Below are 121,896 nucleotides of genomic sequence, written 5' to 3' on the forward strand. Positions count from 1 at the left end.
GTATCAGTGGCTTCATCAAATGCTTGCGATGCGGCCAAACCCCTGAGCGGGCTGCTCCCACGCCACCCTCCCCTCAGCCCCTCAGCGTGGGTGCCGTGGGGGTGCCTTGGGTGGGGGTGGCGTGCTCAGCACTCACGCGTGTGCAGTGGGAACACCCCTCGCTTTGAGGCCCTGCTCCGGCGGGAATGAAGGCAGGGGAGCCCCAGCCCCCGAGAGGGAAACCGTGGATCTGACTGTGCAGGGAGAGATGTGTATTTTCGTAAAACTCTGGCTTGATGTGGCCTGAACTAGACAATGGCATTTTGACCCACTGCCCCCAAATTCTAGAAAATTTCGCACAGGCAGGGGGTGAGGAGCTGTCCGCGAAGAAGAGAGATAGGACGGCCTTCCGCCCGCTCTCCTGCTGAGCACCGGGAAGCTGATCTCCTCTGAGTTGCCATGGGAACGGAGAAAGGAGTTCCTGGAAGCGGAGTCAGTGCCAGCTGCCTCCCCTGTCACCGTCAGTCAGCGGTGTTAGCAAATGGGTGTCACCAGGCACCGGAGGGCCACCTGCTAAGAGGGTCACTTTGCATTGCTGAGCTGATTCGCTGCAGGACAATGTTTCCATCGTTCCTGGATCTGAAACCTCTCCGCCCTCCTGTAGGAGGCGCTGGGAGGGGGTCGGATGTGCACTCTCTGCCCACGGGAACCTCAGGGTCCCGGCCGGCGTCAGGGTGGGGGATGGGGCGCGGCGTGGTTTCGTAGGATAGACAGGCGGCTGACAAAGGGCAGACTCCGTGGGCCCCTTCGCCCCGTGAGACACGCGCGTGTCTCGGGAGGGCTGGTGTCCACTAAGATGGTGTCAGCCCTGCTCACGAAGGAGCCCAGGGAATCAGAACCGCAAACCTGGGCCCGGGATCCGCGGGTCTTGGGCTGTGCGGCCTGGCAGGTGGTGGGAGACTCGGAGCCCCAGGCCCGGCCCGACCAATGGAACCAGACCCACGTTCTAACAGGGTCCCGGGAGTCTGCACACTGGAGTCTGAGAAGCACAGGTATGAGCCTCCCCTACTTTCTCAGACAGAGGACAGGTGACCCGCCCCAGGTGTGGGGAAGCCTCAGCAGGCCCTGCGTCTCCCAAGGCACCAGGAGGGGGCGCTGTCACACATTGCTCGCTCTGCAGGCCACCAAAGAACAGAAGATTATCCCGACAGTTTTCTGTGGATGGCCCTCTGTGGACTGAACGCGTACCCCGCAATTCCAAGGCACCCCTAAGGCTGTCCACAGACACTGGGAGCTGGGGGGAGAAGCCGGAGCCAACTTCCTCAGGAGGGACCACCGCTGACCTTGACCTCTGACCTGTGCCTTCATGACCAGGAGATGGTCAACCCTGGTTGTTTAAGCCACTGGGTTTGGGGCCCCTCGTCCCCACAGCCAAAGAAACTGACACAGGCACACAACTTAGTGACCAAGGAGCTGCCTGGGGACAGAGCCCGGGTCTGTCCCTGGAAAAGCTACAGAGTCACAGAACTCGGCGCGACCTTGGGGCTCCTCCGCTTCCTCAGTTGTGAAAGGGCCTGGCTGGTGACGGTACCCGACGCCTGGGAGAGGCGCCTCTGTGAACAACAAAGCCCGTCCACGTCACCGTCCCCCAGACCCACAAGGGGGTGGGCGCTGATTCTTCTGTCCCACCTGGAGGCCTGAGGCCCAGGGGTCGGAAGCCGACCACAGGGTGGGTTTGGGATCCGGGGGGATCATGGTGGGCGTTCTGCACCCTCCTCCAAATCTGCTTCCCAGATTTCAAGTGAAGATGCGCGCAGAGTGGGGTGGGCAGCGTCTGGCTTACCCTCGGCCGTGGATCGATTATCGACCCCATTCCATGGTCAGGGCCTAGGAAGCTTCATGTTTTTCCACTGCACCCCCCTGAGATGGTGGGTGGCGAACATCAAAACCGGCAAAAGGTGTCACTGTCCGGAACCAGTGCCCACGGGAGAGAAGGACAAGAGGCGGCCTGGGCAGGACCCGGCGTGGAGCGGGGAGGGCGGAGGGGGACCCCGGGAATCCACCGGCCCCTGAACCCCGAAGTCAGGTCCTGCCTTATGCTCAGTTCTCTCCGTGACAAACGAAATCTAATCCACTGCAGCTTTGTGACAAACCACCCTCAGCCTTTCATTTCCTTTCCCCAGTGGACGGGGGACACTGACGGCAGCCGTCCGGTCCAGGGTCTGGCAACCTCCCCCCAAACCCCTCTGAAACCGGGCTCTGCGAGGGGCGTCTCTCCCGGCAAATGTCCGACAGTCACACACTCAGCCTCCCAGCCGCCCTGGCCAGGCCAGATTTTCCCCACCGCCTGTACTTAATTACTACTCAACACTTTTTAAATCCTCACCCAGGATATTTACTGATTTGAGAGACAGAAAGAGAAACACGAACGAGAGAAAGAAACATCAATCGGTTGCCTCCCATATGCGCCCCAACCAGGGATCGAACCTGCAACCTTAGTATGTGCCCTGACTGGGACTTGAACCCACAGACTTCCAGTGCATGGGGACAATGCTCTAACCAACAGAGCCACCCAGCCAGGGTTACTATTTCCTGTGTGTTGTGGGTCTGAAGTACCTAGTCTGCTGTTAAAAGCAGAAATCCCATTTTCCCACTTTTTAAAAATACTGCCTCTCTTTTCTTAATGATTAGATGGTCTCTTTGTAAATGAAGAGTATCAGTCAACCATCACATCTGCTACAGAAATATCTACTCCATCTTTGGTTTTACTTTTAAGATTATTTGAGGTATTTTTTCTTGCCAGATTTTTTTTGAAGTTCCTTATGTAATCAAATATATCCAACATTTTTTTTTTGTGGGGATTTTGGCTTTTCCCTCTTGCCTAAAGCTGTGTTCATTCCGAGACTATCAGTACATCAACCAACGCTTTCCTGTGGAAGTTTTGCTATTTTTAGTGTTTAAGTCTTCAAACCATCTGAGATGCCAGTTTCAGTTTTCACAGGAAGGACAAGGGGAACTCATGCACAGAATTCCTGAAATAGTTTGCATTTCATTAACTCACACAGTTCCAGACATCCTCCCACCCTTATAACCTGCCATTTTCTAAGTAAATAATGAATTTGCCTTTTACTGTAGAGAATGTGGAAGCAACAAAAAATATATAAGAAAACAAACAACAAATACAAAATCGACAATAAGCCCAGCAATCAGACTATCTCTGTTAGTATTTCAGTTTACTTATTTTAGGCACAGCTATAGTTTTTATAAAATTGGGATTGTGCATCATAATAGATTTGGCTCCTGATTTTTTTAAGATTTTATTTATTTACTTTTAGAGAGGGGAAAGGAAGAGAACGGGAGAGAAACATCAACGTGTGGTTGCCTCTCGCACGCCCCAAACCAGGGACCTGGCCTGCAACCCAGGCATGTGCCCTGACTGGGAATTGATCTGGCGACCCTTTGGTTCATAGGCCTGCGCTCAATCCACTGAGCTAACCAGCCAGGCTGACTCCTGATTTTTTAATTTAATATTGAACCATTAGACTTATAGCTCTGTAACATTATAGGTATAGAGGGTCTTCAAAAACATAATATTAAAGGGCTATATTATATTGTACTATATCTATATTATTGGTATGTTATATTATATTGTATTTTTATATTTCCTATTGTGTTATATTATATTTTGCTATATGCTATTATATTTTATATTATATATTATTATATTGTTATATTTATATACTATATTTTATATTTTACATCTTTATATATTATAATAGTAGAGTATATTACAGTGCATTATAGTATACTATATTATATCATATTTTATATTATATATATTTTATATTGCATTATGTTATACTATATTAGGTTGTATTATATTTTCTATTATATACTTATATTTATATATTATTTTATATTTATATCTTTATACATTACATTGTGTATTGCATTATCATATATTACTGTATTGTATATCATTACACCACATTGTATTATTATGTTATGTTATTGTATCATATATTACGATCTCACATTGCGTTACTGTATTTACTATCACACTGTACGACACTGACCCCGCACACTGACCCCCACAGTCCGGCAGTGGGTCCATGGAGGGTAAATTACTGAGCCAGCAGCCTGCACACGGTGAAGGTGTTTTCCAACGACCCTTCCGACCAGCAGAGCCGGTTCCCCCTCCTGCCGCCCGCGTGGAGGTGGGCACGGCCTCCGCGGAGCAACCACTCGGTCTCTCCAGCCTGGAAGGGACACGGCCCTTTCCCCCCCGCGCCTCCCGCCGCCTTCCCCGGGAGGGGCGCCCCAGCGGCAGTTAACCAAGGACCCGGAGGCCTCGGGTCCCCTTCTGCTCCAATCCCGGGAAAACCAAGACTTTCTCCCCAATTTCCCTCTGCACCTGCGAGCCCAGGCCCCAAAGCCGCACAGGCCTGCCCCGACCCCTCGCCCAGCGCTGGGCCCCGAGTCTAAGGAGCAGGGGGCCGGGGCAGGGGCAGGTGCTTCCAGACCTGGCGGCCAGGCCGCTGCGTGTCTGCCGTCACGGCCGGGACAGCCTGTGACTCAGCATGTCACTCCGGGCTCCGACAACCTCGTCACGGCCGGTGGTCTACCCCAGGAGATCGTGAACTCTCCGTTTAAAACACCATAAAGTGAATTAACTGCCCGGCAAACTCGCATTTCCGTCAGTGCCCGGCCCTCTAGGAGCCCCGCACGCCCCGTTCAAACCAGGGAGGCACCGCCACTGACCTGTCCGGAGGGAGGAGGTCGCCGACCAGGACCCGTCTCGGCTCCGGGGCCTCTTTCCTCCCGGCTGCCTTCCTCCGGCCCACGGACCGCGCTCGCCAGAGGGGGCGGCAAGTGCTGGCGCTGAGGGCGAATTTCCCGGGGGCTTCTGGGTATTGAGACAAACTCGGAGCAGGTGTGTGTGTAGGGGGGAGGGGCGGGGGAGGAGCTGGGTTCTGCCCCGGATGCTGACGGTGATGTTACTGTTCAGCCCATCCCGGCTCCGAAGGAGAAAGAGGGAGAGAACTATGGTTTCCTCTTTCCGATAAAAACACGGCAGCTGCCCTGGCCGGGCAGCTCAGTGGGTTGGAGCGTTGCCCTTGATCCACCAAGGTTGCAGGTTCGATCCCCGGTCAGGACACGTACAAGTACCAGTCAATGAATGCATGACTAAGGGGAACGACAAGTCAGTGTTTCTCTGTCTGTCTGTCTGTCTCTCTAAAACCCATCAGTTAAAAAACAGAAGGTGGGCAGAGACCAGAGGTGAGGTGGGAAACACCGGCTGAAGTTCACGGTCTGAGGACCCTCAGCTGTGAGTCCCGGGGTGGCCACTCCCGAGCGCCCTCTGCCTCCCCGTCTGTGACTCTCCTGCTTATGACAGACAGACAAGTGTTGAGGTCCAAAACAGATGTTGAAAAGGGACAATCCCCAACGAGCCCCGGATAAAGTTAGGTTGACCAGGAACTAGAGTTAGGCTGACCGGGAGCAGGGAAATTTTTACTTCCTAAAAGGGCTAACCGCCAATTTCCCTGATAGGCTAATGGAAATCAGCTGTTCAGAGCCAGCCAATAGCTAACAGCCACACCCCTAATAAGCCAATGGCAATCCGCTGTTTAGAGCCAGCCAATAGCTAACAGCCACATCCCTAATAAGCCAATGGCAATCAGCTGTTTAGAGCTAGCCAATAGCTAACAGCCACATCTGCTTCTGTTCAAAGCTCGCTTGCATACCCCTATATAAGGACACAGCTGTAAGCGCCCGGGCCGGGGCTCTCATCTGCAGCTCTCCTGAGCATAGTGTCCTCCGACACTCAGAGAGCTCGCCCCTGCGCAGGTAAAACTTGGCCAATAAAGTAACATCTTGAAAATTCTGAAAGTCTCCGAACCTCTGTTTCTCGTGGCGGCGATGCAACAACAAGCAGGTGCCCGCATCTGAAGCAGTTCCGGGCCCCGAGCTCCGAAAGCAGAGGGGCCCCTCTTCTAGAACGTGGGGTCGGCCCTTGTATGCGGAGGTCAAACCGTCCTTGACTCTCCACCCCAGGACACCTGGTTCCCACCACAAGCTGGAGCACCTTCCGTTGCCCTCAGGCCACGCCCTGCCCCACCTCCCCCCACCCCCACCCCTGTCTCTGGGCGGTGAATCGGACAGACCTCTGTCAGTTGCCGGATGCTCAACGTGAGGCCGGGCTGTGGGACCAGGGGCGGTGCTGTGGCACGTGGCACAGGACCTGGGGGACCGAATGGAGCTCGCAGGCAAAAGCCGCCCAGGCAGCAAAGCCGGTGCCGCGGGGCCGGCGCCGTGAGGAGGACACAGAGGAGACGACACTCCACGGGGCGTTTCCTCCCCGTTTCCATACTCGGCCTCGGCCCTGGGACCCCGCACCCACTCCCCTGATCCGTTCCGCACCGCAGAGCGCTGCCCCCGCCCTTCGTGAACTTTGTCCCCTCCCCTCTGCCCTCGGAGGTGAGCAAACACCTGTGTGTACCAGGGTGGAGGCCACGTGACTTCACTGGTTGAAATAAAGGCCACATTTGCCGTGTTGGTTCCACGACAGACATGTCATCTCAACATGAAAAGACCCGGTTTGCGCGGAAGCAGCCGGGTGCCACCCTGGGGTGAACCCGACCCGGCCCCACGCAGCGCGGACCCGCGGTCGGGGGAGGCGTTGGCGCTGGGTCACTCCTGTGGCTGTGCAAAGCCTCGGTGTCCCCTCCGGAACTCGGAAGTGACCGCCTGCTCTCCTTCGACGCCGGTGGTTCGGGCCGAGCATCTGCCTGTCACTAAACCAGCCCACCCCGGCCTCGGAGGATCCCCCGTTCTTCCCTCCAATTACAGCAGCTGGAGACCACGACAGCAGGTGCCACCAGGGCTGGGGCTCACACCCGCACACCTCCCTCTCGGTCGGTGCTGCCTCCGAAGTCCGAGCCGCCCAGGTCACCACATAGTCACCACCTGAGTCCCTACCGGTCCTGGCATTGCCAGCCCTTCCTCCCTGGTCCATCTCCTCCTGCCCACACGCCCGGCTGCTGGGGCAGGGCCCGCGCTCTGGTCCCAAAGCAAACAATTAGGGAAGAAGCTTGAAAGCCCCTAATGGGCAGAGTGACAAGAAGCAGGCAGAGCCCAGACCCAGCCACTCTGCAGAGCTGGGCCGCCGATGGCAGCCAGGGCCTACGTGTGACCGCCCATCGAAACTTAAGTGGCCATTAACGGGCTCATCTGATTAAAAACAGCGGTAATTAAGCACGGAGCCGGAAAACCTGCCCGCGTCTGGGGCTTGGAGAAAGCGGAGTGCGTTTGCCGTGGTGGGTAAACCGGGCTGAAGAGCGTATTCAGGCCCTTGTCCCCATCAGGCGATGTGCCCCCCACGGCCCGGATAGTGTCCCCGCGGCCTGGCCCCTGCTCCTCGGGACAGGGACGGTGGCAGCCCTGCGTGTCCCCTTGGTGGGACAGGAGCAGCGAAGGGACCCTGGGGACACACAGCATGTCCCCCGCGGGCCCCTGGCCGACCGGGGCGGCTGAGCTAAGAACAGAGGTTCGTGGACTTACTTTTTCTGCATTTCAAACTGAAAATGGAACTGACCTGCAAGGAGGAGGCAAAGTTCAGGAGACAGGGTTGCAGAGAGGTCACGTGGCTGCCCCGGGGGCCAGGCCTCACGGCAACCCTGCGTCCCCACCCCCAAGGACAGTCCGGGGGATCCACAGGCCCTTGTCACCCAGGGATGAGACGATGACGTCCCCAACCCAAACAGGACAGCCCGGCCCCTAACAGCACAGTGCTCATGAGACACCCACTCTGGGCCGTGTGAGGCTGAAGAGAGACCACAGCCCCCGTCCCCACCCCACAAAGAGCCCAGGCCCACCGACCACAGCGCCACTCAGACCCCCGCCGTCATCCTGTCTGACCCCTCAGCCCCCGGCCCCACCCGGGGACCACCCGCCACAAACCCTCCGGGGAAGGAGCCCCGTCACGCTTCCCGGAGTCACGGTGAAGGCACCTGTGTCAGGAAAACGAGTGTTTCCTCAGCACAGACGGGTCGTTGTGGGCGTCGGGACACTGTCCGGCGCCCTCGCTGGACAGTCGTCTGGGCTGCAGGGGATAAGGCGGGGGGACAGGGGACTCAATTTGAGTTTTGAATGTGCTATTTTCTCTGCATTGGGCGTGGACGTCTCCACCTGCCTCACGACAGAGGACACGTAGGACGTGATGGCCGCTCCCCTCGCAGACCCGTCCGGCGCGGACAGGGCGTAGGAACAGAGTGGATGCGAGGAGGACTCGAGAATCACCCTCAGCCGGCGCCAGGGCTGTGCAGGGAAGGGCCACGGCTCAGAGGCAGGGGCGCCCGCCCGAGGTCCTCAGAGCACGGACCCGCGTCGACAGCCCCGGGGACACACACACCGGGCCTCGCGCCAAAGCTGCCGCCTCCGAGGCTCGGAGGAGACCCAGCGGTCCATGCGGGCAGGTGACTCAGATTCCAGAGCGCGGAAGGAAGGAGGACCTGGAGGCCTGTCCCCACCCCCAGGGACACTCCGACCCCGTGGCTCTGGGCTGTGAGCAACACTGCGTAAGGTCCCCCGGGTTCCCACGCGCGGCACAGCGGGAACCCGAGTGAACGGTCCAGACTCGAGCCCCCGACCGTCTCTGACCGGCCCCAGCAGAGCAGACTCCCGAGGTGCCCCCTGCCTTTCCAGAAGCCGATACAAACTGTGACCGACAGGCCGCCCCTGCGGGACAAGGGTGGGGGAGGGGCTGCCCTGTGGGCTCTCATTAAATGACACCTTCCCACCCACTGAGTCCGAGCCACCCTGTGCTCAAACGCAAAATCCATTTGACCATGAATTTGCTACTTTTTTCTTAAAAAAACAAAAAAACAAAAGCATGCTTCATCGAGACATGTAAATGTCAGTGAGTATTAAACAGCCCTTACTTTAAAAAGCTTCAGAGCAGCAAGGATGCGTAAGCAACCCCCTCACTAATATCTAACTCCTCCCCCACCGACTCCACCTCCTTGTTTCAGAACCAAAACCACCCTCCAGGTGATTCCCCCTGCAGCCCGGACACGGCCCTGGGCGGCTCATTTCTGGGCTGCACCTGTAACGGGCAACTCGGGTTCCATTCCTCAAGGGAGGGACTCACGGCTGTGCCAGGGTGGCAGAAAGGTGGGACATCCTGAGACACGCTGGGCTAGGGGGAGGGGACACAGGGGTGAGCCTCGTTGCAGCAAAGGAGGCTGTGGAGGCCGGGTACCTGGTCTGGGCACCTGGCAGGAAGGACACTCCAGACCAAGGAAGACAGGGTGAGACAGGGCGGGAAAGGAGGCAGCAGCCAGCGGGGACACGGGCCAACCAGGGTCAACATTACATGTGACATTACAGAAAACGTAACAACAGCCCCGGCTGGTGTGGCTCAGCGGACTGAACACCCTCCTGAGAACCACAAGGTCACCTGTTTGAGTCCCAGTCAGGGCACATGCCTGGCTGCGGGCCAGGTCCCCAGTAGGGGGCACATGAGAGGCAACCGCACATTGATGTTTCTCTCCCTTTCTTTCTCCCACCTTTCCGCTCTGTCTAAAAATAAATAAATGAAATCTGTAAGAAAGAAAATGTAACCATGGAGGGACACAGAGTAACAGGCATCAATATCCTGGAAACACTGTGACAACTGAGGTGTCGGCAACAAAGCATCCTCACCCCGGCCTTCCTCCCGGGCCAGCAGCCCGCAGCGAGCCCAGGTGCACAGCCCAGGGGCCGGCAGGTGGGGCCTGCTCTGGTTAGAAGAGTGAATAGCTGTCCACGTTTATTCCTGGTTTTACTCTTTTTCTGTACTGGCGACCACCCGCCGTCAATCACACTCAGTGACAAATGAGTCTGTCACGGCTGCCGAACACAGATGGCGCCGAGGGCACTGTGGGTGCAATTCCAGGCTGTGGGCCGCACAGTCCGGGGTCCTGCCTCCCTCCCAGTGTGGGGCTCAGGGCAGGTTTGATCATCGCCGGCACCCCGGGCCCCCCGGGAGCTGAGGCAGCTGGTGAAAGGGCTGGGCGGTCTCTAGACAGAGTCTCGGCTCTAGAGCCAGTGCGGCTCCCCCAGCAGCCCGTCCCTGAACGTCCAGGTCAGAGATGCCCGCGTGTCACACTCCGGGTCACGGCCCCCGGGGCTGCTGACCGCCCGGGCTTTCTCCAGGGCTCTGCTGCGTGCGGTCGGCGGGAGCAGGCCTGGGCTCAGGCTGACGGTGGGGCCAGAGGGCAAAGAAGCCACAGGGGTGTCAGTTTCAGCTTCGGTCTTTGTGCCCAGGGGTCAGAGGCAGGGTGGGGGTCAGAAAAGGGCCCTGGACAGGTGGCGAGAGGGCACAGACAGTCCCTCCAACCTCCTCCCTCCCTCTTTGCCTCCCGAGGGCCTGGCCGCCTGGCTACGTGCTGCCTGCACCCAGCAGAGACAAGGGGGCAGCCAGCTGGCTCGGAGGGCCCATTAGAGCTGTGCCAGGAACCGCTGGCCCCGGCTGGAAGTCACGCACTTAGCGAGCAGTGTTGGGACCCGCCCCCCTCCCTTGGGGACGCGGGGAGGAGAAAGCAGGGACGTGAGCAGTAGCACAGGCAGCTGCCCGGACTCGGGTGCAGGCCCCTGACCCTGCGTCCTGTCCACACGTCCTCACAGCTCTCTCCCAGGGACACGGCCGGAAACGCAGCCCACTCAGGGCCGGGACAGAAGAGGGACACCAGGACGTCACGCAGAAAGACACCTGCACTGGTAACTGTCACCTCAGCAGACAGCCCAGCCTGAGACAGGAGGGGCTCCCAGGAGTCCTGGGGGGCAGCTGCAGAGAAACACAGTCCTCGGTGCTGCCCAGCCCTGCGCCCGTGAGCCTGCGGCTGCGGGCACAGCCGCAAAGGGCGAGGCCCCACTCGGCTCCCGCAGTTCGTGCCCAGACGATCCCCCTTCCCCAGCCTGGGGTGCCATCCCCCGGATCAGGCCAGCCCGATGGCACACAGGGGGTGAGGGGGACACGTCCCGAGAAGCCCTGCGCATCCCTGCCCCTCACACGACCGCAGTCAGCCACACATGCAAGGGGCTCCTGTGAAGACCCTCGGTCTGTGACCCACCTCCCAGGAGGCCACTCCGAGGGCTGGGCCTCCTCAGCAGCTGCTCCGCACCCTCTCCCCTCATCTCCTGTCCTGAAATCTGCGGACAAGGGGACAGCAGTGTCCGCACAGCTGTCCTCAGAATGAAATGGTCGGAGTGGGTGTGAAACACGGGTGGATGTAGGTCACAGCTCAGGGGGCGCCGACCCCTCCTCCCGCAACTCCCCGAGCTGGGGACCGAGCTGCTCTCCAGGGTCTGTTCACACTCCGGCTTCTTCCCGGGGTGGGGGTGGGGCTCTGGCCTCTGGGCTTCCCGGGGAGGGAGGCTGACTTCAGCTCCAGCTCCGGCACCCACGGGCCTTCGAAAATCCGCGCATTGGATCAGCCTGAATGGGAAACGAACCTGCTACCTTGATGAGTGGTCACTGCCGGGCATGTGGCCAAGGCGCTTGTTTGTGCTAATAAGTAGTTTCTTTATTATTTGTGCTAATAAGCAGTTTCTCTAAATTCCATCTGGTGTGTTCCCGGCCTCGTGGCTCAGGGGGTCTCACTTCCAGAGCCGAAGACTTAACTGGAGAAGAGGCAACTGGAGCCGTGAAGCCAAGCATGGCCCTTGGCAGAGAGACACTGGACCAGCATCACCCTGGAGGGAGAACTCGGGATGCAGAGAAAATTCCAGAAAAGAGAATAAACAACTCGGAGATGCGTCTGAAAAAGTGGGGAGCCCCTCAAAGTAACAGAAAAATAAGGAGTGAAGGCGGTCAGCGCGGAGCAAACCAGCGTGGACGAGAGGGCAGCCCTGTATTCACATCTGTGCTTTTATCTCCATCGATGTATAAACGCCGAAACTATGGAGGCTCGGTCCGCACCCTCGAGGGCTGGGACGGCGAGGCCAGGTGTCAGGAAGGTCCCGGGGCGGAAGCGACCTCTCACATTCAGATGGGCAGGAAGGACTGCTGCCGGTCACGAGGGGACTGAGGGACGTCGTCCCAGCAGACGGTTTGCCCCGCAGTCTGTTCCCGCGTGTCCCTCAGGTAACTAGGAGGTGAGCACGAGCCTGACAAGGAGTGGACGGCTGAGACAGTGACACGAGGTGACAAACGTCCAGCAGTTTCCAAGGTCCGCAACCTCCCGCCCACGCGAATCTTACAACAGCAGCATCTCAGCTCACGTCTGCTGGGGACACTTTGTTTTCCTTAAAGGCTTTCACTCTGTTACCTTATTTTATGAATTTGATCACAAAAAGGTTTGGAGGTTCGGGATAACCCACTGGCATGAGCTTGTAGGATTTCTTTTGAATCGACAGAAATGTCGTCTTTATTCCACCTGAACATGGAACACAGAGAGTGACGTCATGCGGCAGTTTTAGCCCTTAAAAACATTTCCTTACTTGTACCATTAAAAAAAAAAAAAAGCCTCCGCTTATGTGGCAGTAGAAAAAAGAAAAGAAGAGGAAAAAGAAAAAGGAAAGAAAAGAAAACCCAGTTCCGCAGAACAGGCCCCGGGACTTCAGGCCGGGCCAGAACCGGACATAAAGGGAAGGGGCCTTGGAGCGGCGCCGCCCGAGGCCCCACTTCCCGGGGCCAGGCCCTCCGGGCGGCCGCCCAGGCCGCAGAGCACTGCGTGGTTTAGGAGCGCCACCCGGTGTCACACTCAGGAACTACACGTCTCCCCTCCCAGAAGCACGTGAACGGGAAGAGCCCAACTGAACGTAGGAGACCGAGTTCCAGGCCTGCGCGACTTCCGCCGCCCACGCCGCTTCGTTCCAACACGGGTGCGACGGTTCTGCGTGGGTGGTTCCAGAAACCATCTGAAGCAAAACAGAGCCCGGCGATGGACGCCCCATCGTCACTGCTGCCCTCCCCGGGCGTCTGGTGGCAGTGTGTCCGCCCTGACCACACGTGGGCGGGAGGTGCGCCCTGAAGAGCCTGGTGGTTCAGAGTGAACACCCCTCATTCCCTAAGTCACTGTCCCTAATCCTTGTCTCCCACCGCGGTCCCCGTCCTTAAGTCCCCGACCCTCCTTGTGCGGCGTCAGTGAATCTCCGGGACACTGTCCCGGGTCCGAGCTTTGCTGAACTACAGTCAGAGCTCTGGTCCTGGAGGAGTGGGTGCTGCTGTCCAGCGGGGGTTGGGGTGGGGAGCCGGGGCTGATGGAGACACGCAGGCACTTCAGGGCCAGGTGCCTCCCCTCCCACTCCTCCAAAATGCCCCCTCCGCTGCCCGGGAACTGGGTTTCTTCCAGTGACCGGCTGGAAGACTCTGCACCTTCCTTGTAGAAACCAACACACAAGAAAATCTCTACCTGCAGAGCTACCCCCCTGACCCTGCGCGGGAAGAGCGGGTCTGACCTCTTCTGCCCTTGGTTTTAACCACCAATGGCCCTGTGTTCCTGGAGAGGTGTCTGCCGACTCCGGACCAAGCGCCCTCACGTCCGGGTCACGCTCTCCGGTCATCGTTCGCCTGAACACCTGACCGGTGGTTCTGCTCCACGCTGCTCAGCTAAACCGTGTTTTAAAGGGGTGAAGACACTGAACTCTGGGGTCTCCCACCTTCCGGCTTCTCCCCACTTGATTTCACACCTTTAACGTAAGAATGGGGGGGGTGTTACAATAGATTAATAACAGGAGATGTTACAGTAGAGGAATAGGATAATGGCCATTAAAATTGTGTATCTCCCCATGATGACTATAATAAACATTAAGATAGCATCCATTTTTAAAGAATACACAAGCTACCTATTTATTAAAAATGGAAATAAAAATCAGGTCACATGACCTAACAGACTGGGCTGAACCGTGGCCCCGAATGAAATCAGCCCTAACCCCAGCACCTATGGCGTGACCTGGTTTAGAAATATGGTCTTTGCGGATGTGACCCGTTTAAGGTGAGGTCACGCTGAATGAGAGGGGCTCTAAGCCAACTGATGTCCTTGTGAGGAGAGGGGGGCAGGGACCGGACTGATGTGGCCCCGAGCGGAGGAGCTTCTGAGCCCTGGAAGCTGGGACAGGCGCGGCTGGTCCCACCCAGAGGCTGAGGGGCCAGCATGGCCCTGACCACACCCGACTGCAGCCTTCCAGCCTCCAGAAGCGGGAGAGCGCACAGTTCTATGGTGTTGAAAGCCCTGGTTTGGGGGGGGGGGCCTGTTTTGGTGGCCTGGGGACTCTCAGAGTGGGGGAGGGGTGTTCGTGTGCAGGGGTGGGGGCCGCATCCCAGAGGGGCAGTCCCTGGCCCTGCGCTCTCCCCTGATAAGGGTGCCACAGCTGTCCCCTGGCGCCGGGAGACAAAGGGGGAAACCCGGTCCTGATGCAGCTCGGCTGCCCAGGCTGCTGGGTTTCAAAAGCTTGACACCTCAGAACCTGGTCACTTCAGGATAAAACACAAGGAGGAAGGACGGAAACTGGGCGATAAGCGGGGAGGGAGCCAGGTTCCCAGGGACTGTGAACAGGGAGTGGGGTGCGGGTCGGTGCCCCCATGAACACGTGGCTCCCCCCAGCCTGAGCCCCCCAGGAGAAATGCCCGCAGGAGCACCCGCACTCTCTCAGAAACACACCCCTTTTCCCAGGTTGACGGAGCAGCCCTGAAGAGCTCTTGGTTACCAACCGACCAGGAAAGGTAAAAGCCTGAGTTACCAAGTGCTCGCCGAGGCGTGTCTTCCCCCATTCATTCCGCAAACAGTTACTGGAGGCCCAGCAGGAGCCGGGCACCCAGCTGCATGAGGATGAAGCCGACGTGGATTTTTGGAAAAAAAAAAAAAAATCCCTTCTCTCAAGGCGTTTGCCCTGCACGGGACAAACAGGCACCGGCATCGCTCAAGGTCACGGAGGGTTCCGAATGGCCCCGGAAGAGCGGCGGGCGCCGAGGGACTCGAAACAACAGTGATGTCGGCCGCAACGACACGCCCAAGTCCCTCTGCAGAGACGAGCCTCTCTGCTCCTCCTCTGAGGACGTCCCCGACCCTCCCAGGGGGTCCTCACCGCAGGGAAGGGTGGGCCGGGGACAGAGCCTTGGGGTCCACAATGTGGGGGAGGGGGAAGGGCAGAGAGGAGGGCAGATGGGAGTGGACCGTAGGATGAGTAATCGGGGAAATTTCCAGACGAGGCCAGAACAGATTTTGTTTTCTTACCCTCATCTGAGGACACTTCGTCATCGCCTTAGAGAGAGAGGAAGGCGGAGAGAGACTTTGATCAGCTGCCTCTCGTACTCACCCAACCCGGGATCGAACCCACGACCCTTCGGCAATGCTCCAACCGCCTGAGCCACCCCGGCCAGGGCGAGGGGCCAGCTCCTGAACATTATAGGGGGCTCCACCCTCAGACCCAGCTGTTTGTAGACGGGCGTCTGCCGGCCAAACAGGGCACCTGGATTTCTCTAAGAGGGCGTGCGCCCGCGTGGGCTCCTGCTTTGTTTCTAATCGAACCTAAAGAAATTCATATTAGTGCCCTGGCTGCTGTGGCTCAGTGGATTGAGCACCAGCCTGGGAACCCAAGGGTCGCTGGTTCAATTCCCAGTCAGGGCACATGCCTGGGTTGTGGGCCAGGTCCCCAGTAGGGGGCGCACTAGAGTCAAGCACACATTGATGTTTCTCTCCCTCTCTTTCTCCCTCCCTTCCCCACATCTAAAAATAAATAAATAAAACCTTTAAAAAAACAAATATGACATTTTGAAAAAATTAATATTAGCCCGTGACCATCTGGACGAGCACCTTGTGAGTGAGTCCCACCGTGCGGGACAAGACAGAGCTGTACGATAACATGGTGCCACCCCCGCCTGTCCGACGCCATGGGGGGAACGTCCGCGACTCCGAGCTCCCAGCCTCTGCAGGCTCTGCCAGAACAAGGTGCCTCCTAGAATATCTAAGCTCCTCTTCTTCCAAAGCAGCGACACCCGGGAGCTTCGGGGGGCACCTGGCCACCCAGAAAAACAGCCCTCTGAATAGGTCAAAGTCGATGCATCGTGAGCAGAAGTACCTTGAGGCACCTTCTGGAACCTTTCTACAGGGCAAGGAGATTGTCTACAAGCAGCCAGAGGGGTGCTGTCCTGATGCCCACGTCCCGCCTGCTTTTTAAAAAATATATTTTATCGATTGTGCCATCACAGTTGTCCCACTTCCCCCCATTCCCCTCCACCCTGTACACCCTCTCGCACCCACATTCCCCCCTTTAGTTCATGTCCATGTGTCACAAGTTCTTTAGCTTCTGCATTTCCCACACTACTCTTGCCCTCCCCCGTCTACTTTCTCCCCACCGTCTATGCTGCTTATTCTCTGTACCTTCTCCTCCTCCCACTCCCCTGATGCTAACCCTCCATGTGATCTCCATTTCTGTGGTTCTGTTCCTGTTCTATTGTTTGCTTAGTTTGCTTTTGATTTAGGTGTGGTTGTTAATAACTTTGAGTTTGCTGTCTTTTTACTGTTTATATTTTTTATCTCCTTTTTCTTAGATAAGTCTCTTTAACATTTCATATAATAAGGGCTTGGTGATGATGAACTCCTTGAATTTGGCCTTATCTGAGAAGCACTTTATCTGTCCTTCCATTCTAAATGAAAGTTTTGCTGGATAGAGCAATCTTGGTTGTAGATCTTTGGATTTCATGACTTGGAATACCTCTTTCCAGCCCCTTCTTGCCTGTAAGGTCTCTTTTGAGAAATCAGCTGACAGTCTGATGGGGACTCCTTTGTAGGTGACTGTCCCCTTATCTCTTGCTGCTTCTAGGATTCTCTCCTTCAATTTAATCTTGGCTAATGTAATGATGATGTGCCTTGGTGTGTTCCTCTTTGGGTCCACCTTCTCTGGGACTCTCTGTACTTCCTGGATTTCCTGGAAGCCTTTTTTTTTTGGCAGATTGGGGAAGTTCTCCTTTATTATTTGTTCAAATAACTTTTCCACTTGTTGCTCTTCCTCTTCACCTCTGGCACCCCTGTAATTCAAATGTTGGAACATTTAAAGATGTCCTGGAGGTTCCTAAGCCTCTCCCCTTTTTTAAAAATTCTTGTTTCTTCATTCTTTTCTGTTTGGTTGTTCTTTTTCTTCCTTCTGGTCCACTCCATTGATTTCAGTCCCAGTTTCCTTCCCATCACTATTGGTTCCCTGTGTATTTTCCTTCATTTCACTTATCATAGCCTTCATTTGTTCACTTAATTTGCAGCCAAATGCAACCAATTCTGTGAGCATCCTGATCACCAGTGCTTTGAACTGTGCATCTGATAGGTTAGCTATCTCTTGGTCACTTAGATGTATTAGCTCTGGGGTTCTGATCTGTTCTTCCATTTAAGCTTTTTTTTTTTTTTGGTCTGGTCGTGCCTGTTACGCATGAGGCGGGAGCCTTGGAGCAACCCACGTCGCTGGGTTGTGACGCTGTATGTGGAGATGGAATCCAAAAGGGAACAGTGGCCATTGCTCCGCTCTCTGCTGGATTTCAGTCTCTTCTCCCGCTTCCCTCAAGCAAACTGGGCCCTTTGGGTGCTGATTCCCATGTGGGTGGTGGGTTTGTGTACATTCTAGGACCCTGTGGGTCTCTCCAATGAACTCTCCCGTGAGGCTGGGAGTTTCTCCCGCTGCCGCCTCAACCCCCACAGGTGTTTTCAATCGGGGCTTTTAGGCTTTATTTCCCGGTGCCGGGGCCCTGGGCTGCGCCGTCTGTCTTGCTGCCTGTTTTCGCCGGGTTTAGCGGTTGGATGAATGGTTGTACTTCGTACAGTTCCATTTTCTGTCTGATCTGGGGTTTTTTTTTTGTTTCCAAATTTCTGTTGTCCTTAATTTTGGCCGTGCGAGGAGGTGCAATGTGTCTACCCACGCCTCCCCCTCGGCCGAAGTCCCCGCCTGCTTCTTAAGTGTGTCTCCTAATTACCAATCTGGGTGGATCAGCATTTTCCATGTGATGTGGAACGTCCACTTTTCCTTAGTTATTTCAATTTTCACCTCTTTGTCTCGGGTCTGGGTTTGGGAAGCAGCACTAAAACATCTGGGTGAGCTCAGCCACTGTCGTGGAATTGAGGGATTTCAGAGGATTTCACTATTTCCATTCCCATACGTTTTTATAGTTGCTTCGGGTCCGGCAGCCAGTGTGGTGATTCCTGGTTTTTAGCACAACCACTCAGGCACTTACATACGTAATGACTGCTACATTTTGATGGAGATTCCATCTTACTTAGTTCTTTTTTCCCTGTCTTTCGTTCTCTTTAATCCTGTTCATACTTACCGGAGGGATGGCCACGTGGACCTCACCTGATGGGGGGGGAGTGTTGACTGATGTCTTCACCCGTCTCTTGAGCGGGAACGGAGCCCCGGGTCACTCGGCCACTCGGCCACCTGCAGCCGCCTCCGCGTCTGGTGCCCCAGGTGCCAGGCGGTCACCGGCCTCCCCCAGATGTGCCCGCGGTCTCTGGGCTCCACCCCGCCTCTGGGAACATTTCCTTCCACCTCAAGTACATCCTGGAGAGCTTTATTTAGCGGAGAACAAACTCTGCCTTTCGATTACTTGTCTGAAAATGCCCTCATTGTCCTGTGTATCAAATTTTAGGTCAAAGACTTATTTTCTTTCGAGTCACTAAAGACAGTCTGCCATTTTCTGGTTTCTGTTATTTCTGTGGAAAAGTCAGCTGAACACACAACCATCACTATTGGGAATATAAGAAATTTCCCCTCAATCCGGTCGTCTCAGAAGAATGTGAACTACTCATTACGGAAAATTTAAAGCATTTCCCAAATCAGGAGGACTCAGCTAATAAGCCCCTTGGCGCCCAGGTCCTGGCTGCCATCCTTTGGCAGACAGCCCTTGGCGCTGGAATTCTGTCTCGTTGCGCTGGACAGTTTCAGAGCAGACATGGGCCTTCCTCAGCAGAGACATCCGGCCAGGTCTCTGACCGATAGGGATTTTATTATCGAAGCGCTTTGCCATGATCGCAACCAGCAAAATTAGCAAGAACGTGTGCAGGGCTTCTAACACCCGTGCCCGGCTCCGGTGCCCCCCATCCCAAAAGCGCCTTCCACAGCCGGTGGGTGGGACTCGGGTCTGGAGGAGCCCACCTCCGCTTCGGTGGCTTCCTCCTCGGACTGCCACGTGACAGGGGGCATGTTCTCCATGTCATCCCCTCGCTCTTGATTTGCCAGAGAAACCAGAGTCCAATAGAGAGACCCGCACTCCCCTCTGGCGTTCTCCTGCTGTCCTGCGATTTCTTCAGAATTCTGGACGTTGGCCCTGAGACACCAAGGTTTGATGAGATTCAGGTGAAGTTTGTTCCAAGGTCTTCACGACACTGGGGTGTTTAGTCTCTCTTCTCTCAGTGACTTGGACACAGAGCAGGGCTTCAGCCATGTCCCCGGGGCCACCGTGAGCTCCTCCCTGGGCCGAGGGTGGCTGCCCAGACCTGTGACTTCCTTAGAGGCTGAAATGAAGGCTTCCCTCCATCATCCCTCTGCATTCTGCCCCTTGAGGGCATCATCGGGCAGATTCGATACATTTCCGGCCCCCACTTCTGGTTGTGACGCAGGCCAGTCCGCACCCAGAGTCCGAGCTCGCGCGCATTTGGCCCCTGCCTCGCTGGGGTGCACGGGACGGAGTGAAGGAGAGCGGCCTGCTCTGTCTGTCCCGTCTCCGGCCCTGGTGCGGTGGGGACAGGTGGGCACTGTCTCCTCCCCTCCTGACATGCACCCCTCTGAGTCCGGGGACTGGCGGGGACAGACACAGCAGTGTCCTTCCTCAGGACAGCATTCTGGTCCGTCCCTGGCCGGTCCGGATCCGTGGTCCTGCTATCCTCTGCTCACAAGACACACGCTGTCAGGGGGACATTCACCTGCCATCAGCCACCTCCGGGCCTGCCTGTGATACCATGTTTTGCTTCCGGGTGAAGCATGACCTTGTGTGACCAAGAGTCTCCCAACGACTTCTGCTGCCTCCTGTGACCCCCCCTTCACTTGGCCCCGAGCCCCTGAGGTCCCGCTGCCGCCCCCTTTCCAGGGCTGCCACACTCGGGTCATTTCTGCAAACCGCCTGTCAGCGTCCACTCAAGGTGGCTCGGAGTGACAGGTTCCCTGAACCTCCTTCGCTGCCCTTGGCTCCAGTGGCCACCAAGGTTGGAGTGGGGGACACGCTGGGTCCTGTCAAGCCCTCAGATGACACTGAGGAGCCTGCTTGGTCTGGTGACCCTGCTGGGAGCCACCTAGGTGGCGGCACTGAGATTCTGGGGGAGAGGATCCCGTCACAGGAAGGAGGGGAGGGACGGGCCCTGAGTCCCCGCAGGGGACTCCTGGTAAAGCCCATCGGCCAGGGTGACGGCAGGCGACGGCCAGGGTGACGGCAGGGCTGGCTTCCGCCCAGGAAGCCCTGGGGACACTACCAAACACCCTGGGACATCAGGGCCACTTGTCCTCCACAGCCAGTGGGTGGCCTGGCCCACTGCAGCTTGTCCCCGAGGGGACAGAGTGTCCCTTCACCTGTGGTCGCAGCCTGGGAAACCTGAATGGTTCTCAGGGAAACCCAGGAAGCACGGCTGGGAAAGCCGGCCGCTGGTGCGCTGCTAACCCAGATCAGCAGACCCCTCCCGCCCCCCACCCCGCAGAGACACGCCTGGTCTGAGGGTCTGCGGGTCTGAGGGCAGCGAGGACGCTGTGCCCCTTTGGGCCTGAGCTGGCTGCTGGGAAGCAGGGTGGGGGAGGGGAGGGCAATGGCGAAGCGGAGGAAGGGGGGTGAGGGCTCAGACTCTCCTGCTTCCTTTCACTCTCTGCTCCCATGGACACGGTGTGGGGGGGGGGCAGTCGGGGAGGGCGGGCACCGGCACCGAGAGCCACTCAGGGCCTGGGACGGGCCTGCCCTGGGAGCCCGCATTCCTGAGCTGGGGAGGGTGTGGGGCGCTTTCCCGTGCAGCCCACACTCCGAGGCAGCCCAGCAGCAGCCCCGGGGGGGGACTGGAGGAACTGGCTCCTTCCCCCAGGCCCCGCGGGCACCGCGGCCTCCTGCTGGCAAACACTGGGCTTGCAGGTAAGCGCTGCTCACCGGTCCTGTCCCAGCTCAGACCGAAAAGCAAATCTGCTTTAATAGAAACTCTCCCTCCCCACCCCACCCCCGACAGCACCGGGATCACGGTACCATGACGGGCCCAGCTCGGGGACGAGTCCCTGCCTGTTAGTGCCGCAGAGCTCGGTGGAGAGAGATGTCGCCCAGGCTCCGTCCTCAGGGTGGGGAGGGCGGCAGTTCTGGGAAGACAGTCGAGCTCAGGCCCAGGAGCCGTGTCGGTCCCAGAGGGGCCCCCAGGGCCACTCAGATGCCCCCCCCCCCCGTGCTGGAGGTCTGTGCTCGGTGACCCTTCACACTTTCTGAAAGACCGACTCTCCGACTGGCTCCCGTTACCAACCTGAAGACCCCTGGGAGTCGGAGCGCCACCCCGTCACCGGGACCCTCTGTCCTCGGAAGAGCCAGCACAGGGCTGGGGCTGGGGGCCCCACCTGCCGCCTGTCACTGATTTACTGGCAAAGAGGCCGAGGGTCCGGGGAACAACTTACACTCCACCCTCCCAGGTCCCCTGGAAACCCATTTCTCTCCAGAGTAGAGTCCCCCCAGGTCGGCGTGGAGTCGGAAATACACAGAATCCACAGCCTGACGTCAGAGGAAAGCGGGGGTCAGCTCCCAGCTGTGCTGTGTGGTACCCGGGAGCACCTGGTCCGCCGTCCCCAGGCCGTGAAGGCCATGGAGGGGCTTGTGGCCCGGGGACGGATGTCCAGGCACCTGGATTTGGAGAGGAGGCACGCCAAGCAGGCTGAGGCCAGGCTGCGCCAGCACCTGCAGAGACTGGAGCGCACCTGCCTGTACCACCTGCGGCTGCTGAGCTGGGAGCAGAAGCAGCTCCGCCGGGAGCGGGAGAGGCTGCAGCAACGTGAGCGCCTGAGGCCGGCGGGGGGGGGGGGGGGGGGGGCAGGCCCTGGGACCCTGCAGCCCGCCCCACACCCCCCAGCTGCCCCTCCTGCAGTGGCCACAGCCCCATCTGCCAACTGACTGTCTGTCTAAACCCCTCATTGCCTGCTGTCTTGCTTTATTTTCCTTCCACTTTCCTTTCGCTGCACCTGGGCTGAGTGGGCTCCCCCTCCTTCTCAAGCCTGGTCAACAGCCACTCACTAGGTGACGTTTAGCTCGAAGTGCCCGCAGGGAGGGACGTCGAGTCGGAGCCCCCAGCATCAGTGGCACACGCGTGGTGTGCACAGGTGGCCCGGGGCAGGCTGAGCAGGGGATGAGCGAGAACTCTCGCCCCCCCACCGCCCTTCCCGCGCACACCCCGTGATTATTTTGTTTCGAAAAATGGTGCTCAACAAACAGAACGTTCAAACAAAGCCTCCTCGGCCTGTTCAGACCTCTGATCAGGGATTTCCAAATGCTGGTTAACACGCTTTGGGTAAACACCGCCAGGCCGGCCAAGTTTCTGCGGGTGTCCCCTCACTGGCTCCGCCCACATGCTGTGACCTGGCGGCCTGCCCACTGGCCCAGGGAACCAGCGTCTGGCTCCTCCTCCTCCGTCTCAGGTTTAGTGCCGGGACAACCAGGTGCCAGGGACCGCAGGGCGAGGTGAGGGGAGACTGCCCTCCCGGGGCCAAGAGGGGAGGCCTGTCCAGGTCCCTGTCTTCAGCCCGCGGACGTGTCCCCGCACCGCCTCCCCTCTGCACGCATCTCTGTCCAAACTCCCCTTTCCTGGGGACACCAGTTACATCAGGTTAGGGACCCCGAGTGACCCCATCCTAACTTGGTCACCTCTGTAGAGGTGATCCGGTCTCCAGAAAAGGTCACCTCCTGAGCCCCAGGGATTAGGACTCAAATGCATGACAAGGAGCGGGGACACGATTCAGCCCGTAACACTCAACCCACCCCAAGCAGACATCAGGAGCAAGTGCCCCGCCTCCTCCGGGAATGGGTTCCAGCAGAGACCAGGGGACGCCACCGTGTGCCCAGCGCAGGGAGAGAGGTGCGGGGCCCCGCGGGCCTCGGGGCGCAGGTGAGAGGCGCCCTCGGCTGTGTGCCCCTGCCCACTGTCCCTCCCCACCGTCCCCTCCTCCAGCACAGAGACCCCACCCCACTGTTCCCTTGGCTCACATCACAGAAAGGGGCCGTGGGCCGGTAACTCGAAAATTCAAACTACGGCATCTTTGTCGGTTGTCAGAGAACTTTCTTCTTTCCGCCCCCCTGCCCAGAGCACAAGCAACCACCAACCCCACTCGAGGAACACGCAAAAATGGGTCCCAGGAGCCCCCTTCCCGTGACATTACCCTCCAGGACCCCGAGGAAGGCAGAGAGCCGCTGCCGTCCCAAAGCAGCGCAGCCTCGGACGTCAGAGAAGAGAAGCCCGTGCACCAGGCCACCTCCCCCGAGCCCGCACGCCCGGACCTCGGGGCCACCCCCACAGGAGACCTCGGCGGGGTCGGGTCGGGGGACGCCCCCCCGTCCCCGAGGGCCACGGGGCGCGAGGGAAACTCCGACAGCGAGGCCCCGGCGCCCTCCCTCCCCCAGCTGTTGGCCAGGGCCGCCAACGCCCGGTACCTGCGTCACCGGGTGCCCCCCGAGTCTGAGAGGGTGCTCAGCCTCCCGGAGATATTCGGGCACGGGGGCCCTGCGACCCACGGCAGGGCGGCCTCTCGGTCACCGCCTCTGTGACCATCCGGCGCCATGTCGCAGTCACCAGAGGGACGTGTCCTCTGTCTCCATCTTGTTTCCATCTCTGTTCCTCCCTCTCACCGAATCCACGACACCAGCGAGGCTTCCGAGGGCAGGCAGGCCACCGCCTGTGCTGGCTGCTAAGTCAAAAATGCGAGTCTGCGGGACAACCACCCAGTTTCTGAGACTCGTGGTGCCACCTGCTGGCCACACCGGAGGCCCTTGCTCCTGCTCACAGCTAGAACAGGGACTCCCTGAAAACGGGAGGGGGACGGGGGCTGTGGCCACCACCGGCTCTCGGCCTTCCCATCCGAGTGGCCGGCTTTGGTTTTCTCGTTCCCACCCCCAGCCGGCTCACACCCAACCTGCACCCTCACGGTGAGCCGTGGACGAGAAACTTGCTCCCTCCAACACTCCCAAGACACGAAGCACTGGGGCAGGCCGGCCGGGTGCCACACTGGCCGGGAGCATGAACTCACTGACGGTGACTGGCTGGGCCTCCTCCGGCCTCCCCCTCACACCCTGCTGTTTCCATCACGACCCCCCGGGCTGAGTTCTCCACTCGGTCCCAGTCTTTCTCCTGCAGCCAAGCCGGAGGCCAGGGCCCGGGCCACAGTGGCAGCGGGAGGGTGGCCGCTACCTGGGCCTCTGCATCGGACAGAACCCATCCAGGTCCACCCTGGTCTGTGGCCCTCTCCGCACAGTGCTCCTGTCCTCAGGCACCTGGGGGACCCAGACCTGCCGCACGTCCACCTGCAGCGGTTCCCCTGTTCCGTGTCCGAGCACGTTTCACGTGTCACTGCAAAATCGGGTGCTCGCTCGGTGCCCTGACGGCGGTGTCTGGGCCGCCACGTTCTAACGTGCCAGCCTCGGGCAGAAGCCGCAGGGTCACCGTGCTCAGCGATGCCTTTCCCCTCACTCACAGACCTCACGGCACCCAGCGCTGCCCCCGGGACAGAGGGAGCTGCGGGGCTCCGCCCTGCACAGACCAGGGAGTGCGCGTCTGCCCGGCGCTGCTCCCAGCCCCGCCCGCCCTCAGCCCCGTCACCCGCCCACCACCCAGAGCGTCCGGCCCTTGCGTTCCCGTGCAGAACGTTGAGCTTTGTTGAAAATACCTTTAGTGACCAAAAAACCCTTCAAAATACATAGCAAATCTACTTCTATATGATTTTTCATTTTTATTGACTCACCCAAAACTTCACTCACTTTATTCTATCCCAGGTATGGGTTATGTTTGGGGCCAAAACACCTTAATTAAGCATTTTAGCATTTTTGTCTTCACATCACGGATGTGGAGTCTGGGCCAACCTCTGACCACGGCCACCACCCGCCCGCCAGCAGCAACTCGGCCGGAAAACTTTACTGAGAAAACGTGAGCAGATCATGTGCAAGTTCACAGCCAGCGAGACGTGAGTGTGAAGCCCCGGCAGCCGGCGGCCCAGCTGGTGGGAGCATCACCTCATGCACCAAAATTGCAGGTTCAGTCCCGGTCGGCAACTAGTCAGTGTTTCTCTCCCCCCCACCACCCTCCTCCCGTCCCTATAACACCAACGATCAAAGTCTCCTCCGGCAAGAGTCAGCAACTGCTGGTCGGCAACGAGCCCGTGCACAGCGTGGGGTCAGGCCACCTCAGCTGCCACGTCAGCGGGACGCTCTGCAAATCAGGGAGGAAGCGGCCCAACACGCCGTCCCTGAGCTCCTGGGCCTGAGTGTGCGGGCGGCTGCAGGGGGGCAGGGCCCGAACCCCAGGACTGTTACAGGAAGAATGGGGGCGAAAGACCCGAGAAGACGCCCCCAGGAAACACTCGGAGTGGCCACCACCCTCCCGCGGGGGCAGGCCAGCAGGAGAACCGGCCGGCCCGCGTCTCGGCCACCGGAGGCCACACCATGTCCCAGAGTGTGGCCTGGGTTACGGCTGCAGGACACGCACCACAGGCAGAGGCGGCGAACGCAGGGTCACCCGCAGACTGTGATGGGACACCCGCCGGAAACCCGCGCAGCGACCTGTAACCGAGGAAGCTCTTCTCACCAGGGCACGGGCGCCAGGGCCTCAGAGGGGAGGGAGACAGCGGAGGCCCCGCTCACCCCACACACACGGCCCCTCGAGACAGCAGCCCAGGCAAGGACGGAGGGGGCGTGTCCCGGGGCCGCCCGCTAGTCCGCGCTCGGGACGGTGGCCCGAACCTGCCGCTCCAGCTCCAGCAGGTGCTGGTACAACTGCTCAGCCGTGTCCTCGTCAAGGTCCATCTGGAAGAGAATCAGAGACCAGGATGGCCGGACAGGACAGCCGCTGCGGACGAGGGAGGTGCTCTGCGTGGGGGGGGGACGGAGAAGCGGCAGCAGGGAAGGGCCGCACCCCCACACTGTCAGCCCCTGACTTCCACGACCCGGTCACGCGAGACACCAACCGACTCGGACCTGAGGAAGGACGAGGAGGACACTCCGAAGGGTCCGTTCCCGTCCACCTGCCGAGAGCACCTAGCACCGGCCTGCACACTGTCCCCAGACACCCGGGACGCCCCAGAGAGGAAGGGGCACCCCCTCCCTCCTCCTGCCAGGCTGCGCCCGGAGCCAGAAGGGGGGGCCGCAGAGCAGTGACAGGCACTGGGCGGCTGACGTCTGCAAAGCTGCCGCCTCCCCAAACTCCTCCCAGGCCTGAGAAACCCCGGCCTCCACCCCGCCCGCCCCCACCCGGCTGCTGAGGCCGCAGGTCGCACTGTAACCCACACGCTGTCTGCAAATGAAGCAGTAAAACCCCCTTCAGGTCCACAGAGTCTGAGCTTCCCACACAGCCTCTCTCCGCACAGGGCTGGGAACTGGACAAAACCGGTGCACGGTTCAGAAATGGCACCCACACTCGCTCGGTCACCGAGGTGTCCATGCTGCCGGGGTGGGGGTGGGGGCTCGGCCAGCTCTGGCTGGTCCAGGACGGAGGACCAGCCTGCGTTCATCCGAGGCCGAAACACCACCTTCCACGCAGCCCCCCAAAGTGCTGCTGAAATGCCTCAGTTTGCAGATCTCAGCCCCGCCTCCCCGAATGCACAGGCCACTCCCCCGAGACTGACAAGTAGGACGTTGGGACAAACCGAGAGTCCGGAAGGTCCCTGAGCTACCAGCACCCGGGAGGGGGTTCAGGGTGCTACCACGTTTTACATGAAGTGTGAAGAACAAGTCACAGAGTGCAGGACAACCTGCGAACCCGAGGTCACACCCTGGACACACACGTCCTCGCGGTGGACGTGCAGCCTGCGGGGGACCTGACCGTGCGCGCTGGCCAGGGGAGCAGGACAGGCCGCCACCCACACTCTCTGGAACCCCCAGTCCAGGGCCTCGTGCCCCGCGGAACAGGCTCCGGGAAACCTGCAGGGCCACCGGTGCTTCCAGGGGCAGGTGCTGTGGGAAGCAGGGAGCGCCACTCCCCTGGGCCTCCGGCCACCCTGCTGACCAGCAGACTGGGTCACTGCCCCGCCCGGCCCCGAGCTGAGACCAGATGAGCCAACAGCGCCCCCCACAGGAAGCCGGTGAAAGGGCGGCTGAAATACACCGCACTCAGGACGGAAACAGCACAGTCTGAGTGTCTGCGTGGTCCAGATGAGTCTCCTCATCCCCTGGCGGCCCCTCTGTGTTCGATTTCTGCTCGGAAAACGGCGGGATTTGCAACTCGCAGCGCAGGCCCCCACCCCTGCAGGGCGCCCGTCCCTCGGAGCCGACGGCTGTCTGCCCTGGGTGGGCCGCACTCGGAGGGAGCCGACGCCGCTCCCAGGCCCTTTCTGTCTCGTCCAGCGTGCAGCCCCCGTGCTGGGAAGGGGGCAGAGTCCACCCCGAGAGCTGACATTCAGACAGGGCCCCCTCGGAGGGAACACGCACGGCCCAGAGTGAGCTGCCAGCAATGCCCCTCATGGAGGCACTGACCCCACCTGAAGGGTCACAGAGGCCAAGATACAAGCTGAGACCTGAAGGGTCAACAGGAGAAACCAATGAGCTGAAAGAGGAAGGTCAGGGCCTCGCCGGGGGACGGAAGACGTGCCACGGACCAGCCAGAAACGGGACCGGCCAGTGCGGTGCTGGCGGAGGGAGCCCGGAGGCGTCAGGCGGGGCAGGAGAGCAGCCACGTGGAGGGCGAAGGGGTTTACCTTCTGGGTCGTCACGTAGTTGCTCCCGAGGCCCGTCGTGGCGCTCAGGTACTTGGTCAGAGGGTTGAGGGCCTCGGGCTTCTGGTGGAAGAGCCACACCTGCGAGGAGAGGGGAGGCAGCCGTGGTTTCCATCCCGCCCGTGGCCTGCGAGGCTGGCGGGGACTCCGGGCTGGCGCCTGGCTCCAGAGAAGCCAGGAATCCCCTCGGCCAGCTAGTTTTCACAGATAATTAGAGGCTACGCGGGAAAAGGTGCACCCCCGGGGGCGCAGCCAGGAACCAGGGAGGCCAGCAGAACTCAGCCCACGTGAGTGAGGCCCTCACACCCAGCCCCCCACTCCTCTCGCCCCGGTCAAGCCTCTCGGCCCCAGTGCCCCCCATTTCTGAGCACCCCGAGAGCTCTCGCCGCCGACCAGAGTGCTTGTAAGGGAGACTCTGTCTTCTGCACCCCACACCTCCAGGCTCGATTCTCTGTCGGACACATTAGGGGGTTGTGACATCCCTCCAGAAAGGGCTGCTCACTGACGTCCCCGACAGTTTGGCAAACACATCGAGGACGAACGGAGGTGAATCTGAAAGCTCTGGCTTCTACTGTCCACCTGCGCCCCAGTCACCGAGTCTGTCTCGGCACCGTTTACCGAGGCTGCAGTGGCCGGCTGACTCCCACGTTCATTCACCCTCGTCAGTGCTTCCCTGTTCTCTCACTTCAGCCACCGCTGAAGGATCCACCGCGCAAGCGCTCTACGGCACTCGGTCCTCGAGGGTCCCAAGCAGCAGAAAAGTCCGGAAGGAGCTCCGTCCTGCCGTCCGGCTTCGGGATGGAGGAGCGGCTCGACCCGACCTGGACAGCCCGGGCGCGGCTGCCGCTGCTCCTGCCCTGCGGGAAGCGCTGCCCCCCACCCCCGGACTGCCTGGCCCCCCCAAGGGACCCACGCGGGCACCGCCCTGTGAGCCCCACCCCTGCGGAGAGCCTCTGCCACCCCGGGCCTGAGGGGGCCCGACTGCCCACACAGCATGTTCTCATCCTTTCTGTCGAGACCGAGAAAGCTCCCCGGGGGTGGACAGTTTGCATCGGGAGTAACCGAACAAGCCTCGAACCCGTCACGTACCAGGGCCTCGGCTCCGTTGTGCGGTGTCAGGGTGAACGCATTCGCGAAGAAGCGCAGCTGGGAAAGAGAAGACAGAGTCACCGCCGTGCGGTGGTTTGGGACGGGGTCGCGACGGCCTGCCTCACTGGTGCGGTCAAAAACACAGCCTGCGTCTCTCCTCAGCGGACGTCTGCTGAGTGCCAGAGCGTAAGCAGGTCTGAACAGAAGCACCACTGCCTCTCCGGTCCCCCGAGTCAGCCCCTGGCGTCACAAAGGCCGTTTCTCTTTCTCCACACCTGGCGTGACAAGGGACACGCTCTCTGAGCCCCACAAGGAAGCACGTTTCCTAGCGTGCTGAGGCCACGCCGACCCAACAAAGGCACGGAAACCACGGAGCGGGGCGGGCACACGGCTCCACAGTCACGGGACGCACACTCGTCCTGACCCGGGGGCTTTAAATGCACGGGACCCCAAGGCCCACTCGGGGCACCCAGGTCCCCATCGTGGGGCCCAGGTCTCCCACAGCTGCAGCCCTGGGACCCTTGGGGCCTGGGGACCATGGTCCTGCATGGAGGAGGAGACAGGTAGGGGGGACTCTGAAGGACTCTGAGGGGTCAGCTGGGGGGCAGAGGCTACCTAGGTGACTTCAGACCTCGAGTGCCACGGGATTCTGCCACACCCAGGCTCAGTTTCTTAAACCACTTCCTGACCTTCAAATACACCTGTCTGGTCCCGATGGAACCGATTCCAGACACCAGGGAGGGCGTGCGGGCGGGCGTGCGGGCGGGCGTGCACTCACCAGCCATATGAGGGGCATCAGCAGGGTCCACACGAAGGGCGGCAGGATCCCGTAGGTCAGGTTGGTCAGCATGGTCCCCGGGCACACCACGCTGGAGAACAGGCCCTGGAGCAGGGACGGGGGCGCGCTGAGCACCGGGGGGGCCAGCACGGGGCACACCCGAACGAGCCAGATGGGGGCAGGAGGGACCTCCGCCTGGGCCACACCCATCGCTAGTCCCGTGACCTCTGGGTACAGGACCACCTCTGCCAACCTCAGCGTCCTCAGCCCCACCCCACCGTGACAGAAAAGGTGCCACACTCCCAGGGACAGCGTGCGGCCGGGGAAACACAGTCGCGGGTTCTGTCACTGTCCCTCTGCTGGGGACACTTCGGCTCTTGCAGACGACAGGCTGGTGAATGAGCCTCAGATGCCTCAGGTCTGGGGCTTGTTCTCCCGGCCCTGTGACGTTCGCGCGCACCGACCGCCAGTGCCCCTCGGGTCCCTCCCTGTCCTCCCAGAGACCCCGCCCAAGAGACCCCACTGTGCCTTCGAAGGCGCCCGCGGCAGCCGCGGACCGGCAGGGGCCTCACCTGCCCGTTGCCATGCCGGTTCAGGGCCACGCTCAGGAGGTCGACCGCGTACTTGGAGGCGCTGTAGGGCTCCCGGCCCCGGCTGTGCTGGACGTCCTCCAGGCTGAAGTTGGACTTCCGGGCGCTGCGGGACGACGTCCAGATGAGCCGGGACGGGCTGTCCCTGGGCCCGAGGAGCGGCTCCAACTCCCGAACCTGAGTGAGGGAAAGAGGAACAGCAGCTGTATCACGGTCCCCACGGGGGCGGGCGGGGGGCACAGCCCCTGCTCTGAAACCACTGTAGTGTCTCCTGCAACGCAGCAGTTGGTCCCCCGGAGAGGGGACGTCCCGGGAGAATGAGGAGAGGCTCAGGCTCTCGTTCACCTCGGTTGAGAGGCCGGTGGTTACATGTGGAGATCTGAGCACATACGTGTCCACACTCAGACCCACGCACTCAGGGGCACCGTGCGCTGCTGGCCGAACGTGTCCCAACAACAAGGGACACGGGAACCAGACGGCCTCCGAGACGGCCGCTCTAGGCCGAGGGTGGGAGCACAGAGTGGGCTCGAAGCTCCTTGTGGCGTCAGAAGGGACGTGCTCACAACAAACCAAAACACCATCGGGGGTGGGGGAGGCACGTCCCAGGGGCGGGCCCCGCAGAACCAACCTGAGCGAGAAAAGCGGCAGAAACTACACACCCAGGGTGCGCGGGGGCACCCACCGTCACCCCTCCTCCACAATCCGAAGAGGGCGAAGGAAGAGGACTGTCCAGAGGTAAAGGAAAAGGCAGACACCGACCTCTGCACACCTAGTTTCAAGTGGCCAGATAGGAATTGGACCCGTGCTGACTTCGTACTTTAATTAAACTTTGACTGAAAAACTAGTACGATTTTAAAAATAATAATAAAGGACATGATGAAACATGAGCCTCCTACTCATCCCCGAGGCCCTGGCACCCACATCAAAGGCAGCGGTGTCCCCAATCCGCACCCTCCGTGACACACTCTGTATGTGCACATGTACCGTGTGAACACGTGTCTTTGTTGTTTGCACAATCGAGGTCGCCCTGGGCCGACGGCAGCCCTCTGCGTCTCCGTGACGATAAAATCCATCAGGCTGCCCCGCCCAAGTGCAAAGTACTGACCTCACTTCTTCTCATGGTGTCTTAGTGTCCCACTGTTCACCTCTACCTTACTTTATTACAAATACAGGCCACTCCTCAGAGGTGGTCCCACTTCCAGGGGAATGGGCTCACTGTGAAGGACAGTGAGGGTGAGTCTGTGCCGAGACACGGACCGTGTGCAGCAAGCCCAGCGAGGCCACTGGACACGGCCGGGCGTGACTTCACCTAGACAGTGACGCTGCCCCGTGAGGTGGACCCGAGGCTGGAGCTCAGAGAGAGTGGACGCGGTGCCCGTCTCTGCTCACACCTGCACCCAGGACGGTGGCACGGAGGGCTTAGGAATTCAGGGGTCAGAATGGTCACGGGGTAAAGGCTGGCCGGCCACCCTCCCACCTGAGGCCACACCCCGCCCTGAGACCAGCGGGGGACCGTCTGTGCACCCCACGCATCGTCTCTGAAGGCCTCTGAGCGTTCGTTCTCCTTCCTCTCTGCTCTCCAGAGCCAACATCAAAAGAAAAAGCACATCGCACCAGGCTGCGGCAGGGAACCAGGGTTTTCAGAGTAACTGTCCCACTTAAATACTCAAAGACGGAACGCCATCAACACGCTATACCCCCCACACTGAGTGTTGGCTGGTGGGCCCTTTACCAGGAGAAAGTGGCCGAAGACGTTGGTGGCAAAGACTTCCTGGAGCCCGTCGGCCGTCACCTTGTCTTCCTGGGTCAGCAGTCCCTCAGCCGTGGAGAACACGTGAATCACGTTTCTGAAACAGCAGAAGAGATCGCGTGACTCTCAGCTCCCACCACTGGAGACCTGGAAGAGACCCCCGCCCCCCGCTGCTGTCCCTGTCCCAAACCCCACCTCCCGATCCTGGACGACTCTGTCAAATACGATGCAAGGACGCTTCCTTTGCCCCGGAAGTACTCACGCACCACAGGTCACGCTGCCAACAGGAGCCTGAGCCTCTGAGAACCCGTTCCAACCTGCCCCACCCCTTTGCAAATCAGCTTACAGGTCAACATCTCTGGGGACAATAGCTACGCCATGGAGAGTCCTCCCCCCACAAACTGATGCCTGCTGCCCCCCTCCCCAAGTCATTCAGACGCCTATGGTTCGTACTGGGTGTTCTCGGAGCAAGAACACTATTAATACAGTGTGCGCTGTGGACCAGTGGAGGAGGTCAAGGCCAGCGTGGGACTGAGTGTCTGCGTGGAGCGTTTAGTGGGAACTAAAACCAAAGAACCTCTGTGTGTGAACACGTACTCTAGGTCACGGGACAAAACTGCTTCCTCACAGTGGGTTGGGGTCAAACACTCTGGAAGCCACCATGCTGCACTGAGAATCTCCAGGGACGCAGTGAGTGCTCAGTGCTTTCCCACCTGCTGGTCAGAGCACCTGCCAGGAAGGCGCCCTCCTGGGGACCGGGGTCTGGCGGCCCCTGCCTGATCCTGAGGGGCTCTGCTCCCAGACATCCTGGGCCCAGCACGACACGGAACCATGCTGCACGACTGTCCCCTTGAGAGACGAATGCTTTCACCCGCTCGGTCTACTCTTCTCGACGCCCCCTCTGCCCCCCAACTTAACATGCCCAGGGCAAAATGAGGGGAAGAGTATGCACCTTCCTCGCCAGCAGGGTGTCTGGACAATGAGACTTACCTTGAAAAGAGGCTGGAGAAAAGTGCCTTGACGTTGAGATGTGGGCTGGGCATGATCCCGGCGTTCAGGTACACGCAGTCTAACCTGCGAAACCTGCAGGCAAGACACCAGGCAGAACTGTCAGCCCCAGGGGTGTCCCTCCCTGACGGTGGCTTCCAACGGCGGGAGTGGGGAGCTATGATGTGGGGTCCCATGTTCCCGAGTCTGTACTGACCACCATTCCCCAAGTCTGGACGATGACGATGCCCACCTCCGGGACGGCTGTTTGGAGAATTAACTGAGCACAAGGCCCACTAACAGGACGGCCTGGGGCTGGTCAACTCACTGATTACTTTGGCGCCTCCTTCTCCCCCGCAGCCTCACCACCTTAAATTGGGGCTAAATTACCAAATATCCTACTGGATACTAATGTACTCGTTTGTGATAACTAAATGTCTTCCCTGAAGAACTGGGGAGGAGATCTGGGTTCCGGGACCAGCACAGCAGTATAAAGCCCTGTGACCCTCCTGGGCACATTTCTCTCATTTCCGTGTCAGAGGCTGTGATGTCCGCACCTGCCTGGCCTACCTGGCGATCCGAGGAGGAAAGAGGTAGAAAATGCATTCAGGTGTCAGAGGAGTCACACTCGGGGTGCACTCCTGTATCAATCTTCATTAAATTAGCATGACCACGAGGAAAATGAACGGACTTCCTGAGCATCACTTCTGATGCCCAGGCGCTCCTTTCCAGGACTTCCTGCCCTTTCTCTTTCTGTCAGTGGCTACGCTGCACAACCCCACGTGGGAAAGCCCGTCAACGAGAGGCCCACCTGTGCCTGAGCTCCCCGGCGGCCCGCAGCACCGAGCGCAGGTCGGAGACGTCCACCTGCACGGTGCTCACCTGGGCGGAGGGCCGGGCGGCCACCAGCGCGGCGCGGAGGGCCTCGGCGCGGCCCGGGTTCCTGCATGCCAAGCACAGGTGCAGCTCGTCTTCCTCCTGCAGCAGCCGCTGGCAGAGCGCTCGGCCGACGCCGCTGGTGTTCAGACATGGAAACTGCATTAACCCCGCGGTGCCCCTCCGGCCTGTCTCGCTGGGTCAGAGCCCGCCCAGGCGGCAGGAGAGAAAGCCGGACCAGGCACCGCGGACCCGCCCCCGGTCCCGCCGCCGCGACCGCGCACGAGGCCTCACCTGCTCGCCCCGGTGACCAGCACCACCTTCCGCATCGCTCCACAGAGACTTCCGACCGCCGGCAGGACCTTCGGGGCTCTGGAAGGAAGTGCCCAGACCCTGGCCGGCCCCGCCTCCCACGCCCGTTGCCCAATCAGAGCCCAGCGATGCCCTCACGCCTGTGACTCAAGAACGCTCTCCAATCAGATCCAGGTCGGCCCCCGTACCCCGCCCACCGCCCAATCAAGGACGAATAATACAGCCTGCCACACCCCCGCCACGTCCACCAATCGCGTTACATCTCCCGCTCAGCGCCACTGCTGAGGTGGGGGTGAGATAGGCCGAGGGGAGGGGCCAGCTCCCAGCCAATCCGCGCTTTCCCGCTTCCACCACCCAGGTATGCCGGCCCCGCCCGCCAGGTGGCAGAGGCCGTGGGAGCGCGCACGGGGCGCACGCGGCCCTGGTCTCTGTCTGCTCGGACTGGGGCTTCTGCCGCTGAGCCTCGTATATCACAGGGAAGGTTCGTGTCTGGGAGCTGAAGTTTGGAGACTGTCCGCTCCTCTTTACTGCGCCACTTTACAACCACTTGTGCCTCCAGATCTCTAAAATGCCATCTTTGGAACATTGACCTTATGAGGAATTTTATGTAGAATGAAACATAGAAGAATGCCAGTTTTCAACCCTTGGGTAATGGGATGGAATCAGAGGGTCCCAGAACTTCACAGGACGAAGCGGATCATTATTGTAGCTTCCTCCGGCTATTTTCGAGGCATTGTCTGTGCTCCCTTATCTGTCAAGGTCACCACTGGGGGAAAAAAATGTGTTCACATTGTTCAAGGCAGTGAAAGTCCTGTGTAGACATAGTCTACAGTCTTGTAGGTAAGCGTGTGGTTTTGGGCATTTCATCCTCATCTCTGCTGCAGAGACTGGCTTATTCTGGGTGTTCATAGCTTTTGTTGCTCCTTGTGTGCCTGGGCCGTCGAGACATCGAGACAGAGCCTGTGTGAATTTAGAAGGGATTTCTGTGTATTGGACAAGACAACTTTGTGACAACAGTAAGGATTCCCCAATTACTTCTGGGCCGGACCCCCCAGAACTGGACCAGTGCAGCAGCAGAGAAGCCGTCTCCAGTAGGTTTGGGTCTGCAGACACCGGCTGCTTTTCTTCCATCAAAGTCAGCTAGCAGGTGAGAGGCCTGAGGTGAAACCCTCCTGCTGAATCCCCCCACGAACAGGGGTGGCACTCTGCACACATGTGGGTTCCACCCCTGTGCCCCTTCACCTCCCCAAAAAGGATGCAAGGCTCACAGGGAGGAGGTGACGAAGCCCAGAACCCATGCCATCTGCACAGAAAGGGACCGTTCATTCATTAGTAGCATATTTCTTTAATCATTGTTATTTACAATGTATCATCTGACAGACAGAGAATAAATAAAGAAAATATACAGTTGGTATCTCGTGGCTTTTTTTTCTAATACAGAGAATTCTTACATATTCTATTTTGGAATGACTAGGATAGGTTTAAGCAGAAATGGAGTCGGTTTGCTCTCTGCCCCTTAACCCAACATCATGCCCTGCACAGTCTGCAGAGCAGGACCAGCCCCTCCCCCAAGAAACCAAGTTTTCCCTTGAAGTGATCAATTGCCTCACCCCGCTGGGCCCTCCCTGGCGTCTCTGCTCACACGCCGTCCACCTGCGGCTGTGCATTTCGGAAAGCGCTGGCCACCTCTGGGCTCCTCCTGCCCCCTTGGAGGTTTGGGGAGTTGTAGACAAGGCGAGTGTGGGAGAAACTACAAGGTTTGTTTTCAATGGGCTGAGTTTGGGGCCAGTGTGTGGTGCCCGCTCTGCACAGGGTGCCTTGTACAGAACGACCTTGAAATGCTGTCTCAAGCCCTCAAAGGTCAACTTCCCCATCAGGAAACAGACAGGCGGTAAGTCCCGAGGCCTTTCCCTGCTTTCCCGGTGTGAACACAAACTCCACCACAGCAGGGCAGGGGTCCCTAACTCACCCCCAGCATGTGGTGTGACCAGTACCCGCTTCTAGATTTTCATTCAAAAACAGCCTCCGCAGACATGGACGGAACGACCACGCAGGACACAGCGGTGACCGAGTTGCAGCCCGTGACCCTCAAATGGAGCCGTTAGGACACCACCAGCCGGGAGCACCAGAACGGGAAGCTCCACACCCCGAGGTCACTGTGTGTTTGCCTTTTGTTTGGTCCACTGTGGTTGGTGCTCTGTTTCCGAACAGATACCTGGGCACATGAAACCTCGCTACTGTTCTGAAAATGGTTTATCACACATCAGAGGACCATGCCACGGTTCTCCATTCCTTCCACAAGCTGCCCTCAGGCTGGGACTCGGCACCACCTACTCTTTACCAATCACTGGGCCACCCTCAAGTCCTCTCTGCCACAATTACAAGCCCTCCTCACTGTGGGAACAGCGGGAACCACCCAGATTTCCCTCCATGCCTGGTTCTCCAGCCAGAGAGCCACAGGCAGGTCTTCCTGTCCTGAGTCCTTTCAAGTTGCTCTGGGTTGTTCCAGATGCCACACAGCCAAACAAAGTCAGCAAACGTGGACAGTATCCGGCTGGATAAAGCTCATTGGTAAAGGAACTGGCTAACTTGTTACATTCTCTGTCGGGTGTTGGACAGTGGATCCAGGTGGTATCTTTCTCACTGAACCAGCTACGTAACCAGGGGTTAACCCCGCCCTGAAACTAAATAAGGACGTGTGAACAACTGTTGAACTCTGAACACTCCCGAGGCTTAGTTACTGGTGCCGGAGCAAGGTCAGGTTTCTGGCTGTGGGAGTGCGTGGCGGGCATGTAGGATGCCAGCCGTGGTGTTGGGGGGCCTCCCTGCACTGCTTTCCCAACTTCTCGGGAGTCCTCACGTCTTTCAAAACAACAAGTTTTGGGAAAGGGACACAAGAGCAATCGCCCAGCAAATGACGCAGCCCCTGCAGTGGAGCCTGCAGCGGCCTGCGGTCCCGTCACCGCGAACCGTTCCCGCCTCTTCCCACACCCGTTCCAGGACGCTCTCCACGTGGAACGGGCATCGTGTGTTTCTACAGAAATGTTGCATTTCCGTTCAGAAGGCTCTCCCAGCATACACCAGGGTCTGAAACTTCCAGAAACACTCTGGGCCCTGCCACAGGCACGGCCAGAGGCCAGAGGTCAGAGGTCAGAGACCTGACTGAAGGACTAAGATGGCAAGACTAGAAATTCAACTCTGGGTCCAGGACTTACTAGCCCTATTTGGGGAGCGAGCTACACCTTAACTGTCATTTTCTCCTTTTTTTTTTTTTTTTTTTTGTAGTTTTGGGCAAAACAGATACTATTCTGTTTCAGAGTATTTCCTTGGACCGTTTTCCTCTGCTTCCCTCTTTCGGACTCTCTCCTTCTCTGTTCTCCTTTCACTCAAAACACATGGCTGAGCCTGGTCTCTGGGGGGAGCCCAGTGGGGCCACACCCTCACGCAGCCCCCAGCACCCACCTCCACTCAGGCGTCACACCAGACTGAGTCAGCCTCACTCGAGCCTGTCGCCTCCCCATTTCCATGCCCTTCTGGGCTCAGCGGGGGCCCCATTCAGGGATGCGAGAGCCGGGACACCAAGCCTGGCGGAGCTCTGTCGAACCCCGCCTCCAGGCCTGCCAGGGCAGCCTGGAAAAACCAGGTCCAGGGCGGACGGGCTGATCACTTCTCAGCTGGGGGACACAGGCGCTCAGGCCCCCTGTCACCCGCTTCCTCCGAAACGAAACGTCCTCCCTGCTGGGCGCTCCCGGGCCTCACACCCACGGGGAACTTTCTCTTTCTCAAACCCCATGACACTCCTCCCTGCGGTTCCATCTGACGTCTCATTTCCCACCAGTACGGTCTCCACCACCCAGCATTTCCTCCTCCCCAAACACAACCGCCTGTCATCTTCCACACTTACCTTTCCTGCCCCGTCTCAGCCCTGCTCCCCGTGTGGCATCACGACCGACCGCGCTCCCGCAGCCCGCCTGTGCACGGTCGGTCCTTCTGCCCACCTGCCTTCGTTCAGCCACGTGCACTCTCCTTCCCTCATCTGCCACTCCCGCCCACACTGTGCTCCGTCACAGCCTCGGCACCTGCCAGCGATCCTGCCCCTGCACTGAAGCCACGACCCCCTCGGGCCTCCCCAGGCCGGGCCGACTCTGAGCACAAGACTGGGCAGGTGCCGGGTCGGGCTGAGCTCTCCGCCCATCGACCAGCCTGCGCATACTGTCAACCTGACCCCATAACCACAATCTGACATAAAACATTCCACATCCTCTCGCCTCCTTTTCTAACTCATTTCTAGTTTCCTTCCTCTAACTTAGATCCGAGTGACTTTTAAATTCTCCACACGAGGCCTTTGCCAGGCACATGCTAGTTGGCTCTCTCGGGTTTGTGCTGTGAACTCCGTGGGAATGGCCAGGCCACGGTGCACCCGTGTTGGCCACACAGAGGTGGGACCTTCCTCACCCCAGAAGGGGTAACGGTCCATTGCAACATGCTCCGGCCGGCCACCCAAAACCGGTGACCCATCAGACGCAAGCCCAGGAAAATCCAGACACACCGAGTTCACTTGAAATCTGACTATACTCCTGTGAGCCCATGAGATGCAGTGTGTTGAGGCCGAATGCTTAGAAAAAATAAGTGGGGGGATGTTAAACAAAGGAAGGGGGAGGGACCACTTCCCTGGCCACCGGAGGAGTCCAGGCGTCTGCAGTCCCGCAGGAGGCGGGGCATGACTCAGTGTGTGAGCCCCGGTGCGGTGCCTGCCCGGTCACACCTTATTCTGGGCGGGTCTGTGAGGAGCAGTTCCAGGTGAGGTTAGCATCTGAGTGGTTGGGCTGAGCAAGGCCAGGGCCTGGGCCCGTGGGGGGGCCTCACCCAAATGGACGAACAGGGGACACAGCCGCTCCCTCTGGCCTGACACTGAGTCTGAGTGGACACCCCAGTCTCCGGGGGAAGAAGGGGACCTGCAAAGGGACCCCAGGGTGTGGGGCTTCTGCACCTGCTGAGGCCAGGAGCAAGGTGAGGGCTGATGGGGGACCGAGTGACATCAGGTGGCAGAAGCGGGCCCCCAGGGTCAAGTTCTCTTTCTGAGCCTGGGGGCCATCCTCTGCCACCTTTGCCGCACCTTCTCTGCGGGACCTGGGGGTTCCCTCCCCTGCTTCCCACCAAATCTGAGAGTGCGAGGCTCCGCCCCGGTTCTGACCGGGCTCTGATGGGACCGTGTGTCTGTTCCCGTGAACTCTGCAGACAGGGCCTCCCTGCTCCCTCTCTCCCAGTCACTGCGTCTCTAAGGCCCCGCCCACTGAGCTGTTGCGTGGGCGGCATCTTCACGGCACTGACCTGCACCAACCGCCACCCTGCACCGTCTCACACCACTTCTCTGTGCTTCAAAGCCTCTGTCTGTCTGTCTGTCTGTCTTCCCTGGTTCCTCAGCCTAGATCTGAGCCTCTTGAGGGACAAAGGCCCCCCCTCCAAGGCAGGCTGTTCACCCTGGGAGCTCCCTGCACAGAGGGGGCATCAGTGACCCCACAGCTGCCACTCGCTGGTTGGAGGTCAGCCCTTCGGAACACCCACAGCCGACCTGCTCTGTCGTCCACGCCTGAGAACTTGAACCCCGGCCATCGAGGGCTGTGGGGGGTCCGTCCCTTCCAACAGCCGTCTGCCTTGGAGAAGATGAGCCACAGGGCCTGAGATGGAGCTACCGAAATGCCAGTTCTTACGGATCCCAAAGCAAACTTTCCCTAAGACACACAGGCAGGCGTGTCTGAATGAGAGGACACAGAGGACCCTCTGCTGAAAGGAGTAGCACACCTGTCACCTGTCCTCCTCGGGCCTTTTCCCGTGTCCACTGTACTGAAGAGTCCTTCCACGCGTGGGGTACGTGTCCTGCCTCGCAAACGACAATCCCCCGCACACCGCGGGCAGCGGACACTCTGGCCTGTGCAGTCAGTCCTCTGTGTTTTCTAGGCGCGTCCACCGCCCATCAAGGGACGAAGCGCCCACTCCGGGAAGCGGGGTTTCTCACGCGGCATCAGCTACGTTGGCAGCACAGAGAGGCACAGAACTGCTGAGCGACATGAAACCGCCCGTGACCGGTCCCTGGAACCACTTCCGAGTCTCCACTCTCGCCGAGCGTTTCCCCTAAACCTGACCTCAGGCTTCCGAAGAGACTGGTGTTCTTCAAGTTGTTCTTGCCGAAACTATTTCTTTAAAGGCAACGTGGTAGAAAAATGGTGTAGAATCTGCACATTTATAAACACAAGCATCTTTAACCTTTATAAATTATCTAAACCGTCTATCTAGCCTTCCTGATCCAGCAGTTTGGTGCATCAGTGGAGATTTCTTCGCTGCATTTTATCTGCCGTAGCTTTTTTTTTTTCTTTTTTAGTTCTTTAATGTAAAAAACAAGTATATAGGGGCCAGGGATGGAGAGTGAGGGTGCAGGGCAGGAGCCGAGGACAAAGAGCGCGCGCCCCGGCCTGGCGGCGCGGCGGGCGGGGCCGAGTGCTGGTGTCGCCAGGCGGCGCGGAGGCCTCACTGGTCGCCCTGCTGGAGGAGCAGAAGGTGGATCTCCTGGAAGGAGGGCCGGTGCCTGGTGTCCCTCCTCCAGCAACTCAGCATCAGCTTGTACACGGGGTCGGGGCAGATGGCGGGCTGGGGCAGGTACACCTTTGGAAACGGGAAGAAACACAGAGAGCAGTGAGGACCGAGGGGGAAGGAAGAGTCGCCGCATCACTGTTTCATTTGCCCGCTTCCTGCGGTCTTGAACGGAGGTCGGTGTGGTGTCCCTTCTCCCCTGTGACAGAGTCACAGGAGTCTGAACCCCTCAGCCCGTCCCCTGCCCTGGTTTGGTCCAATGCTCTGAAGCAGGGTTTCCTGAGGGCTGGCTTGGGGTCCCCGTCACCGAGCAAAAAGACATCACGGCTGGAAGCCAAGGGGTCAGTGCCCTATCCCTTTAGACCGTGAGTTTCCGGGCAACTCTTCACACTTTGTCAAGAAAAATTGAAAACAGACATGCTGAGTGCGTTTCTTCATCAGGGAAATGATCGCCCTGACGCCAGGCGCTCGCGATGGAACGCAGAGCATTCGGGCTCTGCCCCGGCTGCGACCCCACGTAGGAAATCCCTGCCGGGGCTCGGGTCACCGAGGGTGTCTTCCGCATTGTGTCTTCCACCTTCGATGAGCCGGTGACATCAGCCAGGCCGCTCGGGGACATCCTAGGTGCCACACATGTGGCCTGTGACCACAGCACCTGGCGCGCAGCTGGCCGTGGGGAAAAATCGCTGCTCCACACTGGGAGGCCAGCCTTTTACAATGTGATTACCAACACTCTTATAATAAAAGTTAAAGCAGTCAACTATAGATTATAAACTTACCTACAATATTTATACAGTAATATCTAATAAAATGTAATACTATCGCATGACAAACTATACTTATAATAAATCATGTTCCTTAAGTTCATGGGTTAAATTTAATACATTTTTATCGAAGCTGTAAACGTGGAATTAGCGGCGAGGCACTCCCTCGGCTCATGGTGGCGGCGTGTGGCTTTGGCCACGGCTTTAGTCAAACATTGGGCTTTCATTACTCAACCACCTGGTGGGCGCTCAGAATGTGTTTGGTTCACCACCAGTATTTAATGGAGGTAAGACGGGGCACCCTTTACACTGAATATTTTTAAATGGGTGAAAAAGATGAAACCCCAGAGAATGGGGATCGTGAGTGACCAAGGACACCACCCAGGTGGCCCGTCTCCCAGCCCGGGCCTGACCTGCCTGGCCCGGGCCTGCCTCGCCCCCTCCCTGCGGGACGCACAGGCCCACGCAGCGCCCCCGACGGCCTCACCTGCCGGCCCTGGTCCCGGAAGAACTCCCCGGTGTTCTCGATGACCTGCTCGTCCGACAGCTGGGAGTAGGGCTGCTCCTGGCAGAAGGTGAACATCTCCCACAGGGTCACCCCGAAGGCCCACACGTCGCTCGCCGTGGTGAACTTGCCCTGTTTCCATGGGGACAAGAGGGAAAGCGGAACAGGTTAGACTGTCACGGCCGGGTGTCCTCCCCGCCCTCGCTGAGGGCGAGGTCACCGGGTGACCCGTCACGACCTGAGTGGAGCAGCTGAGAGGACAGCGGGAATGTCTCAGCTCCGGGCAGCCTGGGGCGCAGCCCTCGGCCGCCAGGCCCCTTGTCAGCTACGCGGGGTCGGGAGACACGGCTCCAACAGAGACACGCGTGGAAAATGCCTCTCTTCCCCGCCCGTGGTCCAGAAGACCAAGAGTTGAATAAAAATCTTACCTCGAAGAATGACGAACTTAAAATAAAAAGTAAATGATGATAATCATCAAGATAAAAATACAGAGATTAGCATAAATGATTAATCAGGAGCATGGTTAGGAAGTTAACACAGAAGGAAATGATTTTGTGTGAACATTTCTTTTAAGTGATTTTTTAAAAACATCTTAAACTAATTAAGACCCCTCAGTAGGTGGAAAGGAGAGAGAGAAAAACACACAATCTCCTATCACGATGGGTGTGTTTTTAACCCTTTCATGCACATTTTCTACCATGAGCGTGTTACATTTGCTCATGGCAGAAATGGGTGAATGTTAAAAATGATAATCGGCTCTCAAAGAGGACAACCCCAAGTCAGTGCCGACCCGGAGGCCTGCGGTTCACCTCGGCTGCCCCGGCCGCCCCGGACCCGCCGTGCACCCCGGACCCGCCGTGCACCCCGGACCCGCCGTGCACCCCGGCCCCGCCGTGCACCCCGGCCCGGCCCACGGGCTCACCAGCAGGATGCTCTCCCAGGACATCCAGCGGATGGGCAGCACCGCGCGGCCCTGGATGCGGTAATAGTCCCCGCTGTACAGGTTGCGGCTCATCCCGAAGTCGGCGATCTTGATGGTGTAGTTCTTGCCCACCAGGCAGTTCCGTGTGGCCAGGTCTCGGTGGACAAAGTTAAGGGAGGAAAGGTACTTCATGCCTGACGCGATCTGAGTCGCCATAAACTTCAGGTTGGCATAACTGAGGAGACACGAAGGAGGGACAGTCGCCGTGGGACGGAGGAGGCCGTAACCGGGGCCTGTCCCCCAGTGGGTTTCAGGGTCGAGGCCGCCACCTCCCTCTCCGCCCGTCAGGAGTCTCTGCTTCCCCCAGGCAGCCCGCCTCGTGGAGCTCAGCCGAGATGTGGGGCTCACAGCTCCCGTCTGCAGTGAACCCAGGGTGTCGGGGACACCAGCTCCTCACCTGACTGTGGGCGCCTCGCCGGGGGCAGAGTTGGGGGGCTCGTGGCGGGAGAGGAACTGGTTGAGGTCCCCGTTCTCCATGTACTCGGTGATCATGCACAGGGGGTCGTCGGCGATGCACACGGCCAGCAGGCGGATGATGTTGGCGTCCTTGAGCCGCGACATGATCTTGATCTCCTTAAGAAAGTCATTCCTTTGGAGGGCACACACACGGACAAGCCCAGAGCGGCCAGAGTCAGGGCCCAGAGGGGGCAGCGGGCACAGCCACGCCTCGCCCTCAGACTGGCTCCCTCGGGCCACCTTCCAGAGGTCAGCGCGTGGCCCCCGACCCCCACCCCCGGGGCTGTCTGACCCCACACGCCCTGTGAGCTCTTTGCAAACAAGGCCTGTGATCAGGGCACATTTGCATCCTGGGGCCCAAAGCCACACCCGCCACGTGGAAAGGGGTTCATGTCGGCTGAATAAGGGGCGCATTACCCAACAGGACTCTGGGAAGGGACAGACTCTTCACTGCAAAGGAGCCCCAAGCGCCTGGAGTGTTTACCCCATAAAAAGCCCCTGGGCCGCTGCACTGATGAAGCAAAGAAACTTTTTATAAAGCGAATCATCGCCCTCAGGCTCGTCCGCTAACTCTGTACTTTCTCTCCGTTTTTCTGCACAAGGAAGTGCCAGCTGTCAGCCCCAACATGCCAGGTTCACAGTGGCGATGTGGGGTCTCTTCAGAGTGAGTGCCCACTTGGCCAGGACGAATCACTGTGTGGGTGTTTGGTGACAGCCACCCCGAGTCACACAGTGGCTACACACTTCCCTGTAGCAACCCTTCGGGTGGAGAGGCCACGAGCCCAGGTTCCCCGGATGACAGGGGCAGGTCCGCTGAGTGTCCGGGAGCTCTCTAGGACCCTGGGAGTCGGGCTCTGTCAGTGGAACCCCCAGACCATATCGAGCACATCAACCGCAAACAGGGGTGTCCATGGCCCAAGAGGAGCCAGAGCCCCGGCCGCCCACCACGGCCCGGTGGGGGTGGATGCAGGAGCAGGGACGCCGTCCCCACAATCGAACAGCAGGCGGAAGGCGTCCTGTCTGGGGGTGTTGCAGCGTCTCTGGTCAAGTGCTGAGATTAATATCAGGAAGAAACTCTCCGTCCCCCTACGGGACCCCCAGGCATCACCTGCCATTCGGGCTAGCACCCTCAAGACTGGAGTTCTCGGGTGAAATCCCGGCCCCTCTCCTTCCAGTCCCTGGCCTTTCCTCCTCGCCCCACCCCCTGCCGTTCGAGCGACTCTCCGGGAAGCCTGATCAGCTGGTCGGGAGGGCAGGGCTGAGAAACCCCTCAGTCCGAGTCTCAGTGGGACAAAGCCCCCAACCCAAGTGGGGAATCGAGCGTGTCCCCCAAGACGAGGCCTCGTCAGGGGCTCGTCCAACAGCTTCCAGCCGTGCCTCTGGGTGAGGAAGCTCACCGTCACAACGAGGAAAGACCCTAAGACAGTGGCGTGGCGGGACTGCGCCCCATGGAGGGGAGGGCCCCAGGCTGGGACACAGCTAAAGGGCCGAGCATCCTTTGTTTGAGCCCCTGGGCAGGTCTCCCCCCAGGGGAGGTGGCTGCTCACCGTGAGGGCCGCTGGACAGAGAGGGAAGGAGCAGGGAGGAGAGAAAAGGAGGAGGCAGAGCGCGGGGAGTGGAGCAGGGGCCTGGTGTGACTGGCGGGCGGGGACACTCGGGCCGGGAGGACAGGTGACCGAGTCCGCTGGGGGATGTGCGTTTGTGTCTGGGGGGGACGGAGGACCCAGGTGAGGACTCCGGTCTCACAGGAGGGGAAGCGTAACCACGGAAACGCGAGACCGCTCACAGGCCTGCCCCTGGACAAAGACCTGGGGAAGGGAGAGGCCTACGCCGACGCGGACGCCGGAGCACAGACCTGGCGTTCTTGTTGGCGTCAGCCCGGAGCATCTTCACGGCCACCAGCACTGGCGGCCCGGCACTGGCGTCCGGCGCGAAGCCTTCGTCTCCCAGCTTCTCCATGGCCTCCACTTCGCAGAGGTGGACCTGGACAAGAGGCAGGACTCAGTGTCCCACCACCGTGTCTCCCAAGGGAGACAGCGCTCTCCAGGGGCCCCTGGGTGAGCGCCCAACCTTACACGCAGCCAGGCAGACAGGCAGGGGCCCCTGGAGGGCCCGTGGGACGTGCCTGCGACTCAGATCAACGCTGGTGGAAATGCTGTGGTGTGTGACGCTTTGTGAAAGGAGTGAGCGTGGGTCACGGAACACTGAACGTGTGAACCGGCACATGGGTGACCCAGCTCGGCTCACGATTATAAATGCAGGGAGTTTTCTGGATCGTGTGATTTCCTCTCTAAGACGCCCCCTGAGCATGGGGTCAACACCACCAGCATCTTTAGCCCAGGGACAGTCGGGGACAAGCCGCCGTACCTGCCACACCGAACCTACACACACAGGAAGCGAGCAGTCCCCTGACCATCGGGGACACGGTCCCGATGACCAAACATCACAGCCAGAGAGCAGAGAGGGTGGCGCGGAGCTTTCCATGCAACTCCAGTCCCTTTGGCGACGAGCTCTCCAGGGCATCGGGGACCGAGGGAGGGGCCGGCACCACAGGCCTGACTCGGAGGCGGCTCAGCGGAGGGCGTCTCCCAGTCTCAGCTGGAAATTCGGTCCCGAGAGGCTCCCTCTGGGACCCAATGCCGGGGCAAGGCTGTTTTTGACTATTTCACACAAAACTCTCATTAAAGAGGAAAGAACCAAAGTGACTGTCAGCAGCGGGTGTCCCTGGGCAGTTTGTAAAGGACGATCACATCTCATGGGGCCCCGCCCTCTGGGGCCCCTTCTACAACGTTTGAAAATATTGAATGTTGGAGGAACAAATAGGTAGGACACAGGGACGAGAACTAAGGGGGGTGGAAATGGGAGGGAGGTGGGGAGCAAGGGGCGGGGGAGGCTGGGATGGGAAAAATAGACAAAAAACTGTACTTGAAAAATAACTAAATAAAATTTAAAAAAAAACAATGTGGAACATCCATACAATGTTCAATGATAAAAATAAATGAGTGACCAAGTTAAAAAAAAAAAAAGAAAATATTGAATGTTTTTCAGGACATCTGGTAAGTCCTGTAACGGGCCTGCTGTGAAAACGCCTACCTAGCCATTAGGAGACCTGGGAAACCGCCAGAATTCGGCAAAGATGAGGTAGACCGAGCACCGTGTTCTCGTGGGGAACGTGGTCAGGGGGGTGGGGGGGTTGCATCCATGTTGGAAGGGACACTGGTTTGGCCCCAGCCTCGGAGCAGCAGCCAAGGGCCAGAGTCGGAGCCCACTCACCTCCCCAAACTGGCCCTCCCCCAGCTTCTCCTTGAAGGTCAGCAGCTTCCTGGGGAACTCGGCCACCGCCACGTCCTTCCCGGACAGCAGGTCCATGGTGAGCGCCGGCACGGAGTAGGTGTTGCCCCCCGTCACGCCCTGGAGGTTCACGATGTCGGCCTCGGCGTAGTGGGGCACCCCGTCCGGCCCGCTGGGCTGGACTGGCTTCACCAGGCCACTGCAGCCTGGAAGACAAGGGTGGGGTCAGTCCAGGCGGCTCTGGGGGTTTCTGCAGGGGGGCAGGCATGTGTCCCTAGGGCCCCCACTCGTGGTTCGCCCATGGGGCTTCTCAGAGGCTCCCCTCGTGGCCTTCAGTGGACAGGCCGTGGGTCTGGCCCTCATTCTCTCTCAGGCTACAGGGGCACTGTCCTTGGGTGACCTTGTGGGGAAGCCAAGCAGGAAGGTCCGGGCTCCGAAAGGCAGGAATATTAAACGCTGATGATATCACAGCAGGTTTCTTTCATTGTGAGACACTAACGCTGACTTAATGATATAGTTTAGGTATTTAAATTTTTTCTGATTAGGCCTGGCTGTTGTGGCTAGTGGACTGAGCACCGGCCTGGGACCCAAAGGGTCACTGGTTTGATTCCCAGCCGGGGCACATGCCTGGGTTGTGGGCCAGGTCCCCAGTAGGGGGCGTGTGAGAGGCAACCACACATGGGTGTTTCTCTCTCTTTCTTTCTCCTTCCCTTCCCCTCTCTCTAAAAATAAAATCTTTAAAAACTTTTTTCATTAAATTTACATAATCTAGTTTATGACACTCCCTAATTTAAGGGGAAAAAATGAAAATATAAGGGGGGATGTGTAGGCTTCAGAAAACAGGGCAAGTCCGCCGGCCTAGAAAACCACGGCGCTTACTCCCTTGTTCCCGCCTCCTGTGGGGCCCGAGTCCAGCGCTCTCCTTCCTCCCTTTCCTCGAAGGACCAGGGACCGACCCCCCAGAACCGCCACTGCCGCAGGTGGTCTGTCTCCCCGATGCTGCGTCCCCGTGAAGATGCCCTTGTACCCGACCTCACGGAGAGCAGAGCCTTAGCCACGCCCCCAGCGTCCGTCCTGATGTCACCCACAGATCCACACCGGTTTTTCAAGAAACACGGGGAAGGCAGCCAACCCGCCTGTTTTACCGAGCAAAGCCGAGACACGGTCACTCTCGTCATAAAATTTGGTGCGATTCCCATTCACTTCCGCCAAAGAGAAGTCAGCTCCGGGGAGGTGACAGAGGTCGGAGGAGAGGGCAAGCTGGGCCCAAGGGGTTTCTCCTCCAGGGGAACCCAGCTGGGCAAGGCCCTGGTCCGGGCACTCGCCCCTGTGTAGAACGGGGGCAGCTGCCCTGCTGGAGGCCCCTTGGAGGGGGGGGACCCCCTTGCTTCCCCTCTGGAGGCGGGGCTCCCTGCCAACTTCTGCTCGGGGCAGGAGCAAAGGAGGGGCGCTCAGAGATGGAAAAGGAGGGGGCTTGTCCCCACTAACCCCAGGACGCGCCAGCACTGCCGCCCCCCCTGGCCCAGGCCCCGCCCTCGGCCCCGCCCACACCGCCGCACCTGGCTCCTCCTCCCCCGGCGTGAACTCGGGGAGTTTGCGGATGAGCCGGGAGGGCTCCTGGTAGTCGGGGCGCAGGGGGAAGATGCGGTCGTAGGTGCAGCTGGACCCCCGCTCCTCGCTGGGCGACGAGGAGCGGTTGTTGTTGAACATGCTGGACTCGCTGGGCAGGGACAGGCTGACGGTCATCTCGTCGTCCAGCATCCGCCGGGAGGCCTGCGGGGGAGGGGAGGCGAAGGGGAGGCTGCAGGAAGGGGACCCTGCGTCCCCTGGGCGTCTGGCTCCGCATCTCCAGACGCATCGCCAGCGCGCCCGCCGCCACTGCGGGGAGGGGAGCCGGGTGACCCAGGACGGCCCCTCACTGCTTCAGGGCGGGTGCTACCTAACTGCTGTGCAGCCGGCCTCCCTGAAGCTCCGGTTGTCCACCCGACGCCCGTAAGAACCCATCGGTGTGATCGCGGAGCCCAGCCTCAGACTGGTGGGCGTTGTGTCGGAGAGGGGCTCGGCTGCGGGCCCTGCACCGCACAGGTGGGCGGAAAACGCACCGAATGGGCTCAACTCGGCAAATCGCTCGTTCCCCTTGTCACCCGGGCCCCAGGTTTTTAGGAACCAAAAACAAAATAGCCACAGAGCGGCGAAGGGATCCCAAGGAGGGTTACACCTGACACAGGAATAGAACAGCCACATGTCACCCTACCTAAGGTGACCTGTCTGCTGCTTCCAAAATGTGGCAGCACCTGGATGTGTGCAGCCCTTTGGTTCGTCACTGCACACGGCGGGGTCCGCGAGAAACCCAGACGCCTGCCTCGTCCCCCAGACTGGCAGGCCTGGGCTCGCAGAGAAGTCCCCCCACACGCCGCGGGCGCCCTGCGTGGGGTGCAGTCTCTCAGAGAAGCTGCGCCGAGTGCACCGTCACAGGGGCCTGCGAGCGATGCCTCGGCCTGAGCAGCAATGAGCAACGTCTCTGGGAGCAGAGGTACACATCAAAACGTCCCCCCAAGAATTCCCTCTCAGGGAGACGGCCTGCATCTTTCCAGAGCCTCTTGCGTCGTCTGGCTCAGGATGCACGGGGCAGAAGGGGGTCTTTGAAGGACAAAGTACAGCTGTCAGGGGCAGGGTTTTTCTCCCCTTCTCCCCTTTGTCCCTGGAGAGTCTCCAAGCCACACTCCCCTCCCAGCCCAGGAAGGTAGCCCAGTCCTTTCGGAAGAAAATCCAAGGAGTGTGGCCATCAGTGGGTCCCAGAGAAGCAGGAGGGGAGGGCACGGAATCCCACCCCCAACCCCCGTCCTGCAGGCCATGGGGTGAGGACCCCCTGCAGCCTCGAGCTGTCCGGGGACCCCCATCTGCCCACACCAGTCGTGCCACCGCCCAGGCTCCCCGGCCCGGACCTCTGAGGCCCGGTGCCCAGCATCTTCCCGAGGGGCACGCTCGCTGTGGGTGCTTCCCTTCAGTCTCCCAGTGATACTGTTTGTGGATCGGAAGCTTTCGGGTGGGGAAAGCGTTTCTGACGGATGATGGAAGCCCATGTGGGAAGCGAGGAGACCCTCTGTTCTGGGAAATACCGCTGCCTAAAAAACCTTAAAATGAACCGAATCGCCCCAGAATCGCAGGCTGTGCTCCAGGCTCTTTGTCTCCCGGTCCCCACTTGGGCACTGTGCTCCTGTCCTGCGTCTGAAGTCCTCAAGAGTCCAGTCCATCCTCAGTGGCCCTGTTCCTTCTCTGGTCCCCTGCACATGGGCCTGGTCTCCGAAAGCCCCTTCCCCACATGACATCGGTCAGGCCCTCCCTTACAGCCCAGGGCTCCCCTGACCACTCAGAGTCCATGTCCACATGAGCTCACGGACCAGGGAGCCGGCCACAGCCAAGCACAGAAACATTAACCCCCAGAAGCCCCCAGGAGTGCGGGACACTTAGCCGTAGCATCCAGAAAGTCATTACCTGGCCCAAGGAACTGAGAAAGTCACAGATGTCCCACCTTGGGTGAAACATGTATGTTTTGAAAGAAAAGAAGTGAACATATTTCAAGACTGACAACTGAGCCCTGGCCTGCAAACCAAAGGGTCGCTGGTTCGATTCCCAGTCAGGACACATGCCTGGGTTGTGGGCCAGGTCCCCAGTAGGGGGCGTGTGAGAGGCAGCCACACAAGGATGTTTCTCTCTCTCCCTCTTTCTAAAAATAAATAAATAAGATCTTTTAAAAAAAGACTGACGACTGGGAGCAGCCTAGAAGTCAGGGCGCGAATCATAGGACTCGGAGCCCACCAGGCGAGCTCAACTGTAGCTGCGCCCGGCTCCCCACCCTTGATGAGGTTCCAGGGAAACGACACGCCCAGAAGTCTCTGCGAACATTAAATGTTAGACAAATGGAATAAAAACCACTCAGATAACTTGAGAAGCCCTCTGAAGAGCGACTCGGAGGGACGGACGACCATAACCTTCAGTGCAGAGTGAGGTAGGACACAGTTCTGAGGGACTTGGCTGGGCCGTTCTCCGAACCCGCACACTCCAAGAAAGCAAACAAACAAACAGCAAAGAAGGGAAGGAACGGTATGGTCGGAGTTGTCCACGTGGGTTGTCCCTCAGAATCACTTGCTCGTTTTCTATGTAAAGGACATGTGCCTGCTCCGTCCTGGTGGCTGGGTCACCTGGAGCATTGCCTCATAGAGCAAAAGGCTGCGGGTTCAACTCGTGGTCAGGGCATGTGCCCAGGTTGTGGGTTTGATTCCTTGGTCCGGGTGCACACGGGAGGCAACCGATTGATGTTTCTCTCCCACATCATGTCCCTCTCTCTCTCTCTCTCTCTCTCAAATCAATACATCCTTGGGTGAGGATAACAAATGCACCTGAAGCACCCCGCCCCCAACTCAGAGGATCAGAGTCTCCCAGGGCAAAGCCCGGGCGGAGATCTCACACCCTGGGAGGGGTTTTCCGGGGAGGTGCATGGTCTTCGCTCTGAAAGCGAGACCACGGACGTGCTCACGCTTCTCTGGCTGCCGCGCTACGAGCCCTCCATCCCCACCTTCCCGCAGCCCAGTGAGCCCCCGCCATTCCCAGGCCTCCCTCCGCTGGGCGGCCGCGGCTCCGGCACAGCCTCACCTTCTCCAGCATCTTCTGCCAGAACTGCCTCCAGAGGATGATGACGATGATGGCCAGGAGGATGAAGATGATGGCCACCAGGCAGCCGATCAGGATGCGGGTGCTGCTGTCATCGGCCTTCAGCATGGGGTCTGCGACCAGGGACACGGAGACAGGGCAGGTGAGCCTCTGGTGGGGCCAGGGGGAGCCTGGGGACTGGGCCGGGGGCCCTGCGGGACAATCTCTCCAGCGGCCACGCTACCACCTCTGGGTTCTGCGCCCACAGCAAGCCCCCGCCCGCCCTGGGCACATCAGCTGCCTCCTCCTCCTCCTCCTCCTCCAGTATCAGACCCGCCAGTGGGCAGGTTTTCCATTCTTCACAAAGTTGTGTTTCTCCATCACCGAGGCCTGTGTCTACGGGCCCCTAATCACACCGGGTGAGCACTAGGAGACATGCTGCGTCCCTGAGACAGGACAAGGCGGCAGAGGGGCCTCTCTGGAGACTCGGGGTCTCGACTTCCCAGAGGGCTGCTCCTGTGGCCAGGGAGTGCCGGGACCCACAGATACACAACCGCCCGCCACCAGGGAGCCTGGCATTTCGCTTCCCGGACCCCCACCCATCCAGGGCCCCCCCAACCCATGAGGCCCAGGTGGACCGTCCCTTTCCCTGCCTCTGCTCCCCGCTCCCCAAACTCACATGGAGCAATGGGAACAACCAGGGATGCCCTTTGGCTGGGTTGCAAAGTCAGTGACCCAGCCGCACAGAGTATGTGGGTGCCCTTCACTTTGGGGGTGAGCCGTCTGCATTCCCAGGGCCCCTCCTCATCCCGGGGGACCAGGCCGCCTGCACGGACCCCTGCAGGGCCCCGCCCTCTCCAGAAGCTCCTCCCACCTGTTTCTCCAAGGAGGACGCCCACCTACCGTAGGTGGCGGGTGCTGAGGGTGCGGTGGGCGGGGCTCCGGAGCTGTTGTACATGGCGGCATCTGTTAGAGACACGGGACGTCAGGGCTGCGGGCAGGACGGCGAGGCCGCAGGTTACAGGAGGCAGGTCGTGACCCAGCGCACAGTGAACTCAATTCTGTGGGCCGTCACCTGCCTTTCTTAAAAACGACCTTATGTAACTTACTGAACAAGAGTATCACCGTTCTTCTAGGTGGTAAGGGCAACTTTTGTAAGACTTTTGTTTAAATTATTGTATACTAGGTACCACGGTACAGGGAAGTTTAAGGAACGGTGATGGGGAGGTTTGGGGCCACATGTTACTGTAAAGCTTGAGGAAGAAGTGAGACCCAATGTCAGCAAAACGGACAGAGAGTCCAGCTGGGGAGTGGGCCTGGGGCGGGGGCACCCAACGCTTTCAGGCTAACCGAGCAAAATTTTCCCTAATGAAACAATTGATTATTTTCCCCAACCCTAAAAATTTTTTTTAAAAAGCACATAGGCCAGTGTAGGAAAAACCCTCGACAAAAATAAATGCGGGACAGACTGAAACAGCCGCAGCTACGCCATCGGCCAAACCGGATGCAGTGTCTCAAAAAGGACTGTTCCCAGTTAAAAGAGACATTTAGGAATATAATTAAGGCAACTCCCCGAAGGGCCCTGCTTAGATCCCTGTTGGGGACAGAGCACGGACAGGCCATGAGGGATGTGAGGGTGTCACGGTATCGATGAGTGACCCGGGTTACACGTTACCATGGCATCGCCCGCACAAGGACAATGCTGTTTTCTCAGAGAACCCGGCCATCCTTAGGAAGGCAGGCAGGCAATGCCTCAGATTCGCCTCAAAATACAGCAGCAAAGTAGAGACCGGAGCAAGTGGGGGTGACAGACACCAGAGCCGAGGGACAGGGGGCCCACTGTCCTCCCGACTGTGCATCTTTAGAGATTTTCATTTAAATGTTGCGACTGTGGCCCGGCGGCCTCCCTCACCTGCCTTCATTCACAGGATGTCCCTCACACGTCACACTGTCCTGTCCCCGCCCTTCGTGCTCCGGGTCTTTTCCACGAACAAGTGGGACCCTCGCGCACCCCTGTCCCTTCCGGCCCTCCCCGCACCCCCGCCCGCCCCCTCGGCGCCCGCCCGCCCGCACCGGACTGGAAGGTGACCTCGCTGAACATCATCCAGGTGTCAGCGAAGTGGTACTGGCACTTGACGGCGCTGGCCATGCGGTGCTGCAGCGGCACGGTGACGAAGCGGGCGCTGGGGTTGGCGTCGTCCAGCACCAGCGGGAAGGAGACCGCCTGCGGCTCCCACTCGCTGGAGTCCGAGCGGAAGTAGCACTGCACCTCCTTGAAGATCTTCACACCCTTCTCGAACATGTTGTTGCAATGCACCTGGTGGGGGAGGGGTGTGCAGGGGCCTGTGGGTGTGGGGACTCCTGGGACGGGACCGGCAGGCATCTCCGAGTCCCCAGAGCGACCCCCTCCTGGCCGGCTCTCCCGCAAGGGTCTGTCTACGGGGAAGAAAAGGCTCCTTGCCCGGCCCTGTTCCTGCCACACCCCTGCTCCTCCTTGCGCCTCAGGTGGCAGACATTTGTAACCGTGCAGGCTAGCGTAGGCAAGATGGCCATTATAATCGAGTCACTGCAAACACTCGTCACACTGGCATACGTGACGTGCCAGGGACAGAGGTCAGAGAGCAGGGTGCCCATCTGGGTGGAGCTTGAGGCCCGGTAAGAGCACTGACACCCAGTGCAGACAAATGATGACAGGCGAGAACTGGGGGACAGCCCTGGCTGGTGTGGCTCAGTGGACTGAGGACAGGCTGCAAACCGAATGGTTGCCAGTTCCAGTCCCAGTCAAGGCCCAGGCCTGGGTTGCGGGCCAGGTCCCCAGTGGGGGGCCCACAAGAGGCAACCACACAATGATGTCTCTCTTCCTCTCTTTCTCCTTCCCTTCCCCTCTCTCTAAACATAAATAATTAAAATCTTTAAAGATAAATGAACTGGGGGACAGAAAAGCAGGAATCTTCTCGCAGGACCTTGCTGCTGTGGGTGGGCACAGGTTGGAAATGCGAAGCCCACCCTTTCCCGGAGGTCAGCCTGGAGGGGACCGTCAGCACTCTTCCCAGGGACAGCCAGCAGTTTAAAATCATATTTCACAGCCGCGCCGTTAAAAAGCGAGACCAGTTGCTGGCCCTGAGTTACTCTTTCTCCCCTGACTGTGCAAGGAGGCACAGCCCTGTCACGGGCTTGAACGCACTCTGGGTCCTACAGAGGAGCCGAAGGGGTGCTCGGGGGCTGGAACCCCAGACCGCGAGGGGCGGTGGCCTGGGGTGACCCCCTAACTGGCCAAGGAGGAGGTGGCCAGACCGGCGGGGTCGGGGCCTGTCCCGCAGCCCCGCCCCCCGCACATTGCCACGCCAACCCGCTGACCTTCATGGTGGTGAAGTTCCTGACTCGGTCGAACTCGAACACGATCTCCACGTAGCCGTGCGCGGCGCTCTCGTTCCTCCAGCCCACGTAGTCGTAGCCGGGCCACACATGGTACTCGTGCGTCTGCGTGAAGTCGTCCAGGCCCGACACCCCGTCCGTCAGCTGGCCCAGCCCCTCGGTCATGCTGCTCAGCCAGGGCCAGAGGGAAAGGGACAGAGGCGCCCGCGGTGAAGGGCCCGTCCAGGGAGGGGCCCTCCCTGCGCCGGCCCCCGGGGTGTGGAGAAGCTGGTCACGGCAGAGGTGGGAGGGTCATGAAGAGCCCCCTACCCAGGGCCCTGCACAGAGCAGGCCCCTGGCTTATGCAGGGTCCCGCAGGAGCAAGCCTGCTGGAGTGTGGTTGCTCGGGTCGTAGCGCGGGTGAGACAGCGAATGGTTCTCATTTGAACACGTCACCTAACACGTCCTGGCGTGTGCTCGAGTGGGACATTGTGATGTTACAGACTGACGTGCGTGTGACTCTGTCAGAGTGACTCCGTCCTCACTCCCTGCACTGCCCCCCACTCTGGGGGTCGGCCTGCCCTGGAAGTGCACCCCGTCACGCTAAGGCTCGTGGGTCTGCCTCTGTGCAGTTTCTGAGGCATCCACAGAGAGGGGTCGGCCTTCCCGAACCTGCGGCCTGTCCCACCCACTACGCCTGCAACTTCGGCTCCCACGGCCCTTTGTCTCCGCACGTCAGCCATTACTGGGTCGGACCGCACGCCTGGGTCAGGGGCAAAGCCTATGGCTGCCCCCCCAGAGCCACCCTGGGGAGGGGCTCAGTGGGGTTCATGGTCTCCCCACCTTTGCTTTGTCCTCCCAGACTGAGCTCTGCATTCCTGCAAGTGAAGAATGCAAATTCGAGTTCATCCAAACGGGCTCCCGATGCCCAGGTCAAAATGAACGCCGGTCGACGACTGACCGATTGATTATTGATCCCAAGGATTCCCTTCTGGGGGCCATCTCCCCATTCTGACAGCCGGACCGCCCCCCGCGTTCACCTGTAGCCCACAGCTCCATCGTAGACGGAATCGTTCAGGTAGATGACGGAGCCCCCCGGCAGCACCAGCTGCTGGCCAGCAGGGGCGCTGTAGGACACCAGGCCGTCTGCAGGGAGACACGGCGGTCAGCCCGTGGAAGGGGCCGGAGGCGCCAGGGCCCACATCTGTGCTGCACGCGCACCAGACCCCCGTGCAGGTGAGGGAGCCCAGAGGAACCGTCCCCCTGGCGGTCAGCGGGGTGACAGGGACACAGTCACTCCGGGGATGGGCCGCATCCCGGGCCGGCCGAGCAGAGCCTCCTCCTCCCCTTGACCGCAGAGGGGGAGCCCAGCTGCCGGCCCTGCCTCCTGGGGGTGGGGCCCAACCCCGCTCCCCGAGGCCCACCCAGGCAGACCCCGCCCCCCAACGCCCACCCCCCAACGCCTGCTCCCTGACGCCCACCCAGCCAGACGCAGCCGTACAGCTCCACTCTCATGCACACGTTCATCGCGTGGTCGGTGACCGGGATGAAGCGGACAAATCTGGCCACGATGGGCGGCTCCAGGTCCTTCAGGAAAATGTCGTAGGGGTTACTGTTTCCATCCAGCACCTGAGGAGAGGGCGGAGGGCAGCACTGGGGTGACTGTCACCCCCGACGGACCCGCGCCTTACAGTTCGAGGAGAGAATCAGCCACTGGGCTGGGCTGGCAGCCTGGAGGCTCCGATCTGACCCCCGCGCCCCTTGCCAGGCCCCACGGTTACCCGAGGTCCCACGGACGTACAGACAGCCCCCAGTGTCCTCCTGCGGCCACTCCAGGGCCTGGGCACTCCGCCGCCTACCTGCCTCCCGTGCCGGTTCCGCCAGGAGATCCAGCGGCTGCCGTCCCGGCTGTAGTTGATCTTGTACATGGGGGCGAACTCGATGCCGTGGCCCCCGGCATGGCGGCCCTGGGTCCCCACCAGCGTGATGAAGTGCAGGCTACGCAGGTCGACCTGCAGAAACTCCTTGAGGTCGTCCGGCTCCACCGGGACCTCCGGGCACCAGGCACCGTCCCCTTCTTCCGAGTCCAGCCTGCGACACAGGGGGCGCAGTGTGTGAGACCCCGGGTGTGACCCCAACCCTCGGGGAGCATTTCCCCGTCCTGGGAGAGGACAGCGGGAGTCCAGGCCAGGTGGACGCCTTGGGCTCTCCCCAGTGGCCAGACTGCCGTCACCGTACACTCAGGTGGCTGGGCCCCTCTCTGTGGGCCCCAAGAACCTGGAGGGCAGCTGCCACCGGGAGCTGGAGGCCTTCAGGTCACACGGGGCCCCAGCTCCATCCTGACTTGGGACCTCAGTGGATGTCCCATGCCCTGCAGCCCTTCCCACAGCCGTGCACCGGCCCCTCCTGAGTCTCAGTGTGACAGCACTGGCCACTTACTGCCTGGGAGTCGAGTCCCAGGCAGGGGAGGGGCAGACTCCAGGGTCTCCTGTGTGGGCACGGCCACCAGGCTGAGCAGAAGCCCATGGTGGGCATGGGGGACACAGGTGTCGGGCTGCAGGGAGCAGGCTTGTGAAATTGGCATCGGGCTCAGGTGGGGACCCCGTGACCGCATGCCCTGTCCCCTGAAACGTGCCTTCCCTCACAGGTGTCACCTGCCCCTCGGTGTCCCTTTCCAATCCCAGCCCGCTCCTGTCCTGGACACCCCACATGGAATTTAGGGGGGCTGCTTCTCCTGTGGGTGACGCTGGGGAGCAGAAGTCAATGCTGTGCCCCCAAAGGGTCAGATTGCGGGAGGGGGGTCGGGCCCCAGCAAGCACCGGGACGAAGGTTTGGGTGAAGGAGTTCCTCTCCCGATAGGACCCCTGGCGTTGGAGCCCAGGCCTGGGCACATGCCACACTGGGGGCCCTTGACGGAAGGGAGGCCTGTGGGGGACCTCGCTGCACGTCCCACGGTGTGGGAGGCTTCACAGAGAAGGGGACAAGGGCGAGGACAGGGTCTCTAACCCCAATGTCCTACCTTGTCTTCCCCTCCCCCCAGTGTCACCGCTGAGCCCCTCCCTACAGCATCTGCCACTGAGGACAGAACGGAAGTACCGAGAATCACTGAGCCCCTGCTGGGCGGTGGCTCTGGGCCACTGTGGTCTGGATGTCGTCAGACCCGAACCCACGGCTGAGCCCGGAACCATCCCCCTAAAAATGCACATGGCAGTGTGGGACAGACCCGCAAAGTCCTCCCCGTCCCCTCCAGCCCCTGCCCACCCCCCGCCAGGAGCCCACGGTCCTGGGGACCACCCTCACCTTCCATATCGGGCAGCGGTGGATTCCGACCACTGGCTGGACGCGGTGATGTCCTCATCTGGGATGTGGCCGCCGGACATGCCCAGGGGGTAGCGGCACACGGCTGGACCGGGAGAAACCAGAGACGGGGGTCTTCACTCGTCCTCCCGGAGACGCCGGGGGAAAGGGGGCTGCTTAGTGGATGCGGGAAAGGTGGCCTCAAGCCCCCCAAAGCCCCCGTGACCCCGCTGCGGCACCGGCCTCTGGGCCTCTTTCTCTTCCCGGGTCCGCCTCCACACTGGTTACCATTCGGTCGTACGCCCCTCGACCCCCGAGCTGGGCTGACGTTCGGCCCAGACGAGGACAAGTACCACCCACTGGGTGACCTTGCCTTTCCTTTGGGAAAGCCCCAGGGCCTGCCCCGCCCTTTGGTCAGCAGGTGGGCAGCCCCCCACAGTTTATCCACGGCCCCCAGCCCCCAGGGGTGCAGAGCTCTCTCCAGGGGGCCGACTTCGGGAGACCAGGGCGAAAATCCAGCAGATGTTCCCGGGAAGGGGCCGAGGGCACAGCGTTGCCTCATCCGCACCCAGTTTGAACCTCAGGACCCTCAGAGGTGGGCCTCCCCACCTGGTCCCCTGAGGGGGAGGCACAGGGGCCAGGCTTGCTCTGCTGTGTAAGCCGAACAGATAGAGAAGGAATGGACAGTGTGTGCGTGAAATCTCAGTTTCAGTGTCGTAACTGCCAGTGAGCCCAGGGCACTGGCCCCCGAGAGACAGGACACCGAGGCCGTGAGCCCCGAGGCGGCACCAGCGTCCAGCTGTGACCGTGGCCACTGTACGGAGGGGAGACAGGGCGGGCAGGGGCAGGAGGGGGCATTTCTGGGGGGGGGACGAGAGGGGACCCTGCAGAGGACAAAGGGGCGGGAGATCCTAGCACACAGTGTGGCCACCACGGTACCCACGGGGTTCCCAGCTACGCTCCCATTTCAGATAAACAAAAACGCACTTTTCACGTGAACAGGCCCCCTGCTGTTGAACAAACAGTCACTATGGGAGCAGGGAAACAGAAGCTGGGGGGGAAACCGGCCGACAGAACCGGTGAGGGCTGGCAGAGAAGGCAGAGCCGGAAATTCGCCCAGCCGCAACGGCGCTGCTGTGTTCAGATGTTGAGGGGAGCTGGGTGATTTAGGGGGTGTGCGGTTCGGATCTCTGGGCGTGCGAGATCAAACACGCTGGCTGGGACGAAAGGCAGAGGCACCTTGAAGCAAAGATCCACGAACTTGAAAACACCCGTGGAAACCAACCAAAGAGAAACAGGACAGGAAACCAGCCCGTCGGCCGACAGAAGGACCCTCACTAAGACACGGAGGGCGTCAGCCCTCCCAGTCGGCGTGACGGTGGGGTCCTTGGGAGAGAGCAGAGGGGAGGACAGAACGTTACTTGAATAGAATCTGGGGAAAATGTTTTCAGATTCAACGCACATTCTACACCCAAGACACCGTGTGACGCAAAGCCCAAGAATCACAAGGAAGACGGCGCATGATGACCCAACTGCGTAAAGGAGAGAAACTTCCAGAAGGAGCTGGAGGGAGGGGACGTGTTTTGAACAGAGGCACGGGTGGCAGTGCGGTGATCACACCGTAGACGGGCGACGGCTTCAAATGCTTTTATATCTCGTTAAGTGGCGAGTGGCCAGTTAAACAACGAAAATATATTGTGGGGTTTGCAACATAGACAAAGGCAAAGTGCAGAGCGTAGGGGAGGAGGCTGGACAGCAAAGAACCGCAGTCACCCTTTCCGTGTGGTGCCGTGAGAACGCTCGAACACCAACCGGGGACCCTCGTGACCGACGCCCAAAGGAGCTTGAGAAAGCAGGTCCTCAAGGCAGACGAGCCCCTGGGTTTCGGAGCCCCCCTAAAGGCGTGGGGCTCGGGACGGCAGCTCCCGGTGAGCCGGGCTCCCTGGGCCCAGGCAAGTGACCAGCTGGCACTGGACGGCCTTTCATCACAGTGGGGCATTGGGACCAGGACAGGCCGTGGCCCGGGGCCACCCACGTGGCACTTGTCAGCAGCACCGAGCGGCTGTCCCACAGAATGTGCCAGTTTTTGGTCGGCTTCTCCGTGTAAGGGAGCCCAGCCAATGGTGCCAAGTGGGCCCAGGTCCTAAATGCCAGGCGCCCGCCACCCCCCCCCACCCACCCCATTGTTTCGCAGACCCCTCCCCGCCCGGGCCTGTCTGGGAGCCCATCGGGGCCCGGCCAGAAGTGTGCCCGGTGGGCCTCACGGCAGAGCGGGGGCCCCTGATCCTACTCTGCGTTGTGCCGGTGGCTTCCCCACCCCTCCCACCGCGCGTCATCTCCTGGACGGAGCCCTCTTCCGGTTTTTCAGTGTGGAAAATTACCAGAGCCCACGGCTCATGCCCGGCAGCGGGGCCACCCCCCACACTAACGGAGCTTCCGGCGCGCCCGGCGGGCAGCCTGGGAGGAGCAGCCGCCCCAGAACCTCATTTGCACGATGCTGTTCACATCTGGCCGTGCGCGCCAGGCCACAGTGCCCCATCCGTGGGGGCCCCGTATGCCGCTTCCAGGAAACCTCTCAGAACACGCCAGGCCCGCGCCCTGGGGGCTGCCACCACCCATTTGGCACAGGGAGGACAGGACCAAGCGGGACAGGGACCAAGACCTGAGCTCCACAGGAGCGCCTGCCACTGGGAGACCTCAGGGCTGGGATGGGCCTCCAGGAGTCCGGCCACTGCAATGGCCCAGAGAGGGGATGGCTCTGCCAACTCAGGGGACCTGGCCTGGGACACAGGTGCCCGATCCCTCGTCCCTTTCTTCCTCCCTAGGTGACCACAGTCCAGTTCTTACGAATCCAGGAAGGACAGGGTGACCCAGTTAACGCAGCTGAACGTGGGCCGGCTCCCACAGGAGCCACACCCCAGGCTGTGCCAGGCCGGTCCCCGCTCAGGTGCGAGTCTCCATCAGTGTATCCCAATGGGGGCCAAGGCCAGCTGTCTGGTTTCTGCCGGGTGCCAGAGGCTGTTTCGCCAAGACCTCTCTGGCCCAGTCGAAATTCCCCTCAGGAGCTGCCCACTGGGGTGGCCATTTTCCTAGAAGACCCCAAACTTTCCAGAAACAGTTCCTGCCAAGCTCCAGGGAGGGTCCCCAAGCTGAGCTGCATTTCGGGGCCCTGAGGGAAGGGACGCAGGGTCAGGGAAGGGTCACAGCAAAACAGTGTGCTGCTCTCCCACGAGGGGGTCAGGCTCCGTGGCAAGCAGCTGGGAGTGGAGAAGCAGGCGGAACGAGGCAGGAATCGTGGGTGCCAGATACTCGGTCCCGCCACTCCTGGTGACAGGACTCGGAGACAGGTCAGTAGACCCGAGCCTCCAGTTGCTTGTCCTCCGTTGGCGCAGACCAGGGGTGTCCAGCTTTGCCTTGTTTGACTCACAGCTCAGCGTGGCCTCCACAGGGCATCTCCCGCCGTGTTCACGTAGCTGCCGCCATCAGCACCCGGGTCACCCGGGTCTGAGCAGGGTGGGAGGCTGGGTGAGAAGCTCTGGGTGTGCCCCGCAGGTGCCGTCTGCCTGGGCGGAGCCCGCGTCCACCCCTGGCTCCAAACTGACCGTCGGCTGAAGCAGCCACGGTCAGGAGATAGTGTCCGGTCCCGGCGCCCCCATCTGCACTCTGAGCCCCCCGGCTCTCACGGCCTCAGCGCCGGTCGGTGCCTCATGAGACCACTGGGGGGTTTAGCCTGGTTCTTCCATTTCTTCTCAGGGGGTAGCGGCTCCTCCACCCACTGCCCAGGGACAAACTCTCACTCGTACCTTGGGGCCAGTCCTGTTACCTGATTGTTTTCCTGTTGCACTGGCTGCTAGGAAGCTCAGGGCCCAGTCGAGGTGGTCACCAGCCAACCCCAGAGAGCCAGACGCAGTGTGTTTTGCATATTAACCTGAAATAAGCCTGGCTCGTTCCAGCCCTCCTCTTGACTCAGCTTCCTTCCAAGTACTAACCAGGTCTGACCCTGCTTAGCTTCCGAGATCAGACAAGATCGGGCACATTCAGCGTGGTGTGGCCTAGACTTACTTCCTTCCTTCCTTCCTTCCTTCCTTCCTTCCTTCCTTCCTTCCTTCCTTCCTTCCTTCTTTCTTTCTTATTCAACTTTGGAAGCCAACTCCAATCTTTGTTTAGAATGTGTCAGAGTAAAACTAGTTGCAAGATGAGTAGCCTTGACCTCTGCTAAGTGTGCTGTCTCTCAGCAGCGAACGTACATACTAACCCACGACTCCTCAGGCCGTTCCTGTAAAGAAGCACCGTGATGGCCACTAACCCGTGGGCCTGGAGGCTTAAGTAAGTAACCTCCCGAGGGCCATCAAACCCTGGGAGGCTTTAGAAGAAGCGAACACGGTGTCTACGAGAAGTGGCCCCCACGGCAGGGACTCAGCCACGCTGCCTCTCCCACAGAGAACTGAGTCCTTCGTCTACAACGGGGGCGTCCAACCTTTCGGCGTCTCTGGGCCGCTCTGGAAGGAGAAAGGTTGTCTTGGGCCACACGTTAAGTACAGTGCGACACGTAATCACAAAACATCACGTGTTAACTAAGTTTACGATGTTCTGTCCGGCTGCATTTGCAGCCGTCTGGGCTGCATGCGGCCCCCGGGCTGTGGGTTGGACACCCCCAGAACCACCAAATGCAAACAAACAACATAAAATCGCAGCTTTCCCACCTGTGTCTGTCCCACCCCCGTAGCCGGAGCCCCTCCTGTGCGGGTTGGGCCGTGGCTGGAGTTTGTGGTGCTTATTCACAGGAGACACAGCTCGGCCTCCTGTGTTCTGCTTACAGCACCCAGCAGACTGAATGTGAATGTCATTAAACCCCTTCCGATGCCAGCTGCCCGTGGCCATGGCAGGGAGACTCAAGGCTCCAGGAGTGAGCTCAAAGGCTCTGGGCAGTGGGGGGCTCAGCAGTGCAGCCCAGGCCACTTCCGTCTGTCTGTCCATCCGTCACCTCCTGGCTCGCTCACTCTGCGCTTCTCGCCCCTGTTGTTTAAAGGGACTCCTTCTCAGCGACCTGTCACCTGTGTGAGCTCACGTCCCACTCGGCCTCATTCAGACCCTTCACTGCAGGAGAATCTGCCGCCTGCTTGCTGAGAGAAGCAAGTGCGGTGTTGTGTGTCGGTCACACATCCCCCGAGATGGTCACCACAGCACCCAAGACAATGGGCATGGTCATAAGTGCCTGGGAAGTGGGGGAAAGTCGCTGACTTTAAAACAACTTGTCACCTCTTACTCAAGGTCAACCACCCCCACCACATAGAATCTCATTGTTCCCATGCCTGAACTTCACTGTGTTCGCATCCAAACCACCAAAAACATTCTGGGAGGCCGCTCTGGCCACATCCATGCTCTTCCGAGGCCTGCGGGTCAGACCGAGAGCTAAGTCAACAGTCAGGCTGTTCTCCCCAGAAAAACACGCCGTCGCGGAATCGCTCGGCCCGGGCCCAGGGCCCTGCGTCCCCCTGGGTTGGACGGCCCCGTGCAGGGTCAGTAGAAACCCCTGCTCCCCAGAGGTTACTCAAGTCTGTCCCGGAGACCTCAGGGACCACAGCGGTCACTAAGGAGCTGTTTTTTTCTTTCCTCCTCCGTCAGCTACTTGACAGAAGCCATTGTCACATGGTGTTGGGGTTACTTTAACTTCCTTATCTCCCAACACTAACGAACCCCAACCGTGATGTTTGCTGGTGACTTTCCAAAGCCCGCCGACCTCCCCGGTCTCATCTGGTGCCTGTGAAGCGAGGGCAGTGTGTCCTGTCTGTTTCCCAAGGGAGCACAGGGGGACCCAGAGAGCCACCTAAAGCCGCAAAGCTGGAGAGCGACAGAGCACGGACACCCCTCGCCTCCGTGGCCTTGGTGGGGCCAGTGAGCCCTGTGGCTTTACGCTGCTGTCACCACAGACCTGAGACCTCAGGGCCGAGAACAGCCGAGCTGGCAGGAGTCGGGGTGGCGGCCGTCCGAGTCCCAGGACACCCCGGCCACCGGTTTGCTGGCCTGTGACCGCAAACGAAACCTGCCTCCGGTGACAGAATCAATGCCCAGAAAAACTGTCGCCTTTCAGTACGCTGACAGCGAACTGTCAGAAAAAGAAAACAATACCGTTAACGATTGTATCAAAAAGAATTAAGAGGCCTAGAGGTAAGTTGAACCAAGGAGGTACGAGACCCACGTACTGAAAACTACACAACAATGATAAACGCTGCCGGGGAAAACACCAAGACGTCCTGTGCTCGCACAGCGGAAGAAACAGCATCGCTTCAACACCCGTTCTACCCACAGCAGCCTTAGGTTCGAGGCCATCCCTGTCAAAACTCCAATGGCATTTTTCAAATAGGACAAATAATCCCACAGTTTGTATGGAATCACACACACAAAAAATCCAAAAGACAAAAAGACCTCCCCGTAGCCAAAGCAATCTTGAGAAAGGAGAACAAAGCTGGAGGGAACCTCCCTCCTGATTTAAAACTACATCACACATTTACGGTAATCAAAACGGTGGGGTCTGGCGTAGAAAGAGACACAGAAATCAGTGGAATACAATCGACCCAGGAAATCAACCCATGAACACATGATTGATTGTTAATGATAAAAGAGCCCAGAACGTGGAATGGGGAAAGGACAGCTGCTTCGATGAGCGGTGTTGAGAAATGAACAGTCACACCCAAAAGAACGGAGCCGGGCCTCCAGTTACCCCACACACCAAAATCGACTCAGAACAGATTGAAGGCTTGGCTGTAAGATCGGAAACCATACAACTCTTTGAAGAAAACAGAAGCAGTCGGCACCTTGACAGAGGCCTTGGAGATGGTTTTCAAATTTGACACCAAAAGCAACAGCAAAAAAGCACAAAACGGCACGTGGGACCACAGCGACCTGAAATGCATCTGCATTGCCAAGGAAACCATCGGGGGAATGAAAAGACCGCCTCCTGGGTGGGAGAAGGTATTTGCAAACCCTCCACCCACAAGGGGTTAATATCCATCAATATCCAAAATATATAAAGAACTCATACAACTCAATAGCAAAAAAACGGAGATCAGATTAAAAAATGGGCAGAGGGCTTAAATAGACATTTTTGCAAAGAAGACACATGACGGCCAACAGGTGCGTGAAAAGATGCTCAACATTCAACACTTCTCATCAGGGCAATGCCAATCAAAACCACAGTGAGGTATCACCGCACACCTGTTAGAATGGCTACTGCCTTCAAAAAGACAAGAAGTAGTGAGTATTGGTGAGGATGTGGAGAAAGGGGGCCCCCGTGCACTGCTGGTGGGACTGCATATGGGGGTGACCACAGTGGAAAACAGTATGGAGGGTCCTTGAAAAGTGAAGAATAGAACTACCGATGGCCCGTCAATCCCACTTGTGGGACTATCCCGTAGCAAAAGAAAACGCTTTCTCAAAACGGCACCTTCCCCCCTCTGCTCACTGCAGCTCGATTCACAGCGGCTGAGATCTGGAAACCAGCTACGAGCCGGTCAGTAGCCGCGTGGACAGGAATGCCATGCGTACATGCAATAGAATATTACTCGGTCATAAAAAGGAGTGAGGTCCCACCCTTTGCAACAACATGGACAGACCTAGAGGGTGTTAGGCTGAGTGAAATGAGTCGGAGAAAGACAAACACCACATGGTCTTTCTCATGTGTGAAATCCAAAAAAAAAGCCCACGAAAACAAACAAAAAACCACACACGAGGCTCATACAAACGGAAAGTGTGCTGATGGCTACCAGAGCCGGGCGTGGAGGATGGGAGAAATGGCGGAAGGGGTATGCGTTTACTGAGAAATTTAAAAATTAAATAAAATAAAGAATCTAACTTAAACACACACAAAAAAAAACAGAACCCGCATCCCTGGAGGAAGGACACGGTGCAGCAGAATTCTGCTGTCACAGCTGACGACGAGGCTGTCTAGCAGAAAGCCCTGCTCACCGCCCGCGGCCCCCAAAATCATGTGGGTCTGGGTCTGGGCGCCACCCTCAGCTCGCCTGTGCCTGGTGACACCCCCACCCCCAGAGGGCTGCCCACGCTCTCATTTTCCACCCGGGCGGTGAGCAGGGCTTCCTCGCCTCAGCTCATCTGACCTGGCAAAGCCTTTGCCGCCAGCCACCTTCACACCTCCCGTCTCTCACCAGCAGGGCACCGGAGGCGGCCTGGCTGGGGGACACCTGAGCTCTCGGGCTGGCTCCGAGGGAGGCCAGGTGCACGGAGGCCAGAGGCACGCTGCCCAGGGTGGCGGCAGCCCAGCTCTGCCCCTGAGCCCGGTCGGGGGATTTGAAGAAGCCATCCAATGTCTCCGGCCTCGGCTCCTCCTCTATGAAGCTGGCACAACGGACGGCCCACCTGACACGGTCACCGTGAGGGTTACACAGGCTGACACCCATTTAACTGCTTCCAGGGACAAACCGAGGGCCACTGGAGGTCAGCTGCTGCTGTCCTTGAAGGTCCAGTTCTACTCTTCCCTGTTTGGCACAGGCCAGGGCAGGGGCAGAGGAGTCTCTGTCGTCCCCAGAGAGAGATCCTTTTACTGGCAGGAAGGAGACCAGAGGCGGCCCGGGGAGCAGGCTCGCCAAACAAACACACAGGCAAGAAAGGGCCGACCTGGGCAGCTTTGGCCTGGCTCACACAGGAGACATTCAACCCACGAGGTCTCTCCCTCCCTGGGGCCACTCAGGCCGTGTCGAGTCTACACACGCATCACATGTGTGCACACAAATGTTTCCGTTCCTGGAAAGACGGGTGCACACTGAACCATGTTTCTTCTGCCCTGGACGGAAGAGCCGCTGTGTTCAGCAGGCCCAGCCCCAGCTCCGGAGCTGACCTGGGAGGCTGGCGTGGTCCGGTGGGCCAATGAAGCGCCCCCACAGCGCCCCGTCCCCATGGCTGTGCCAGCAGCTGGTGCACCCCCCACCCCCTGGCACACACAGTGACTTTCCCCCAGCTGCAGGGCGAGGACAGGACCAAGGACCACAGCAGGCACGCAGGGGTGGCAGGAGTGGCAAGCAGGTCTCCCAGCGGCAAGAGCAGATAAAGGGTAGGGTGAGAGAGCCCGCCGGCACATCCGGGGAAGCCACGGGGTGCGGGCTTCATTAAAGCACCACGATCTTTGCGTTTAAGGAGTTCTGGCCACAACTCATCTTGACTAGAAATCGAGTGGAAGTGGAGTTTGTGGGAGGGGGACGGGGTGGTGGGGATTTTCACAAATGACTCCCTACTACATGGAGGGAACAATGAACACGGCCCTCAGGAATCGCAGCCCCGAAGGGGCCGCAACTCCCCCTGACTGCGTGGCCGGCGGAGGAGCAGAGGCCCCCAGGGGGACTCGGTGGCCGTGGGTGGAAAAAGGTCACAGGCAGCACACGACCCAGGAGCCCCACTGTGGGCGCTGCCCCAGACAGACCAGCCCGCACTTCCACCGGAGAGGGATGCAGGCGTGATGGCAAGAGGGTTGGTTCTAACGGGCCCAGCCTGGGAGTGACCCACGGTCCCACGGCGGCAAACCGCACGAATGAAGCGTGCCCAGAGTAATGTCACAGGACAACGTGAACCATCGCAAAGGAAACGCCCAGTGAAAGGAGCCAGACATGAAAGGGAGTTTTCACACTGTAGGATTCCATTTACGTGAGTTGCAAAGCCAGCCCCACGGGGCAGGGACGCCGGGTGGAAGGGGAAGGGGTCGGGCTGCAGGCACTGTGCCCCCGTCCGGGTGCCGCCCAGCTGGCGTGCCACCTGTAAAATCCGTCACACGGAACACGCGTGTGCCACATGCACGTTCCTACATCTGCACGTGGGGCAGAGCGCAGAGGCGGCCATGTCCCTGCCCATCCCCGAGCGTCTTCCGGCCGCACTGACTCTGGGCCTGGCCCGGAGACAGGCTGTGGAAACCCCAGCGGACTAGACTCTGGCGCGGCCGTGACCGCTGACACACGCTCCTGCTTCTGCTCTGGCTGCGGAGCGACCTTCACACACACACACGCACACACGCACACACGCACACACGTACCGGCCCGCCAGCGGGCGTCACAGCCCCGCACCCGCCTGTCTGCGCCGGCGTCTCACACCGGGGGTGTGGCTGCGCCGACGGGAGCCCCGGAAGCAGTCTCTCCAGGGCCCACCTTTCTACGGGTGGTCAAGCGCCATCACCATGGTAACGGACAGGCCGTCCTGTTGTCTGCGTCAATTTCAATGTAAAATTGCGTGTAATAAAAATATGCAGGGGGAGGGGTGGCGGGAGGGAAAGATCCCTCTGAACGCGTTACTCTGGACCATGCCGCTCCGTGCGGGAAGGAGAACCTGCCTGAGATCCCGCAGGACCGGGCCCCCACGGCAGCCCGCGACGCACACGGGGAACGCAGGCCTGAGCCACCCAAGGGCGCCTGGAGAACCAGCCTGCAGGGGTCCCCGAGGCACCTGGAAATCTGCCCCGGCGGTTCTCAAAGGTGCAGAAGAAATGGGCCCTTCCTCCGCCTCTGTTTTCTTTTCTTTTCTAAGATTGTATTTATTTGTTTAGACAGAGGAGAAAGGAGGAAGAAAGGGAGGGAGAGAAACATCAATGTGCGGTTGCCTCTGGAGCGCCCCCTACTGGGGACCTGGCCCACAACCCAGGCATGACTGGGAATTGAACCAGTGACCCTTTAGTTCCAGTACAGTGCCCAGTCTACTGAGCCACACCAGCTAGGACTCCACCCCCATTCTCCATAGGTTTCCTCACACCCGGCTTGTGGGACCCTGGAGCCCCTCCCAGGGTTCAGTGAGCCCCAGGGAGCAACCCTCCACCGCTCCTGCGACGCCCCTGGCCGAGCCATCCCCTGGAGCGGGGGTGCGGGGGGGGGGGGGGGGGGGCTTTCCTGTTGGAATCAGGCTGCGTGGGCAGCGCGCGGTGGCGCGGCGGCCTGTTACCTGGGTTGACCTGAGCTTCGGCAGAACTCCAGACGAGCAGCAGCAGGATCGGCGCCAGGGGCATCCTGGGGAGTGGGGTCATCTCCGGGGCGGCGACCGACCTGGAGCCTGCAGCCACCAGGGCCACGGGGAGCCAGAGAGAGAAGGAGAGGACGTGAGTGAGGTGAGGCCGCACCATGAGGCCGCCGCGCACCCGGTCACCCGGGTTCCCAGGGCCCGTTTCTGTGCCTAGGGCTTCGATCACCGCCCCGGGAGCTGAAGGCGCTGTCGGCTGCCACGGAGCCTCGGGGGTCCCACAGGCCCGCGGGACTGGACTGAGCCAGCCTCCAGGCAGGTGTGGTGTCGCCGAGGCTACATTTACCCAAACTGGGCGGTGAGACGGCGAAACTTACACCTGTAACATCCAAGTCATCCTGATGTGGATTCCAGCCTCAGTGATTTTAACGTGTGCGCCTTTCCTAAGTGGCAAGGCCGGCGGCATCCTGCCTCACGAGGGGTGAGCAGCCCCCTGAGTTTTTATCTTCCCCAGAAGGGCCGCTCCGTGGTGGGTCAGAGCCAGGCATTGGTGCAATCTCACATTTACTCAGCAGAGGCAGGTGCGGGTGGAGACGTGTGCAGAGTCTTGTGTGTGTGTGTGTGTGTGTGTGTGTGTGCGTGCGCACAGGGAGTGTACACACCTGGGACGCCTCGCTGCGTCAGCCGAGCGGGTCGAAAACAGTGACACCCTGAGAGTGACGAGCCGACCCAATGTCCAGACCTCACGCCCAGCACCCACACCAGTGAGAGCAGCAGGGTTCCTAGGAGACACGGCCCAATCTCGCACGGGGGTGAGATGCACAGGAGGGGCCCGGAGACCCCTCCAGGGTGAGAAATGGAGGTGGCACCCACACACACACTCCCAGGGACGTGTCCAAGGGACCCTGAACCCAGGAGAGATTCCCAGCGGCCAAGGCTGGGGCAATGTGAGCAAAAATAAATGAGGTGGTCCTGGATTGCAACTCAGGGTGCGAACTGGACATCCACACCGCCACGCTGACCCAAAGGACTGAACCGACCAGTGAGGATGAAGACACAGACTCCCCATGGAGAGAATTCTAGATAATTCCCACAGACGCTCTCCCCGCCCTCCCCAAGCAGGGCAGACGCCCTGTGTTTCTTCCGAGGACAAGGGGAGGGGTGTGGGTTCGTGGCGTCGCCGGGGACAGGGCAGAACCAGGCCTCCTTGTGCCGGTCACCATGGCAGCAGGGTGCCAACGAGTCCCCACACTCACGCCCAGGGAAGGACACGCGCCACAAACCTCAGAGACAGCAGGTCCGGCTGTGGGCGAGCACCAGCCCGTCACCTGCTCGGCGGTCACTCAGCCCTCCCAGCTGCCTGAGGAGGTCCAGCCGCCCTCTCAGGCACTGTCCCTACGGGCTGCTGGCCCTGACCCGAGTCGCCAATTTCTGCAGGGACCATCTCGCTGGGCCTGTGACGGGGCCAGAAAGGAGGGGCCGGCCCCCCCGGCCGGCAGCCCACAGCCTTGCCCAAGCCTGGCAGGCCTTCCCGCCCAGGTGGGCCTGGGGCGCGGGCTGGGCAGGGGCCACCAGGTGACGGGCCCAGGCAGTGCTGGAGCAGGGACCCTGGGCACCGAGGGCATGGCCCTGCAGCACCTGGGCTGGCACACCTGGGAGACCAGGCCTTGGTGGGGACAGGGACCCGCAGGCTTTGGGGCCACATGGTCACTTCAGGGGTCACTGGACACTCGGCTTTCCTTTCTGCCTAGTCATTTCCATCTCCGAGTCGAGAGCAGGGAGGAGCCCCTGGGGAGCCTTTCCCAGTCAGCAAACAGGCAGGCGGATGTGCTGGGTTTGGCAGGAGACGGCCCCAAACACACACACACACACACACACACATATACACGTACACACACACGTGCACACACGCCCACAGCCCTGCCCGACGGACTCCCGCTTTCTCTGGATTCTCAAGCTCTACTGAGGTCTCCTCCCTCCCAGCTCCCCCGGAGAGTCTCCATCTGTTCGTCTGTCCGTCTGTCCATGTTGAAGCCGGTGTGCCCCGTGACCCCGGTAACCCCGCTGCCCCACTGCAACCTCGGTCAGAGGAGCCCGGCGCCCGGCTCTGTCTGGCCCTTTCCGGCTATAAAATGTACACAGTGGGGGCACATCCCAGTGGGGGGAGGCCGAGGGCTCCCCTGACCAGGGAGAGGACAGGACCCTGGGAAAAGTCACTGTCAGGGGCACAGGTCACCAGACGCATGCCCTCCTACAGGGCAGGTGGGCGGCGCAAAAGGGCACCCGTCTCGAGTCTGGACAAGTGGGACGAGGGGCAGGACACCCAGTAACGGCCAGAGCTTTCCCAGTGCAGAGTGACCTGAGCTGAGACCCTGGACAGGTCACCTCGGCAGCTGGAGCCCGGCCATCTGGACACGCGCGGACCGACGGGACGACACCTGTCTCTCTACTCAGGACTCGAAATCGCAGCGGGGCCTGCGACTCCGGCTGCAGGTTCACCCCCCCACCAGGGCGCATGCGGGAGGCAAGCAACAGAGGTGACTCTGTCTGTCTCAAATCAATACACAGGGTTTAAAAAATACTGATAAAATAAAGTAAAAAGAAACCTAAAATGGCAACTACAGAGTTAGGTTCTGGGACTCAGAAGGATCTCGACCCAGCACGGCGCTCGGAGGCAGAAGCCTCCCTGATGGGCCCTGAGCTCGGACCGCTCCGCCCCTCACCAGCTGCCCCCCGAGCAGCAGCCCCGCTGCCCCCAGAGGGGCCTGGCTCCCTGTGGGTGGGGGGGTGCAGGGGATGGCACCCCCCTTGGGCACCTGCTCCGCCCTGGCTCTCATGCTGATGGCCCTGGTTCCGAACTACCCAGCTCAGCACATGGGACGGTGCCGGTCCCGGGGGTCAGCCTCCTCCTGCGGCCCCTCAGCCAGCTCACACGGTGACACGGGACCGAGATCCCGGCTGTTGGCTGCTTCAAATGTCACAAACACAGGCAATGAAGGAGAGAGAAGCCACAGCGCCCCCTTCAGGGCCCGCGGGCCCGTGTCTGGAATGAAGGCCACCAGGGTTGTTCTGTTGGGAGCCCGCAGGAGGACAGCCGGGGTCATTCTGGGACAGAGGCCCAGCCAGAGAAGGGACCCGGCCGAGCGTGGCGGGCGCCAAGTCCCAGGCCGCAAAACCACGGCCTACCCCCCCACCCCCACTCGGGCTGGGCAGGAGAGTCCAGCCAAAGGTCTCCTCGGAAGGAGGCCAGCTGCCCGGGCCTGGGGAGCCTCGCGGGGCCCAGCTGCAAGCGTCCCTCAGACGGGATGGAGCTGTGGGTGCCTGGAGGGAGCTGGACGTCCCCGGGCCACAGGCACGTCTCCAGGGGACCTCCCACCTCCGCTGTCCGTCTCACCCTACAGGCTGCCTGGCCTCCTCCCCTCAGACTCGGGCCTGCCTCCCAGGAGGGTTAGGGCTTCACACACTCATCAACCAGCTGCCACGGGCAGCTCATCCCTGAGCAGTGCACCGGCCAGACAGCAAAGAGAAAAAGACCTACACGCGTGTGCACGCCGACATGCCAAATGCACTCCTGCACACATACTATTGATCAGAAATGACGCCCGAGGTGTCCTTCTCCACCAGCTGCAAGGCACCGCGGAAACAGCCTCTGTCCAGCTGATGGTGTGACTTTGGACCACCTGAACCCCCTCCCCAAGACCACGTGGAGGACAGGCCCGTCACGCCCCGCCCCTCCCGGACCAAGAGGGGCAGCAGCAGTGTCTCCCGGCTGCCGTTTGCCATGGAGAACGGCCATGACCGAGGGAGCGAGCAGGAAGCGTGCGGCTGACGGTCGAGAGGCAGAACTCACACTGCAGTGGCAGCAGCTGCCCGTTAGCCACGCACACCTGCAGAGACGAGTAGCGACAGACCTCCCCGGGGGGCTGTGCGCAGGTCGTCCGTGTGAGTCCAGCTAGGCGGACTGTGCCCACCCCCGGGCAGTGATGGGCAGCTTCCGGCCACAGGCCACCGTCCCCACACCCCCACCCTGCGCGCGAGGGAGGCATCCCCGCTAGAGCAGCTTCTGCGCCTAACCTTCCTCAGAAACCTGGGCGCTCAGCACAGGACCCACCGTACGGGGATGGGGAGGCACGTCCAGAACCCACGCTGAGCCTGGTGATGGGGCAGGAGCCGGCCCCGCGCGGCCCCCGGAGGCTGACGTGAAGCCTCTTGGCCTGGCGAGGCCACGGGGATGAGGACACACAGGTCCAGCGAGATGAGCTCCAGTTGGATCCAGACCACGGTTTCCTCCGAAAATCGCCTTTCCCTTCCCGTGTTCATGGGCGCACGCCCTGCCTGATGAGTCCCGGAAGAGAGGGTTGAAGGACGCCTGGACAGCCCCCGCGAGGTCCTCGCAGCGTGGAAAACCCCGAGGCGTACCGTTAAAAGCTCCTCATCCCGTGAGTCACACCGAGCGATTCCAGGCTTGGGAAAGCCCCAACCCCGTCTCTCCTCCTTGTCCTCTGAACACCCCAGGACAGGGCTCTGGGAACGAAGTAGGTCTCTAAGAAGCCATGGCTTGTGGGATAAGCCAGCAAGGGCAGTTCTTGGGGGCCAACTCTCTCCTAACAGGTGGGAGGCTCCTTGGGAGCCGGGAGCTGGGACTGGCAAGGTGCCAACGAGCGCCCCCTCCTGGACACACTCCCCGCAGCGCCGGGCCCCTGGTCGGCTGTGCCCCTTCCCGAATCCCCCTGCCCAGCTTCAAACGCTCCCAGCAAAGCGTCCTGGCGACTGTTCTCAGGCACATGGACACGAAGATGAACCACAATTGTCAGTCTCCAAAGAGCGAGTAGGTTCTGCTCTGCCCCAGAAAGGCTCCGTTCAGTTGCGGCCTTTACGGGCGGTCAGGGTGGCACAGGCACAGACCGCTGGGGTGACAGATGGGCCGCCCTGCAATTCTGTCCAATGCCACAGCTGCCCCCCGCCCCACAGCCGGCCAGCTCAGGGGTCAGCCCCAGGCTGCACCGTGCGGCGTGGGCTCAGCTCTCAAGTTACGTCACTCTCGTGACTCAGTTTCCTCATCTTGGAAATGGGGTTCTAACAGCAGCTGTGCCCAGCAGGACCGGCGTGGACACAGGAGAGGTCACCAGAGACACACTTGGCCTCACGCCGGTGCTGCTATTACTATTGTTCTGGGTTATAAACGATGGGACCGTCTCATTCCACGGGGACAGTGCTCTGACCGCCCCGAGGACATGGCCAGCGCTCACACACATTAAATTACCGGGACACTGCCACCCTCTGGCAGCAAACCAGGTCCTGCCCCCTGGGCTCACACAGAGGCAGCGCCGGAGCCTGCGCAGTTGCCCGACGCCAGCCCCTGCTGAGACGCGCTTCTCTCCGTCTGTCCCCCGCTGCCCTCGCTGCCCTCGCTGGGGGCCCTGCAGCGTCCCGCCATGGCCTGAGGAGCGTGGTCCAGCTGGGAGCTGCTCCGGGAGAATTCTCACCCAGGAGAATCAGTTCTGGTGCTTCGTAAAAACTGTCTCTGACGCTAATCCCTAAGACCAGCCCGAGGCTCCTGTGAGGTTGAGCAACAGAGAAGGGGGGGTCACTTCTAAATGCTGCGGCTCCCCCATGGGTGGGACCCACCGAGCGGGGCGGGACTCCTCAAGGGGAGGGGACAGGGCTCCCAGGGGTCCAGTGGGGGCGACCTCAGCAGGAGATTTGGAGCAGCCAGGCCAGGGCCTTGGGTCCAGAAATCAGGGTGCACAGGAAGGACCAGGCAGCTGCAGGCTGCGGGTGGGTGGGAGGAGTGGGCTGCTCTAAGGCGGGGGTTCAGCCCCAGCCCCCAGGGTGAGGCTGTCAGCTGCATTTCCGGCCGGGACCCGTGCGGGGCCGGTCCTGCCATCACCCACCAGAGGGGCCTCCTCAGTGTCTCTTTCCAAACCCGTCTCGCTGTGGCCAAGGCCCCGGGACGAAGGCCAGGGGCTCGGCTTGGCCGGGAGCCGGTGAAACAGGACACCCACCCCAGGGAAGGAGTCACCGCCAAACACACACGCCCTCGGCCAATGAGGCCAAGCCCAGGGGCCAGAGAGGGGCCGGGGAAGGGGGCCAGCTGTCTCCTCCCTGACTGTCCAGGAGCCCAGTTCCCCCAGAAGGAGGGACTCTGCTCCTGGCCCACACGCCCGCCCACGGCGGCTCAGCGACCCTCCGTGAGCCCTGGCTGCTCGGTGAAGGCTTTTGTCCTCGGAGAGAGAAGGGCTGGCCTCTCTGCGTGCCCGACGCCCACTCTGGTGGACCCTGTCTCCCCACCTCCAGCCAGGCGGGTGGCCGAGCCAGGGCAATCCCCAGGGACAGACGCCCTACAGTCGCACACATGTTAGCCCCAGAACAAGCTGGTTGGGGAACTTTTGCTGTGGATGAAGCAGAGCCGGTGGCTGGGAGCCTCGCACGTTCCAGGCGCAGGAAAGGGCTTCGCAGCTCGGCACTCCCGCCAGCCTGCTGTGCAACCAGGGCCAAGTCACTCGCCCTCTCTGAGCCTCACGTCTCAGCCAGGCGATGGGGCCGCGGTGGCGCTGGTGCCACCTGGGAGCACCTGGCACTAGCGAGTGCGCCACACAGGGCGGCTGCGTGTGTCTGAGCACAGACATCTTCGTCCTCCAAATAATCCTATAAGACAAATTTTTAAAGATTTTATTTTATTTATTCTTAAAGAGGGGAAGGGAGGGAGCGAAACATCAGTGTGCCTCTCACATGCCCCCTACTGGGGTCCACAACCCAGGGACGTGCCCTGTCTGGGAATCGAACTGGCAACCCTGTGGTTCCCAGGCCAGTGCTCCGTCCACTGAGCCACACCAGCAGGGACTAAGACCATTTTTTAAAAATCCCCTCACCCTGAGAGGATCTGGCCCCGTGTCCCATCCCCAGGCCCAGCAGGTGTCACTTGTCACCGGGAACAGCCACTTCAGCCTCCTCTCGTCAAAAGCTCCCATTTCCGCGTGGAGGGGCCGTGGTAAGTCAGGGAAGCCGCCCGCCTGGCCGGCCAAAACCCCAACGAAGTCAACAAAGTTCAACGCGACTCGTCTTCTGGAGACAAAGTCCCAGCGTTAGAAATCAGCTGCGCGGCAGTGCCACCGTGAGCCGGGGCGGGCGTTCGAGTCCCTGCGTGCTCCAGGCCGGTTCCGAGCTCTGTGAATCAACGTGCGATGGAGGACCGGGCGGAACGAGGTGAACGAGGGAATTTGAAAGGCCACACTTAGGTGTGTGAGGCTCTGCGGAGCACGAGATCAGCGGAAGGAGCTAACACACCGCTGCGCTCGGGCAGGCGAGTCCTGCTGGACGGTGACGTGGTCCTATCACAACAGAAGCAGGAGTGGGCTCCCGGAACACGTCCATCACCCACAGCCCTTGCGCAGCTCCCACACCCAGAGAGCTGCACGGAGCACCGGACACAGGTGCAGACCGGGACCGCGCCCGTGTCTGGGTTTTGGGGGGAGGATGGGGAGACGAAGGCAGTGCCAGGGTGGAAGCAGTGGGGGGCCACGGGTGCTCCGGGGGCCCCGGCGGGGACTTCCCAGAACAAACAAATCAGGTGCCAGGCCCGGGTGTGCGAAGACGGCAGGTGGGGCGGGAAGGGAGGCTGCGGGTGAGCACCCCCGGGTAGCCGGGCCCAGCAACCCGAGCGAGCTCCCAGGGGCCCGAGGAAAAGGGTCTACCAGTGACCAGAGCGTGAGATGTGACTCGAGCGTGGCCCGTGTGGCAGCCGGGAGGCAGAGGGAAGCAGACGCCTCGCCCGGCCCCGGCTCCGGGCGAGTGCGGGGGGGGGGGGGGCCCGTGGGAGCACTCAGCGTGGGAGAGGCGGGCCCAGGCGGAAGCAGCGGCCCAAATCGCCGCCCCAGGCAGTGAGAAGAGCAGGGTGACGAGGACACGCTGGGCTACGGGAGCCAGTGCTGTGTGATTTGGGTTCCGTACCAAGGGGAGGAGGACAGAGCTGAGAGGAGGCGGGCTCCCCGTGTGGGCAGCTGGCCGCCCTCCGGGGCGACTGGCCCTGGTGCGGCACCGTGGTGTCAACTGTCCGCGTGCACAGGAGACGCCCATGGATTCGGCGTGTCATCGCGGTCACAGCTACCTGGCAAGTGGGTCGCTGTTCGTCGCTGGCCGGTCGCCACGGCCACCCGAGCCCCAGCCCCAGCCCAGGGTCACTAGCACCCTGTCCCCACCTGGGTGAGCAGCCCGGAGTCACAGCCAAGGGAGGGCACCGCTCCGGCAGAACTCGGCCAGGGCCCAGGGCTGGGTCGCCGTCCACAGCAGCAGCACTTCGCCAAGGCACCGACTCCCGGGCGGGGGTCAGAGGCCAGCGCCCCAGCCAGCACCCGCGGGGGCGGGGCGGGTGCCAAGGACACGCTCAGGTCGCCTTCCATCCACCTGTTGGCTGTCCCCAGCCTGTGTGCCGGTGGCCGCCATGGGCAGTGCAGGGACAACCGTGGCCTCCGACGCACACAGGCAGCCCTGCTCTGGAGTCGGGGCTGCGCGTCCCCGACAGGCAGGTCCGTGCCCCCGCATGCTGAGTCTCCACACACAGAACTCAAAGTCAGGAAACTGGCAGCTTCTGTGCAGTCAGCGTGGCCTGCAGTGAGACACTCAGACGCGAGAGCCAGCGCCGCCCGAGCTCAGACCTCGGCTTAACCACCCGTCCGCCATGGGTGGGACGTCGCCCCTCCGAGCCTCCAGCACTGTGGCGGGAAAACGCCACAGTGACCCCTCGGGGGAAGGCCGGGCAAAGCCCCAGCACCCCCCTCACCGGGAGCGGGGCAGGCACCAAGGTCGTGGGGGCAGACCCAGCCGGGGCCACAGCCACAGCTGGTGCTCATGGAGCAACACATGGGTCCTACGCCTGGCACTCTGACCCCAGCTCCGGTTCCCAAGGGTCAGTGCCACTTGGAACACTCCCCAAAGCCAAGGGCGCCTCCCCGGCCCATCCCGGCCCTCTCTGGCCCGACGCTGCTATCTCTGTGTCAACCTCCAGCAGGTTTTCCGGAGCAGGTGCCCTGGCCTCGAGTCAGCCGGGAGCTCAGAGGGGCGGGCTCAGTGGTGGAACGCCCGCACCCACCAGAACGGCCCCTGCACCCTGGACGCTCATCTCTCTGTGGGTCCAGCACTGACGGGGTCGGGGGCTCAGGACTGAGCTCTCCTGTGCCCGGCCCTGTGTCTCTGGCCACCAGGTGCCCCTGCCCCCAAACACAGGCACTGGGGTCAGGGTGTCAGTCCAGCACCAAGGCCAGGCGGACCAGAACCTCGGGCCAGAGCACCCAAGGCTGCCGCTTGGCCACCAGCGGCCCTTCCCTCAGTCGTCTGGGCAAACGCCCCGAAAAGTCACGCCCTCCCCACAGTGCACAGAACCAAATCAATAAAGCGAAACGGAAAACGAACCCAAACAGGGCGGCGCGCTCGTTCCCCTCGGCCAGGCCTGGGTATGCGAGGCTGGCCCTCCTCCCAGAGGGGTCGGCAGGTCACTCGCCCTGAACCCACTGAGGGAGGGCAGGGGAAGCAAGCCAGGCGGTGGGGGCCGGGCTGGGGCCCAGGCTTGAGACAGTCGCAGCGGCAGAGACCAGCCCTGCGGCGTCCACGGCCAGCCACTGCCCTTCCCCCAGGGACACGAGTCCCTGCAGGTGAGGACACCGCAGCACAGAGTGGCTGGCGACCTGCCTGCCACCCAGCAGGGAAGGGGCAGAGCCAGGCTGCAGGGACAGCTGCCCCACGGCACCGGCCCCTCCCACCCTCATGCCCGGCGGGCGCATCCGAGCGGACAAGCTCCTGACCCTCCTGTAGCTTCCTCGCCCGAGGGACCAGTCGCCCGAGGAAGAGGAGACGTGGAATTCATGTGAAGTGTCACCTCACAGAGACGCACAGGTGTGCTGACCGGCCGCTGAGGCACCTTTGGGGCCCGCGCACACCCCCAGTCAGATGGCCAGCTGCACCATCCACGAGCGAGGTCATGCGAAGTCCCCGGTGAAGTCCTGCCCTTGGCGTCCTGCACGTCTGTCACTTGTCCCCACAGCCGGTGGGCCCCGGAGGAGCCCACTGCCTTTCCCTGAAGTTCCCTCAGGCGTTCGGCCCCGGCGCTGCTGCCAGATCCTGCAAACAGACGGTGTTCCCGCTGCGTGTAGGTGACACCCCCGCCTGAGGGTGCAGGGGACGGCTGGCCGTGTCGCCCACCCCGAGGGCCTGCTGAGCTCTGGCCCCAGCCCTGTGCCCCCTGGTGTTCACACCCCGCCCCCACTGCCGTCAGAAAGCGTCCGTCCTTGCTCGGCTCGTTCCCGGTTCTGATGCCCCCCTCTGCCCCCTCCCTGGCCTTAGCACCACAGTGGGTTCCAGAAAGAGCTGCAGAGGTGAACAAGCGAGATCTCGGCCCTTGAGCAGCTCGGCCTCTCGTGCTGGGAACCAGACAGAAGGAGCAGAACGTTCTGGGCGCAGTCAATGCGGGCGCCGCCACCCCCCCCCCGCCCCTCCTGTGAGGCTGAGTCACAGGACCCACAGCCCCCCCACCCCCCAGGTCCGACGCACCCTCGGCGTTCGGGGGAAGCCTTGGTTTCCCCAGCGGGCCTCAGGCGTGGGGCAGGCGTGGACCTGACGGGAGGGGGCAGGCGGTCCAGGCAGAAGTTGTCCCTGAGCTGAAGGTCCCTGTGGGGTCGGGGAGGGGCTCACGCGAGACAGAAGGTGGGTGGGGACGCGACGTTGGGAAGAGCAGCTGGGATTCGATCTGGAAGCCGCTGCCACGGGAGCAGGGTTTGGACCTGTGGTGGGTGGGGGGCGCGCCTGGGCCAGGGCGGAGCTCAGAGCGCGGCCCACTGTCCTTTGCCCCCAGGGGCGGCGTGACCGGCGGAGAGGACTGAGCTGGGAGCCCGACAGGCCTTTCCGAGGGGGACGCCCCTCAGAGCCCCAGGGAAGGAGGGGGCGGCCCAGGCGCCCACCAACTCTCTCTGAAAACAACAAAACCCCTCACGACGCTGCCCCCTGTTAGAAATTACATACCTTCTTCCACTGCCCCTTGTGCTGCCGAAGGAGCCCGGGTGTCGCTATGAGCCGCCGACTCTGGGAAGAACCAAGTGGGCTCTGGAAATCAAACGTGGCTCCCGTTCTGGCCTGTCTTCATGCATGTGTTCTTCTGTCCGTTTTAACGTAATGGACTTAATACCTTTACATAAGTCTGTGACTTCCAATTTCAGTTCATGTAAAGCCGGAAGCACCTTCCTGTGCTATCTAAAATCCTCACAAACCGTCACGTTGAAAAGGATGACAATCTGCATCTTTGACCAGCCCCCTCCCGCCCCTGTGCCCACCACTGGGATCGTTTCCGTTCTGTACCCAAGGCCACATCTTTGTGCAGAAATTGTGTCCCTTTTGGGCCCTTCCCTTGTGACAGCGAACTTGTCCATGAAACAGTGAGGGCGCTGCCAACGGCCACTCTTCTTGCTGAATCGATTTACAATCCCGGGGGTTTTATTATTTCTATAGAATCACGAGTGTCTGTATTGAATGCAAGGAGTCTCTCTGTTTTAATAGCTTTTCTTTAATTATAAGAATATTTCCTCTTTGCAGAAAAGACAATTCTCCATAAAATTAGCCTCTGGGGGAAGAGGCCCCTTTGCGTGAAGTTCCCGGTGGGCTCTCCCTGCCCCCCGGCCACCCGCCCCTCGGACCCTCAGGTGCAGTCAGTCCCGCCATTCGCCGAGGGTGTTCTGCCGCGTGTTTCCCCGTGAAGGGCGAAGGCCGGTCCCCACCCAGAGGCGCCGTCCCCTGTGCCGGGCTTGGGAAGGCGGGTTGTGCAACAGGAAGATTAATGACGTTCCCTGGCCCCTGGGCCAACGTGTCTCATTCTCCAGCCCGGACGCGGTTGCTGGCCTCGCCCGCAGAACCCCAAGAGGCTGTGGGACCCTCCCTGTGCGAGGGGGCCTCTCAGGCTGAGGCCCCGGGGCCACGCGGCCCACCCACCTGCCCCTCCCTGTCCATCTCAGCCTCCACACCTCTGCTCCAGCCACTGCAGCAGGTGCTTGTCACCTGCCTGGGGACGTCAGCCAACTATCTGCAAGGGACCACTAGCCTTTCTCACGCACTCTGAGTGGGTGAATGCTAAGCCCACCGGTGCTCAGTCCTCAGGGGCCACGGTGCCACTCCCCGTTCACATGTCCCCCCATGTGCCCGAGCGGAGGCCTCGGCTGGCAGCCTGGCTCTGTGCACCTGCACCTCTCAGCTGGAAGCCGTGACCGGAGGCCACAGGTGGGACTGTCCCAGGGACATGGGCAGGGACACAGCCTGGCAGCCCCGCGGGGCGGCCACCGCTGTTGGGCTGAAGCCCAGACTCAGGAGCGAGGCGCGGGCTGCACGCAGTCACACGGGCAGCTTGTGGTCCGTAGTCCCAGACACCCTCACACAGCATTTGCCGTCGGCTCTTCCCACCCTCCAGGAAAGTCGAACGCATTTTAAACCCTTGGTGGAAGGAGTCCACGTGATGAGATCGATCATTTCTTCTGAAGGAAGGGCCGGGGGCGGGGCCCGGGCGGGGACCTTCCCTGCCCCCCGTGGGGGTCAGACTCACAGCTCCATGGCAGACGGGGACGCAGCGGTGGCCCAGGCTGGACGTCACAGCAACTTCCTATCCTGGAGGGTGAGGGTTTTCGGCCTTTGTCACCTCACGGCACACACACTAATCACTGAGATTCTGCAGCACACCAATAAACACACTGACAAAAACAGAGATCTAGCCTTGACTCCTTCAGAGCAGACAGCGATCCCGGTGAGGCTGCCGTCACGTTTTATCGGACAGTCCGAGGGACAGCGGTCCGTGCCCCTGACCAAACGGTCAGATGTCGCCTGGACGGATGACCACGGCTTTCGGGAACACTCAGGGTCCATCTCACAAGCCAGAGACCAGCTGACGTTCTGCTGTGAAGGTGCAGACAGAATGTGTTTTTGGCTTTGTTGGTCGGGGGTCTCTGTGGTGACTTGTCCCCGGGCCGGGGTCACTCAGGAGAAGCCATGGTGACACGGAAGGAAGCTGGGTCCTCATCCACCTCCGTTTACCGAGCAGGCGGCCACTGGGCCTGGGCCGAGTCAGAGGCAGCCCCTCACTCTGAGCGGGACCGTCTGCCAGGGAGGAGCAAGAGCTGGTGACAGCCTTGGGGAACCCGGCTGCTTTGGTCTCAGGACAAATGCCGAGACCCAGAAGTCTCGCTGTCACCTCTGTGACCTCGGTTAGCATCAGAACCTGCCCCGAGCGTGCTCCCCAGGAACCCGTGCGTCCCACCATGCCAGTTCTGTGGCCGTTTCCGAGGTCTGAGGCCCGGGTGCCTGTACCACCAACGGGCTCTGGGGTGACCTGGGTGCTGCGGGTGGATGGTCCTTCCACTCGGAAAGGCCGTCCTGCAAGAAGCCAGGGCTGCGTGGACACAGGGTGGGCCAGTTCTCGGTCCCCGGACAGAACAGCGCGAGTGACGGGGGCAAAAGCACCGGGTGACGAGGCCACACGGTCCTTCTCATTAATTCCCCAGGGAGTTGTGTGCTCCCCCCACAGAGAGACCCCAGCCCCCTCCATCCAAGGCGGGAGCGGAGCCGTGGCCTGGGGAGCAGGGGCTTTGAGGGGCCGCACTCTCAGGAGGAAACTGGGTGGACGCTGTCAGCCGGAGCCGCTCAGCATCTGTCCCTCAGCCCCAGGCTGGGGCCGGACTGGCCACGGTGACATGAGAACCAGCAGGCGCCGGACGTCGGCCCGGGAGACTCCGGCAGCCGTGAGGGCAGAGCAGCTGTGGTCGCGTCCTTGGGCCCCTGGGGACTCTGTGGACGTCGAGGCCAAACGCGAGACGGGGAGCTGAGAAAACGGTGGCTCCCAGGGTCTCACACACGAGACGGTGGGCCCCGAGCGTCCCCCGGTGGTCTGATGCCACGGGACCCTCGGCCTGGGCCAGAGCGGCACCCTCACCCCGCAGGACGGCGTCGGAAACGCGCCTCCCCGGGCTCCCCGCCCCCCGTCTGAGAGGCACCACGGGGATGCGGCCCCTCCCGCCCTCCACCTTCCCGCCCCGTGAGGTCCTTCCTGGTTCGCGGCTTGGCCCCACCGAGGGCCAGACCCACCGCCCTCCTCAGAGAAACCCCCGCCCGGCCTCCCAGGTGGGGCCCAGGCTGGGGTCCTCTCTGCTTCACACGTGGCCCCTTCGGGTCATCTCCCGAGTCCCTCAAACATCACGGGCACTCAGTGCACAGCTACTGTTTCCGCAACTGGAAACGGCGCCCCCGGTCCTCAGACCCCAGGACAAACACGAGCGCACTGACCCCCTCGTGCCACCGGCTTGTGTTGTTCACGATCCCAGAGCCCGGCCCACCAGGCGCGTCCCAGCCGACCCGAGACCCACGCACCCCGTGTCCCCGTGTCCCCCGTGGTCCTGTCTCGTCAGTCGCCTGGCACAGCTGAATTCCAAACCGCCCCACTGTCCCCCGTGTGCGTGACCCGTCCTGGGACCGCAGACATTGCAGGACACTCCGGTCCCAGTCCCCACGCCCCCCTCCCTGCCACACACCCTGGAAACGTCCTCCGGGACACACGGACCAGACGCCCCATCCCAGAGACAGGAGAACCGGACGAGGGGCGGAGGCGGCCCCCAGCCCCCGAAGGAAAATGCAGCTACAGCTGCAAACGCTGGCGTTTCCTCCAAAGGAGGCGTCACTGCGCAGCCTGTTCCTCCGTGTCCCTTCGGGGAGAGACAGAGAGGGGAAGGGGTGAGTGACAGGCAGAAAGGGGGGGATGCGGAAGGAAAACGGAGAGACCAGAGCAGGACGGGGCCAGAGGGGAGCTGGCACCCCGCGTCTCACCTCCTGACAGCGTCCTCTGGCCGCTTGTTCTGACATCTGTGAGGGGACCTGGGGACGGCTCCGGCCTCACAGAAACACCGGTGCTGTGAGCCCCGAGCCGGAGCCCCCAGGCCCAAGCCGACAACACAGCAGAACCGGGCCTTCGCCACCGAAGGTTCTGAGTCTCGGCAAAGACGCGGGCGCCCTGAGAGGCAGGCGAATGACCGTGGCGCGTGAGGACGAAGCCCCGGGCCCCAGTGTGAGTTTATAACTCGCCTCCATCACCGGGGTTCCAGTTTAGATGCTGAACACTAGTTCTGCCTAAGGAGACGCACAGGAAACCCAAACTCAGGTCTCCAAACCCGAGGACCCTCGGTCTCCCCGAGCTCAGAGGGGACGAAGCCCGGAGACCAGAGGCCCCAGGAGCATCTTCCCGGGGCACCCCAAGCGCCCCTTCCAGGCCCACGCCACGGCCGAGGGGCGGGGGCGCCAGGTGAGCCAGGCTAATCACGGCATGAGCCTGGGACCAGGCAGTAATAATTTCTGAAACGGCCTCTTCAGATTAAGTGGCGGGGAGGGAGGACCACAATGACAGCGTCTGGAGGCGGAGCCGTGAGGTTCAGTTGGTCACCTCTGAGGAAGCCCGTGTGACAGAGAGGCCTGCAGTGAGTCCTCTGGTCAGTGGTGCCGTGGGGCTCTGCACTGCTCGTTGTGAAACGCGCATCACGGAGGCGGCCCAAGACCCCTTAGGCCTCTGGTGTGGGCAGACTGTTGGGGGGAGGAGGGGAGAGGGGAGGGCAAACACCACCTTTGTTTAGGGAGCGACCTCTCTGGGGGTCCGTCCCCAGCAGGGGCGCCCACACCGAGCCCCTCGCTGCAGGAAGTGGGTGACGGCCCAGCGAGGCCAGGAAGGAAGAGGGAGACGTCTGTCCTGCTCGGAGGCTTGGCCTCTCCAGCACGTCTGCCCCAGGCGACCCAGGTGCCCAGCCGCAGGGGAATTCACAGCCCCGCCCTGACCTTGGTCTTCAACTCTGAGTTGTCCTGGGCAAACGGGTCCTGTGTGCTGCTCTCAGGCTGGCCCCGGTCGCTCCCTGCTCTGACCCCCCCCCCCCCCATCGGCATCGGCAGCAACGCCAGCTTCTCGGGGTCCTTCCAGGCCCTCCCTCCAGCTTGTCGGGGTTCCCCCGCCGCCTGGTCAGAACTTGGCCCCTTCGCTTCCAGACGAGTCTCTGACGGCAGCGTTCTCAGTCGGGGGGACTTAACTGCATCTCCCCACAATTTTCCTTCCTTTCTGCTTTAAGCTGAGGGACACGTTCACACTCCACAAGGCCCAGAGCACCCCCAAACGTGAGAGAGCACCCCCGTGTGGGCGATCACGCCGAGCTCCCGGCCAGCTGCCCACCCCGGCTGCATCCTCACTGCTGACGGAGTCAGGGTCAGTCTGTCACCACTGGTCACAGCAGCCTGCTGCTGCCCGAGCGCCGCTCACCCCGACCCTGGGTTCCCTCAGGGGCACGGAGCCCACACTTGCTCATGTCCCTCGGCCGCCCCCAGACCCTCCACCGAGACACACGCTGGAAGGAGAGACTGCTCGTGCGATCGGGCCCGTCGGTGACACTCAGTCCCGCTCGCGCACAGGACACAGAGGGGAAGAAGGAACACGTCGCATCTACTAAACCTGTTCACACCGTTCTAGTCCTGCTCATCTCAGTTTCAGGAAAGGGAAGCCGTGGGTGCCCCCAGCCCGGCCCGGGGGCCCTCGAGGGTGCGTGCTCCTTCGCACAGACAGGGCCGCGCCCTCCGCCCTGAGTGGCCCCCGGGAGCCTGGACGGTGTCTGTCGTGGGATGCTCACACCTGCGTCTCTGGTTCGCCTGGGGCCCTCCCCAGACCATGCACCCTGCCCACCCATGTTCCTCCCTCCGTCTGCTCCTCAAAGGGCTCTGCAAACGCTCGGTGAGCAAGCCCACGAGAGGAAGGGGGAGCACAGTGCCACCCGGGTCCTTGTGACCCCAAAAACGCACCCGAGGGAGGTGGTCAGAAAACACAGACACCCGGTCACTGCCCACGGAAGGTCTCGTTGGTGGTCAGGGGCGGCACCCAGCACCTGTCTTTTTATGAAGCTCCGCAGGGGATTCTGACGCCGGCCAAGGCTGAGCCCAAGGGCACAGAGATGAGGGGGTGGGGGGGGGCTGTCAAATCTCCGCCCACATGCAGAAAAAGCCGCTCATGGGTGGAGGTAGGAGCTGGGCTGGGCCCCCACGGAAGGAGATCCTAGTTTCGTGTGAGCACACGTTTAATATCATCCCAATAATCTAAGCCCCTGAGAAACAGGTGCCCGGACAGCGCAGGTCTTGGAGGAGGAGCAGGTGGGAGACCCCAGCTGAGTCCGTCGGTGCCCCCTCTCACCTGCGTGTGTGACCCTCATTGGCCCGGGACCGGCAGGGCAGCCGCTTCCCTGCAGCCTCGTGCTGACCCAGCCGGGTGACCGCAGCTGGAGCACCTGGGGCTGAGGAAATCCAGGACCTTGGGCGGCAACAGCTGATGCCCCCACAGAGACCCCCCTGGGCCCATGCCCTGCGCTCACAGCCCCCCACGCACACAGCGGGCTTCGCTGTGAGAAGCAGCGCCCCAGGTCCCTTGGTGCAAAGCGGCCCTGCGAATGTTTCAGCCGGAAAAACTCGGAGAGAGAAACTGGGAGACCGACCCTGAATCAGCCTTGTCCTGGGCAGCACAGGCCCCTGCAGGGCACACGGGGACGATGCGGTGACCGACGTTTGGGGAGGGGTCCAGGCCAAGCAGGCCACCGGCTTCAGCGGAAAGCCGTCCGTGCGGAGAGATGGCTTCCGATCCAGGAGGCAGCTGCCCACGACAGCGGGGTGCTCAGGCCCCTTGGGGCCTGCAGACCCAGACACGGCCGGCGTCTTTAAACCACAGTACCGATGGACACGGCCGCCATTCCAGTCACACACACAGGGACCAGGATGCACACGGGGTGGGCGCTGCGCCAGGCAGCGGAGATGCCACCCCCGGGCCTCCCCAGGCCCCAGGCTCCAGACGACCTCCGGGGAGATCCCACAGGGCTCCCGGCCCACCCTGCCCCACCCCGTGTGGGGACAGTGAGCACTGTCACGGCTCGGGGACTCAGACACGGGTGTGCACCCGCATCACAGGGAGAACACACTTCCAGAGCTGAGTGAGGGGCGCTGACGCGGCCATGGCAGTGACGGACGGTCCCTGACGCCCGCGGACACCGGAAACTGCCCTCACCCTCCTCGGGTGCCAGCCGAGATTCCGTTTCAACAGCGAGACGCCAGCCATCGCAACAAGCACAGAGCAAGAGCCAGGTGCACCTGAGAGTCTAGGTCACCAGCTGCGATTCTCTGAGCAGCAGGTCCCCTGCTCTGAGCCCCGACGTCCTTGCCCTGGGGCCGATGCCCACGGGACGGCGGGTGCGGCCGCCCCATGCATGGGGCCCGGGGCGGGTGAGCCCTCGGGTGTCCGCTGGCTGGTCTCCACCCTCGGTCGAAAGTGCCATGGACACCAGTGCCCCGCTCCCTGCTCACTGACGGCCACCGTCCTGTGCTGGCAGCTAACTAAGGTCCGGTAGGACCCTGGCCTCGGAGGGCGCCCGGTGGGGAGTCTGGAGACCCTTGCTCAGGTCAGCTCACTTGCAGCCCCCGTGAAGCGGGGCCCGGAGAGGCCCCGGCTCTCTGTCCGTCCTCCCGTCTTCCTGCGGACGGTGCTGAAGCTGGGCCGTCAGCAAAATGGTGCTGAGGCCCCGCGGGCCTGGCAGTGCAAACTCCCGCCCGAAATGGCTGGCCTGACGGCTTCCGCCGCTCGGGGGAAAAAAACACTCCTTCCCCTTGGATGGGACTTTTGAGCCGCTGCCAGTACTGTGAGGTCCCGGTGGCAAACAGCCCCGAGTCCCACTAACAAAGGGGACAGCAGCCCAGTCCAGCGATGAGGTGGGAGGACCAGGCCGCCCTCGGGGTTTCCCACCACCGTCCACTCAGGCCCCATCGGCGCGGAGCTGAGGTATGAGGCCGCCCCTCTGCCCAAGGCGCCCCTCTCTGGACAAGTCAGCACTCCGTGCAAACGAAAGCCCCCCCTGACGGCCTCTCCCGAACGGGGCCCCCTCCGAGGCCCGAAGCCGCAGCTCCCCACCCGGCGCCTCTGCCCGGTCCAGCTCTACGTCCCTTGGCCTGGCTCCTCGGACCCCAGATTGGCGGGCTGCTGCTGGGACTGGCAGCCACTGCGGGGTCCCCCGATTCTGCCCATGTTCTTGCTCTTAGCTCTTTTTAAGCCTCCCTCCAGACCCTAAAAAGGCAGGACCTTGATTTCTGGAGTCCACGGTCCCCGGCGGCTTGGGCCTCCTTTGTCCACTTTTCCTAACAGGCCAGGAGAGGCACCGTGAGCGCTTTCGCTTTCGGAAAACGAAAGAAAGGCAGAAACTCGCGTCACTCACATTCGTCCAGGAGCGCGCGGCTGCGGGAAGGAGAAAGCAGGGCGGCTGCTGTCCGTGGCGTCCCCCGGCCCCGAAGCGGGGCTTGGGTGTGGAAGGCCCCTTTTCCCGCCCTGCCCGCGCGGGAGCCGGTGGCAGGCACACATCCACGGGCTGATGCAAGACGCCTTTGCGAGAACCTCACATTCTGAGGATTCCTGGGGAGGCGCCAGGCTCCCAGCATCCAGCACACAGCACATTTGGTTTCAATTAGGAGGGGCTGGGAGCAGGGGCAGAGGCACCAATCAGAGCCGTCCCCTGTTTGGAGCCTCGCTGTGCTGACCCACGGGACCAAGGGCAGAGCTGTAATTTACAGCAAAACCCATTCATAGAAGAAAAAATATGCTCGGCCCGGGAACAGTCCGAAAGACACCGGCCTCCTCCGCCCTGTCCCCAAGCCCCCTCCCTGGAGGACGGGCCCCAAGAGGTGACCCCGCCTCATCTTCTCCCTCAGCAGGAGCTCGGGCACAGAGGAGGCTTGGGGCTCTCTCTCGGCCGCAGCTTCCGGGACAGCTGGGTCACATACATGCAGCTGATCTCCCGTGTTTTACCCGTGAAAGCCTGGAGCTGGGCCCTCCCTCCGGAGACCCAACTTTGTCCCACCCTCCCCCCCACCCCCACCAGAAACACGGGGCCATCGGAGGCTCCAGGGTTTTCCCACTCGATTCCCTGTTGGTCGCTGCCTCGGAGGGCCTGTTGCTGTCCCAGGTTCAGGCTGCTAAATGAAAACACGAGCGTTTACAAGGACTTTCTAAATTGTTTTCAAAACGTGTTTTTTTTCCCTCCCGTCTGTGGCCATGGCCAGAGATGGTGTGGAGGGGAAGGCAGGCCAAGGGAGGAAGCCAAGGGGAGGGGAGGCCTGCAAATGACAGCTTATCGTCCGGTCCGTCCGCCCAGGCTGGTGGCCTCCGCCCTCCGGAGCCTGGCGGGTCCCAGGCAGCCCCCCCGCTGCCCCAGAGGCCCAAAGTCAGGAGACGGGGGTAACAGGGAGACCTAACGCCTTCCAGAGACAGCCCCCCTCAGACGCCCCCAGCCTCAGGCCCTGAGGCCACCCCGTCTCCTGCCCACTTGCACCTGGACGGCCGCCTTGGTCGCACTGCCCCCCAGGGGAGCAAGGGTGGGGGGCAAACCAGAACCTGGGCAGGGACCGTGGAGCAGGAGCTGCTTCCTAGAGGAACAGGACGAGGGGCCCCGTGGGGCGGCCTCGACGGGCTGCACTGCTGGGCCAAGTCCCCTGGAGGCCCCCCGACCAGTCAGAAACCGGCCACGCGTGTCTGGGAGCCACAGCTGGAGGGTGCAAGGACTCGGGCTGCCCCTGCGCAGGCGACAGACAGAACACGAGACCCCAGAGGAGAAACCGGAACAGGGGCTGCCTCACAAAGGGGAGACGGCACAGACAGGACCTACGGGAATGGCCATTCGAATGACCGGGAGGATCTGGAGGCTGGGCCAGGGCCCTCGGCTCCCGGGAGCTCGGCTCGCACTGCGGCAGACACTTGGTGGGGGACGTGGTCCTGCAGCGGCGGGAGACCCTCACAAGGAGCTGGGTTCAGCCTCAGAAACGGGGAAGTGCTGCCACTGCAGTAACACGGAGCGGCCGGCAGGTGGCGCGTTCAAAGAAACTGGCCAGATGGGAACCGACTAATGCAGGACGAGCTCGTGTGTGTGCGCACTCTCAAAACAAGGAAAAAAACTCCTGGACAAAGCGATCAGACTGCGGTTAGTTACCAGGGGCCGGGGCCGGGCAGTGGGAGGAAGGGGTCGGAAGGCACCGACTTCAGTTTTAAGACAAACGAGCTCCAGTTCCGTGACTGCAGCTCGGTGACCACAGGTGTGTTCTCATCAGTACAGGAAGGACGCACACGGCCAGGAAGCAGTGAGTCCTGGAAGCTCTCATCACAGCGAGGAGACTCTTATTTCTCTTTTTTTTCCCCCTTTCCTTCCTTCCTCCCTCCCTCCCTTTCTCCCTCCCTTCCTTCCTTTCTTCTTTTCTTTCTGTATCTATATGAGAAGGTACAGAAAGGTGAAGGTACATGTTAGGTGAACCTACTATAATCATTCCATGATGTATGTGAATGAAACCATAACTGAAATTTATACAGCAACGGATCACGATTATTTCTCAACAAAACTAGGAAAAGGTAAATCCTAAAAAGCAGCAGTCCCAGAATCCTCCCCAGTACCCGGGCCTGTTGTGGTTGGACCTGTCCGAGTTACGATGGACACTGCGCCCGTAGGCCTGAGATTTTGGCCTGGGTGAGGCCCCCAGCCACCCATGGAAACCATCATCGAGCAGACACTAACGAGGGATGGGCTGCCGTCCCTGTCTGCAAAGACCCGTGTTCGCGGTCCGTGTGCGTGAACCACTCAGATCTGCTTCAGCCGGTGACGTCGACTCCAACCCAGACACACAGAAGGCTGGCTGACCAAGGGGACTTCTGGGGACAGAAGACCCAAGTGCCACCGCACTGAGTCAGAGGGAAGGAGAAGCAATCAGAAAAATACCAGCGCATGCTCAGCCAGTCCAGGTCCAACCTTGAACCCTTGGAAGGAGGTGCCACCGAAAAGACCAAAGGAAACCTGAACATTTGCCTGAGCCAACTTAGGGGTGTTCACAGCCGTGGGGGACCAGAGTCAAGTGTCTGCAGGAGCGGGCCCTGGTGGGGGCGGCGGGTGCTCCCCCCGGGGCAGCTGGGAGGAATGGAGGGTACTCAGGAAGTCACCCGAGCCTCGCAGAACCCTGTGACAAAGTCTGGGGCACAGCCGGAATTCCTGCCGGCGTGTGAGCAGACTCGGGGAGACCTGTCCCTGCTTTGCCTGGGAAACGTGAGTGATGTCACTGGGGTGATTTATGCCCCTCGGGAGGCGGTGCGGCCCGGTGGGGAGGGTGCCTCCCATGGAAAATGGGAAATGAATGTCCCCGGACGTGACTGGAGACAGGGCCTGTCCCCTGGAATGGCTGCAACCTCAGAGCCCAGCAGGGTCGGGGGCTGGCTCCCTGGGGTCAGGCCCAGGTCGGAGAGGACACCTCTTTGAAGTGTGTTTCCTTCTGGTTTTTGTCGCTGTTGTTTTGGTTAATCCCCATAAACAACAGACGCTCCACGCCCCGCACCCCTGACGGTGGGCAGCTGGGATGGGCTGCTGTGAAGAACGAGGGGGCTCACGAGGGCAACGTCTGCCTCACAGAACCTCGGGGAAAGTGTCACCGAGCGGCAGCCGGTGGAGCTGCTGGGAGCACGGACAGAGAGGGTGGCCCTCGGGCTCCAGGGAAAGTCCAGAGCCGCCGAGCGAGGCTCGCACCCCACGACTGGGAATATTCCTTGGAGTCCTGCTGAACCGAGCCCCCCTTCCCACCCCCCCGCCACTGCAGACAAGGACAGGGAGCCCCGGTCACTTCATCATCACGGGGTGGGGGGCCCCAGGCATCTCGGAAGACAGTGGAAAGGTGACAACCAGTGGAGGTGCGCCTGAGGTGGCTGACGGGAGACCGAGGACACCCAAGGAAGGCAAGAGGCGGGGGGCCGCTGGAGGCCACCTGGCTCTTGACCTCGACTCTACAGCATTTTTATTTCTGCTGTGAAATTGGCGTCAAAGTCGGGGCCCCCAGAAACAGCCCAGGGAACCTCGAATCTGAAACAATATTTGCCGAATCGTAACCGTGTTCCGAAATGCCCGTGTTGAGAGTAATGTCCGAAAGAAAATGAAGGAGCAAAGCAGCCACACACACACACACACGCCTTCTAGGTAATGATACAAATAAAATGTTTGTCCACCTTCTAATTGTTCACGTTCCAGTGTCACCAGGTGATGTCCCCATGGTGTGTCCCACCTGCCCCACACCTGTCCGCAGCCCATGGAAAACCATGCGGAGCGTCTCAGACGCATTCGGCGAAGGCTGGTCCCCACCAGGCCAGACGGGGTCCCCGATGGAGCCTCGTGCTGGTTAATGCAGGACTGGAACCCGCACCGGTCACCGGTGGTTTGCCCTTGTCCGGCTCTTCACAAAGCGGCGATTATTTGAGAACCCAGGGGTGGAGAGAAGGGAGGAAGCGGGTTTGGGAATAATGTACGGAAACTTGACTTGTAGTTTTCAGAGAAAGGAAGCAAATGAAAATAAAGTCGGCGTTCTGGGTTGGAGGCTATGAACAAACTCAACATAAAAAAGAAGTAGATCATGGAGATGTGGACCTGTCATCAGCATTTCAGTTGCAGACTTGGAAGAAAATAAGGAAACGTATCTAAAACAGCACTTTTACTTGGCCTGACGACTGAAAATGGATATTTTCATTATGCTCTCAGTCAAGGGTTGATTTGCAAATCCTGGGTGGGGCCGCTTTAAACAGCCTTTTCCTGCGCAGAGCCTGTGGAGAACTGCAGCGGGAGGCTGCACCAGCGAGGGGCTGGGGGCAGTTTCCGTGACCACGGAGACAGGGCCCCGCGCCCGCCTCCCCAGGAACGCACAGCAGTGTCCAGGCCCAGGGACGCTGGGGCCCAGCCCGCAGCCTCTCAGTCCACTGGGGGACGCCAGCCGCCAGGCCACCCGCCAGGGCTCCTCACAGATCCCGTTGAGAAAATGGGGTGGACGACGGCAGAAGTGGCTGCTGTTGAAATAGGGCGAAAAATAGGCTCAAAATAGGCTCAACACATTATTTAAGCCTTGGCACAAATAAATTTAGATAACATCACATGCTCCTTTAAAAAAAGGGGAAAGACCAGACCCTCAAACCCTATTCCATGGAAGACCACCGTCCCCCGCCGTTACCCCCCCCACCAGCGGGAAGTGAACTGATAGGTCTTCCGTGGACATGACGTTTAGAACGCTTCCTTGCTCCAGACACTGATTTCCTGTGCTTTCCGTCAATGAACGCCATGTAAAGTATCTTTCTAAAGCTCCAGGTTTCCATGCAGAGTATTTTTAGACACAGATAACCCTTACAGATGATCTATGGCCCATATTCTAAAAAACCATGTTATTCTCACTCTCTTTTTCGCTAAAAACAAGCAAAAAACCCACCTGGAAGGGCAGGGGTTGCCCGGCCTGGGCAACGCAGGAGGGACCCCCTGAGCCCCAAGTGCCCCTGGGACTCGGGCATGGAGGACCCAGCGCTGGCGAGGCCAGGCCCCTGCGCCCAGGCAGACACCTCCATGGAGAACGGGCCTGGTGCCCGCCCCGCCGTGACCAAATGCCTGCATGGAGGACGATTCATCTGCAGGCAAGACCCAGGCCCAGAGTCAGAAACCTCTGGGTCTGCGCTTCCCTCAGTGCCGGCCTGGGATTTCTGCCTTTTCTCTGTGCCCTCTAAGTCTCCTCTCTTCCCAGTGGAATAACGTCCTCAGGGTACAAATGACACTCCAGAAACAAAAAGAGAAGTTTATTTTACTGCCCAGTTGTTCCTTTAGAAAGTTTACTTTTGATAAGACAAAGCGAACATCTGGTGCTGCAGAAACCTCTCTGCGTGGGCAGTGCACACGACCACACAGTGGAGCGTGGACCGGACGCCCCCAGCCCCACAGAGTCACCGTGTGCCCTGACCGTCTCCACGCTGACGTTCTCCTGGGCTTGGAGAACACTGTCGAATTGGGAAACATAAATAAGACCTTCAATGAGTGCAGAATCATGAAAATGCTTTCTCAAGTCCAGCCACATGGACGTACTTGCTGGAGTGGGATGGCCGGGAGGGGCACTGGGGGTCCCGGCGGCCGGGGAGGCGGCCCCTCAGAGCCCGTTCTTCACCAGCTCGTGGACACCGTGCTCGTCGATGACCAGAGGGGCGCGGAGCTCCCTGTCGGCCACGTGACTCTCCAGTCCCTGAGGGGCGACAGCGGGGACAGGGTCAGGGGGCTGGTGCACGGTGGTCCCGTGATGTGCAATTCGTGGCTCACAGGCAAAAGCTGGGCTGAAGTGCACAATTTAAGTCAATAAAGACCTATCAGGGAAAGTTCTACAACTGGGCTTCGTGACCTATTCACAACCACCTGAGCCAATCAGCAAAAAGTGGAATTATTCTGCTGACAGTATCATTTCTAAAGTCAGTGGGCGGTGCCCCTTTTCCATGTGACCACCCCACGTGCGCTGGCCCTCCTGGCCTACGCTGGGCAACACCAGGCCCCACCCCCAGAAGCCTCGCTGCAGGGCAGGGCAGGACCCTGACTTAGGGGTGAGCGCAGCAGTGCGGGCACAGAGCAGACCCCCGTCCCAGTGGGCAGGTGAGCAGCCTGCAGCACAAGGCGGACAAGCGCTTGCTGAGAAGCCTGCACGACGAACCAGCACCCTCAGGGGCGGCGCCAACACCAGGACTGGACTCTGGAGGCAAAGGACTGAGAGCAGAGGCAGCCAGGTGGCCCCCCTCCAGGGGGACCACGCAGGGCAGGGTCCCCACGACACTCTGGCCTGTCGGCAGCGTGACTGGAACGTGAAACTGGACCAGAATCTACTCCATTGAAGTAGGAAAAGCAAAGAAACTCACTTCTCCCGCGTAGGAGACGAGGGGAGAGACTTCACACTGTATCGGGACATCGCTGGCGTCCTTCAGGCTGCGGGGAGACCAGGTGCGTTAGAGACCGTCCCCGTGTCCTCCACCAGAGTGACAGGGTAGACGCGCTTTCCTCTGAGAGGCTGCCCATGGCGACGTTCTGCTAAGAAACAGCCCCACCGTCCGCTGGGTCCCCGGGGGGTCAAGGTGATGTTAAGAGGCCAAGGTCAGAAGATAGTCTGGGACTTTCGCCCCTGCCTGCCAGTGCCTCCTTTTGGCGGGACACGCCCCTCCCCTGACATCTCCCTCTCGTCACAGCCACTGGTCCAGGTGACAAAGTAAGGACTGTGTGCTGACCGCACACCACGCCCCAGGCTGGTCACTGGGTGCTGTGGTCCCTCACGCCTCCCTTCAGCCCTGCACACGGCCCAGAGACTCAGGCACAAGTGTCAACCGAGACTTGAACTCTGAGGTCCCTTGAACAGCAGCCACTCTCTGCCACATGCATGGGGCCACTCAGACTCGTCAAAACTGTAAAAGTTGACTGTGACTTGAAAATTCAGCTCTGCCGCGTAATGGCCACATCTTCAGTGCCCTGTGGTCATGCGTCCGGACAACTGGACACACAGATAGTGTGCCCCACGCAGCTCCCGCCAGGGCCCTGGGGGCAGCGAGGCAGCTGCAGCGCACACAGGCAGGCCCGGTCACCGTCCACACTGACAGCCGCCTGATGCAACAGCCAACCAACAGCATGTCAGTCAAACGCCCTTGAAGTCCTGAGACCTGCAAGCTCTTCGCCGTTTCAGGGGTCTCAGCCACAGGGCACGAGGTCCCCAGGCACACTGTCTCCCTCACTTGCACCACAGCCCCTGTCCCCATGGGCCCTGTCTCCACACTACTGTGTGGCCTGAAGCCATGGCACAGGGAACAGACCCGAGGGCCCCAGGGGGCAGCCACCTGGGCCCTTGCCCAGCAGAGCCACCGGCCATGTTCCAGCACTCGGCCCAGCCACAGTGGATGCCGCGGGCCACTCCCCACTCCGGCCAGGCCGCTCCCACACTCTCAGGCCTGTGCCAGCTCATCCCCCACCAGGGCCCTGCAACCGTGCGGGCCCACCCGTCCTCCGAGACACAGCCTGCACCCAGTCTTCCCAACCGCCTCTTCCCTGCAGTGGCCTCATTCACTCGTTCACCCGCAACCAGGCTCAGAGACACCTGTGTCGCCGCTGCCTCCCGGGGCCGCCACTGTGTGTGCCCCGCACAGAGCATGGAGCACACAGACGTGCACCTCCACGTGTGAGCACCCTGCCCCTCCCAGCTGCTGCAAGAAATGGCGTGTGCTCTGGTGCGAGCCCACGGCACCTGCAGGTCCGGGGGCGGCCAGGGTCAGAGCCAGAGAGCTTTAAAGGCGGTGGTGGCTCTCCAGACCCGGTCGGGCCCGTGCGGATGTGAGAGGCAGGGCGGCTCGGAGGCGCAGGCACCAAACGGCAGAGTGAGACCCCGGCGCTGCAGCCCCGGCACATGGGGTGCCGGGACCGGAAGGGGGCTCTCACCCGAGAAACTCGAGGCTGTTCTGAACACAATGGCACTCCACCCAGAGAAGGGAGAAACTGAGGAAGTCGACTCGAATGAGCAAAGCCGGGCCCCCTGAAGAGGGATGACGGGAGCCCGTCGCCAAACAACGATCTCAGGAGAGAGCCATGGGCCCAAGGACGCTGACACCAAGGACCCATGGGCCCAAGGACGCGTTCACAAGCGAATGCTGGTCAGCAGGTGAAAACAGAAATGACGTCCCTTCGCAGGAACCCAGCCCCTGCCTCCTGCCTCCCATTCTCGGAGCCCGGGTGCCCCCCCTCCACCGCTCACGCTGTCGTCTCCTCTCTAGGGGTTCTGGGGGTTCAGCAGGAGCCACGTGACCTCATTTGGGGACAACGATTTCAGTTTCATTATTCCACAAAGGGCTAAAATAAAGTGAACGGCGAGGAAAGTACTAGCTAAAACCACTTGAGCAAGGTCTGGCTGTGGGTAACTTCTTGTGTCTTAGCCAGAGGTGGTGTCCCAGTGGGTGGGTAAGAAATTGCCACTTTTCAGGTTGAAAGCTGGGGTTCAATGAGAAGAAAGTTTAGGACCCAGACTTATTTCTTACATCACAAAAGCGACTCGCTTCCAATGCTGCAGGGACAGAAAGCGAAGGGCTGGCCCCCAGGGCCCTGCGTGAGGGAGCGGCCATCAGAGGCTCCAAGGGGAAGTCCGACTGCGGGCCGTCCAGGGAGCCGGGGCCACACCCCAGAGACGCTGACGGACACAGGCACCGGCCTCCGCAGGGCACAGGCGACTGGCTCAGGCAGGAGAGCGCGGGCGAGACCGCCGCCAGCGCTCCACTCACACGGAGAAACGGCTGCCCAGCCCCTGTGCCCTGAACGCGCTCCCCGGTCACCCAACAACGTAAAACTCAGCCTAAACCTCGTCGCCGTGGACGTGGAACGAGCACAGAACGCCGTCCCCTGAGCTCTGAACGCCACGGCCTGTCCTGACTGGCGCCCAGCGGAGAAGAGACACATGGAGCCACAGCTAAAAGGGATCTACTCTAAAGACAGAAAGACACGGGCGTAGGAGCAGGACAGGAAGTGACAATGACACAGAGAGACCAAAAGGGGGCGCTGCCGGCAGGAGAGCAGGAAACTGAAGGGGGGTCTGCCCAGCCCCCGCAGACTGGGCCTCCCTCCCGTCCAGGGAGACGCACCACGCAGTGTCTCTCGCCAGGCTGCACCCACGTGGAGGGGGTGCTCTGGGTCCCGCGGCCCCTGCCCGTGTGTCCCCGAGCACCCAGACACCACGGGCGGGTCTTGGTGAGGCATGCCACCCACGCCCAGCATGCGCTGCGGCTTCGAGTTAGTGTCACCCAGGCAGACGCCTGCCACCGAGGAAGCAGCAGAGCCCCCGGAGCCCCCCCGCCCGGCCCCAGAGAGGCAGAGCCAGCCACGCGGCCGTTAGTGCGGGAAGCGCAGCCCGTCACCATGCGCCGCAGGCAGGCCGGTGTATTTACTTGTCGCTGACGTGGGCGGTGCCGGCCTCAGGCTGTTGGCTCGCAGCGGCGCTGGGTGGGAATAGAGAGGCGTTAGTGGGAGGGGCGACCCAACAGGACGGTGCAGGGGAACTGCAGAGGGCACAGACCGGGGCAGCGTTCACGGTGAACGCTGCACCTGGCGAAGGAGGTGGAGGGGCTGAGGACGCCTGGGGCAGCACAGAGCAGCTGGCTGGCGAGGCCGGGGAGGCTGGCGAGGCCGGGGAGGCCGGGCCTGTGGAACCGCAGCCCGGATGAACCCGGCCCCTCAGTGCTCCTGTGCCAGACGCACTGTCCAGGGAACGCAAACCTCAGGGCAGACGCTCCCGTGTGACCACTCAGCGGGGCTCTGGGTGCCAGTGAAGGTCGTGTCCTAAGACACACAACTGAGCTCAGAGGGCTGCACCTCAGATCTGAAGAGGCAGAGGCACCTTCTCATTCTAACTTCCAAGTCCCAGAACATTTAGAGAGGTTCAGCACCACGGATGGTGAGGGGCCTTTCCTCCCCTCTTGGCGCCTCTCTCAGTGACCTGAGGGTGCACGCCCACATGAGACACGGACCTGTGTCTCGTCAGTCCATGGGGGCGGTGGGACATTCGGGGCGCCCCACAGCGAGCCGTGCTGTGAGCCCACAGAGGTGTGAGTGAGACCATTGCTGCGGCCAGCCTGGACCGCAGGGCGCACCAGGGGGCTGCCTTCGCCCATCCTCTGGTGGGGTCCCTTCACGGCATGGCAGACACAGCCGGAAGACACGAGGGACTCGGACGGGACTCCTCTCTCAGAGAGTGAAGCTGTTGTGAGTGCGCCTCAGCCAGCGCCCACGGGCCCCCGCCTTTGTTAGAGACGAGGGACCACCAGAGAGCAGGTGGGAGGGCGGGAGGGTGGCCTACCGGGGAATTGCAGGCAGGCGGGAGCCGTTCTCGTCCACGAAGTGGCCCCCGGCGTTGAGCACCCAGCAGTGGTGCAGGGACATGAGGGCGTGCCGCGCGGTGGTGGGGGTGTCCTTGCCGTCCTGGCTGTCCGCATTCTTCAGCGGAGAGAACTCGTCCTCCCGAAGAACCTCGTACACCACGAACCGCCTGTGCGGACCGAACATTGACTCGGCTGGAGGCGGAGCTCTGCATGGGGACCCCACCGGGCAGCCCCACCGGCCGGCTCTCAGGCCCCACTGCAGGCGGAGGCGGAGGAAATACAGCTCGCTTCCACAGCCAGGCGAGACCCTCCCCACCTGGCGGGTCAGGGGGACTAGGAACCTCAGTGCAGAAGGGCCCCGGAGTGTCCGCCCCAGACAACAAGGGGGACAGAAGGGTGTCTGGTGGTAGGACCACTGCTGGCTGCCCCGTCTCCTGCATTTTCATGTCGGTCACCTCGGAGACTCCCACTGCAGACCAGGTGTGGCCTCTGGTGGAGACGCCTGCTCTCAGGTGGCGAGGAGCCCTCAACCCGGGGCCTCCCTCTACCTAGCTGGTAGTCTCAGCCAAAACAGTGATGTGAACGATCTGGCAGAAGAGTGGGCAACGGGAAGGTGCTGTAAAGAGCACCCTCGGGGGCACCTTGCACACCCACGAGCCGGCGGCTCGCCCGAGCTGAGACTCATCCCCACCCCTTGCCCACCATCAGGCCGCGAGAACAGCGTCCCACCGAGGACAGTGCCAGGCAGGTCCCAGGCACGTGTTTTGTCCGACTGGTCACGCAAAACCTACTTGGCAAACTGGAAGATGTCGAAGACGAACTTTTCCATCTTGATCCCGTTGGGTTTGTCGGGCCTGACGGGCCGGCCCTGGGGGTCCACACAGGGGACCTTCTTCTGAGCCACGTGGTGCTGCAGCCGAGGCTCGTGCACACTGTGCAGGGCAAAGGACAGCGCTGTGTGAATGCCGAACGCCGCGAGCTGGCCGCCAGGCCCAGGGGCCAGCGCTCGGCCGCCGGTCTGAGGCCGCAACGTGAGACCCACGTGCCACCCACTACTCACACCACGTCTCCCCCACGACCCAGGTTTCACAAACATTCTCTTTGCCCAGCTTTCCCGAGAGCCCTCCTGGTTCGGGGTGGGGGCTGAGCGTCAGCAGTTGCTGCGGACTAGTTAACGAGGTGCGGGCAGTGCTGTGGGCAGGGAATCGGCGAGGGCCTGGAGCTGATGCTCTGAGCAGAGTGACGGAGCTGTGACTCCGAGGGCCCGGAGTGGACAATTGGGCAGCAGAGTGCCCTCCACCCTGGTGCCTGGGGACACACGGCTCCTGCTCAGACCTCAGGGCGGACCGCCACGCCTCCGTCCAGCTGCAGGCTCTGCTCTCCCCAGTCTATTGCACAAGCCCCTCGGGGCTCATCAGGGAGCGGCTCCCTTAAAGTGCTCAAGCAGTTCCTCATCACACAGGCACCCCACAACCACCTCTGGGAATCCTGGCCCCATAGCCTGAGGACATCTGCACCTTCAAGTGTCCGGTTGTGGGAGAGACGAGGTCATTTTCAGCCTGTGCTTCCCCAGGATCTGGCTGGTGGGGGCCGGGGGGGGGGAACGGGCGATGCTGTGCCCTCAGCTCATGCCCCGGGAGTGGGCTCCTCACCCGCTGACAACCACAGTGTGAGGGCACTGCTGCTGGGTGAAGGGGCCCCTCAGGACAAGGACGGGCTCTGCAGGACTGGACTCGGGCACACCCTACTCTCATGTTGCCCCGTTTATGATTAACAAGCAGTGAGAACCCCCAAAGCCGGCCCCTGTACCTGACGACATCCCTCAGGAACGGCACGGTGAAGAAGTGGTTGGCGATGTTCCCCGCACTGAACAGCAGCCGCCCGTCCGGGCCCCGCTGCTGCGCCGTGGCCAGCGAGATCTCGCTGTACTCCACCACCTGGTACACGCCATCCACACGGCACACCACGCCCACCGGCTCCGTCGGGTTCGTCTTCTCCACCACCTGCCCGGACAGACAGCAGGCTGCTGGCCATCGACCGCTCTCAACGGCCACACTTGCCACTGCGATTGCATTGTCTTTACAGCAACGAGTCAAGAGCGATCTTTAACTTCAGACGGTCACCTGCCCCTTCACCTCCTTTGAACGACCCATTACAACCATAAGGTTTAACACCCGACACACCAGGGGGCAGAGTGCCCGGCGGACCCAGAGCCCAGAGGAGGCACTGGCCTGGGGGCAGTTGGAGGTGGGGAGCCTGCCCCCCACGTAGCTCCACGCCCACCATTCGCTTCGTCCTCAGCCACACTCAGCCACTTTGAGAATAAGCGGAACACAGCTTCCCTGGGAGGCACGAGATCAAGGAACTGCAGTGTTCCGCCCTGGCTGGCACCGCGCCAACCTTCAGGCTCACTCCGAACACAGCACCGGCCTCACTTTCCGGGGCTCCGCCAGGCGGTGGGGGTGGGGCGGGCAGGTCCCCAGGCCCTACATGAACTTGAGATGGAAAGGCCCCCCAGTCATCGGCTTCCCACGCCAGAGTTTGTGTGGGGACATGCTACACTTTCAAACCCGTGACCTGACCATCTGCCAACGGCTCTGGGCTGGTGGGGAAGGTGTGCCCAGAAATCGGAGGGCAATGTGAGAATGTTCGATGCTCTGACCGGCTCCCCACCGCTCCCCCAAGACTGCCCAGGAGAAGCTGTGGGGGGCACCACTCTCCCGCAGAGGAGCGCGACAAAAAGTGTCTGAAGGTGCTGCCTTGTCTGTCAGTCCAGCTAATGGCTCAGCGTGCTTCTGAGCGCTTTGCAAGGTCTGTCTCTGCTGGAAAAGTCTGTCCTAAGTACAGATGGAATCGCAGCAACTAGGTTAAAACTCTTCTCCAGCCGCTGACTTCTCTAAGTCCACACAGACCGCCAAGGCCACTGGTCAGAACGGCGAGTGTTCACAGGGCGCGTCCCTGCGTGCACACGGACTGTGTCTGCCGTCTGACCCCATCCTGTCTGTCATTCGGTCCTGGCATCAGCAATGCACGGCACTCCTGGGTTTCACCAGAGTCAGGGACCCTCTGCAGCCCCCTTCTCTCCTTCCTCTCACCCCTTTCCACCACTTTCCTGGCCGTCTGTACATGTTTACTGTAAAGCTTATCATCGTTCTGTCCCCAGATGTCCCCAGAATGGCCTCAGTCGGACTTTGATCAGGATGTGTCATACTTTAACTCAAAGAGAATGACACCTTTATCGATGTCCAGGAAGGTAGCCTTTATATTAACACTTTAAGGCCTCTAAGGTGTCCCAAAGGTGCTCCGTGTTTCCTGTCTACCTGATCCCGGGACATGCGACACAGCTTCCCTGCCACCACGGCGGCCTGTCTCCTGCAGCATCGGCTCCACAGCCAGAGACGCTGCGCAGGGCAGAGCCAGGGCAGGGCCGTGCCGCACGGCCGGACAGACCCCCAGCTCAGTGTCGGCTCACGGTCACCCAACAGTTCTTCACCTCAGCCACCCTCCCCCTCCACCTGCCTCCGACCGTCCTGCTCACAGGACACCTGTGGAACTTCCTGTCGCCCTCCTGGCTGGCGGCCAAGCCTCCTGAGCCGCCCGCACCTACGACTCCGGCCACCTGCCCCAGCGCCGTCGGCACCAACGGGTCTGTCCCTGGCCTGGAGCTGTGACAGGCAAGTGCACAGGGTTCCTTCTAAAGTCAAATGCTGCCGATTTAAGAAAAGGAGCTGGGGGGGGGGGTCACGTGCTTTGGGGAGATGAGGGGCCTAAGATATTCCAGTCTCCCCAGTGACTCCAGCTGGACTCTGCGCACAGGGGCCGAGAGAGAAGGCCCACGGGCCGCCCACGGTGACCGAGGCCCTACTCACCTTTGCCCCACAGTCCGCCCCCTTCTGGAGGCAGAAGCCGATGAACCGCGGGTCCGCCACCCGCACCAGGATGTTGTCCACACAGTAGACGTGCACAGCCACCACGCCCCTCCGCTCCATGTCCTCCACCACGCGCTGCGCCGCCAGCGCCCGGTACAGGCCACCGTTCCCATCTGTGGGCAGAGCGGTCTCTTAGCAGCACAGCCGAGCCCCCCATGAAGGCCACCCGAAGGCGGCGTCCCGGGGCCAGGGGAAGCGGAGCCCCCACAAGAAAGACACAGTGTGGTCACACTGCGTGACCTTGAAGGGGGTGCGGTGCGGCCACCCAGAGAAGGACACTGCTCAGGAAGGACAAGTCCACCCCAAAGAGCACGGTTTCCTTTGGAACCTGCCTCGTTCACAGCGCAGCCTGTGACAGGTGGTGCAGAACCACGTACGGGCCGGTGACGGTCCCGTGACAGGTCGGGTTTACTAACCATGCTTGCCCAACTCGACGGGCTCTGTGTGCACAGCCCGGCCCCTCCCCGCACCTCCCGCGTGAGCGAGCGTTTTGTGCCAGATCACGGACTTGACCCGAGTGACGCTGAGCCCGGGAAGACCCCCGCTCCTCCCGTCCACTTTGGCTGCGGCCCCACGCGCCTGCACCAGTGGCAACCTGGGCCACAGCTCAAACCGTGACAAGAACCAGACATCACAGACAGTTCACAGACAGAACTAAGAACGGCAATTCCTGTGCGGAGTAAAGAGTCAGGTAGAAGAGAAAAGGATGAACTGAGAGCACCGCTGCTTATTTCCTGCCAGCCCTCCCCTCCACGTTTTCCTCCACGTGCGACCCACGCGGCTCCCTTCCCGGGGCATCACTTCCCGGGGCATCACACCGGGCGGCAGTGCGGCCTGGGCCCCTGCGGAGCCGAGGCGCCAAGAGCGCCCTGTGAGCTTCTCGCTCCCGCACTCCACCTGCTGGAGCCGCCCCTTCCTGGTCCTGAACCACCTCCAAAGAGCGTTCACCCCTCCGTGAGGAGTGACACGGCGACGAACTCTGACCCAGCCGGGCCTGTGTGAACGGCAGGAGCCGCCCGTGTCCTCGTGTCCTCAGCAGGAGATGCGGCACCGAGGGCGCCGCCACGCAGAGCGCAGGGCACAGAGCCTGAATCGGGCCGCACAGGCGCCCGCCCGGGGCGGCGCCCACAGAGGGCAAAAGCTGCCCCCACGGGCGTGGACGCCTTTGATAAACCACTGCCAAACTACAAAAAATACGCACGTACTTCAGTGTTAATTTTTAACATCCGAACGACCATATTCAAGAGAAAATAACAATTGACCGTTTTGGCCACCACCCTTTCTAGTCACCCCTACATAAGAGGGCCACCAACCTGGAGCCATAGAGACCTTGTACTTCTCTTCCAGAATGATTTTCCCGTCAAAACTCATGGCCGGCAGCATGCCCTGCTGGAAAAAGATGACGTCCTCCTTCTTCAGGCCGAAGTACTTGTGCCTGGCGAAGAACTCCCTGGTGGACTCCATTGTTCTGCCGCTGGTCATTATGTACCTTCCGAGAGAAAAGGGCACCTCGCACGCAGCCCTGCTGTCCCCTCCCCACCCGCAGGGGGCTGAGTGGCCGGGCCTCCTGCAAGGGGCCCTCTCCCATCCCCTCACGCATCCGATGACTCTGCGGGACAGCACCAAACATCCCGCAACACAGTCTCCGGCCAGAGTCCCCAGCTCTGGAGAGTTCGGCTGTTCCAGAACTCTGGGGACGGCGGACTGGCCCATAAAAACCCCTCTAAATAAACAGAGACAAGGGGTAACCGCGATACGTTCTAATGAGTCTTTGGTTCAGTTTGGAAATGGAACCTGGGTTCTGGTCACCTTCCTTCAGAGCCACAGCACTAACTGCACTCTGGGCTGCACGGAGACCCGGCTCTGCCAGGTGGCACGGGGGCAGCGATCCTGTCTACAAGCAGCACCGGACGCAGGTGCTCAGTGGCGTCTGCCGAGTGGCTCAGGGAGGAAGTGGGCGAAGCCACCTGGTGTCCCACCCTAGCAGCTGTCTGTCTCTTCAACGAAGTGCCCTGGGCACCCAGAGGTCTGCATGCAAACAGCTTGGGCACAACTCACAAGGGGACAAAAGGTGCCCATGAGAAACAGGTCACGAGCACTGTGAGGGGAGAAAAAAAGCCGCAGGACCGAGAGGAGCCTGGGCTAGGAGTCCGGTGTTGGCCGCTCAGAACACCGACATCCCCTAACGTCCCCAGAGGGAGGGGGACGAAGCAGGACTCCGCAGGCGGGCCAGCTTGTATGGGAGGCACTGGGCCCCTGGGAGAGTCACTGGAAGGTGTCAGAGCTGCAGAAGCAGCCCTGACCAGAGCGACTTTCCCGGGGGCTGAAGACACGCAGCTGCCACTTCCTGGGCTACTTGCTGACTTGGGTCCAGGCAGGACAGAGAAGCCAGCAGAGCCCTGGCTGGTCACATGGGCTGAGTGACAAGGATTAGGGACCTCAGGAATCAGACACCCACAGCTGGCTGCCTGCCCCTCTGGGCGCACTAACTTCTGGGGGAAAGAGATTAAAGAACTCAATCAAAGCCTTGTACAAAGCAGAGCAGAATTCCCAAAACTGCCGCCCTCGCCTGGAGCTAAAGACAGGCACCCTGGCAGGGGGGGCCCCCCCGAAGACACGCAGGCAGCAGGCACAGCCCACTCTGGCCCCGCGGCAGAGGGGTCAGGGGCTGTCAGCTGCGTGGGGACGGGTTGGGAGGGCTGCATGGGCTGGTACTGAAGATCGAGACCCTAGACAGAGAAAACCCACTGAAGATAAGGCCACGCCACGGCGGTGTGACGCTGCGGGTCCTGAGGGTGAGGACAGCAAACAGAACACTGGGACTCGGGACTCCTGCCGACCCCCCAGTGCCGGGAACAGCAGAGCAAAGCCTTCCCATTCCAAGATTCCAGTTTTCAACCAGACACTCCACACATGACGGACCACCAACCAGCACGGGGTTTCCAGAGTGAGAGTGCCCGCCAGGACACACAGGGACCCGGGTCGGGGCCGGCGCTGGAGGAGCATGGGTGCTGCCCCTTGAAGGGACAGGGTCCCTGTGTCACCCTCACACGCCCTGCCTCTGGCCTGTGAAGCTGCAGGTCCCAAGTCAGCAGTGGGGACAGGGACCGAGTCTGCTGTGGGGAGTACGCACCCACCCGTGGGCCCCAGGCGTCTCACCAAGGGATGGTGCACGGGTGGCCACAGCGCTTCTCCGCCAGCTGCTGAAGCTTCAGGATGCGCTCTGCCTGAATCTGGAACAGGGTCTTGTGGGACGGCAAGCCCACGTCGTACATCCCCTTGGGGTAGGCCACTCCGAGCCGGGTCCCCTGCCCCCCAGCCAGGAGAAGGACAGCCACTTTGCTCTGGGAGATCTGGAAAAGCCCTGGGAAAGGAAACACTGGGGTCAGCAGAGCTCCGGGTCAGCACTCCAGGACAAACGTGCACAGGCCAGCCTCCCACAAACTGAGTGGGGGCCCACGCGCAGTCCTGGGGACTCTCTTGTTGATAAAAACGCTTGTGTGAGGGAGAAATTCATATGCACAACCCAACCAAACACCACATAACACACTTTAATGAACCAGCAATTTTCTTTCTGGTGACGCTGGAAGGCAAAGACCAAGGCTCAGGAGTATTAACTGGGTATAAATGAACTTCACCCGCACGTTCGAAGGCTTCCTCCAGAGGGGACCGCAAACGGACCGCGTCAGAGGTCAGGGGGGAACCCGAGGCCGGGGCACAGGGAGCCCCTCCCTGGAGTCCCAGACACGCTTCCTGGCACCGTCTCCGGGAACCAGAGAGTTCACAGCGACGTCACAGCCCCAACACTTCCTGGGTAACTTCCACCCCCCACACACCTCGACGTGGGCAGCTGCCTGGCTGGGCAGGAGGCTGCCAGACCCCCTGCAAGTGTGGCGCCCGGACCAGCTGTGGGGAACACAGGCCTTTCCATCACTCTGAACCACGGCCGACATGGACGTTACAGATGAACTCTCTCCCCAACGTGTCAAGCGCACTTTAAGCACGTGAGGTGAACAGACTGACTAAGGAAACCCCTGAAGCACTGCAGTTACTGGGGATCACTGTGCATTTCATCGGCACAGAAGTGATGTGTGCGCAGTGAGGACAGGTCCCGAGGCTCGGGGACACTGCTGAACTCTGGGAGGCCTGCACGCCACGAAGCTGGGGTCTGCCTTAGATACCCCGGCGGAGAGAACAAAACGGGCTGAAGCAGAAGCAGCACACTTCTGATCATTGTTTAATCAAGGGGAGGCAGGCGAGGGAGTTCATCGTACTGTTGTTCTCTCCAATGTCTGTTCCAAAGCTCGGAATGCTTCTGACACAGATGATCAAAGCAGGCTACAAAACTATACACGAACCATAACCCGTGCATATGTGCATGTGAGAAAACACCCCCCAGCAGTCACCTCTGGCTTGTGGGGTGGCGGCAACGTCCGGTTTTGCCCGTGACCGTCAGTAACTTCCACCTGCTCTAACGTGAGCACGTGTGACCTTTAAATTAAACAAGCCCGTGGAAACGTCCCTGCGCGGTCTCAGGAACGCCGAGAAGCCGTCCGGGGAACACTCTCCCCCACAGGACCCCCCCCCCCCATCGGCCGCAGGGCTGCACGACTGAGAGCCAGCCCGGAGGTTAACTTTCCACGTGGCCCCTAGGCAGAAGCGGCCAACCGTGAATGCTAATCTGCTACCACACGGTAAAATTGAAAGATTCTTTTATACTTAGTATAAACATACAGTTATTTTTAAAAGAATGGGGGAGGGTTATTAAGCAAATACATTTTCCCAACTGAGTATCTTTCCTAAAATGACTTCTTTCTCTCTCAAAAGCTCAGCTTGGTCAGACGGAGGTTTCTTGGTTGCTCCTCCATAGCGGCCTGGACACTTAGAAGAATTAACTTAAAGCAAAATCTCTCTTCTGCAAGGAGTGCTGTGGCCACTCGAGTATCTGCCTCGACAGCCTTCCACGTCGGCAGCCCCCAGGCCCTTCGAAACCCCTGCACAGCCCCGCTCTCTGCCCCTGCCCTGGGGGTGAAACACCGTCCTCCACCCAGTACCAGGATTCCCCTGGAGCGTGTCCTTCCTGCAACACAGTGTCGGGACACTCACAGGGGCACCCTCTCCCCTCTGACGGCTCCTGCGGGAACCTCACTCTGCTGGGAGTTTGCACACGTGGAAGTGTGAGGCTGAGCAATAAGGACATAATGTCAGTGACAAAGTCTCCTTCTCCACACCCATGAATAAATATTTTCCCTGGACATGAAGCCAAAAGGAAGTTTGCTTTGGACCTTCTGATACTCGCTGGGGTGCACTGTTCCCCGTGTTTAACTTAAAGGAGAAATCGTAAATGTAAACCAGCTGCACAGATCCAACAAAAGGCCTTAAAGACTCAGGTTCTGGGGATCCTGCAGAGTCACTGTGGCCCTGACATCCCAAGGTCAGTGCTGGAGCTGTCTGTAAGGGCTGACCCGACTCTAGGCCCAGAGGGCTGCGGAGGGTACTGGCAGCGGGGGTCCTGGGGGTGGGGACCCAAGGCCTGTGGGGCTTGGAGATGGAGCCCCAGGGGCGAAGGAGGCAGGACTGATGGGTCCTCGGGCAGTGGTCGCAGCCTTCCAGGACGCCCTCCTTTCCCCGGTGTCTGGAGGCCACTCCCCCCAGCTCAGTGGGGGGGGGGCCTTTGCTAAGGAGGAGCTGGGCCGTCACTACCAAGCCCTTTAGAGCCTCGAGGCCCTCCTTGAAGATCGTCCAACTGTTTTCAGTGCTCTTTTGTCTCCAGGCCCTTTCACTAAAACTCACGCAAAGATCAGACTCACACAACAGGTCAGGTAGAACTGCTCCGGTGGTGGGAAGGGAGGGGGATGGAGACCCACCTGCTCAGACTCCGTTCCCCAGCCCACCTGAGACGGCGTCCAGTGTCTGGGAGCGGAACCCCTGGGGCTCTTTGGAACACAGTTTGAAAGTCAGCCAGTCTCTAAGTCCAGACAAAGACACGGAGAGCTACACAGAAGGCCGGGGACAGCAGTCACCTCTGTCGTTGTGAGGGAGGGCAGGGAGTGCCTGAGAATGGGACGCAGTCTAAAAACAGCTACAGTGGGGCACACACACAGACCTCAAGGTGCCACCTCCACCCCCACTGCCCCCTGAGAAAAGTGACCATCAGGGCCAGGTGGCAGGGGGTGCAAACACCACAGAGCTGATGAGCCGGCAGCAGCTTCTCTGTGCTGTTCCTGCCGTGTTGACGTTCCTTCTGCGGTGACGTCACGTTTTTTAAGAGGAAGGACCAGCATCAGTCTAATCGCACACTTGGGAAATGAGTCCAGAGAGCACAGGTGAGACTCAGGGGCCCGGGTTGCATCCCCAGTCAGACTGTCACCCCCGGGAACAAGGTCAGGAAGAGCCGGCTCTCACCTCTGCCCAGACAGTGGCACGTGAGTGATGCCATCATTCTCAAAAGCATGGCATAGTGCGAGTCACGGGGACAGGTCCCTGATCCACTTCAGAAGAAAAAGCACCAGGCAACTCAGCAGAAATACCAACCAGTTGACAACGGAAACTGGCTCAAAGCGGCATGTGACGCGCAGTCCGCAGGACACGCCGTGGGCTGCTCTGCAGGGGCTCGAGGAGCCCTTGTGCTGACGTCAGCAACTCTCACCGCAGGCGGGACGAAAGCCAGGCTGCAGAGACACCCACCTGGCACCTGGGACCTGGACCCAGCAGACACGGCCGTGGGCCAGGCAGTGCACGCGAAGCGTGGCACGGGGGCAAGAGGCCCCCCAGGCAGAGCTGCAGGAGGCAGCCACACGGTGGCCCCAGGGTGGGCCACCCACGGCAGCATGAGCAGAAGCAGGAGAGGCGCCCCAGGGGTCCCCAGGCCTGGAGAGCCGGAGGGGAGGCAGGGCAGTGCTTGCTGGATCAAGCAGCATGAACTCGTAACTTGTGCTTCGGGAAGGGAAACCTAGGAGCATGGACGCTGAGGAGGGAAGGGACTAGAGGTGATTTACGACCTGAATGAGAAGAGGCCCGGATTGGGCACAGGGACGAGCAGGGAACACAGGGACCAGCAATGGGAGGCACAGGTCTTAGCAAATCAACCGCCACTTTCAGACGGCCACCTGGCTGAGGCAGTGTGACGGTCCCAGCGCTGACCACGCACAGCTCGCTGGCTTTAGCGGCACAGCGCATCTCACGATAGCTCAGAGCACACAGTCTCCAAGCCCGTACCTTCGCTTTCCCAGGCCTGGAGCTGGTCTCGATCCCGAGTGGCGCTGCCGAGCACCTCCCGTGGCACAGGCTCCATCCGCATGTCCACCTTCTCTAGCTGAGAGGACGGATGGAACCCTTCCATGGCCTTTTGGAAAAAGATGTTCAGCTCCTCAAAGTTCATGGCCTGGAGCTCTGCATACAGTTCCGCCTGCTGGGCCTCTTCCAGCTCATCCCAGAACTGTAGCAGGTGCTCCTGCCCAGCCCGGGACAACCTGAGTTTGAGCTCATTGACATTCATGATACTCTGGGCACCCCGCTTTGTGAAGACAAGGGGTGATTTCCGCACCTATGAACCTGCAAGAGAAAAGGATCAACAGAAGGTCAAAGTCCTACCTCGAAACCTGACAGGTTTTTCTTACTAAAAATGAGCACACGAAAAAACCCAGAGGGTAAGACAGGAACATCAGCCTCCCCATCTAGAAACCTGTGAGACGTCAGAGCTGTGAGAGAGCACGCAGCATTATCTGTCGGGCACTGCGCCGAGTCCGTCACCTACACGGTCTCGCTCATCCTCAGCCACACTGTGACATGGGTCCTCTCATTCTCTCTGCTCTCAGTGGGCTGAGCGGGACGTCGGCACAGACAGACTGACTCCCGGGCTCACACGCCACCACATGCAGTCAGCTCCCCTCTGCACGCCTCCTTGGACCACTAAGCCACCCCAGAAGACCCTCGGACAGCCTCGGGTCTCGGGCAGTCTCCTTTCTTCTCTGGAGCGGAAGCCTCAGGCGCAGCAGCTGCAGGGCGGCGGGCGCTCCGCCTGCTGGAGGGAAGCGCGAAGGCTGATGCTGCCACAGCCAGGGGACCAAAGCTGGGGGCGACTGGAAAGGGGGCTGGGGAAACGAGCAGGGGTCTTGTGGTCGAGGCAGGGGTGCGGGGGGTGGGAAGCCAGGTGGAGACTCGGAGCAGCCAGTGTGCTGGTTGGAGGCAGGTTTGACAGGATCGCTCACTGCCGTGTGGGGGAAGACGGTCGGGAAGGCCCAAGGGGAGCCAGCTGGCTGTCACGGAACCACCTGGAGGGCTGGGTTACAGGCTCAGGGTGGGGTGAGAGGACCAGGGGCGTCAAGCAGAGCTGACTCCAGGCAGGGTCCCCTGCACTAAGATGGGGACACATAGGACATGCAGACTTAGGGACGTATGAGCAGAGAGGGAGGCTTGATCCTCACTGTGGGTCGTGGTCAGTCTGAGATGAGCATTAGACATCCAAAGGGATGTGCTGACAAGACATAAAATGCAAGCATCTGCAGTTCAGAGGTCACCGGCATACAAGACCCGAGTCAAGGGCTCAGTGGGATTCCTAGGAGGGCAGTCAGCAGACAGAGCTGGGGGCTCACTGAGATATCAAAGGCATTTCTATTGGCATACGTGGGTTTCAGAAGATAGAATGCTGTTACTGAATTTTAACAGCACACCATCTGTCCTGGCTGGTGTGGCTCAGTGGATTGAGAACCGCCTGCAAAACAAAGGGTCCTGGTTCAATTCCCAGTCAGGGCATATGCCCAGGTTGTGGGCCAGGTCCCCAGTAGGGGGTGTACCAGAGGCAACCACACACTGATGTTTCTCTCCCTCTCTTACTCCCTTCCCTCCTCTCTAAAAATAAATACTATGTTTAAAAAAATAAAATAAAATATACCATGTTGAAGGGGCAGCTGAGAGACACAGGTTCCTATGGAACGATTTTTTCCAAGCAACGGGGGAGACCTGAGAACAGGAGTCCCCGTATGGTCCCTCCCCGCCCGTGGGGACACCCTGCGAACCGTGTCGCCTCCCTGAGCACACTCTTGGCCCCGCAGGGGACGCTGCCCGACAGCCCACGGGCTGAGTGCTCAGGGGGCGGACACACAGCATTATTATCCCACTTGAAGCTCCAAGCTGACCTTTTCCTAAAAGACGTTCGACACCCACCCACCTTCAGGCAAGAAAACCAGTCCCAGCAAATACTGGCACCTGCGCCGCCCGGCCTCGCCCTCGTGGAGGCAACAACAACACGTGTGTGACTTTCTCAGGCAGAGAAGCCACAGCTGCGGCAGCGCCCTGGCCCCCGACTCCGGGAGCGGCGCTCCGAGCCCGGTGTCCAGCATCCGACGACCACAAACCTGGCGTCACCCGCGGCTCTGACCCGCCCACCGAGGCCACGTTCCCGGAGCAGCACGTCCTGCCCCGCTCGCGACAGCGCCACCCCTGCAACCCAAAGGCCCGGCCCACCCACCCCGTGCCGGAGCCCACCGGTCCCCGCGCCCGCCCGCCCTCCGCCGTCCCCAGGGGAACCCAACGCCGCGAGCCGAGCGGGGCGCGTGGGCTGCCGCTGTCACGTCCCGCAGGCACCTCCGCCCCCGGGGCGCCGCCCTCGGAACCGCAGTCACTCCCCGGGACCCAGCCCGTCGGTGCGGGCCACCCCGCCCCCCGAGCCCCCGCTGGCCTAACTGCCGCCGTGCCCCGGCCCCGTCCACGTGCGACCACGCTAGCTCCACAGCCCGCCCTCGGCCCCCAGCCCGGCCGCCGATCCCCGCCCCACACCTTGTCCCCGCTGCTCTCACCGTACGACCTCTCCGCCGCGGCGTCCACAGGGCTCTGCTCCGGGTCAGCGCCGCTGGCATATATACCGCGGTCCGGATGGGCAGCGCGCCGGGGGCCAGGCCGAGGGCCGGGCGGGGAGCGCCGCCCGCCAGCCCGCCCCTCAGGTGCCGGACGGCGGCGGGGAGAGGAGGAAACGCGCGCGGACACGTCAGCGCCGCCAGCGCGGGGCGGGGCCAGCGCTCCAGGGGCGGGGCCTCGGCGCGGGTTGGAGCCACGTACGTCATTTACCCTCCAGGCCTTTGCGGGCCGCGCTGGGCTCCGTCACGCACGGCCCCGCCCATCTGCCCCGACCGCGAACGCCGCCCGCCCGGTTCCAGCGCGGCAGCTGCGCCCGCGGCGCCCGCACTCCATTCCGAGGCGGTCCACGGCCTCAGGCGCGTATCCGGACGCCCGCGCGGCGGTTGCGACAGACCCCGGTTTCTCAGCCAAGATTCCTGCCGGCGGGCCTCACCCTCCTGCAGGTGCCCGCAGCGCCCTGCCGGCCAGTCTCGCGGTTTTAGAAGGTCCTGAGCGTGAGGCCAGGCCCTTTTGCTTTTGCAAAACAGAAGCGAAAGGAGACAGGGCGTGGAAGCGCAGGATTAGGTAAATTGAGGCAGTGAAAGCAAGCCCGGGGTCCGCTCAGGGTGACTTTGGCCTCCCCCTCCCGGGGTTCAGGCTGAGTGACCCCGAAGCCACCGAGGGCCTGTGTTTTAGCTCCAGTGTGCACCACCAGGCTGGCCTCGACCTCGGGCAGCTGCTCGTGCAGGCGCGAGCTCAGCATTTAGCCCTGAGAATCGTGGGTTATGTGTGAAGCTGGTTTGCACTTTGCACAGTTTCGTGACAACTCTAGGATGCTGAAACACCATTGAGTTCACATGATACATGAAGAATTCCAGGCATTCAGGTGCCTGCCTTCCTTCCTGAGTGCAAGCGGCCTTTTCATTTCCTTGGTGAATTGCAAAAGCAGCCACTGCCGTTAAGAAACGGAGCAGTTCACTGGACTCAGGCCTACATACAGGAGGTTGAACACGCTCCTCTCTCATAACCCCAGAACTTCACCCATTTAGCTATGCATCTGACCGCTGTCTGGGGTGTGGGTCAGGGCCTGGATCTGCAGATTTCCAGCCTTGCTATTGCTGAGGGCTCTGGCAAGTTAATTAACTCTCAGGCATCAATTTTCTCATCTATACTAAATTTTTAATTACCCTTGCCATGACTGACATGGCTCAATAGGTTGGGCACCATCTGGCAAAGTGAAAGGTTTACCGGTTCAATTCCCAGTCATGGCACATGCCTGGTCAGGGCGCATATGAGAGGCAACAGATGGACGTTTCTGCCTCACATGATGTGTCTCTCCCCCTTTCTCCCACCCTTCCCCTCTCTCTCTCTCTAAAAATAAACAAACTAAACACCTTATGGTTCTGAGGGTCAAAACAGGAAACACGAGTAACAAATGTAGAACGGGGTACATACTAAATAAACCCTAATTTTTGATATCCGAGTGCCTCCTCTCTCGGGCACTGTGGTGGCTCCTGGACACCTTGACACGCATCCCGTCCTCCGATCCCTGACATCACACGGAACCTTCCTCTCCATTCTCCCATGGTATCGAAGAAGAGAAACCACTCCGTCAATGACGCCAGGTCCCACGCAGAGACCTGGAGCCTGCCCGCCATGTCCCTGAGCACTGCATCGTCACCTTCAATGTAGGGAAGAGTTGAAGACCATTGCTTTCTGAAAATATACTGAATGTTACTCTTCAACATTCAGACTCCTGAGAAAGAAATACATGAGAGCTTAGAAAAACTCGAACTGGGAGAAGACACAGACTCAAAGTCACAGTCCCACCCTTACAAGGAGTATGTCCTTCAACGTCACTAAACCCCTGTCTCCTCCTTTCTAAAAGCAAGGGTGGTGCCTCCTTCGCACAGGCAGGCACAGCGAAAGTCAGCGAGAAGGAACCTAAGGCCAGGCCGGGAGAGCTGTGAGCATTTGTCACTCCCAGAGGAGCGAACGGATGAAGAACAAAACCTTTCCATCACTATTGGTTTCCTGTGCATTTCCCTTCATTTCAATTAGTTTAGCCTTCATTTGTTCCTCTAATCTGTGACTAAAATCAACCAGTTCTGTGAGCATCCTGATCACCAGTGTTTTGAACTGTGCATCTCATAGGTTGGCAATTTCTTGGTCACTTAGAGTTATCAGCTCCGGGGGTCTGGGACTCAAATCAAGGGAGTGGACCAGAAGGAAAAGAAAAAATGACCAAACAGAAAAGAATGAAGAAACAATTCAAAAAAAATGAGGAGAGGCTTAGGAACCTCCAGAACATCTTTAAATGTTCCAACATCCAAATTATAGGGGTACCAGAAGGAGAAGAGAAAGAGCAAGTGGAAAAGTTATTTGAACAAATAATAAAAGAGAACTTTCCCGATCTGGCAAAGGCAATAGACTTCCAGGAAATACAGGAAGCTCACAGAGAGTCCCAAAGAAGTTGGAGCCAAGGAGGAACACACCAAGGAACATCATAATTACATAAGCCAAGATTAAAAAGAAGGAGAGAATCCTAGAAGCATCAAGAGATTAAGGGGACAGTCACCTACAAAGGACTGTCAGCAGACTTCTCAAAAGAGACCTTGCAGGCAAGAAGAGGCTGGAAAGAGGTATTCCAAGTCATGAAATCCAAAGACCTACAACCAAGATTGCTCTATCCAGCAAAGCTTTCATTTAGAATGGAAGGGCAGATAAAATGCTTCTCAGATAAGATCAAGTTCAAGGAGTTCATCATCAGCAAGCCTTTATTATATGAAATGTTAAAAGGACTTACCTAAGAAAAAGAAGATTAAAAAGATGAACAGTGAAAGGACAGCAAACTCACAGTTATTAACAACCACACCTAAAACAAAAGCAAACTAAGAGGACAGCTAGATCAGGAGTGAACCATAGAAATGAAGATCACAGGGAGGGTTAGCAACAGGGGAGTAAGAGAAGGAGAAGGGGGGAGACGGTACAGAAAATAAGTAGCATAGACAGTGGGGAGAAAATAGACGGGGAGGGCAAGAATAGGGGAAATATAGAATCTAAAGAACTTGAGAGAAGACTTCCGCCAAGATGGAGGCACAGGTGGAGAAGCTGTGCTTCCTCACACAACCAAGTTTAGAGACAACTAAATATTAGCAACAGAAAACACAGCCAGAACACATAAAATTGAACTTTTCGGAAGTCTGATAACAACAAATTCTTCAACCTGACCGGTAAGAGGGGCAAAACCAGTAGCTGGCAGAGCGGGGTTGCACAGGAAAACTCGGTCAGACGGACTCAGGTGCGTGGAATCCAGGCCCAGGGTTGGACCTGGTGGGCAACTCAGCGAGCGACCGCGGGGAAACAGCGAGGGAGCAGGGCTGCAGGTTGACTGTGGTCTCGCATTCGTGTGTGGATAGACAAGCGAGGGAGTGGGTGATTGGACGAGAGCCAGCAGCCCCAGCGGCTAGGGGCAGCGGAGGGCGCAACCATTTCCCCGCTCTAACCCCACCTCCACATGCAGCGTCACAACCCAGCAACCTGGGAGTCCAAGGCTCCGCTCCTCGCACTTAAAGGGCCCAAACAGACCAAAAATGGCTCAAGAAGATCTCAAAGCCCCAGAGCCTATAAATCTAAGCGATGAAGAAATAGCAAAACTCTCAGACACACAGTTTAAAACACTGGTGATCAGGATCCTCACAGAACTGATCGATTAGAGCCACAAATTAGACAAACATATGAAGGCGAAACTAATTGAAATGAATGGAATTGCACAGGAAACCAAAAGCGATGAAAAGGAAACTGGGACTCAAATCAGTGGAGTGGACCAGAAGAAAGCAAATAATGGCCAAACAGAAAAGAGTGAAGAAGCAAGAATTCAAAAAAATGAGGAGAGTCTTAGGAAACTCCAGGACATCTTTAAACGCTCCAATATCTGAATTATCGGGGTACCAGAAGGGGGAAAGGAACAGCCACCAGTGGAAAACTTATTTGAACAAATAATAAAGGAGAATTTCCCCAATCCGGCAAAAGAAATAGACTTCCAGGAAATCCAGGAAGCTCAGAGAGTCCCAAAGAAGTTGGACCCAAGAAGAAACACACCAAGGCACATCATCATTACATTAGCCAAGATTAAAATGAAGGAGAGAATCCTGGAAGCATCAAGAGCTAAGGGGACAGTCACCTACAAAGGAGTCCCCATCAGACTGTCAGCGGATTTCTCAAAAGAGACCTTACAGGCAAGAAGGGGCTGGAAAGAGCTATTCCAAGTCATGAAATCCAAAGACCTACAACCAAGATTGCTCTATCCAGCAAAGCTTTCATTTAGAATGGAAGGACAGCTAAAGTGCTTCTCAGATAAGATCAAGTTCAAGGAGTTCATCATCATCAAGCCCTTATTATATGAAATGTTAAAGGGACTTATCTAAGAAAAAGAAGTTAAAGAAACATGAACAGTGAAAGGACAGCAAACTCACAGTTATTAACAACCACACCTAAAACAAAAGCAAACTAACAGGACAGCTAGATCAGGAGCGGAAACATGGAAATGAAGATCTCAAGGAGGGTTAGCAACAGGGGAGTGGGAGGAGGAGAAGGGGGGAGAAGGTACAGAAAATAAGTAGCATAGATGATAGATAGAAAATAGATGGGGGGGCAAGAATAGTATGGGAAATATAGAATCTAAAGAACTTGAGACACATGGTCATAAACTAAAGGGGTGAAATGGTGGGGGAGGGGGTACAGGGTGGAGGGGAATGAAGGGGGGGAATAGAACAACTGTAATGGCATAATCAATAAAATATATTTTTAAAAAAAGCAAAACCTTTATAAAGAGTCAAAAGAAGAGGGAGAATCAGGGCTTAGCACAAGTGTTTGCTGTAAACTATGATGAAAGCAGATTTTTTACTTTTACCCTTTTTACTATTTTTTTCTAGTTCCAAGGCATAAGAAGGGCTTTCATCACTTGCTGGATAAATACCCAAACACTTCTCATACCAAAGAGTTATTTTTACCCTTTAAAACCTTTTTTACCCACCCAGCCAGATGCTCCCTCTGACCATGACTATTCAACAGCAGATCGAAGGTACCAACTGGTGCAGCTGGAGAAGGGAAATCCCGTGAGGCTTCAGAGCAGGAAAGAGCAAGTCGAACGACCCCGATTTACAAAGGACGTGAGCAGGTACCTAGAGAATCGACACGACCAACTCCGACTGTAAAAATCAGTGATGAGGCTCAGTCAAGGCTGTAAGCAAGGCATCAGCACACACAGGACAGACAGTTCTCACCTACCCACCCAGTAACTACTCAGAAGACACGATATACGGAAAATCCCATTTACAACAGCAACAGAGAAAAATAAACAACTCGGGATACATCTCACACGCAGCGTGCAAAGCCCATTGAGGAAAACTGTAAAACGCTCCTGCAGAAGACACTCGATCAAACGGAAAAACACCCCCAGTTAATTTATAAATCGCACTCCTTGTTAAATTAGAAATGTGTGAGCCAGGCAAGTCGATGCTAAAGTGGTCTTGGAAAAAGAAAAATGCAAGAATGGCTAGGAAAACACTGGGAAAAAAATAAAGCTACAAGAGAAGCCTGCCTGTCAGATACTAAAATATGCTATGCTAAGAAGTGTCTGCAATTAAAACAACATGGAACCCACAAGTGACTAGGGCAACAGACTAGACGGTCCGAGGCAGGCCCGAGGACCGCCTGGCAGAGGACACTCCTCAGGGCATTGGAGGGAAAAGTGGACTTTTATCGTAGCCAGTGGGACAACTGGGTAGCCACTTGGAACGAGATGAAAGGAGACCCACACTTCACACCATTCACAAGAATAAACTTCAAACGCAACAGAGACGGAAGCATGAAGTAAGAAATCACACAAGTACTGGAAGAAAACAAGTAATACTATATATAACTACCAAAACAGAGAGAGAGAGACTGAAAAATTCTACAAAGCATCTTTCAGGAAAAATAGTTAAAGGAAAAAACCGAAGTGCACCTGAGTATTCGTAACGGAACACGGGGACATTAGAAAAATACGTATACATCTGCTTATCTCCAGGGAAGAGGGAAGAAACATCACAGGAAGGGGAGGCAGACATCTCAACTTCTGAGGACCCAGGTCACTTCCCAGAAGTGCACTCCTTCACCAGAGTCTGGCTGGGCTCAGGGCTGGGGTCAAGGCCGGGCCTGAGCACTGAGCACGCATGAGGTCACTGTTTCCAGGAGAGGGGCCGTGGGGCGGGGGCTGGGCTTGGACCATCAGAGGACAGGCACCTCCTGCTCCCGGGAGATCAGCGCCCCTCCCACACTCCAGACGCCCTGTGGCTCAGAGTGTGTTTTGAAATATTGTGAAATAACGAATACGCCCTGTTAAATATTGGGTTTTAATTTTGGCCAAACTACAGCTCCGTGACACGGACTATCCCAGTCCCTCCTTACTTGCAGTTTTGAGATTCACGGTTTCAGCTACCCACAGGCAAAAAATATTAAATGGAAAATTTCAAAAATAAACAACTCCTGAATTCACACCAAGGGCTGTTCTAAGTAGCCTGATGAAGCTCGGGAAGAACAAGAGTTGTCTGGGACCAACACACTGAACATACAATGTGAAAAGGTGTGTCGGTGTGTTTCAACGCACAGGTGAAAAGGTGTGTGCAGGTGAGAACCGGGCAGACAGGGGGCAGCTGCCTCTGCAGTTTCGGGCACCCCCCGAGGGTCTCGGAGTGTATCCCCCGCAGATAAAGGGGGACCGACCGGAACTTGGGAAGAGTGCAACGAACAGAACTGAATGAACCAGGGAGAAAGTAGGAGAGCGTGACTGTGTGTAATCATCACAGAGACAAATGCCTTAGGACTCCACACTGAGTGCGTTTTCATGGGTGGGAGGGACAGGGGGCTTCTGTTCCGGGGCTGTCGGCCAGCGTCCTCCGGGCCACCTCCCCTAGCTCACAGATAAGAAAACAAGATCCCCCAGAAGTGAAGGGACTCATCTAAGAACCAACCAGGGGTGTAAGACGGAGGCACCTGAGTGGCAGTCAGCAGCCGGTCACCGCAGAATTCTTAGTCCTGGCTCTAATGGTCGGGGGTGTGTCTGCAGGGAAATCCCTTGGAAACAGCCCAGAACAGTGTCTGACCTTCGCTGCAACCCAACAGTGCCAATGTTCAGCTGGGTGACCGTCCACAGCCTGGCCTTGGCTCTCCGGGAAGGGCAATATATTTGGGTGCATTTTGTACTTTCTGCCCTGTGCTCCTCCACCCAGTATGAATGGGACGCAGGGGCTATTGCTAGACACCCCTCCGGCCACCTGCTCCGCCTCTGAACCCACAGCGGATGAGACTCGCTCGGCGTGCCAGGTACTGGGACAGGTTTGTTCCAGGCCCGGCTCCTCCCCTCAGCCTGCGCTACTTCATACGAACAGGAGGTCCAGCCACGCACGTCAGCGGGGCCGGCTGCCTTGGCATCGAAACTGAGCTGCAAGGGCGCCACCGCTGGGCACTGGTGTCCTGTGTCCCTCGTCCAGCAGCGTTCACTCACCCACCCTCTGCCTTGAGGGCTCAGCACGGGAGGTGAGACCTGGCCCTGAGTGACCCAGTGACTGACCCTGGACAAGTTAACTGATGTCACTTGAGGTCCCCCATTTCCCCACCCGTGAAATGGGGGTAATAACAGGACCTACCCACTAGGGCTGCTTTGGGATGAACATTTTTAAAGTGCTTGGGCCATTTCTGACTCAGAATGAGAAAAATAAGATGACCTAAGTTGTGGGGTGTCGGGGATTAGGCACAGAATGAGTGACTAAGCCGAACCCCCGGACCCGCCTTGTGGAGGGGAGGGTGCCCTCCCCTTGGGTGTGGCTGGACCCTTGACGTGCTTCTGACTAAGAGCCCGGACCGGACGTCACTCCCGAGGGCACTGTGCCAGGCTCTGGCCTGCTCCCGGCGAGGGCGCACGGAGGGAGCTTCGCACCTCTTCTCGGGGCTGCAAGTGGCCTCAGGCAGAAAACCATAAGCGTGAAGCCCTGACCCTGGCAGCACCACGGCCACAGGAAGTGAATCCTTCGTGAGCCAGTGAGCTCTCCTCCCACCGAGCATCCAGATGAGGGTGCAGCCCAGCGGACACCTCGCCCGCGTCCCGGGAGGCCCTGAGCAGGGGCCCAGGCAGCAGACAGGGCTGGAGAGAAGCACGGCTCCAGTCTGCCCTCGTTCTGCATCGGTCCCCACGACCCCGGGGCATTTCTCCAGCACAGTCGCCACCTCCCTGCAGGCTGCCCTGCTTTGGCCACCCTCCCCAATCCCGGCCACACTCAGAGCCTCAGCCGGCTTCCAGGAGCTCTGCGGCTTCACAACTCCTGCTCCTTATCTCACTGCTCACAAATACCGGCAGGAACCGCCCCGCCCCACGCCCTGTCCTCCAGGTCCTGCCCTGGTGCATGGGTGCAGCTGGCCACCTGGAACTTTGAACTTGACCAGAGCACCTTTCCCGCCCGTGTGCCTGGGATGCGGGGCAGAGACGGACAGCTGACGTCCCAGCCAGCACACCACAGGACACGGGGCACCGGCCCCGATGTGAGGAGGTGGCCGGGGGGTCTGGCTGCCCGGCAGCAGCACAGAGACCCCCAGGTGCGGCCACTGTGGCCGGAGGCTTCTTCTCTTTCCTTTCTGTGACAAAAGACTAAAATTCAAGAGCCAGAAACTTTGGGGTTTTTTTAAAGATGTTTCTTAGATTTTTAAAATTATACAGATATTACAAGCATTCCAATCTGGAATGTACCGGGGAGGGAAAGACAGAGGAAGGGGAGGAGAGGGGAGGTAGGCAGGAAGGCGGACAGGCAAGGAAACCGCCCGGTACCGATCACATTTCAGACGCACTTTCTGAACACCCGGGGCCGGGAGGGACCTCGCGACTTACCAAGGCCACGCCGGGCCCTGCTGAGCTCACTTTCCACCCACAAGTCTTCGACGAGACATTCAGGCTTTGCTCAGGAGCCCATGACCTTGCCAGACTCGATTGAGTTCATCTTGGCCATAAAGACTGTTTTTTTAAAACAGATTCTGGAATCTTCTCTAGACAGAAAAAAAAAAATGAATTTAGTTAAACTGTATTCCCAGCAGCTACAATAAAAATGATCAAATATAAACAGACCACCCAGGACTGGAATAAATCCTTTTTTAAAAAAAGATTTTATTTATTTATTTTAGAGAAAGGGGAAAGGAAGGAGGGAGGGAGAGGAACATCACTGTGTGGTTGCCTCTGGTGTGCCTCCCACTCGGGGGGCATGTG

The 121,896-nt window shown here is 60.0% G+C and overlaps 4 protein-coding genes across 10 annotated transcripts; 1 reads left to right on the top strand and 3 right to left on the bottom strand.

Annotated features, from left to right (window-relative positions):
• Positions 1-11,471: 11,471 nt before the first annotated feature.
• HSD17B7 (hydroxysteroid 17-beta dehydrogenase 7) lies at positions 11,472-34,311 on the bottom strand. Of its 2 annotated transcripts, none has more exons than XM_053659363.1 (9): positions 34,220-34,311; positions 33,861-34,064; positions 33,053-33,145; positions 32,045-32,159; positions 30,295-30,489; positions 29,723-29,827; positions 28,945-29,001; positions 27,838-27,936; positions 11,472-12,398 (listed from the first exon to the last, which is right to left on the bottom strand). In XM_053659363.1, the coding sequence occupies exons 1-9, from the start codon at positions 34,252-34,254 to the stop codon at positions 12,390-12,392; spliced, it is 912 nt and encodes a 303-aa protein (XP_053515338.1). In that variant the 5' UTR covers positions 34,255-34,311; the 3' UTR covers positions 11,472-12,389. The 2 variants fall into 2 exon arrangements, with proteins under 2 accessions (XP_053515338.1, XP_037005373.2); XM_037149478.2 differs by lacking the exon at positions 11,472-12,398 and adding an exon at positions 24,831-25,951.
• On the top strand, positions 20,854-23,704 carry CCDC190 (coiled-coil domain containing 190). The gene is made up of 4 exons (XM_053659403.1): positions 20,854-21,049; positions 21,613-21,941; positions 22,928-23,048; positions 23,245-23,704. Exons 2-4 carry the CDS (start codon positions 21,755-21,757, stop codon positions 23,702-23,704), a joined length of 768 nt encoding a protein of 255 aa, XP_053515378.1. The 5' UTR covers positions 20,854-21,049; positions 21,613-21,754.
• A 1,251-nt stretch (positions 34,312-35,562) lies between the features above and the next one.
• On the bottom strand, positions 35,563-88,814 carry DDR2 (discoidin domain receptor tyrosine kinase 2). Of its 2 annotated transcripts, XM_053659377.1 has the most exons (18): positions 88,358-88,814; positions 88,225-88,280; positions 69,057-69,164; positions 58,128-58,230; positions 56,687-56,918; positions 56,309-56,456; positions 55,868-55,973; positions 54,831-55,014; positions 53,547-53,790; positions 52,377-52,439; positions 51,477-51,607; positions 48,383-48,596; positions 46,806-47,029; positions 45,388-45,515; positions 43,474-43,665; positions 43,017-43,251; positions 42,077-42,226; positions 35,563-40,897 (listed from the first exon to the last, which is right to left on the bottom strand). In XM_053659377.1, the coding sequence occupies exons 1-18, from the start codon at positions 88,591-88,593 to the stop codon at positions 40,763-40,765; spliced, it is 2,889 nt and encodes a 962-aa protein (XP_053515352.1). In that variant the 5' UTR covers positions 88,594-88,814; the 3' UTR covers positions 35,563-40,762. The 2 variants fall into 2 exon arrangements, with proteins under 2 accessions (XP_053515352.1, XP_037005387.2); XM_037149492.2 differs by lacking the exon at positions 88,225-88,280 and having other exon boundaries at positions 88,358-88,812.
• A 4,936-nt stretch (positions 88,815-93,750) lies between these two features.
• UAP1 (UDP-N-acetylglucosamine pyrophosphorylase 1) lies at positions 93,751-121,625 on the bottom strand. 5 transcript variants are annotated; one of them, XM_053659331.1, is made up of 11 exons: positions 121,525-121,625; positions 109,989-110,324; positions 105,930-106,134; positions 104,084-104,259; positions 102,711-102,883; positions 100,651-100,844; positions 99,633-99,773; positions 98,820-99,008; positions 97,912-97,962; positions 94,861-94,927; positions 93,751-94,202 (listed from the first exon to the last, which is right to left on the bottom strand). In XM_053659331.1, the coding sequence occupies exons 2-11, from the start codon at positions 110,266-110,268 to the stop codon at positions 94,110-94,112; spliced, it is 1,569 nt and encodes a 522-aa protein (XP_053515306.1). In that variant the 5' UTR covers positions 110,269-110,324; positions 121,525-121,625; the 3' UTR covers positions 93,751-94,109. The 5 variants fall into 5 exon arrangements, with proteins under 5 accessions (XP_053515306.1, XP_037005407.2, XP_037005398.2 ...); XM_037149512.2 differs by lacking the exon at positions 121,525-121,625 and adding an exon at positions 112,548-112,751; XM_037149503.2 differs by lacking the exon at positions 121,525-121,625 and adding an exon at positions 112,568-112,750.
• Positions 121,626-121,896: the final 271 nt, after the last annotated feature.

Source organism: Artibeus jamaicensis, unplaced genomic scaffold, assembly GCF_021234435.1.
Source record: "Artibeus jamaicensis isolate MK-2021 breed Jamaican fruit bat unplaced genomic scaffold, CSHL_Jam_final scaffold_625, whole genome shotgun sequence".
Taxonomy (NCBI): domain Eukaryota; kingdom Metazoa; phylum Chordata; class Mammalia; order Chiroptera; family Phyllostomidae; genus Artibeus; species Artibeus jamaicensis.

Coding starts and splice junctions, on each gene's coding strand:
- CCDC190 (XM_053659403.1), top strand. CDS start 21,755: ATGGAGGGGCTTGTGGCCCGGGGACGGATGTCCAGGCACCTGGATTTG. Junction 21,942..22,927: donor GCGGGAGAGGCTGCAGCAAC/GTGAGCGCCTGA, acceptor ACCCACCCCAAG/CAGACATCAGGAGCAAGTGC. Junction 23,049..23,244: donor CCGCGGGCCTCGGGGCGCAG/GTGAGAGGCGCC, acceptor CCCCCTGCCCAG/AGCACAAGCAACCACCAACC.
- HSD17B7 (XM_037149478.2), bottom strand. CDS start 34,254: ATGCGGAAGGTGGTGCTGGTCACCGGGGCGAGCAG. Junction 27,937..28,944: donor ACAACGGAGCCGAGGCCCTG/GTACGTGACGGG, acceptor CTCTCCTCGCAG/GTGTGGCTCTTCCACCAGAA. Junction 25,952..27,837: donor ACTACGTGACGACCCAGAAG/GTAAACCCCTTC, acceptor ATTCTCTTCCAG/ATGGACCTTGACGAGGACAC.
- DDR2 (XM_053659377.1), bottom strand. CDS start 88,593: ATGTGCTGTGTGCTGGATGCTGGGAGCCTGGCGCCTCCCCAGGAATCC. Junction 53,791..54,830: donor GGAACTTCACCACCATGAAG/GTCAGCGGGTTG, acceptor CTCCCCCACCAG/GTGCATTGCAACAACATGTT. Junction 40,898..42,076: donor TCCGGGACCAGGGCCGGCAG/GTGAGGCCGTCG, acceptor CCGTTTCCAAAG/GTGTACCTGCCCCAGCCCGC.
- UAP1 (XM_053659331.1), bottom strand. CDS start 110,268: ATGAATGTCAATGAGCTCAAACTCAGGTTGTCCCGGGCTGGGCAGGAG. Junction 104,260..105,929: donor CACCCGTGCACCATCCCTTG/GTGAGACGCCTG, acceptor TTCTCTCGGAAG/GTACATAATGACCAGCGGCA. Junction 99,009..99,632: donor GACATCTTCCAGTTTGCCAA/GTAGGTTTTGCG, acceptor CGGTCCGCACAG/GCGGTTCGTGGTGTACGAGG.